This window comes from Nycticebus coucang, chromosome 24, assembly GCF_027406575.1.
Source record: "Nycticebus coucang isolate mNycCou1 chromosome 24, mNycCou1.pri, whole genome shotgun sequence".
NCBI lineage: Eukaryota > Metazoa > Chordata > Mammalia > Primates > Lorisidae > Nycticebus > Nycticebus coucang.
In genome coordinates, this window is record NC_069803.1 from 29,209,090 (window position 1) to 29,338,724 (window position 129,635).

General features: G+C 46.6%; 3 protein-coding genes and 1 pseudogene across 3 annotated transcripts; 3 read left to right on the forward strand and 1 right to left on the reverse strand.

The window, feature by feature from the left end:
- Positions 1–2,057: 2,057 nt before the first annotated feature.
- MTMR9 (myotubularin related protein 9) lies at positions 2,058–33,942 on the forward strand. Its single transcript, XM_053578668.1, has 10 exons — positions 2,058–3,072; positions 8,528–8,636; positions 12,663–12,788; positions 15,578–15,751; positions 17,649–17,866; positions 20,006–20,167; positions 22,853–22,994; positions 24,998–25,218; positions 29,572–29,723; positions 32,884–33,942. The coding sequence occupies exons 1-10, from the start codon at positions 2,891–2,893 to the stop codon at positions 33,045–33,047; spliced, it is 1,650 nt and encodes a 549-aa protein (XP_053434643.1). The 5' UTR covers positions 2,058–2,890; the 3' UTR covers positions 33,048–33,942.
- Positions 25,265–25,359, forward strand: LOC128576610 (uncharacterized; annotated as a pseudogene).
- Positions 33,943–46,071: 12,129 nt separating the features above from the next.
- On the forward strand, positions 46,072–61,568 carry LOC128576410 (L-threonine 3-dehydrogenase, mitochondrial). Its single transcript, XM_053578545.1, has 9 exons — positions 46,072–46,128; positions 53,264–53,463; positions 55,664–55,706; positions 56,326–56,396; positions 56,847–56,996; positions 57,100–57,272; positions 58,339–58,429; positions 59,683–59,952; positions 61,063–61,568. Exons 2-9 carry the CDS (start codon positions 53,280–53,282, stop codon positions 61,200–61,202), a joined length of 1,122 nt encoding a protein of 373 aa, XP_053434520.1. The 5' UTR covers positions 46,072–46,128; positions 53,264–53,279; the 3' UTR covers positions 61,203–61,568.
- Positions 61,569–89,921: 28,353 nt separating this feature from the next.
- Positions 89,922–116,366, reverse strand: FAM167A (family with sequence similarity 167 member A). Its single transcript, XM_053578814.1, has 4 exons — positions 115,766–116,366; positions 110,097–110,183; positions 100,286–101,078; positions 89,922–92,864 (listed from the first exon to the last, which is right to left on the reverse strand). The coding sequence occupies exons 3-4, from the start codon at positions 100,673–100,675 to the stop codon at positions 92,601–92,603; spliced, it is 654 nt and encodes a 217-aa protein (XP_053434789.1). The 5' UTR covers positions 100,676–101,078; positions 110,097–110,183; positions 115,766–116,366; the 3' UTR covers positions 89,922–92,600.
- Between the last annotated feature and the right edge of the window lie 13,269 nt (positions 116,367–129,635).

A 129,635-nucleotide genomic window follows, 5' to 3' on the forward strand; every position in this document is an offset into this window, starting at 1 on the left:
TCTGTTTCACACTTCCCTGTAATGGCAATGTTCTAGCTACCCTGTTTCCCCGAAAATAAGACAGCGTCTTATTTTAAGGTGCGCTCCCAAAGATGAGCTAGGTCTTATTTTCAGGGGACGTCTTATCTTTCCTATAAGTAGGTCTTATTTTCGGAGGATGTCTTATTTTCGGGGAAACAGGGTATAATCTCAGGAGGAAACAGCAAATTATCTCAGGATGGCTGTCATGAAACTTGCCAGGGGCTGAAACTTGCCTGACCCTATGGCCAGGTAGTTTAGACAAGAATGTATTTGACTACAGCTTCTCTAAATTATTTTGATAGAACAGAAGCCTATCCCATTACTCGTTGAACTCCACTGCCATCTACTGTTCATATATAAAGTAATATATTCTGCTTCCCCATATTCTATTCTTTACTATTGAATTTTTTGGTTTCCTCAGATCTCAAGGGCTTTCCAGGCTTTGAGCTTCAACTAGAGTAAATGTAATTTTCCCTGTTATAATGAAACTTTATTATAGTTTTGCTTTAGCAATCCAGCATGATATTGACAATTTTCTTTCATGGGCAAAAAAGAATTTATGACTTTGTGGAATAGTAAACATTTTTTACTTAAAACAGTCATGGTTGGCTGAGGAGCCAATGGGGCGAAGCTACCATCTGTGGGATTATGACTGAACGCCTCTAAGTCAGAATCCCGCCCAGGGGGAACGATAGGGCAGCCTCGGTTGGCCTCGGATAGCGGGTCCCCCTTCGTCCTGGGAAACGGGGCGCGGCCGGAAAGGCGGCCGTCATGGCACGTTCGTGGGGAACCTGGTGCTAAACCATTCCTAGACGACCTGCTTCTGGGTCGGGGTTTCGTACGTAGCAGAGCAGCTCCCTCGCTGCGATCTATTGAAAGTCAGCTCTCGACACAAGGGTTTGTAAAAGAAGAAAAAAAAGAAAAAAAAAAACAGTCATGGTATTTTCATAGTTCTCCCCCCTCCCCAAAAACAGAAAGAAAAAAGCAATGGAATTACTGCAGAATTTCTCCCCCATCTGGCAGATATCCCTAAACTGGACATTTTTCTTGGCCACACTGTATTCAGTGTAAACCTTATTCGTCCTTCAAGGTTCCCCCTTCAAAGGATGCTTGACCTGCAAAACTTTCCCTAAGTCTTCACTTTGGAATTAAACTCTCCCTTCCACAATTGGTAATTGTCATATGAACCACACGAGGGAAGAAAAAGATAAAAATTCCAGTTTGAAAAATAGCTTTATCAATCACTTCCCTCATCTCTCCTTCTTTGTTGGTTCCTGTTTTTCTCTTGCAGACAAATAAGCTAGGCTCTCAGCTCTAACAATATTATAGTGTTTTAAGAAGTTTACAAAGGACAAGCACAAAAGCACGGAGAAGGGTTGGGTGATGTGTTGAGGTCCTGCAACTGACTTGGTGACTATTGTGAGATTTTGGCCAACTCACTGTTCTTAAGATACTACTTGTTGAGGATTTCAAAGGTCAATGAAGTAACAGCAGACCAAAGGACGTATTTCCCCTCTATTTCCTATTTTGGAATGAAAAATGTCAGTTTCGGTGAGGGACGTGGGAGAGGAACCAGCAAAGAGTATTATTTCAATAAATTTCCACCATAATTTAGGTGGGTGGAGAGGCTGTGCAGTGGCGACCAATGCACCGTCTTGGACTTCACAGAGTTCAGGCATTATTACAGATTAACTGGGTGTCCTCTGGGAGAGGATTAATCACTTCTTCGTACGAGCCGTGTATCTACATCTACCTAAATCAGGCGTCCTCAAACTTTGTAAACGGGGCCAATTCACTGTCCCTCAGACCGTTGGAGGGCGGGACTATAGTTTAAAAAAAAAAAAACTATGAACAAATTCCTATGCACACTGCACGTATCTTATTTTGAAGTAAAAAACAAAACGGGAACAAATACAATTCACACGGCTTCATGTGGCCCGCGGGCCGCAGTTTGAGGACGCCTGACCTAAATCCTTTTCACAGGTGTTTTTTATGCTTTTCCTCCATGGTTCAAGGTCACAGCTCGTGGCACGGCGCTCTGCAGAGTCCGAGGCTGGGCCCTGGGTCCTCTCTACCACCTGGCGGCTTCGCTGGGCAAACAATCAACAGTTTCCATCCCTTGCTTGCCCTCTCTTCACGGCGAATGCATAAATATCGTCGCAATTTAAGGCGTTGCATGCTCTGAAGAACTCCAGGGGTGGATACCACTCAATGGGAGGGAGGCGAGACTGGGTCCGCCTCTCGTGCCACGTTCCCAGGCCTTTTCTGATGAGGAATATGTGCAGCGGGTGAAGGTGCGGCGAGAGGGTGCAAAAGCTAAGAAAGCGTTTTCCGGTAGGAACTCAAGTCCTCGGTTCTGGTTGTGTGCCCGGAGGCATTTCCAACCGGACCCACACGGAGACGAGCTTCCGGCCCTAACCAGGGCGTCTTCCGCGTTTTGGCTCCGCTGCTTCCGCCCGCGGTTGTTCTAGGTTCCCTGGCGAGCAGCTACTTCCGCCCGCAGTCGCCAGCGGCCCTGGCTCGGAAGCTGGCCCGACAGCGGCCTTTTCCTCCTGCCCTCAGGCCGCCCACGCACGATCGCGTGCGCAGGTGACAGCAGCGTTCTCTGCGGCCGTGGCGTGGGCCTTGGTGACTGGACAGTGCGAGGGCGACTCCGGGCCCGGCCCAGCCCCGGCTCTGGACTTCGCGCGGCGGGCGTCGGGGCAGCAGGCCTGCGTGCGCACCCCGGCCTGGGGCGGGGCTCAGCCTCCCCGCCCGGCCCCGCCCCCGGCCCGCCCGGCGCGGGGTCACTCGGCTCCGCCCTGCGGCCGTGTAACTGCCGCGCACCTCCGGGGCTCGGCCGCCCCCAGGCTCCGGCCTCTGGGGGAACATGGAGTTTGCCGAGCTGATCAAGACCCCGCGGGTGGACAATGCGGTGCTGCACCGGCCTTTCTATCCTGCCGTCGAGGGGACCCTGTGTCTGACCGGCCACCACCTGATCCTGTCCTCCCGGCAGGACAACACGGAGGAGCTATGGCTCCTCCATTCAAACATCGACGCCATTGACAAGCGGTGAGTGTCCATCCCACCGCCTGTGCGGAGGAACCCGGGGGTCCTGCTGTGGGCTCCTGCAAAAACACTTCTAGTGCTTTCCTTGCGTCCGGTCGCCCATCTGGCTTGCAGAGTGAGCTCTCTCTGGCCTAGATTCAGGGTTTGAGTTGTAGAAAGCAGAAAGCCATACATACCAGGGATACCTGATAACTGTTCGTTGTGGTCTGAGTGGTCAGGGTTATCACGGGGTTACCATCCTGATTATCATTTTGGTACTAACACCGTTTGGGTGAATTTTCGACATTTCCTTTGTGTATGGTTACTTTTCACTCATTCATTTTCTCAGATTTACCTGGCATTTACTGGGTGCTGAGCTCTGTAAGGCATGAAGGAGGCGTAGAAGACAGGGACCTTTTAATTTGTTAGGGGTGAAATGAGAAACTATACACAATCTCCACAGTTCCCGGGAAGGGGCATGGTGTAATGGAAAGAGCACAAGTGAAATGCTCACATTGGAGTTTGTTCCTTTTAAGATATACAGTAGAACCACCTCCCTACACTGACCATCTCCTTAAAGTTGACCTAATTTTTATAGACTGGACATGCACCAGTGTAATACATGCACCACGTATTCAGTGTAAGTTCCTCATGTTGACCACCTCCATATGTTGACCAGTTTGTTACAGTCCCTTGGGTGGTCAACTTACAGAGGTTCTTTCTATTGTATTTCCTTATCCTGTTGATGTCTGTAGAAGCTGGAGCGACCACCATCTTTCTCATTGCTGATATTGGTAAATTGTGGCTTCTTCCTTTCTTCCTCATCAGCCTGGCTAGATTTTTTTTTTTTTGCAGTTTTTGGCCAGGGTTAGGTTTGAACCCACCACCTCTGGCATATGGGGCCAGCGTCTGACTACTTTGAGCCACAGGTGCTGCCCTAGATTTTTTTTTTGAGACAAGAGTCTCACTATGTTGATTTCAGTAGCGTGCTGTGGCATCACAGCTCACAGCAACCTCAAACTCTTGGGCTTAAGCGATTCTCTTGCCTCAGCCTCCCAAATAGCTGGGACTACAGGCGCCTGCCACAATCCCCCCCCCCCCACACACACACACTATTTTTTTTTGTTGTTGTTGTTCATTGTTCAGACCCGGGCCAGGACCGCCAGCCCCTGGGTATGTGGCTGGCGCCCTAGCTGCTGAGCCCTAGCTGCTGAGCTATAGGCACCTGAGCCTTTTTTTTTCTTTTTCTTTTTTGAGACAGTCTCACTCAGTCGCCCTGCGGTTGAGTGCCATGGCATTATAGCTTACACTAAGCAGTGGTTCTCAAACTTCCTAATGCTGCAACCCCTTAATACAGTTCCTCATATTATGGTGACCCCCAACCATAAAATTATTTTCATTGCTACTTCATAACTGTAATTTTGCTACTGTTATGAATCGTAATGTAAATATCTGATATGCAGGATGTATTTAGGTGACCCCTGTGAAAGGGTCGTTCAAGTCCCAAAGGGGTCGCGATCCACAGGTTGAGAACCGCTGACTTAAATTCCTGGGCTCAAGTGATCCTTTCACGTCAGTCTCCCAAGAAGCTGGGACTACAGGTGCCCGCCACAATGCCCAGCTAGTTTCTTTAGAGATGGAGTCTTGTTCTTGCTCAGATTGATCTCAAACTCCTGGGTTCAAACAGTCTGCCTGCCTCAGCATCCCAGAGTGAGCCGCCACGCTCAACCGGTTTATCACTTTTTTTTTTTGCAGTTTTTGACCGGGGTGGATTTGAACCCGCCACCTGTGGCATATGGGGCCAGCGCCCTACTCCTTTGAGCCACAGGTGCCACCCCCGGTTTATCACTTTTATTGACCTTTTTTCTCTACTGTTTTCTGTTTCAATTATTTTTACTCTGATCTTTATTATTTCATTTCTTCTGCTTTGTGTTTAGCTTGTTCTTTTACTAGTAAAGTGGAATCTGAGGTTAGCATAGGTTTTCTGAACTATGAATTTTGCCCTACATTCTGCTTTAATAGCATTCCACATTTTGTATTTTTGTTTTCATTCAGTTCATAATACCTTCTAATTTCCCTCTTGATTTCTTCTTTGACCCATACGTTATTTATGTTTTTTGGTTTCTGAATGTTTGGGTATTTTCCAGAAATTTCAGTGTTATTGATAGCTGATTTAATTTTATTGTGGTCAGATCATTTACTTGGTATGACTTGAATCCTTTTATTGGTTTAGACTTATTTTACAACCCCAAACATGGTCTATCTTGATTCCATGTGCCCTTAAAAAGAATGTGTACTCTACTATTGGATGGAATGTTCTATGAATACAAATTGGGTCAAATTGGTTGCTAGTGTTGTTCAGTCTTCAGAATCTTCTGATCTTGTTCTGCCTGTTATTGAGGTGAAGAGTCTTGAAACCTCTGACTGTAATTGTGGAATGAATCCTTTTTAGTTTTATCAGGTTTGGTTTACGCATTTTGAAGTAGTATTAGTAAGTGCACATACAATTAGGATTCTAATGTCTTCTTGATGAATTATGGCATTATGAAAAGACTTTATGCTTGGTAATATTACTACTTTGATAGTAATATAGCTGGCACTGACTGGTGTTAGTGTTATATATATTTTTCACTGTTTTATGTTTAACCTGTTTGTTTCTTTATATTAAAAGGATATAGTCGGGTCATTTTCATTTGACCATCTCTCCCTTTAATAGCGGTGCTTAATCCAATAATATTTAATATAATTATTGATATGGTTAGGTTCAAGCCTGTCACTTTGTTTTATGTCTTCATACTGTATGTTTTGTTTGTTCAATTTGATCTTTCTCGTCTTTTTCCTCTTTTGGTTTCTTTTGTATTGAATTGTTTTAAATGAGTCATTTTATTGGCTTATTAGCTGTAACTTTTTGGTGTTTTATTTTTGTGATTGCCTTATGGTTTATTGTATAATTTTAACTTACGCAGTCTGTCTCCAAGTGATCTTATACCATCATGTGTGTACACAGACACATTATATATAATGTATATATCATAATATATACATTGTAAAGTTGTGATTAATGCCATATGTTATTAAACGTTATTAAACTTTATACTACGTGTAGTACAGGAACCTTACAATAAATAATAAACTTTCATTATTTAAGTATGTAGTTAACATTTCTGTGCTCTTCATTTCTTTTTGTAATTTGGTATTTTCATCTGGTGTCATTTTCTTTCTTTGTTTTTTGAAATGGAGTCACACTCAATTGCCCTGGGTAGAGTACTGTGGTGTCCTAGCTCACAGCAACCTCAAACTCCTGGGCTAAGGTGATCCTCTTACTTCAACCTCTGGAGTAGCTGGGACTACAGGCCCTGGCCACAACACCCAGCTAATTTTTTCTATTTTTAGTAGAGACAGGGGTCTCGCCTTGCTCAGGCTGGTCGCTAACTCCTGAGCTCAGGTGATCTACCCACCTTGACCTCCCGGAGTGCTAGGATTTATAAGCATGAGCTCCCAACACCTTTTCTTTAACATTTGTTGTAGTGCAGATTTGCGGGTGTTGGATTTTTTAAATTTTGTATGTCTTATTTCATCTTTATTTTTGAAAGATAATTTTTGTTTAGTATAAAATTGTGTTGAAAGTATTCTTTTTTTTTTATTTTTATTTTTTGTAGAGACAGAGTCTCACTGTACCACACTCGGGTAGAGTGCCGTGGCCTCACACGGCTCACAGCAACCTCTAACTCTTGGGCTTATGCGATTCTCTTGCCTCAGCCTCCCGAGCAGCTGGGACTACAGGCGCCCGCCACAACGCCCGGCTATTTTTTTGTTGCAGTTTGGCCGGGGCTGGGTTTGAACCCACCACCCTCGGCTTATGGGGCTGGCGCCCTACTCACTGAGCCACAGGCGCCGCCGAAAGTGTTCTTGTAAACGTTCAGTAGTTTAAAGATGTTGGTCTTATTTCTTCTCACTTATGTTGTTTACCAGAAGAAATCTGTTGCTAGCCTTATTTTTGTTCCTCTGTCTGTAACTAGTCTTTTTTTCCCCTTCTGGATTTTTTAAAGATTTTCTCTTTATCACCAGTTTTGAGTAGTTTGATTTTGATATGTGTTGTTGCAGTTTGATTTCTTTTGCTTGGATCTGTTGAGCTTTTTGGTTTTTCAGGTGGGAAGGTAAATCATCTTACCATCTACGCTGAAAGTTGAAGTGCTAAGAGTACAATTTTTGAACATCTGTTTTAATGAAAGGCATTTCATTGTATTGATCAGTTGTGCATGTCTCGTGGAATCTTTTTGTGTGTGTGTATGGTTTTGGCCGGGGCTGGGCTTGAACCCGCCACCTCTGGCATATGGGGCCGGCGCCCTACTCCTTTGAGCCACAGGCGCTGCCCTGGAATCTTTTTAAATAGGATTTGACCAGTGTTAATATATGCCTGTCAAAATTAACATGGTAGTGAATGTGAGACATGAGAGTGCTTACAATTAAGGTGGTACATGGAGAGAGTAGATGTAGGAAGTGGGTAAAATGTAAATAAAATTATCAGCTTTTGATCAATCTAAGAATTCCTAGTTTAGGGACTATTCGTGGGAAAGCATTGAGGCAATCAGTGACAAGGCAAAACAAAAAAAAAGCAGAGCTATCAGCAAGTATAAACAGAACAAAACAATGAGAACTATTCCAACTAAGGTAAAATTGACGTTAAATTTGTATGAAACTTACTGATAGAAAATGATATGACATTTACTCTAGTAGAGATACTACAAGTTCATAATTTTTAAATATTGAAAAAGATGTTTTAGGCTGGGTGTGGTGGCTCATGCCTGTAATAATCCTAGCACTTGGGGAGCCTGAGGTGGGTGGATTGCCTGAGCTTGCAGGTTAGAGACCAGCCTGAGCAAAAGCGAGACCTCATCTCTAAAAATAGCTGGGTGTTGTGGCAGGCACCTGTAGTCCCAGGTACTTGGGAGGCTGACACAAGGATCGCTTGAGCCCAAGAATTTGAGGTTGCTATGATCTATGATGCCACAGCACTCTACCGGGGGTGAAACTCTGTCTCAAAAAAAGTGAAACTCTGTCTCAAAAAAAAAAAAAGGAAAAGGTATTTTAAATGGACTGCTGCAAGATTTTGGAAATAAGTGAAATCTCTGAAATAAACTATTTTCCAGTGTTTTAGAAATCTGTCTCTACAAACACCGAACACATTAATTGTAGGTCTTTTTTCTATTCTTTGAAGTAAGGCCCCAAATCAAATAATCTCCATTAAAAGATTTAGTCGAATGTGCATTACTGTATGTATCTGAAAAATTTTAAAAATACCTATGTTGTAAGTTACAGCTCACATTTTAATGATGCAGACTGTTCTCCTCCGTGAGTAGGCTAATTAGGGAGAAGCTGAACACAGACGGTGATTATAACTATATTCTGTTTTCAAAGATAATCATGTATTTGAAGTTAGGAATATGTGTTTCTAAGCATGATTTGTAATTTCTTACAGATTTGTGGGATCACTGGGTACCATCATCATAAAATGTAAAGATTTTCGAATTATACAGTTGGATATTCCTGGAATGGAGGAATGTTTGAATATAGCCAGTTCCATTGAGGTGAGTATTTTGGAGGCGGAATCTGATTGATTATATCATGACTCAATACAGCTCTTATGTTTTCTCAATAGATATTTGGTCACGTTCTCAGACTCAGATCCTGCAGCCTGGTAGGAAAAGCCCCCTGATTCACTGTTACTATGAGTGCATGTTGTTGACTTACAGCAGCATTTACTGTTACTCTTTTTATATAAGTAACGCTGTTGCATGAATTTCTTAGAATTCCATGGAATTATGGTCTAATGTGGTCTAATGGAATTTCCATGAGTTCATATTGATCAAATAATTAGGATTTAGTAAAGAAGTTCTTGTGGAGAAATTTTAAACTTTTGCTTGATATTTCATAGTCACTATACAAGTCTTGATATTTTCTCTGTGAATATGCATGTGAATTTGTGAACTCATTTTTCTGTTTAGTGGGTTTGCCCCAGTAAAATCCTGTGTGGAATTTTAAACCCATAAAACAGAGTTAGAATTGGTTTTGGTTGAGTTATGATGGGCAGGTAATGATTAGGGAGAAGCCTTTGTTAATTTGACCTTCCCACCTGCCCTCTGAGGGCTTCCTCGGAGATGCTGAAAACCTCTAGTGAGAGTCAGTTGAGTCCAGTGTTTACTTTTCTGCCAGATTAGCAGCTAGAATTGGAATTGTGTTTCTTGAATATACTAGTATATCTTTTTAAGGAATGAAATCTTAGAAGTCTGAGTAGAAATATTAATAACATATTACAATGTGATTATTGGATCTCCCTGTAACAGCACACTTTGCTTCTTGATTTTACTGCTTGGTCCCTTACGAGCATTGGTAAGGTACTTGACCTCTCTGACCATTAGTTTCTTTTCATAAAATGAGTATAACTTAAATTTTAGGGCTATCATAAGAATTATATTAGTTCTTAGAATATAGAATCCTTAGAATACTATGTGGCAAATAGCAGCTACCATTGGAGGGCCTCTGTCATTTATTTAGTATACTTGCGTGTTGGAACTTTTTTTTTAATTGGTGTTGAAAAAAATATGTAACATAAAATTTATAATCCATGGCTGGTTTGGATGATAAATTTAGCACTTTGGTAGGCTGAGGCTGGAGGATGGCTTGAGGCCAGAAATTCAAGGCTTCAGTGAGCTATGATTGTACCACTGCACTCCAGCCTGCGTGACAGAGGGAGACACTGTCTCAAAAAAAAATAAATAAATAAAAACTTTAGGCTCTAACCATTTCTAAGTATATGGCTTAGTAGTGTATAATAATTATATTCACTTTGTTGTGCGGTAGATCTCTGGGACTTTTTCATTTTGGAAAACTGAATCTATATCCACTAACCAACAACTCCCCATTTCCATCTCCCTGCTCCGTGATAAGCCCCATTCTGCTCTCCGTGTCTGTCTCTGAATCGACCACTTTAGATCTTACAGAAGTGGAACAGTATTTGGCTTTTTGTGACTGGCTTTTTTCACTTGGCATAATATCTCCACGGTTCATCTGTGTTGTAAATGGTAAAAGAATTTCCTTCCTTTTTAAGGCTGAATCATATTCTATTGTAAGTGTAGATATGGTGAGACTTTTAAGTTATTTCTTTTGTAAAGCAATTATCACCAATGGCTGTAGTCCTTTGCTTGATTTTAGTAAATGTGAATTTCCATATATCAATTTGCTTAAGACAGGAAATGTTTGCTTTATGTTTACACAAACAATATTGACCATTGATCGGGTTAAAAATACTAGATAATTTTACTTGAATAATGTAAAATTTAAATTGAAGAACTTGGGGTGGTGCCTGTGGCTCAAGGAGTAGGGTGTCGGCCCCATATACCGGAGGTGACGGGTTCAAACCCGGCCCCAGCTAAAAACTGCAAAAAAAAAGAATAAATTGAAGAACTTGAACTGTTTTCTTCCCATTGATTCTAACCACTTTGGTATACACTTAAATTTTAAATTGCCTTCTTTTAGATCACTGTCATCAAATTATGTCAGTTAACCTTATGTTGACAGTATTTTCTACAGATACATTGCTTTTTTTCTGTCCAATTAATCTGGGCTTTGGGTCCAAAAAATGTTCCTGGCTTAGCCATTTAAAGGGAACAAAAAGCCTTAAACATCTGTAACTAGGATTTTGTTTGCTATTTAAACAGGAATAGAGAAATAGAGGAACAGCTGTTGCGGAACTGAGTGGATGGCATGTAACATGTTCCTTTTTGCTAAAATTTTACTTCAGGAAATGAGAAGATGACCTATTTGTCTTACCCATTTGTTAGCTGGCTGTAAGACATGATGTTCGGTTTCTAAGTTGAACTCATGTCCCAGTATTTGGGCAGAGGCTTCTGTCCCACTTGAGTTGAGAATGTGCTTTTTTTGTTTTTGTCTTCCAGTTATGAGGGTGGATTTTCACTGACTAGTCGGCATTGTTCTTATCTCTTTGTGACCAGAAATCTGTAAGGTGGTTGGCTGATTAGAGATGTTGCCTGCAGTGAAGCAAAGTCGTGAAGAGGCAAAAAAGCATGTTCCCTTGCTGATTCCCTCCCTCGGCTTTAATCAGCTGTTTAAGCAGTGCTGTAGATGTGTGTGTGAACATATAGCTCTTTAGAGACTGACTCACATGGAAGTGCTTAGCACTGCAAAGAAACCAGGAATTATGAGCTGTCCTCCTCATCTGACCTCAGCAGATGAGTGGTGTACGGACTGACTTTCCAGCGTGGTGAACACGTGTGTGAACATGTGAATTTGGCTTCTGGCGCTTTTCTAGCACAGTCCCCTTACCTCCTACCATAGCACAGATGAGTTGTTCATTGGGCTTTTGTTCGTTTGGGGGTTTTCTGTTTTGTTTTGTTTTGTTTTTTTGTAGAGACAAGGTCTCATTTTGCTTCTCTGAAATTCCTGGACTCAAACAGTCCTCCTGCCTCAGACTTCCAAAGTGCTAGGGTTATAGGCAAGAGCTACCGTGCCCAGGTGAACCATGCCCAGCCTGAACTGTTTTTTGTAATCAGGAATTTGCATACCCAAATATATTCTTTGTGTGTGTGTGTGTGTGTGTGTGTGAGACAGCCTTGTTTTTTTGAGACAACATTAGCTTACAGCAACCTCAAACTCTTGGGACAGGTGATCCTCTTGCCTCAGCTTCCTGAGTAGCTGGGACTATACGCACCTGCCACAATGCCAGGCTAATTTTTTTTTTCCTATTTTTTTAGTAGAGATGGGGTCTTGCTCTTGCTGGTCTTGAACTCCTGAGCTCAAGCAGTCTGCTCACCTTGGCCACCCAGAGTGCTGGGATTATAGGCCTGAACCACTGTGCCCAGCCTCAAATGTATTCTGCCGCACTCACAGAATCCCATTGGAAGAGTAATTGGCAGGCACTTGGTTTTCCAAATTGTAGCAAGAAGTCTGAGGAAGCTTTTTTTCTGTGTAACTGCCTTTTGGAATTGTAATGTTTTCAGTTCTCTCAGCATTAATGCATTTAAAGGAAAATACCTATCTCTAGTGATATAAAATATAATTGCACGTCCAAATACGAGTTACTCACTGCCTGTCAGAGTGGTTGCTGACTTGCATTTGAAATAGTGGTGGTGCTGACAGATGGCAGCAGCTCTGATCTAAGTCAGACATCCATATCTGGCTTCTGTTTGGTGTGACAGGCAGCCAAAGATGATGATACAGAAGTGGAGAAAAATTTATATGTACATAGAAGTGGATAATGGATTATACAGTCATGTTCTTAAAGTTTTCTGTTTTGAGTTGGTGGGGAGAAGGCTTCATGACTTACAGACTGAAAGAAAAATAACTGGATGGAGACATGTTCATTAAACTGCTGCACTGCTTGTCTGTTACTGAATAAATCCCGGGCCTGATCCTTCTGTGACCTACTGTCCCTGTGGTAACTTCATTCTGAGAACATGTTCAGTTGTTAGAGAAATGTGTTGGGTACCCATCATTACACAGGCCATATTTGCTTAATAACCAATTTGTTAGTTAGAACGTGTTTCAAATTGTGGTGTGTTCCTTTTTCCTTTCTTTCTTCCCTTTCTGCCCCCTAGGCATTGTCTACGCTGGACTCCATCACTCTGATGTACCCTTTCTTTTATCGGCCCATGTTTGAAGTGATAGAAGACGGCTGGCACTCGTTCCTTCCTGAGCAAGAGTTTGAGCTCTATTCCGGAGCTGTGAGTTAACTTTTGAGAACTATGAATAATGAAAAGTAACTTACCACTTTATTTTATTTGTGAATATGATCACTTCTGTTGAAGAGTTAAAAGGTGAAGTTAACTTATCGATGCTTAAAAGAAGTATATTACATTCATATGTTGCTTAATGACAAGGCTTCATTCTGAGAAATGCGTCATTTCTCTTAAAATATGGTATCCATAACATTTAATGTAACTTGGAACTGTTGCTAATGGCTTAAGGTAGCCTAAAGTTGCATTAGCTGTTTTGAGAATAAAGTTACTAATGAAGTAAACTAAAATTCCTACATCTTTTTACATTAAGAGATCCCACCTGTGTTTTTATTATTTTACTTTTACTTATATTCAAAACTTTTTTTCTGCTAGATATTCTCTTTGGGGGATAAGTTAATTATTTAAGTAATTTGTGTAATTGAAGTTTTATTTTCCTGCAAATTTTATAATCTACACATTTAATAAAAACCTCTGTAATGATCTGGGATATTCTAATTGCTAGAATTTTGAAATTTAAGATGAGCAAAACATGGTCTCTTCTAGTTCTTCCAAGTCTAATTATACATCAAGCACATAAAATAAGAGCTAATAAAAGTATCCACAGGCATGGGGAAAATGGCATTATTAGATTTGTGTTATAGAAAGCCAATTCTGGGCTGGGTGCGGTGGCTCAGGCCTGTAATCCCAGCACTCCGGGAGGCCAAGGTGCATGGATCACCTGAGCTTAGGAGTTTGAGACCAGCCTGAGCAAGAGTGAGACCCTGTCTCTTAAAAAAAAAAAATAGCCAGGTGTTGTGGTGGGCACCTGTAGTCCCAGCTACTTGAGGGGCTGAAGCGGGAGAATCGCTTGAGCCCAAGACTTTGAGGTTGCTGTGAGCTACCGTGATGCCATAACACTGTATTGAGGGTGACAAAGTGAGACACTGTGTCAAAAAAATAAAAATAAAGAAACAAAAAAGGAATTGGTGATCTTCCCCCTGGATGTGAGAGGTAAATAGTGGATGGTGTCTAGGCCGATACCACTGAGACAGAAAAGCTGGGAAAGGAAACATACGTGTCAGGGAAGGAGCTGAATCATTTTGGAGATGGTAAGTTCAGAGGGCCTGCATGGTGCATGTTCAGTATCCCCACGACGCAGGTTAGAGCTTGTTTGAGAGATCGGTGTCAAAAATGAAAAATGTAAGTGACCTGTGCATTGTGGAAACCACGGGAGAGGCTTTGATTGCCTCAAGCAGTCTTGTTGAGAGGCTAGCTTAGCAGTCTCTTAGATGATTTCTGTCCGTCTGTGCTACCAGGGACACGTGCACGTATGTATGTGTGTATAAATACACACACCTCCCTGACAAATGGATCCTTTCATTATTATGAAATGACCTTTATTTCATAGTATTCTGGATCTTGAAATCTTCTTTTTTAATTTGGAATTAATACTGCTATTTCTGCCTTTTTACACTTACTGCATGTATAACTTTTTTTTTTTTAGAGACAGATTCTCAGTTTGTTGCCCTTAGTACAGTGCTGTGGCGTCACAGCTCACGGCAGCCTCCAGCTCTTGGGCTTAGGCGATTCTCTTGCCTCAGCCTCCCAAGTAGCTGGGACTACAGGCGCCCGCCACAACGCCTAGCTATTTTTGTTGTTGCAGTTTGGCCAGGGCCGGGTTCAAACTCGCCATTCTCAGTGTATGGGGCTGGCACCCATGTATAACTTTTTCTATCCATTTATTTTCAACCTACCTATGTCTTTACCACGTCTTGTACACAGCATATATTTGGGCCTTACTTTTTTTTTCTTTAATTGATTCTGACAATCTGTGCAAGATACAGAATTCAGAGTTGGCAGGTTTTATGTCTTTCAACACTTTAAAAACTTTGTGTGCTGGTCTCCATCATGTCCACCTACTGAATAGTAAAGCAAAGAGAACAGCACAAAATTAACCAGAGAGAAAAGACTAATTATCTAGATTTTTTTAGATTAGAAGAGAAAAAAATTTGATAAACATCTTGGATTTAGAGGGAATTTACTTAATCTGATAAAGTGTAGCTACCAAAACTAAAAACGTACAAAAATTAAATCTTTATCCTTCTCTTTAAGTCTGTGGTTCTCAACCTTCCTAATGCTGCAATTTATTTTCATTGTTAAAAAGGGGTCGCGACCCACAGGTTGAGAACTGCTGCTTTAAGTTAAAGAATGAGGCGAAGGTGCCTACCTCATTACTCCTAATCAGCTCCCCAAGACAGGAAGGGAAAGTACAAGGCAGAAGGGTTGAAGTAAAAGAAGCAGAGTTGCTATTCTTTGTTGATTATATGCTTGTTTGCACAGGAAAATGAAAGAATCTTGAGATTATAAGTATGTTTCTATGTCAGATAATTTTGATAGAGTTATATAGCTGTAATTAAAATGCAACAAAAATTATAAAGTTTCTGGAAATATATCTAAGGAGAGATATCTAAGACTTACTGAAAGCCTTACAAAACTTTATGGGAAAAATTAAAGCTTAATCAATGGACAGACACTATGCTTATGGGCAGGAAGATGGAATATTATAAAGATGTGATTCATCCTCTCTGAACTGATCTATAAAGTCAATACAGTTTTATTAATAAATCCTCAGTTTTTGTGTAACCTGATAAAAGTTACACGAAAGATTAAAGGACCAACAGCAGCCAGTGAAAGCTGATCTCTAAGGTCTCTTTTAGTTGTTTAGATTATTTTGAGACATTGAGCTTCTTGCTTAGCATTGAAGTATTTTGTGTTTTTCATTTTGTGTTTTTCAGACCAGTGAATGGAGGCTAAGCTATGTCAATAAGGAATTTGCTATCTGTCCCTCATACCCTCCAATTGTCATAGTGCCCAAATCCATTGATGATGAAGCTCTCCGGAAGGTAGCTACATTTCGACACGGAGGGCGCTTCCCAGTACTAAGCTATTACCATAAAAAAAATGGAATGGTGAGTGCACAGTTCTACTACTTGGTCTTAGAAAGGTTCCCCCTGTCTGTGTCTGTCCACTGAAGTGCTTGGTCAGGTCTCTCCCACTAGGACTGACCAGGACTTGCCACCTGTAACTTTCAGAGACTCAGGAGTATGGGGTCTTCTGTGTTGAGGATACGACTGAATCGTTCCCACGATCCTGCTTGTCCTCAGAAAGCCCCGCTAGAAAATGAAGCTAATGTTTATTTAATGATAAGAGCAATGTTTTTTTTTGTTTGTTTGTTTTGTTTTTTTTTTTGCAGTTTTTGGCTGGGGCTGGGTTTGAACCCGCCACCTCCAGTAAATGGGGCCAGTGCCCTATTCCTTTGAGCCACAGGCACTGCCCAGAGCAATGTTCTTAAGATAGAAAAAGGAGAAATTTCTCTGCCCAGAATAATGTATGATGTGAATTGAGCAGACATTTTTATTTTCAAAGGGAGAAGAGTGACAAATGTCATTTAGTCACAACTTTAGTAATCACAGGAATCGGGACTGAATAGGCAAGGGTTCACTGGGAATTTGTCTCCTAAATATTTTCTAAATCTCTTTCTCCCCTCTCATTTTCTTTCAGCAATAAACTCTGCTTCTCATTTTGAAATACAGTAATAAATTAGTGGATGAGTTATAGCTGTCTTCCATTTTCCTTTTTCTCCCCAGTAATATGTCAAAAAATGGATATTTAGGATAAAAAGATGCTTAAAAATTTAGTTTTGGCATTAGGCTTGCTTCGTAGAATTGCTCGTCAGAAGGATTTATTATAAAGCATTTTAACAATTGATACTAAATGTTGTGTGTCCATTTGAATGGGAAGTGCTTTCTGAAAGGTAACCATTGTCATCCTTTGGGTAACCTTTCTTAAGGTCATATTAAAGGTCAAGGTGATTAAGATAACAGTATATACTGGTGGTCTCTTAAATTACTCTAAATCATTTACCAGGAAAGAGATTAGTAAAGTAGACGATTTTTTTTTTGTTTGTTTGTTTTAGAGACAGAGTCTCACTTTGTCGCCCTCGGTAGAGTGCCTTGGTGTCACAGTTCACAACAACCTCCAGCTCTTGGGCTTAGGTGATTCTCTTGCCTCAGCCTCCCGAGTAGCTGGGACTACAGGCGCCCGCCGCAACGCCTAGCTATGTTTTGTAGTTTGGCCAGGGCTGGGTTTGAACCCGCCACGCTAGGTATATGGAGCTGGTACCCTACTCACCGAACCATAGGCACTGCCCGATAATGATTTTTCTTTTTTTTTTTTAAGTTTCTAAAGCAAACTTTTCAAAATACATAGCTGATCGGGTAGTCTTTGGAGACAAGTGGTTAATGCTGCAAAGGATGGCAGAGACCACTGGAGAATAAATAATGATCAAGCAGCTTTTGAAGTATTGAAAATGATTCCCCAAGCACAAAGAATAGCCATGACCTTTTAAATTTTGCCATTGGTGCCTTTCCTCTTTAGAATGCTTGTGAAGATCTGTTAACCCGATGTATACGTAGTTGAAGTCCAGGTTTATTGGTTCAGAGGCCATTATCATTATTATTATTATCATCATCATCATCATCATCTTCATTACAGGGCCTGGTCTGCCAGGTACTTGATTCCCAGACTAAAGGAATTGTAGTATTTGATCTTAAAGAAGTGATATAATTTATTGTGGGGAAGTATTTTGAGGTAGTAGGTGGAAAAAATGTGTAAAAATGCAAGATTTATCTGTTTTTAGTTATTAACTATTGTCAATACATGCAGATATTTTCTTGTTTTCAGGTCAGATCCATCTCCAGAGTGCCCCACAGTTGTTTCTGAAATACTCTTAATCTTGCTGACTTCTTTCTGTTTTCAGAAACTTTAAAAGCAACTGTAATTGATGCAGCCGTATTGTGCTTTTAGGTAATTATGCGAAGTGGTCAGCCACTCACTGGCACAAATGGCAGGAGGTGCAAGGAAGATGAGAAGCTCATCAATGCCACCCTCAGGGCCGGAAAGCGCGGCTATGTCATCGACACCCGCCCTCTAAATGTGGCTCAGCAAGCCAGGGCCAAAGGAGGTGGCTTTGAACAAGAAGCTCATTATCCCCAGTGGAGGCGAATTCATAAGTCAATTGAGAGGTAAGCGATCCCAGGGGTAGAAAGGAGTCTTATTTGAAGTTATTAAAATGGGTAAGCTCTTAGCTGTCCAAAATCACAGGTACTCAAATGAACCTGTACGTTAATCTAGGGTCAGTTATTGGCTGGACATCTTAATGTGTTTTGGGTTTTTGGGGGCGGCGGGGGTCAGCTTTACTAAGGTTTAATTGACAGATAAAAATTATACAGGGTAGACATAAAGTTTGTGTGAAATTTAAAATAGTTTACAAGGCGAGCGAGGTGGTTCACACCTGTAATCCTAGCACTCTGGGAGGCCAAGGCAGGTGGATCACCTGAGCTCAGGACTTCGAGACCAGCCTAAACAAGAGCAGACCCCATCTCTAAAAAAATAGCTGAGCATTGTGATGCTCACTTGTAGTCCCAGCTACTTGGGAGGCTGAGGCAAAAGAATCGCTTCAGCCTAAGAGTTTGAGGTTGCTGTGAGCTATGAGGTCACAGCACTCTACCAAGGGTGACAAAGTGAGACTCTGTATGGAAAAAAATAAATAAATAAATTAGTTTAACATAGTGAATTGCACGTGAACTTTGTGTCTACCCTGTATAGATTTATGGTATACAATGTGTTGTTTTCATATACGTGTACATTGTGAAGTGTTTCACTCAAGCTAATTAACATATTTCACCATACATACTTTTTTTGGTGGCGAACATTTAAGATCTATGCCCCTAGCAATTTTTGAGTATACAGTATGTTGTTACTAACTATAGTTACCATCTTGTATAATAGATCTCCAAAACTTATTCCTTCTGTTTTCTGTAAGTGGGAGATGTTTGAGTGCTTCTGGTTGAGCAGGAGGGAGCTGGAGCTAAAAAACAGTGGGATCCAGGCTGGTCTGGGGTATCACTGATGCCTGGCGTCCAGTGTCAGGTCTGGGGTATCACTGATGCCAGGCGTCCAGTGGTAGGTCAGGGTGTCACTAATGCCAGGCGTCCAGTGGTAGGTCAGGGGTGTCACTGATGCCAGGCGTCCAGTGTCGGGTCAGGGGTGTCACTGATGCCAGGCGTCCAGTGTCGGGTCAGGGGTGTCACTGATGCCAGGCGTCCAGTGGTAGGTCAGGGGTGTCACTGATGCCAGGCGTCCAGTGTCAGGTCAGGGGTGTCACTGACGCCCGGCGTCCAGTGTCAGGTCAGGGGTGTCACTGACGCCCGGCGTCCAGTGTCAGGTCAGGGGTGTCACTGACGCCAGGCGTCCAGTGGTAGGTCAGGGGTGTCACTGATGCCAGGCGTCCAGTGGTAGGTCAGGGGTGTCACTGATGCCAGGCGTCCAGTGTCGGGTCAGGGGTGTCACTGATGCCAGGCGTCCAGTGTCGGGTCAGGGGTGTCACTGATGCCAGGCGTCCAGTGCCCGGGTCAGGGGTGTCACTGGTGCCAGGTGTCCAGTGCCGGGTCAGGGGTGTCACTGGTGCCAGGCGTCCAGTGTTGGGTCGGGGTGTCACTGGTGCCAGGCGTCCAGTGTTAGGTCAGTGGGAATAAGATTACAGAGGTAGGCCGAGCATGGTGGCTCCTGCCTATGATCCCAGCACTCGAGGAGGGCTGGGGGGGGGGTGCATTACCTGAGCTCAGGAGTTTGAGTCCAGCCTGAGCAAGATTGAGACCCTGTCTCTACTAAAAATAGAAAAGCTAACTGGGCACTATGCCAGGCGCCTGTAGTTCCAGCTGCTCGGAAGGCTAAGGCAAGAGGATTGCTTGAGCTCAAGAGTTTGAGGTTGCTGTGACCTACGATGACACTATGGCACTCTACCCAGGCAACAAAGTGAGACTGTCTCAACAGCAACAATAAAAGGATTGCAGACGTAATCTGTTGCAAAATGATTACATCCCCTAGTCAGATAATCCAGTTACATGAATGCGTTTTAATCTTTTCAGATGAGGAGCAGGTTACCAGCATAGGCATTTCAAGCGTCTTTATAACAGTGTTTAAATATTAGTTTTTCAAACCTTAACCTCAAGTTCCTATACAGTATGGTAAGTATTTTTATAGTATTTCGAACTACTTTTGCTCTTGGATATATTGGAAGCTGAGTTTTTGGTTTGGTTTCTTCCTTTATCGTTCTGCATCCTGTTTTCCTTTTTAATTTTTTATTTTCTTATGTTTAAAAGATATCATATTCTTCAGGAGAGCTTAATCAAACTCGTGGAAGCTTGTAACGAGCAAACACATAACATGGACCGATGGCTCAGTAAATTGGAGGCCTCTAACTGGCTGACTCACATCAAAGAGATCCTGACAGCTGCCTGTCTCGCAGCTCAGTGTATTGACAGGTAAAGTGCATTTCCGTGTTCCCGAGTGGACACGTGCTGAGGACTAGACTTTGTTCTTATCCAGACACACGTGTATAGATTGTTAAAGTTTGTGGCTATTTCATACTCCATGGTCACATCATTTGTTAAATGTAAGATTGTCAGCACTGTCACTGATGAGGTATGAACCCCGAGTCATGTATTTAATAAATAATTAATGTTTATTAAATTAATGTGAACCATGGACCTATACATGTCTTCTAGGACACAATTTTTTAAAATACTAAAACACTTATTTTTTTCTATAAAATGCTTAAATTATTAATTTACCAATTTTCTTAAACTGTAAAAAAGAATGAAAGGAAGTTTTTAAAATTTCTTCTTAGAGGACCAAACTTCCCTCCTTACTTTTGAAATAGCAATTGAAAGGAAACATGTAATTTTGTTACACAGCAAAATGACCTTGATAATCTGTCAGATATTACAAAGTCCTTGTGCCACTGTATATGGATCTCGAGTCGAGAAAACCTTATGGTAGTGATGTGAATGCTAAGAAGTGATTTTAGTTCATTCACTCAGTTAAAGATTGCTACTCCTTGAGACTTGAGGCAGAAGACTTGAAAAGGGGCAGAAGGATTGGTATAAATTGTTGCAGAAGCTTAAAGTCCCTTTTCAAAGCGGGGATTTCTTTTTTTTTTTTTTTATTAAATCATAGCTGTGTACATCATTCACTAGATTCACAGACTGTTTACCAAGTTTCACATATACCCTTGTAAGATGCACCGCTGGTGTAATCCCACCAATCCCCTTCCCTCTACCCACCTCCCCCCTCCCTCCCCTCCCTCTCCCCCTTCCCCCTATTCTTAGGTTGTAACTGGGTTATAGCTTTCATGTGAAAACCCTAAATTAGTTTCATAGTAGGGCTGAGTACATTGGGTACTTTTTCTTCCATTCCTGAGATACTTTACTAAGAAGAATATGTTCCAGCTCCATCCATGTAAACATGTTAGAGGTAAAGTTTCCATCTTCCTTTAAGGCTGCATAATATTCCATGGTGTACATATACCACAATTTATTAATCCATTTGTGGATCGATGGGCACTTGGGCTTCTTCCATGACTTAGCAATTATGAATTGGGCTTTTAAAGCGGGGATTTCTACTGAAACAATGGGTAGGTGTAAGGATTGTCAGCACATAGTTGGATGGCACTTATCTTTGAGACCTTGTTTTGTTGGTGCTTCCTAATTAGGAAAATACACATGCATATGTAATTTTTTATGGTTAGAGAGAATTGATAATAGAATGAGTTGCTAAGATCATGTGGTAAGTTAGTAGGGATGGAACCAAGAACAGGTTAAGTTCCTTTGAGTCAGGATTGCCAGGCTATCACTACTTTTTGTTTTAGGCATTAGGTGAAACTCATTTAGCCAATAAAATATGAAATTAAAGACCAAGGTTCTGTGGCAGGGAAACCATCATTGAGGATTTTGTTTCTTCTTAACCTAAGTTTACCAGATTTCTCCTTACAAATTATAAGTACAGGCACTTTTGTTTTCTTATGAAACATGTTATAATAAACATTTGTCACAGATAGTCTGACTTTTCATCAGCATTAATAAGATGATGCAGATCAAGGCAACCCTAGGTACAGAACAGGTTTGTTTTTTGAGACAGAGTCTTTCTCTGCTGCCCAGGCTAGAATTCCGTGGCATCAGCCTGGCTTACAGCAACCTCAAACTCCCAGGCTTAAGTGATCCTCCTGTCTCAGCCTTCTGAGTAGAGGGGACTATAGGCTTATGCCACCACGCCTGGATAATTTTAAAAATTTTGATCTTCCCAGGCTGCTCTTGAACTCCTGTGCTCAAGCAGTCTTTCCACTTTGGCCTCCCAAAGTGCTAGGGTTACAGGTGTAAGCCACACTGCCCAGCCTTTTTGGACAGTTGTATATTTTTGTTTTTTCCTGTTTTTATCTTCTCAAAATGTCATTCAGGCCTTATTTGTCATATCTATCACAGTTTATGAAGGTGTTTTTATAGTTAGCTGATAATGGAAAGGAAGAATCAAGGTGAGAAAAATAAAGTGTACGTTAATAGATTTGATGAGAAATGGCTTTAATCCACTATTAAAGCAGGAAAGGTAAGTGCCTGCCGTGATAAGAACTACTTTTAGGGCTGCACCTGTAGCTCAGTGGGTAGGGCGCTGGCCACATACACTGAGGCTAGTAGGTTTGAACCCAGCCCAGACCAGCTGGAGCAACAATGACAATTGCAACCAAAAAATAGCCGGGCGTTGTAGCGGGCACCTGTAGTCCCAGCTATTTGGGAGGCTGAGGCAAGAGAATCACATAAGCCCAAGAGATGGAGGTTGCTGTGAGCTGTGACGCCACAACACTGCAGAGGGCGACACCTTGAGACTCCATCTAAAAAACAAAAAAAAAAAACAAACTACTTTTAGATTTTGTAAAGGGAGTGAAAATTTAGCTAAAAATTTCTGTGAAATTTGTTAAACTTAAAGAGATTCTTACCATGTGAAATTTGAGATTCAACTGTAGTCTTATTTTTTTCCCAAAAAAAGATAAACTAAACTCTACTGGTCAGAGCAGGTTATATAAAACTGAAATATTGTACTCAATAAATGTTTATTATTAACAGACTCCATTGACCATGTTGGGAGTATCCCATTTGTGCTCTGGATTTTCCTATCAGGGAAGGCGCCTCAATATTGATTCACGGGACAGAAGGAATTGATTCCACACTTCAGGTGACCTCCTTGGCCCAGATCATCTTGGAACCAAGAAGCAGGACCATCCGTGGTTTTGAGGCCCTTATGGAGAGGGAGTGGCTGCAGGTGCGAGAAGCCGTTTGGTGCTGTGAGCCTGATTTGTGGTGGCAGACATAATAGATAAAATGTTGAATTTATATTTAAATTATATATTTGAATATGTATTTGAATTTAAATTAAAAATTTTAAAACTAATGATTTTTTCTTATTAGTGCAGATCTCATTTGTCTTTTGATCTCTTTTTTTTTTTTTTTTTTTTTTTTTTGATGGAGACAAAAATCTCACTCTTGCCAAGGGTAGAGTGCACTAGTGTCAGCCTGGCTCACAGTGACCTCAAGTTCCTGAGCTCAAGCCATCCTCCTGCTCAGCCTCCCAAGTAGCTGGGACTACAGGCGCCTGCCACAACACCCGGCTAATATTCCTATTTTTAGTAGAGGCAAAGTCTCATTCTTGCTCAGGCTGATCATGAACTCCTCCAGCCTTGACCTATCGGAGTGCTAGGATTACACCATACCTGGCTGATTGGTTAAAATTTTTAATTTGTGTATTTAATTTTCTATAGGGCAATTAATCTATCTTTCCCTTGTTTCTGGATCTCCCTTTGCCTGTATTGCTCGCTTAACACCACGTTCACTTAACAGATCCTTGTTAGCTGTACTGTGTGACATGTAGGGGGAAAAATAAAGAATATAAAACATAAAGAATGTAAAACATTGTATCTCCCCAAGCTTGGTCTTGGTCTTGACACAAAGACCATCAGCAGTGGGGCGAAGGCTGTGAAAGCAGTGACATTTAGCTGGATCTTAAAGAATGAGAAGCATCTCAGCTGGTTAGGGAGGGGGCGGATGAGCAGGAAGAGCAGCGGGCAGGATGCTCAGGACCTGCCTTCGGCACACAGTAAACAAACAGTGGAATGGACTCATTTATGTGTTGCCATTTGAAGTGGCATCAAAATCCCATTAACTGCTGTAATGTTTTCGTGACATTATCTTTGTCAGATAAGATAGTGTAACAACCCAAAGAGAGGCAGGTCTGTGAAAAATACCCAGTGGAGTGTGGTTTCTGGTGAGGTCAGTGTTTGGGTTTTGGGCAGGGAGGCCAAGCAATTCTTAAATTTAGTTTGGTCAGTAGATGGCAAACTCTTCCAGTATTTTTGGGAAAAGAGTGTAATTAAAATATAAAATATAAAATAATTTGTAAAGCTGTCTTCAAGACGATACCTTTTTCCAAATGTAATTAAAGATTTAATATCAGAGCCGACCTTATGGTTTGTCTGTCAAACTCCCATATTTGCCTCATTTAGTGGTGAGGGTTATGCAGCTTGTAAAACATTCGACAATATTTTAGATAGAAGACAATGGTTGTCCTTTGTTTTGTAACTGAGAGCTATGTTCTTTGACTTTACTTCAAATTTTACAGACCCAGAAAGGTTTACTTCCTAAGTTCATTATTACTTAAGTTCACTATTCTTCCATTTGATATCCCAAAGACAATTGCATTTCCTATGATCATGAGCTTTATCTGCACAGCCTTGTTAAGGATTTAAAACTTGCACTTAGGTGTTTATTTTAAACTAAGAAATTATTAATTCAGTGGTTCTCAACCTTCCTAATGCCACGGCCCTTTAATACAGTTCGCAACCCATAGGTTGAGTACCGTTGCATTATATGTGATGTTCCATTTAATAACAACTTTATTGCCAGGCACAGTGGCTCACGCCTATAATCCTAGTACTCTGGGAGGGCCAGGCAAGTGGCTTGCTTGAGCTCAGGAGTTCGAGACCAGCCTGAGCCAGAGCGAGACCATGTCTCTTAAAAAACTAGCCAGGCATTGTGGCAGGTATCTATAGTCCCAGCTACTTGGAAGGCTGAGGCAAGAGGATCACTTGAGTGGGATTGCTGTGAGCTACGATGCCACAGGACTGTACTGAGGGTGACAGAGTAAAACTCTGTCTCAAAAAAAAAACAAAACAAACAATGTCATTGTATTTGTGTGAAATAGCGTTCATGGAACGCGCTATCATGCGGTCTCACTAGGGTCTGACTACCACGTTTCCATCTTTTCCTTAGGCTGGGCACCCATTCCAGCAGCGCTGCGCACAGTCAGCCTACTGTACTAGTAAGCAGAAGTGGGAGGCACCCGTGTTTCTTCTCTTCTTGGACTGTGTATGGCAGATACTGCGTCAGTTCCCCTGTTCTTTTGAGTTTAATGAGCGTTTCCTCATCATGCTCTTTGAGCACGCGTATGCCTCCCAGTTTGGAACATTTCTGGGCAACAATGAAAGTGAAAGGTGAGTCCACTGTTCACCTAGTTTCTTTGGTCACTAAGATTTGAGGATCCTTTAGTAGTTCATAGCATGACAGTTGGGCTCACGTGTGAGATGACCCTCCCACTGACCTTGTTAAGATTCGAGCCTGGATCCTGTCTGATGTGAAACGAGAGACCAGGATTTGGTCCTATATTAATGTGTTATTTGTAAGAATGGACAGGATATAGTTAAGTATAAACTAAATTACATGTAGTATGTACTTATATTCTGAGCCAGTTACATATTAGGTAAGATCGTGTCCGAGAGTTGGTTCTGTTTAAAATTAGTCCACACACAAATTAACTGTGTATAACTGTGTTGCATAACTGGGGCAACCATTTTAAGTGTTAATTCTTTACATACATGGTGTTTTACATGTGGAAGAGCCTTTATAATTCAGCTGTACACTCCTCTAATTTTATAGATTAAGAAATATGCGGGGTGGCGCCTGTGGCTCAGTCGGTAAGGCGCCGGCCCCATATACTGAGGGTGGTGGGTTCAAACCCGACCCCGGCTGAACTGCAACCAAAAAAAAATAGCTGGGCGTTGTGGTGGGCACCTGTAGTCCCAGCTACTCGGGAGGCTGAGGCAAGGGAATCGCTTAAGCCCAGGAGTTGGAGGTTGCTGTGAGCTGTGATGCCACGGCACTCTACCGAGGGCCATAAAGTGAGACCCTGTCTCTCCAAAAAAAAAAAAAAAAGAAATATGGTGGGGGGGGGGGAAGAGGGGGCAGAGGGGATTGTTGTGCTCTCATCCAGTGGGCACCATGTCAGGGTATATGGCACACCTGGGTGAGGGATGCAACTACAACGGGGACCTTACCTAACAAATGCAAACATCGTAATCTAATTGTTTATACCCTCACATTAATCGGAAATAAAATAATAGCATTAAAGAAATATTCAGAGAAGTTAAATGACCTGTTCCAGGACACATAACCAGTTGGTCACCAAAAGTACGGCCTAGACTGCCCATTTTTAAAGCATTGTTCCTTTATTCTTCAAAGATATTTTTAATATCTGATTTGAAGTTTTTGTCTAGTGAGTCCAATATGTTGGCTCTGCACGCTAGGCGCAGTTTCTTTCTTTGTTTGTTTTTTTGTGTGTGTGTGTGGTTTTTGGCCGTGGCTGGGTTTGAACCTGCCACCTCCGGCATATGGGACCAGCGCCCTACCCCTTTGAGCCACAGGCGCTGCCCAAGGCACAGTTTCTTTTGACTGTCTTCTGTTCCCCCATGTATAGACCATGCTTTCTTGATTCTTTTTGTCTTGCAATTTTTTTTTTTTTTTTTAATTTTTTTGTAGAGACAGAGTCTCACTGTACCGCCCTGGAGTAGAGTGCCGTGGGGTCACACGGCTCACAGCAACCTCTAAGTCTTGGGCTTACGCGATTCTCTTGCCTCAGCTTCCTGAGCAGCTGGGACTACAGGCGCCCGCCACAACGCCCGGCTATTTTTTTGTTGCAGTTTGGCCGGGGCTGGGTTTGAACCCGCCACCCTCGGTATATGGGGCCGGCGCGCTACTCACTGAGCCACAGGCGCCGCCCGTGTCTTGCAATTTTTTTAACTGACGCTTCAGTAATCCAGTGTGGCATATCTGGAAATTAGACTCCCCTACCCTCTGAGCATTGGTGTTTACTGCTGTATTTTTGTTGTGTTTTTTGCTGTTTAGTGACTTTCTTGGACTGATTTTGAAGAATCTGTATTCTGATAATGAAAGTCTGAAGTCTGGTTGTATAGCTAGCTAAGTGGTCAGCTGACAGATTTCTTTAAATGTCTCAAACCAGTAAGTCTTCTGTCCTCCCCTTTGCTGAGGGGCTGTGTGTGTGCTGGGATGCGATGTCAACACGCAGGTAGTCACCACTCTGCGTTAGCTTTCACTGCCTGATTGTGTAAGGCTTGGGGCTCAGCCACAGCTGAGAGAGTGGGGCTGCTTCGAGAGTTTCCTGGATACGTGTGCATCCTTTTAGGTCCCCAGGAACATGTCAGAGCTTTTCAAAGTTCCCTATGGACATCTTCCCAGATCTTTCTTTTACTTTTGCCAGGCTCTTGTTTGCTCAGACTGGTACCGCATCCTTACGCAGCTTTGATGTGAAACTATTTCTGCTCATTTTTTTTTAACATGCTGGGAAACAGGGCTTTTCCCTCAGAGCAAACTGAGTCGGGTGAAATGACGATTACACTTCGTCAAAGAAAGCTCTGCTAGTGAGCTACCAGACGCACCAAATAGTGACAGTGTGCTAGGGATGGTGCTTTCTGAGAAGCATCAAACCTGCTCTGTCTCCAGTGGCTGTAGACTGTGGTGCGTCATGTCACCAGCCTCCTCTCTATTCTCTCCAGTGTACTCTAGTGGAAAAGTTCAAGACTTGAAATTAGATTTGTGCTTGAATCTCATGATGCCACTTACTCTGTCTTCCCTGAATCTGTTGTTGCTGATGTTAAAGGCAAAAATTAACATCTGCCCTACTGGGTTGTAGTGTGGATCACATAGCTCAACATGTGAAAACTCCTGTCGCTTCATAGGCGTTTAAACACATTCATTCCTTTATCCAGTCCTGTTGATCTGCTATAGTCAACCCAGCCTCCAGCCTAGAAAACACCACCAGTGGCATTTGACACAGACCCATAAAAGTACTCTGGCTGGCACACTGATTCCCCTGAAGGCAGCAGCCAGTGAGGGAGCACTTCACGCTCTGTGGAGCTGATGCAAGGAAAGGTTTTACACCAAAAAGGATTTTATGGTCAGATAGACTTTTTCAAATGCCGAACAAAACTAAGTTCTGTACGTGAAAGAGGCCTTGCTGTATTTTTTCTTTGGTTGGTTCGTTTTCAGGAAATCAAAAGTTTTGTCCAGGGTGGGGCCTGTAGCTCAGTGAGTAGGGCACTGGCCCCATATACCGAGGGTGGCGGGTTCAAACCTAGCCCCAGCCGAACTGCAACAAAAAAATAGCTGGGCGTTGTGACAGGCGCCTGTAGTCCCAGGTGCTCAGGAGGCTGAGGCAGGAGAATCGTGGAAGTCCAAGAGCTGGAGGTTGCTGTGAGTCCTGTGATATCATGGCACTCTACCGAGGGCGGTAAAGTGACTCTGCCTCTACAAAAAAAAAAGGTTTTGTCCAAATAATCATCACAAAGGCAGTTCTTGGGAGAGACACTTCAATGTGTTAGGACTCTAATATACTATCTCACCAGTTCCTAAAGCATGGTCTACTTAGCACTGGGGGAGGGGGATTGGTTATTTCCATAGTCAAGGAAATTTCAGGAATGTGGTATAATATAGTGCCCTCTTAGAGAGTCTCACCCTTCTAAAAAGCAGGATATTTAATTCAGCATTTAAGAGAAATGTCTGACTGTGAGTTTCTTTTTTTGCTATTATACTTGTTAATATCAATCAGAACTATCTTTCAATCTTAGAGTGTTACAGAGCTTTAGCGCTGTTGTGAACACTGTTAATGGTATGTGGATGTAGATTAAATATGTATGTCAAGATCTGTAGTTATTTTTAATCTTTCACAATCTGCCTACATTTTATGTACATGTAATTTATTTTACCTAAAAGTTAATATTCTAAAAAACAATTAAGTTTTGTTCGACATTTTCTCAAACTCTATTTTTTTTTTGCAGTTTTTGGCCAGGGCTGGGCTTGAACCCGCCACCTTTGGCATATGGGGCTGGCGCCCTACTCTGTTGAGCCACAGGCACCGCCCTCAAACTCTTATTATTTATTTTTTTTTTTTGCAGTTTTTTGGTCTGGGCTGGGTTTGAACCTGCCATCTCTGGCATATGGGGCTGGCGCCTTACTCCTATTTTTAACATATATAACTTTCGTCTTTATATTCTAGGCATCTCAGTAATAGCAGAAACATTAGAAAGCTTTTTATACTTGGCTATTTTAAATTAAAATACAATTCCATATCCAACAAAGGACTTTTGTATAAAGTAACATTCTCTGGTGTCAAACCTAAATCAGAGAATGTTACTGTACAGGAGGATCCCTTGGGTCTAGGTCTTTGAGACCAGCCTGAGCAACATAGTGAGACCTTGTTTCTACATAAAATAGAAAAAAATTGGCTGGTGTGGTGGTGCACACATGTAGTCCCAGCTACTCAGGAGGCTGCGGCAAGAGGATCACTTGAGCCCAGGAGTTTGAGGTTGCTGTGAGCTATGAAGCCACAGCACTCTACTGAGGGCAACAAAATAAGACTGTCTCAAAAAAAAAAAAAAAAAAATTAGGTTCTGTTATCATATTGTCCTATTAAAAGGATCACTTTAAGAAAAAAAAGGATTATTAATATTTGCTATAAATTAATTGCTTTAATGGCCATTTTCTTTCTTGATTAGATGTAAGTTGAAGCTACAGCAAAAAACCATGTCTCTCTGGTCCTGGGTCAATCGGCCTAGTGAACTAAGTAAGTTCACCAATCCTCTCTTTGAAGCCAACAACCTTGTCATCTGGCCTTCAGTTGCTCCTCAGAGTCTTCAGCTGTGGGAAGGTAACCACAAATCCTTTTTAAACTCTCTGGGGGTCAGTGGCTGCCTACGAGTACGTGCTGCTGTTGATACTTGAAGATGGTGAGCTGGACATGACCCTGAGACCATGGTCATTGCCATCTCTCTCTAGTATCAGTTACAGTTATCTGGTCACACTTACTTGTTTCAGTCCCCATTTGAGAAACAGTGATTCTTCAATACACACTGCTGTTGATGTTGGTTGTTTTTCCTAGGTAACAATACATTGCTCTTTGCATACCTACTTTTGGTAGGTAGTTGGGGCATGACTAAATCGTAAGCTCCTCCCAGAGAATTTCCACCTGTGTCCTTTGTTGGGGAAAGGTTCCTGTGTTAAATGCTCGTCCTTCTGGTAAGATTCTATAAATGGACACAAACACCAGCAGTGCAGTAATGCAGATTCTTCATTGTTCATATGGAACAGTAATCCATACTTAATTTAATTTTCAAACCTGTTTATTCTGAAGTGGGTTTTTTACATATACTAATTTTTTAGACCACAGAAGCTTATCCCCTTAAGTAGCAAAGCTTGTTTTAAAAAGACAAAATCTATCTAAAACTTTTTCATTAAACAAAGACTCTAAAATACCATTTAATTTCTCTTTAGTTGTTTTGAAGCCATTCAGCCCGTATTTTTTCATGTTGTATTAAAGAGCATAAAACACCTACATGCGAGTGATAGCTGTGTGGTGAATTAAGCTGAATTACCGTGAATGTCAGTTGTTATACCGTGTTCTAATATGTCGTGCCCTCAAGGGCAGTTCATGTGCAGAGTCTTAGATCACGTTGCTTTCTTAGTCTGAGAGTGAGTCAGTGCCTGTCTCCTCTCTGGAGGTCAGCTGTCACATCTTGTCCCTTTTGGCATATCTATCATTGGCTGTTCCCCTCCATTTCATATTGTACTTCTGAGGTTACAGCCATACGTCTTGTTTTAGACTTCTGGGACAATTTACCTAAAAGCCCTTGTCACATTTAATCAGTGAAATGAGAGACCAGCTGTTTGAGAGAAAAGCCAAATTTGGAATCGGATCTCCTGAGGATGATTTAATTCTCCAAACCTCATCGTGAATTTAGGGATTAAGTGATAAGAGGAAACCCCTTGGTTTCCTTTTGGCACCTGTGGGTCAGTGAGTAGGACGCCAGCCCCATATACCGAGGGTGGTGGGTTCGAACCTGGCCCCAGCCTAGCGGGTGCCTGTAGTCCCAGCTACTTGGGAGGCTAAGGCAAGAGAATCACCTAAGCCCAAGAGCTGAAGGTTGCTGTGAGCTGTGACGCCACAGTACTCTACCAAGGGCAACAAAGTGAGACTCTGTCTCTTAAAAAAAAAGAAAAAAAGAGGAAACCTTTGTTGTTTCTGTGGATGAGCTCCCATGACTCCAGAGTGTCAGTGTGTTTAGAGCAGTGGTTCTCAACCTGTGGGTCCCAACCCCTTTGGAGGGTTGAACAACTCTTGCACAGGGGTCACCTAAATACATCCTGCATATCAGATATGTACATTACGATTCATAACAGTAGCAAAATCACAGTTATGAAGTAGCAACGAAAATAATCTTATGGTTGGAGGTCATCACAACATGAAGGAACTGTATTAAAGGGTCGCAGCATTAGGAGAGTTGAGAACCACTGGTTTAGGCCTCTGCAGCTTCGAGCTGGGAGAAATTCTATGCATATTAAGTAAAATCCTGGCTTGTTATATGCATTGAATGAGACTATTCTGTGGCCTTAAGATCCGTGCTGTTCACATTTACATCGTAGATAACCATTAATGCTAAGTAAATAATAATGGGCTCATATAATATTACAGAAAAGTCAACACAGGTCCATCGTCTTTAAGACGGGGTTCTAGGCGGGCGCGGTGGCTCACGCCTGTAATCCCAGCACTCTGGGAGGCTGAGGCGGGTAGATTGCCTGAGCTCACAGGTTCAAGACCAGCCTGAGCCAGAGTGAGACCCATATCTAAAAATAGCTGGCATTGTGGTGGGTGCCTGTTGTCCCAGCTACTTGGGAGACTGAGGCGAAGAATCACTTCAGCCGAGAGATTCAGGTTGCTGTGGGCTGTGACATCACGGCACTTTATTTAGGGCAACAAAGTGAGACTTTGTCTTAAAAAAAAAAAAAAAGACATGGTTCTCTTTTCTTTTTCTTTTTTTGTTTTGTTTTGAGACAGAGTCTTAAGCTGTTGCCCCGGGTAGAGTGCTGTGGTGACATAGCTCACAGCAGCCTCCAATTCAGGCTCAAGTGATCCTCTTGCCTCAGTTTTTCTAATTTTAGTAGAGACAGAGGTTCACTTTTGCTCAGGCTGGTCTCAAACTCCTGAACTCAAGCAATCCACCCGCCTGGGCCTCCCAGAGTGCTAGGATTACAGGTGTGAGCCACCACGCCCCGCCTCTCCATTCTCTTTCTGATAGAGAGTAGCATTTGGACACATAGAAGGGCTCATTAGGACCCATGACAGTTTATAGAAAGTGTAATGGACCATAATGTCTTTGTGAACTTGCCAGCTACTGACATGCGGCAGCCTAGAAAGTTTTGGCATGATAGAGTTAACATCAATCTTTGTAGAGGAGAAAAATACCTCCTTTTAGTCCATAATAAAAGGATAATTATCTGGGGAAAGAAGCAGTTGCCTGCAGAATAAACTTTTTAAGTAACGAGAGAGACAAGAGCACACCCAACTGCATGTGTGAAGTTTAGGCTTATAAATAATTTATGTGATTCTGCTTCTACTGTAACTGTCGCTTTTCTAGTAAAGGTGGTTTCACACATGTAGGAGATCTCTTACAGGCCTAAGTAAAAGTCTATAATTATAAAAACTTGTGACTTAATATTGCTAAAGTGGAAAGTTTATGGCATTGGCAGATTAACAGCTGGTTTTCCTGAATATATCACGGAATGGTATTTTTATCTATTTGATAATTTTGTGAAGAATTAATGAACGTATAAGTAGTAACTCTTTGACACTGCATTTATTTGTATTCTTTTTAGTACCTCAAAATTCCTCTGTATTTTAGAGCATCATGAAACAGATGTGAGCAGTGGGTAAAAAAAGGAATGTATGTTACATGAATTATATATTATCCACAAGTACAAAGTTAAGCATTGTATCTTTTTTTCCTTCTGTTTTCCACTCCTGGATTCAATAGGTATTTTCCTACGTTGGAACAGAACCTCGAAATATTTGGATGAAGCATATGAAGAAATGGTTAACATCATTGAGTATAACAAAGAATTACAAGCAAAAGTCAATATCCTCAGGAGGCAGTTGGCAGAACTGGAAACAGAGGATGGGACACAGGAGAGTCCCTGACAGGGATCCCCACACCCTCCCTAAGGACCTTCCTGGACCTATGCCCGCCTCTCTCCCCTGTGCACACTTCAGTTCACTTTTTCACAATAGCCTTGAACTTGAGGCTGCAGGTATGGGTTCCCCTGTGTAATGGGTTTCTCGGTACTGTATGGATAAGACTCATGTTTCACGTGGCCTGTTAGGCCCCTTCGCTTGGAAGCAGGAAGGAGGTGCTAGTCATTTTATTTTATGCGAAATAGATGACCTGTTTAATGCCATTTGTGTTACTCTGCATTTCATCTGAAGCTTTTGTCCACTCTCCAAACAGCGCTGTACACCAGTCAAGGATATAGTTAGTCTCTTTGGGAAATATTTGATAGTTTTTAAAAAAAGATCAGTTTTAAACGCTCTGAGTATAGAAATGTTTTTCAAAATTGAACTGATGGATAAAGCAAGCATTTTGTGTTTGACATACCATTTCCAAGATCTTTGCCACATAAAATAGCCATTCTTTTTAGAATAGTTCTGGACTAGAACACTGAACTCATTGTCATTCTGGTGCATCAGAAAAGGAAAACCTGAATCCTTACTCAAGGTAAATTCTTTCTGTAAGGGCAAGAGGTGTAGACCTTTGATGTTTATAGTAAGAAGAGTTAAATTTATTTTAACAGTAGACACTAACAGTATGTGCAATATAGAATTAGAATAGGAATTTGTTCCTGATAGGGAATTGTTACTGTTGTATTGGTTTTTCATGTTTTGACCATACGTATAAAATGTCTATAAAATGCTGGTTATAAAATAAAAGTTAAACCATCACTTAGAATAGAGTTAATTTGTTATAATTAAGCTACAAATATGGTTTTCTTAAACCAGAGATGCACTGCCCTTGTCTAAAGTTCTTATTGCACTGGTTTATATATACGTGTGTGTGTGTATTTTATTGTGTTTTTTAATTTTTAAGTATTTTAAGAGTTTAATACTAAGGTTAAAGTTTTCATGTTGTCCTGAGCCTTTTGCAGATTTATTTTGGCTCTGCAGATTAGTCAATGTGCATCAGGCAAATATGACTGGCGGGGAGTTTATGAGTACAATGCAGCTCTATGTTTTAAACTTCAGACACAGATTTGAAATATTTCAGTGTTAAAAAATAGTGATAGCTGCATTAATGCTCCACTTGTTTGTTCACGCCTGCAAGTCTAAATGCTTGGGGGTTGGGGTTCAGGCCTTTCCACGTACGTTCTGCTTTGTGGCCCTGCTCATTTATACAAATACCATCAATTCTAGTTTTCCTTTAAAAGGATAGTTGACAAATAATCTTTAAAGCCATTTTCACGCTATCTGTATATGACCATTTCAGTGTAGAACACTCCATACTGAACTCTGCTTTCGAGCTATGTATTGAGCTAACAGTATAGTTTTTAAAAATCAACTAGCAAAATCTATGGCCACATTATGAAGGCTTAGAAAGTAGCAAATTCTTTCTATCTGAAGTTTCCCCAAGCTTCATCTTTTTTCCACTTCCTCAGACTTGTACAAAAGGATGCACAACAAGGCTAGTTCAAACTCTTGGTGAATTTGCCTGCCACCTTCTCTATGCTCAGTTTTATTTTTATTTTCTTAGTTATAAATCTTGGGGCATGAAAGTTGTATGACGAGGAGCATCAGAGGTGTTCCTATGTCTCTGTCCTGGGAAGTGTTAGTTTATAGAGGAGGACACAGCCTGGCTCCCCACCCCCCTCCGGCTCCGCGCCGTCCCGTGGCCGGCCCTGTTCATCCATGCCGCTGGCCTTTGTGTTTTCTCCTATTTTTGTCTCAAGACAACAAGTGAAAATGGAACCTTTTTCTTCTCAATTAACCAACCCATAAAGCAAACTATCCAGAGATTTTTCTTGAGATGTGATCCCTGCTGCTTATGCTGCTCTGCCACGGGGCTGGCGTGAGTGGGAACTTGGACATCGTGTTCCATCGATTCATCTTGTCTTCCTGATGAGCACGTGGCGTTGGAGTCAGAGGACAATAATAGCATGGTCTTTTTCCTTTTTATTTTCAATTTGTTTTTCTGCTCTTACTGAGACAGCAGTCTTCACTGTTTTTGCATTTTAGTATTAATTTACAAGAGGGATTGTCCCAACCTCAGATCTGTTTATAGGTTATAATAATAAACTTTGGTATCAGTAAACTTTCAATGGAGTCATTTAGTAATGGAATATTTGGGTTTTCCCAAAGTCAAGAACTCTGTCAGAGATAGGTGCGTTATCAATGTAATTTGAGGAGGGTTTTTAGTATCACCAGGAAGCTACCCTTCCTTGGATGAGAAAAATTAATGAAATGGATAAATGGATGTACTCATGAGAAGATACTTATTAAACCTTAAATTTGGAGAGTTGCCTTTGATCAAGGTGGCTTTAAAAACTTGGATGAAGGGCGGCGCCTGTGGCTCAGTCAGTAGGACGCCGGCCCCATATACCGAGGGTGGCGGGTTCAAACCCAGCCTCGGCCAAACTGCAACCAAAAAATAGCCGGGCGTTGTGGCGGGCGCCTGTAGTCCCAGCTGCTCGGGAGGCTGAGGCAAGAGAATCGCTTAAGCCCAGGAGTTGGAGGTTGCTGTGAGCTGTGTGAGGCCACGGCACTCTACCGAGGGCCATAAAAAGTGAGACTCTGTCTCTACAAAAAAAAAAAAAAAAACCTGGATGAAGAAAATGAAGGCAGGATTAGTGAGCTGCCCTGTAGGAGCCGATTGTGCTCTAGTGAAACACAATCAGGTTCACAGATATTAGTTATCGCCTCTGATTTATAGTAAAGGCTGGTTTCCTTTGGGGGATGCATTTAGAAGGCCCCACAAAGAATATTTTTAAAATACAAAGGATCACAAGAATCCTCTATCAGCAATACAAGGATCCTTAAATTTTAAAAATCAGAAGAACATAAACAATTGTATAAAAAACCTGAAACTTTTTTGATGGCAAGACTTTTTTCAGAAACTGTTTGGTTAAAACTTTTTATTTTGGTTTTACTGAATGAGAAGCGAGAACAAGCAGAACTAGTAAAATTCACTAGGCTTCAGACAACCTATAAATGTATTTTATTTTTAGGAAAACTTAGCCTGTCAATGTTAAGATTTAGTGATTTTTCAGAAAACTTGGGAAGACAATAATAGACATTCATTTCAAATCCCACATAGGGGATGTTAAAACTTAATTTTGAGGCCTGATTTAGAGGTGGGATCTTAACTGCTTTTGATTTAAAGGATGGAATTTAATGGGATGTTATCTTTGATTCAATCGGTATTTGGTTTATGTTAGATGAAAAAGCAATATCAGGGAAAAGATGTGACCAGTAGTCCAGTCTCTTGAAAAGAAAAAGTACCATTCTGCTGTATTTTGAGAAGTCTGGTCTATGACGTAAGTCTTGTAATTATCTGGTTTCAGGAATAGCTGTTTTAATTGTCAGGCTTAAGCAGGTCATCAGGTCACTTATTATCAGACCCGGAAGTAAAGGTTTTGGTGTTTGCTCACTTCCTAATTTAATGAGTGAAAATGACGTGAGGGTACTATGAGCACTCTTTATTAGACAAAAAAAAAAAAAAGAAATTAGAATAGCTGATCCCCTGTTCTGGAAGCTTTGAAGTTAGCCAGAGGATGAAGCCATCCGTCCATCCGTAAATGGCCTGCAGGTTTATGCTGTGCCTCAGGACCACGCAGGTTTGCGACTTACTGTTCTTTAACACGGACCAGATCTCGCCCTCCACAGCTGGTATCCTGAGTTTTTGCCAGGTAGTATTTTTATGTTTGTCATCATCTTAAAAATCACTAAATGACTGATTTCTCCATTTGTATTTATTCTCAGGTATTATGAAATGCTAAATTTCTTATAGTATCAGTTTCTAATTTTTATTCTCTCAAATAAAACTATTTCTGTTTCCACTTGGTCTTTATAATTCCCTGTCCACAGCATCTTTTTCCTTTCAGCCACAAGAGGCTCTCTAAAATTCCAGGACTGGATTTCACAGCGTCTCCATTTGTTATCTAAATTTCCCTTTTAAGAAACCTGATGTCTATCTTTTGAATTACACTCTGGAATAGCAGTTTGTGTTCAATTTAGGAGAAGATAATGGGGCTTACTGTAAACACTACATTGTCCTGAAAGGAATTCCTGATAGGAGCTCTCTGACTTTGCAAGCCATTTGGTTTCACTGTCTGCAAGTCTAAGGGTTCACTGTACTTGTGATCTGTAATAAAATTGAGTTGTACAACACTGCCTGTATCTGTCTAAGACATTTGCTTCACTTTTAGAATGCTTATATCTTTGGAGAGGTGAATGATTCTACACAGTACACTGTATAAGTCCCAGCGTTTAGGACCCTTATAGATCTGTTACCATCTATACTAAAAACGTACTTGCATAATTTAGTTTATTTAAAAAAAAAGCGTACGTATTTCAGTAGCCAGGTATTTGGATTGTACTCTTGATGTATTTGAATGTGACTCTTGGCTCTAAGTGCACTATTATTCATGTCTTACACAGTAAAATTGCACTGTATGGCAGATGTATCTATAACGTGTGCTTTGCTAAAACCTCAGAATGCTGTAAGGTACAGGTTTCTATATTGTGAACCTGTCTCTCTATATATATGGTCTTAGGGAAAGAAATTTTGTAAATCTGTGTAACATTTTAATATTATTTGTAATGCTTACTAAGTGATAAGTTCACTCATATTCTACAACCAGAATCATTCATCTTAAGTGGGCTTGGTTTACTGAATCAAGAAACAGTTTTATCAAACGTGGTACTGTTACTGGTGTGTAATATCTATGTGTGGTGTTCCCTCTGCCTCAGAGGACTGTTGCACAGATGCTAGTGTAAAATTTCTATAGACAACGGTAATAAAATTTGAATTTGTTCAAGTGCTGATAAATGTGTAGGCTGATTTTAATTTTTTTCAATATTTGTGAAGGTTTTGACAATATTTTAAGTTAAAACTGCTATATATTTTTGACCTTTTATTTTGAAAAAATTGAGATCTACAAAAAGGCTGCAAATAGTACAGTGATCTCCATACACTGCGTGCCAAGATTATGAATCAGTAGCATTTTCCATATCTGCTTTAACACTCCGTGTGGGTTCTGCTACTGTTGTTATTTTGCTGAAACGGTTGTGAGTAAGCTGTAGACATCATGATGCTTCCTTGTAAATACTTCATACATATCTCCTAAGAATTAGTATGTAGTATACTATTCATCTAGTATTTATTAATGTAAGTAAATTAATTAATGAGGGAAAATGAAAGTTTGTCCTTAAGAGTAGAAGGCCAACCATTAAATGTAGAAGAAAGGATGGAATTAAAAAGCCACTCTTTGGGCTGGGTGTGGTGGCTCACCCCTGTAATCCCAGCTCTCTGGGAGGCTGAGGCAGGTGGATTGCTTGAGCAAGAACGAGACCTCATCTCTACTAAAAATAGAAAAGCAAGCCAGTCGTTTTGGCAGGTACCTGTAGTCCCAGCTACTTGGGAGGCTGAGGGAGGAGGATCACTTGAGTCTAAGAGTTTGAGGTTGCTGTGAGCTAGGACACCGCGACACTCTACCCAGGACACAGAGTGAGACTCTGTTTAAAAAGCCACTATTTGGCAAATTATCACAGTAATCATTGTTTTAGGTAATATCAGCAAATGGGAAAACCAGTAGGTTAAAGTTTGTGAGGAGTATCTTTTCATAAAAGACTTACCTAAGTACAAAGGGGAAAATAAAAACTTTATAGTGAAAGAATCTGGCAGATGCCACCTTATCCAAGCAAAAATTAACATCACTAGTAATGATAGATATTAACATCATGTACCTTCTAACGTGATCCACTGAGAACATGGCATCACTTTGGGAGCAAAAATGCACAACCTGAATCTGATTGTGAAGAAGCATCAGACATACCTAAACGTAAGCTATTTTTAAAACAAACTATCATGCTTATAGAAGAAAAGGAAAGACTGAGAAGCTTTTTATAAGTCTGAAATTGTTTCACATTTTCAACAAAAGCCCCAAATGAATAAAAAAACGAGATTAGAGAAAGCTACTGAAGTTACAGTCAAAATATTTCGGCTATAACAATTCTCTCTCCATAAATGAAACATTAAGCCAAAGAAAAGTAACACAAATTTCAAGAGAATACCTTTAAACAAAACTTTCAGATAGGAAGAAAGGATCTCAAATGAGAAATCACAACACTCAGAACAGTAAACCAAAAACCAAAACAGGTATGAAACAAGTTGAATGAACACGAAAGAATTAGAGGGATGAAGGCAAAGTCATCTGGAAAGGAAACTGTCAGGTTTCCAAAGGACAGCAGGTGAAAAACCAAAAGGATGAAAATAATAAAAATGATCAGAGAGAAAATTTTTGGTAATAGAGCACATGAAAAGTAGCAGCAACATATGAACAACCAGAGTCCCAGAAGAATAACAAAATAATAGGACATTTAAACCTACACACCAAGAAAAGTTTCCAGCAATAATGTTTAAAATGGAACTGGATCCACAAAGGTCAACTCTAAGATGTATCCTACTACAATCACTACACATGAAGAGGAAAAAAATGAAGTTTCCACTTCACATGAAGAGGAAAACAATGGCTAGGCAGATGGGCAAAAAGAGCCACTTAAAATGAGTTCTCAACAGCATGCAAAATAAGACAACAGGAACAGCATCTTCAAGAAATAGAAAAAGGATGAGTCAACAATTTTATATTCAGCCAACCTGTACTTTATTTATTTAGGCCACTAAATAAATTTATTTATAAATAAATAAAGGGCCAGTTCGTTGCCCTCAGTAGAGTGGCGTCACAGCTCACAGCAACCTCCAACTCTTGGGCTTAAGCGATTCCCTTGCCTCAGCCTCCCTAGTAGCTGAGACTACAGGTGCCCACCACAAGCCTGGCTATTTTTTGAGACAAGTTCTCACTCTGGCTCAAGCTGGTCTCAAACCCATGACCTCAGGCAATCCACCCACCTTGGCCTCCCAGAGTGCAAGGATTACAGGTGTGAGCCACTGCACCTGGCCCCAGCCAACCTGTACTTTAAAATTTAGAGCTATTGAAAACATTTTTAAATATGCAAGAAGTTGTGTAATGGTGTAGTCAAGTATGCTTCCTGAAAATTGGTGAAAGGTTTCCTCCAATTAAGAGATGACTGGGAAGAAAACAAAAGTAGTCAAATGTATAAAAGGTGTGATAGTGGTTGCCAGGGGCTGTGGGGAGGCAGAAATAGAGAGTTTCTCGATGGGTATAGAGCCAGTGTTGTAAAATAATAGTCCCAGAGACTTCTTCCACAACAATATGAATGTACTTTACACTACTGAACAGTACTCTTGGAGTCAGGGTCTCTGTTGCCTGGGCATGAAGGGCAGTGGCATCATAGCTCACTGCAACCTCAAACTCCTAGACTTAAGTTATCCTCCTGCCTCGGCCTCCTGAGTAGCTGGGGCTATAGGAGTGTCACCATCCACCTTTTCTGTTTCTGGAGAGATGGGGTCTCACTCTAGCTCAGCCTGGTCTTAACCTCCTGACCTCAAGCGATCTTCCCACCTTGGCCTCCCAAAGTGCTGGGATAACATGTGTGAGTCACCATGCCCAGCCCTTGAATTGTACTCTTAAAATGGTTAAGATGATAAATATTATGGTTCGTTTTTTTTTACCACAGTTTAAAATTTTTTTTATATTTTATAAAAAAATTTTTTTTTTAATTATAGGGGCCATGCTAACCTCTGTATCATTCCAATTTTAGCATATGTGCTATTGGGCGGCGCCTGTGGCTCAGTGAGCAGGGTGCCAGCCTCATATACTGAGGGTGGTAGGTTCAAACCCAGCCTGGGCCAAACTGCAACAAAAAAAATAGCGTATGTGCTATTGATTAAGAGCAGATTAAGAGTTTTCCTATAAATATAGGAAAAATGTAAATATTTATTTTTTCCTAGAAAGTTGTGCATCATAGGACACGGGCTAGACAAGTTTTCTTGTAGATGTTGCCAGCACTGCTTTTCGTGCTTCTGCTGGAAGGTGGAAAACGTCCAGGCTCTAGAGTAGGGGTCCTCAAACTATTTAAACAGGGGGCCAGTTCACTGTCCCTCAGACTGTTGGAGGGCCAGACTATAGTTTAAAAAAAAAAAACAAAACTATGAACAAATTCCTATGCACACTGCACATATCTTATTTTGAAGTAAAAAAACAAAACTGGAACAAATACAACCACACCGCCTCGGGTAGCCCGCTGGCCATAGTTTGAGGACCCCTGCGAGTGCCGAGGTCTTGAGCTGGCCTTTCACAAATGGGGGAAAGAGCGGGCACCTCTAGTCTATAGAGCTTTTTCTCGGCACTTCTAGGTGGATGGAAATATATGAGACACATATAATTTAAAAATTTCTGTCAATCACATTTTAAAAAAAGGAAACAGATTAAATAGATTACAATATATTTAAGTCAACTTATTAAGGATATAGTTCCATTTAACATATAATCAATACACAGTTTATTAATGAGATATTCACCTTTTTTTTTTAGGCCAGTCAATGAAGCAGTGGGAGTGGAGAAGGAACAAAGGAATCTATGGCCAGTTGTGGTCTATTAATTGCAAACACTGCTGCATTCGGATGAGCCGAGATACTCACTTATTTAATACCATAGCTTCGAAATCTCATGTTTGGTATAGGTATTTTAATTGACAGCATATTTCACTTTCCACTAGCCACTTTGCAATGATTCAGTAGCCACGGAGGACTAGTGGCTTCTGGATGCGACATTGTAGTTCTAGACCCCGTACTACTGCAAGTAACTGAAAGGTAGGCCTGATGCTTTTTTAAAAAATAATTAAGGACAGAAGTTGAATCTTGGGGATATAATTTACTCACATGTTCTCTGGGCCTTAATTAATTCCATTAGGCCTTCTGGGCCTCAGCCCCCATCCTGGCAATACCTTTAGACTTTATACAGAAATAAGCTTCTCATTTCCTATGTAAAAGCACTGTAGGGTCTTGAAAGCATGGAATTTGCATGTTTTGTTCATTCTTCCTTAATTACACATGCAGGTATCTTTAACCAACAAAAACACAGTCTTTGGGGGTACTTTGTTTAGGAATTATCGTCATAAATGTATTCATAATTCTCTAATTACAAGAGAAATATCTGTTAAGTGATTGAAGTCTGAAATAAATTTTCTACAAATGATTTCTTTTCCTCTCCTTTTCATTTTACTTTTCTAAATTTTATTTGGAATTCCATTACTTCCATTAAATTTTACAAGGATTTGATTCGATATTCAGTTGTTTTTTTTTTTCAATTCATATTTCAACAAATATAATCTCTCTCATTGTGACTTCCTTTTGGAGGTCATTGTTTCTACAATCTCTTGTCTCAAGTGAAATTCTATCTATTTACATTTGTTGGGAAGATATTTAGTCATTTTTATTAAGTGACATATTTTACTGCATGCATTTTTTTTTTTAAAAAAAGACCTTTAAAAGTTAAGATATTTATTTGACTTATAGACAAGGAGAAGAGTTGCTAGAAAGAAAAAAGAGTAAAAAGAGATTGGCTTTAAAAAATGAATTACCAAAAGAGCACAGAGAGTTCCATTTTATACTTCAGCCAGTTTTCCAGAATATTAATATCTTACATAACCATTACAATTAAAACCATATTCCCTACTGGAGATGCGATCTGTAAGGGAGCAACATGGGGCCAGTACTATGCCCCAAACTATATATAAAGTTGCCATGGGTGTCACCAGTTTCCCACTAATGCTCTTTTGTCTGTCCCAGGATCCAGTCTGGAATTCCATATGACACTCAAGTTATTCTTTTTTTGAGACAGAGTCTCATTTTGTTGCCCTTGGTAGAGTGCCCTGGCATACCTCACAGCAACCTCAAATTCTTGGGCTCAAGTGATTCTCTTGCCTCAGCCTCTCAAGTAGCTGGGAGTACAGGCTTGACTATTTTGTTAGAGATGGGGTCTCGCTCTTGCTCAGGCTGGTCTTGAACTTCTGAGCTCAAGCGATCCACTCATCTTGGCCTCCCAGAGTGCTGGAGTACTGGCATGACACCACGCCTGGCCCATCTCTTTCTCCTTAATCTTACTCTTTCTGTGTCTTTCATGACCCTGAGACTCCTGAAGAGTACTGGTTGGTTTATAGAATGGTCCTCCATCTGGGTTGTCTGCTGTTTACTCACAATAAGATTGAGGCCATGCGTTGTTGGGCAGAAAAACACCAAGGTAATATAGGCTCTTCCCAGTGCCTCATCACAGCAGGTCTTATTTCTTTCTTTCTTTTTTTTTTTTTTTTTTTGCAGTTTTGGCTGGGGCTGGGCTTGAACCCACCACCCCTGGTATATGGGGCTGGCGCCCTACTCCTTGAGCCACAGGCACCACCCAGCAGGTCTATATTTCTTACAACCTTGCTCATGTGATTAAGGTAGTGATGCCAGCTGCTTCACTGGGGAAGTCACTATTTTTCCCTTTGTTACTGACAAACATCTATTTAGACAGAGATGTTTTGAGACTACACAAAATGCCCTTCTTTTCCTTTAAGCATTCATCCTCTAAGTTAGCATGTCTGGGGATCTTATCTGCAGCAATGATGATGGTAGTGTTTCAATGGATGATTTTCCATCTCCCTCCTTTTCCATTTATTAATTGGAATTCTTGGGCAAAAATAAAAGAGTTGCTCTTCCCCTGATTTATTTACTGTTCAGTGATTATTTATATCAGTATGGACTAGGGAATGTTTGCATTTATTTATTTTTTATCCTTTGTGATTTTTTTTTTTTTAAGAGGCAGAGTCTCATATTCTGTTGCCCACGCTGGAGTGCTGAGGCGTTAGCCTAGCTCACAGCAATCTCAAACTCCTGGATTCAAGCTATCCTCCTGCTTCACCCCCCAACTAGCTGAGACTACAGGCGCTTGCAGCCATGTCTGGCTTATTGTTTTCTATTTTTAGTGGAGATGGGTCTCACTTTGCTCAGGCTGGTCTCAAACTTCTGAGCTCAAGTGATACTCCAGGCTTGGCTCCCAGAGTGCTAGGATCACAGGCATGAGCCAGCGCTCCTGGCCTGGGTTTGTGGTTTAAGAGACAACCTCAACTCTGAAAATAGGGTGAAATTTGGAGTATTATCATTATCTAAGCTGGGTTACAGAAACCTGTTTTGCTAACCAAAGCCAAGGGATATGAGGAAGACACAGACTGTTGGGAAGGCTGCAGAACCAGTCTGGAAGAGGCAGGAACTTAAGGCGACCCTGAAACCAAGAAGCTCATAGGCAGCTGGGCAGCAGTAGCCTCGGAGGGCCACTGCCTGGCATCCAGATCAAGATTTTAAATCTGGAGATAGCATGTGCTTTTAACTGAGAGAGCCAGAGGACTGATGACATTCCCATCAGATTGTTTCCATGGTTAAGAGAGAAAATAGATGCCAGATACACAAAAAAACACTCACCTTTCAGTCCCTGGGAAATCAGCCTTTCTCTTTGTTCTGTCTTCAAGAGCAAAACTTGACGCCATGGTCTGGGTAACTGTTTCCTTTCCCACAGCGGAGGCAACATCCCTGCTTGCAGCCCCACGCAGAGCAAGCTCAGTGTCGGCTCCCAACCCACCACAAGGTTTCAGCTCCCCCAGCTGTGATGTGGTGCATTAAAAAGCACAGAGCTGGGGGGGCGCTTGTGGCTCAAAGGAGTAGGGCACTGGCCCCATATGCCGGAGGTGGCGGGTTCAAACCCAGCCCCAGCCAACTGCAAAAAAAAAAAAAGATATTCTCAGATAAATAAAAACTATAATTAAAAAAAAAAAAAGCGCAGAGCTGCAGGGACAGGCTCCCGGGTCAGCCTTCTGGTCTGCCCTGTAACCACCTTTCTGGGTGGGGCTTCCCCTCCCACTATGAAGTAGCTACAGTGTCCTTGATAACCAAGATTTCAGAAGCCTCACCCCGTGAGAAGTCTGCTGAACACAGAACTGCAGTCACTTTAGAACGCACAAGTAACGTTCTCCAGACAAGGACACTTGGCTGACCACGTGTCCTGGGAGTCTTTTCGGAAATCTTCTCACACTCAGGTGTGCCTCAGGGATCAAGCCATAAGAGCAAAAGTTGAAGAAATGGGGTCTTACTAGTTTGTAAAACAGAAAATCAGATACAGCTCCTAAAATCATAAATTCTTAATGTTGGAAAAGATCTTAAAGCTACTGTTTCCCAAACCTGAAGTGCCCGCAGATTCCCAGAGCTGGGTAGGCACTTTGTCCGGGAACCACACCTTGAGCGTCCAGCCCGTGTGCCGTGGATCAGTGGTCCCAACCTAGACAGCACTTTGGAAGGGAAGCTTAAAAACAAAAACCACTCGCCCTCCCACCCCCCCCGTTGAGACACTGAGTGTGCTGCGCAGCCTGGGTATGGGTAGGTTCTGATAACTCAGGGCAACTGCGCGCCCAGGAGTCGCGGGCCCACCCCCAGAGATCCTGACTCAGCAGATTCCCAACAGGCTCCCGGTAGCTGAGTGCAGGTCCACGGTCTAGGAAAGCACCTAATTTGGGAAACCAAGATGAAGTGCCTCGCTTAAGGTTTGTCCACACCACATCTCCAGACTCTCGGCAAATCACAACAGCTGTCCCTTCTGTTTCCCGCATTCCTTCCCCTTATCAACTGGGCGGGAGCCTCTAACGCCGGCGGGCGCCTGTTCTCTGCGGCTGCGGAGAGGCCCACCAGGGTCGAGCTCTTGCAGAGCCGCCTCCTCCCCGACCCGGACGCAGGGGCTGGCGCTGCAGCCGCGGAAGGGGATGCACGCGGCTCCCCCGGGGCCCTCGCTGCTCCAGATACCCTCGGGGGTGGGGTCCCCGGGCTCCAGGCCAGCCCAAGGGGCGAGCGCGGCGGAGTGGGGCCCGCGTCCCGAGAAGGGCGGTTTCCTTGGCGACGGCGCCCACCCGCCGCGCCCCGGGCCGCCCCGCCCAGTGCGCTGCACGCTGATTGGTCCGCCGCGGGGCGCGCTGGGGCGCGCGGGCATAAAAGCGCAGAGCTCAGGCGGCTGCAGGTGCAGCTCCAGGTTGGGATACCACGTTGGGGACTTCGCGTGGGTTGCATTGGAAGGTCAGTGCTGGCGGTCACCCGCTGTGTCCCCGCGGCGCCGTCCAGGGTACTGGAACTGCCTCTTGAAGCGGAGTCCCGCGGCCGGCGGGGTCGGTGCGAGCCGTTCGGCGTCGTAGACTCGGCGCTCCCAGACGTGACCTGACGCCGGGCGGTGGGGGGCAGAGTGGGGAGGGCCCGGGCGCAGAAGCGGGTGGCGGACGCGGCTTGGTTCCCTTACACTTTTTGGAAGGGCCCCCCACTCCTGGGAATAGGGCGGGCAGGGCCATTCCTACAAAACCGGTTTGTCCAGTCCTCCGAGAAGCCATCTCTTCTTGCAGGGGTGGGACCCCACATGCTCCACAGGGGCCCGGCTGAGGTTCCCGTGTCCGCTGCTGTCTCCTGGCTGTGCTCCCGGGTGGGCCCCGCGGGCATGTGTGGACCGGAGGAGGGAGACGCCAGCTCTGCAGAGCGTGACCTCCCTCTGAGACTCTCTGCGGCTCACGGCTCACGCCTCAGAGCTTCGGGAGGTTTTCTCGATCCCTTCTGGCCCACGTAAAATCCCAGACTATTCCGGCTCAAAATTTAAAAAAAGAAAAGCTAACGTAGATGACCGCACAGTTGCCAAGCGCTGTTCTTGGATTCACTGCTTTTATTAAATTCTCTCCGCAGCCTCATATAATTGCCCCTTTCCGAGGGTGAGGGAACTTGAGTTTTGGAGAGGTAACATGCCAGGCCGGGCCGGGTGGTGGAAAAAGAGGGTTTCCGCCCCACCCTAGGTAGTCAGTATCTGCCTGAGTTCGGGACAGTCACTTGGTCCTGCAAGATGGGGAAAAAGAGTCAAGCCTTGGGGTTGCTGTGAGGGTTAAATAAGAGGTTAGAAAAGCAGATGTTTCATCAGTGCTCAATAGTTACTAGCTGCCTGAGTTTTCCTTGGGTCGTTACTTAAAGCTGAGACCGCTGCCTTGCAGATGTGTATAAGGACTACCGAGGAGGGAGAACCCTGGGAAAAGGTAAAGGTGGACTTGGCTTCTGGCACAGGTTGGAAGTGGAGAGGGTCGTCACCTGCGCAGTTCACCCGTGTGCCGAGCTGAGAAGCCTGTTCTGGTGGGGCAGGAAGGAAACACTCCTGGAGACCCCCCAGGCTGGAGGGAAGGCCGAGGACAGTGGGTTTGCTGATCTGAGGGGACAGCATTGAGGTATATTGGAGGAGTTTTCCAGTCCCTGGACAGTATATGTATATGCAGGCCATTTTTCGGTGCTGGATACTTAAAAAAAAAATTAGTTCATTTTAAATTACGATTACATATAACATTAGATTTGCCATCGTTAAACATTTTTTCTTTTTAATCTTGTATCATTCAGTTACATTAAGTATAATCACATTGTTGGGCAACACATCTCCAGAGCATTTTAATTTTGCAAAACTGAAACTCTGTAATGTCATTAAACACTAATTTCCCGTCCCCCTACCCAAGGTTGGCAACAAATTACTTTTCAACTTTGTTTCTAGGATTTTTGACATTATATATGTATATATACACACATATATATACATATACACACACACATATTTAGAGGTAGAGTCTCTGTCACCCAGGCTGGAGTGTGGTGGCAAAGTCATAGGTCACTGCAGTCTTAAACTCCTGGACTCCAGCGATCCTTCCATTTCAGCCCCCTGAGTATCTCTCACAAGTCAGAGCCTCCACTCTGGGCTAAGATTTTTACTACACGTGCGTGGAATCGTATGGCATTTGTATTTTGTGGCTGGCTTATTTCACTTAGCATGAGGTCTGGGCGGTTCATCCGTGTTGTGGCAAGTGTATGTGTATAGACCACGTTTTCTTTATCCATTTGTCTGTTGGGGACTGGATACTTTTACTTTCATGCTTAATGTGCTGGAAATACTACTTAATACATCTCCATGACTCAGAATGATTACAGCTGGAAATTTGGGGAGATCTCAGGTCAAGCAATAACACTGAGGAAAACTGATGGTAAAAAACACAGAGAAAAGGCCTATTTTCTTGGCCTGCTGTATTTTATGAGAAATTTTCTTTAATATGCATGAAACAGTTGTCCGTCTTTAGAGCGGTCACAATTAAAGAGTTTTTCTCCACCCTAAGAAAGTAATTTTTTTTTCTGATGACAAGCATTCGATTTATTGTGGAGACAAACCCTTGGTAGTTTCTCCTTACTGTCTGCCTCTTGATGTTGAGTGAGTGCTAACGTGTCAACTTTCAGGGAGAGGGACACATCTTGTCTCCTGGTATCTGAAACCAAACTCATTCAGCTTCTCACTGATGTGCTTCTCCCAGAGGCTCATTCTTTTTGTTTGGGTTTTTTTTTTATTGAGACAGTCTTGAGCTGTCACCCTTGGTAGAGTGCTGTGGCATCACAGTTTACAGCAACCTCAAACTCTTGGGCTTAAGCAATTCTCTTTCCTCAGCCACCCAAGTAGCAGGGACTACAGGCGCCCGCCACAATAGAGGCTCTTCTTGCATTGCAAGTTACAGACCTTAATATTATCCAGGACTCCTTCACAAACTCACCTCTGGCAGCAATCACCAGAGCCAGCCGAGCTCCGTGTCTGTATCTCCGTCACCCCTCACTTCCTGTGATGCTGCTGTCTTAGAGTCCTGCCACTGTTGGTGCAGATAAGTGTCCGTGCCGGGAGATGGGAGAAGTGCTGTAATGACCGCCCTTGAGAGGTTTGGGCTCAGCAAATACATGTGGAGGAGAGTCCATCGATCTGTTCTTTTCCATCTTTCTCAGTTAATGGAGGTGCTTGGAACAGAAAATTTGCAGACTATCATTTCATATTTAGGAAGGAGGGATAAGGGCCAGGCAAGGAGGCTCATGCCTGTAATCCTAGCAGTGGCACCAAACTGGACTAGTGGTCATCGTATTCTTCACTGCCATGTATTTTCAATACAAAAGATAATTACTAGCTTTACTTAAGAATGTCTTTGATAAAAGGTAAAAAATGACTGATTTTATTCATTTTTGCCTTCTGAGTATATCTTTCTCGTATGCTGTGTGGTGAATGGAATTGACCACTGAATGCTACTGCTGCATACCAAGGTGTGAGGTTGTCTTGAGGTGCAGCATCTGTGTGATTGAGTTGTGAGCTGAATTGGCCACTTTTCCTTGTAGAACACCAATGTTGCTTGAATGACTGGCAAACTGTGGTTATTGGATAATTGGCTGATGTATTCTAAAACAATGAATGAAGTGGTCTTGTCATCTCAGGGAAGCAACTAACAGTATTTGTTGCCAACTAGCTTGTATTTACCACTGTGAGCTTCTAATTAGGGATTTTCTGAATAGTAGTGATGTTAACCAATAAGAGTTTTTTTTAATTAGTGTCCTGCCGTCAAGAGGTGTGTCACACACCGTGAACCAATAAGGTTTTTAATATTATACAGTGAAGTTTGTTAACATTTGGAAGACACGCATAACTCACTGAACCTTTGTTTTCTCAAAGACTAATGCGGGGAGTTATAAGATCAGGCAGGAGTTAGAGACCCATTTAAAGCATTAGTAGACCACTGAGTTCAATGTAGCAAGATACAAAAGGTTCATGGATGAGATTTCAGATTCCACATCACAACTAACCTTTAAGAAACTACCATGTGTTAGATTTTAGAGTAGTATCCAAGGTGAACATCCAGGATTGTCTGCAAAAATTAAATATCTTTTCCTCTTACATTACTTTGCTGTGTGTTTGGATTTTATTTTATTTTATTTTTTGGGATTTTATTCATATACTTAAGTCAAAGCAGCAAACGGATTGAGAGCTGAAGCAGATGAGAGAATCCAACTGTTTTCTATTAAGGCAGACATCAAGAACAAAATGTAAAATAATGGCATCCTTCTTACTAAACTTTTTTTTTTTTGCTTTGGAAAATCGTTGTTAACATGTTTATGTGCACATGTTTATTTTTAAATGAATTAACAAAATCATTAAACATTTCTTGGTTTTGATTTCTGACAAACATTCATAGATATGATCCACATAAACAATAGCTCTTTAGAGTCTTAAGACCAATGCATTTGAGGATTGTTATCCTAAGAGTATTAAATTTGCCTTGGCAGGAGTAAGGAGAACAGCTACCTGCTGTGGATGGGTGGAGGTTTTTAAATATTAATACTCCTACATTGTTAGAGTAGTAATAGGGGCGATGGTGCTGGTTGGTGGGTGAGAACTGGGTTTTCTGGGGTGGAGGTTAAATGCAGTAGTAAAGTGCTCAGAACATCATTTTTATCTGTTAGTAGTAGTGGAACAAGAAGAACCAACTCAGTTATGACGTGCTCATATTGTTAAACTAAAACACTGTATAGTCAATGACTTTGGATGACTCCTTCATACTTTCCCCTTGTGGAGAAGGAAAAGACGAATACAATTCCACCTATTTACAATCTTCATGTTTTGTTTTTTTTCCCCCTGACTCTAGTATTTTCAGTTTTGTGGGGTTTTTTTCTTTTTGAGAAGGAGTCTTTGTTGCCCTGGAGTTGAGTGCTGTAGTGCTCACAGCAACCTCAAACTCCTGGGTTCAAGTGATCTTCCTGCCTCAGCCTCCTAAGTAACTGGGACTACAGGCACCTGCCACAACACCTGGCTAGTTCTATTTTTAATAGCGACAGGGCCTCACTTATACTCTGGCTGGTCTTGGACTCCTGAGCTTAAGCAGTCTGCCCACCTCAGCCTCCCAGAGTGCTAGGATTACAGGCACGAGCCACTGCGCCCAGGCAGTATTTTCAATCTGAAAAACCCACCCAAAATAAAACCCTCTTTTGCCATTTATTATTTTGCTTTGCAGAATCAGGGATTGTCTTCGAGTTTCAAATGTTCTGGGGAATCTGGTTGTCTCTTAGCTTCCTCGGTAGCCCTTTGAACTTGCTGAAGTAGTAACTCCAAGATTCAAAGTTCTTACCTGGTGCCAACATGGCTGGGAGATGGTTTTCCTAAAGTGGTCCTCTAAGGGCTGCTTGAGGAAAAGCGTGGGCCTTCCTGTGACTTGGCCCATCCTGGACACCTCCCTACTGACCGAGGCTCTGTACAGTGAAGCCAGAGAAATGCCTGTGACAGGAAGGTTCTCTGCTGGTCACTCATGTAGGACATTGGCCAGGATGGAGGGTGCTTCGCAGATGCTGGGGGCCTGGTGGGCCAAGCTGCTGAGGCCCTACCTGCTTTATATATCTGTATTTGAAGGCAGGATCTCACTGTGCTGCCCAGGCTGGTGTGCAGTAGTATCATCATAACTCACTGCAGCCTCAGCCTCCTTGGTTCACTGTCCTCCTGCCTGAGCCTTTGAGAACTGGGACTACAGGTGCATTCCCACCCCAAACCCCACCTGCCTTATTTGAGTGTGCTAAAGAGCAAACCTTTATGACCCATACCATATGAAAGTATGTTTTCAGAAGACAGTATTTTCCTTTCTTCCCCCTTTGAGTATGGGTATGATTAGAGATTGCAGGAAAACTGTTACTACCTCTGGTGTTTTAACTTACAATTACCGTCTTAAATTGACTCAGGGCACTGAGTTGAGTGCAAGTTGAGATTTTGTTGGAAATGTCCTCAACTGTGGGTTTACTTTTTCTCCCTTTGTGGTTGAAGGGGTGGGACACCAGAGTTGGCACAGAAGGCTTACCTACCCTTTTAGTGAGGAGAGATCTTACAGGCGAGTGAGAGGATGGGGCCCCTGGGTTAGTTGTGTGCAGTGTGTAAAAGGCCTATCTTTAGGCAGGGTGAGAAGTTTGCTGTCAGAACCAGCAAAGCAAGCTGGGCAACTCCAGTTTACTCTGTGACATGCTTGCCGGGGTACTGGGGACAGAATGGGGAAAATGGAATTCTCAAGCCATATGTGATCAAAGCATCTTGACCTTTTGAGGCCAGGACTGATTTCATGGTCAGTCAGTGGTAAAGCTGAGGAAGAGGAGCTAGAAAATTTAGAACCTTGGAAACAATTAGAGAAGGGCTTTTCTAAGTGATCTTCTCTAAGGAGATAGCAGTAAAACAAAAATTATTCACAGCTTACTAAATATTTCTTTTTTTTCTTTTTTGTAGAGACAGAGTTTCACTTTATGGCCCTTGGTAGAGTGCCATGGCCTCACACAGCTCACAGCAACCTCCAACTCCTGGGCTTAGGCGATTCTCCTGCCTCAGCCTCCCGAGCAGCTGGGACTACAGGCATCTGCCACAACGCCCGGCTATTTTTTTGGTTCCAGTTCAGCCGGGGCTGGGTTTGAACCCACCACCCTCGGTATATGGGGCTGGCGCCTTACCAACTAAGCCACAGGCGCCGCCCCAACTTACTAAATATTTCTATGGGCTGTTTTAACCATTGCTTCCCTAGTCTGTTTCTTTCATTCCAAAGCCAGCATCTTGAGTGTTAGCACAAGAATTTTAGGCCACTATGTTATTTCATCTGGCACCTTTTTGTACCATACCCTATGATGGATATGTGGACATCTTGATAACAGTTATAGTCAAAATTTAAAACCTTTGCTAGAGGCTGGGCGCAGTGGCTCACGCCCATAATCTTCTGGGAGGCTGAGGCAGGTGGATTGCCTGAGCTCACGAGTTCAAGACCAGCCTGAGCAAGAGCAAGACCCTGTCTCTAAAAATAGCTGGGCATTGTGGTGGGCGCCTATAGTCCCAGCTATTCCAAAGGCTGAGGCAAGACGATCACTTAAGCCCAAGAGTTTGAGGTTGCTGTGAGTTAGGACGCCAGAGCACTCTACCAAGGGCAACAAAGTGAAACTCTGTCTCAAAAAACAAACAAACAAACAAAAAAACTTTGCTAGAATCCATTAACTTTTTCTGATGTTTATGGCTCTCTCTACAGGAAACCTCTGTTGCATTAGATACCAGTTGATGTCAGCATTGTGTGATGTCAATTTTAAATCTCAGTTCAGCTTTTGTTTGCGTGGACTTCACCTGAGTGACATTTTATCCCTTTATCTCAGGGCCTGGTTTATAGTATGCACTTGACTGGCTTCCTGTCGGCAGACTCAGCAATTCAGTTCCTGAATCCAAAAACATGGCTCTGGATTAGCTGACAATCATTAGTGCTAATTTGAGTTAAAGAGCTTGTTTTGAAGGGCTGGAAGAATAAAAGTTCTCATAGTTAATGCTGTTTCTTTTTTCTTACAGAGTGTTTGAAAAGAAAATGCCAGTTACTAGGATGCTGAGGCAGGTAGTGGGCCCAGAGCTACTGCGCCCAGCTTGTGGCTGTTTGACATCTGTCTTGCCAGTCCGGTTTCTGGGCTCCTCCCCTCAGCAAATTATAGCAGATGCCAACTTCCACTCTGCATCTTCCTCTGAAACAGACCATCCACGAGTCTTAATTACAGGTTGTGGTTTTTTGTTTTTTTTTTTTCACGTTGGTGACTTGATTCTTTCTTTCCGTGCTGTTTTGTGTGACTATCTCTGTTTTTGGAATCTGTAACGTGCTGTCACAGCCTCCCTGTACTGCTTGTCTCCATAGCAGCAGATGGTGCAATTCAAGCAGGTTGACTAGATAGCATTCAGAGTCTGGATTTATTTGCTAAATGTAAGGGATTGCAGATGGAGAGGTATTTCACAATATAATCTTTCTTTTTCTTTTTTTCTTTCTTTCTTTCTTTTTTTGAGACAGAGTCTTACTCTGTTGCCCTGGGTAGAGAGAGTGTCGTGGTGTCATAGCTCACAGCAACCTCAAACTCTTGGACTCAATTGATCCTCCTACCTCAGCCTCCTGAGCAGCTGGGACTACAGGCACCTGCCACAATGCCTGGCTGCTAGCTTTTCTATTTTTTTTTATTTTTTTTTTTTTTATTTTTTGTAGAGACAGAGTCACACTTTATGGCCCTCGGTAGAGTGCCGTGGCCTCACACAGCTCACAGCAACCTCCAACTCCTGGGCTTAAGCGATTCTCTTGCCTCAGCCTCCCGAGTAGCTGGGACTACAGGCGCCCGCCACAACGCCCGGCTATTTTTTGGTTGCAGTTTGGCCGGGGCCGGGTTTGAACCCACCACCCTCGGTATATGGGGCCGGCGCCCTACCGACTGAGCCACAGGCGCCGCCCAGCTTTTCTATTTTTAATAGAGATGGGGTCTAACTCTTGCTCAGAGTATTGAACTCCTGAGCTCAGGCAATTCACCTGCTTTGGCCTCCCAAAGTGCTAGGATTATAGGCATGAGCCACCACACCCAGCCATAATATAAAATTTTTAGAGGAGCTAATTTTATTGATCAGACACTCCCTTTTCCACTGTTTACTTTTTCTAGAATATCGCAAATCCAAAATCCTTATTTGATCATCTTGCCAGTGCTCGATTTCCCTGCCATAATCTTTTTCTGTTGTCTGAAAGGGCACCAGGACCAAAAGATTGAGTCTGGAGTCAGACACCCCTTTTCTTGACCAAATCCCTCAACCTAAACTCAGTGTCATCCACCCCAAACAGTTGTTGCACATTTGAGTATGTAAATGGAGAAGGCAAGTTAGCATCTGCTTGAGCTCGTTGTTGCCATTGAGCTTATCATTGCTCCCTGATGCTCCTTACCTTGAATATACCTAGCATCTGACTGTTCCTTCCGCACTTGGCTCTTTACTTCCAGCCAGCCCAAGCCCACCTCTGATTTGATTGACGTGTTTTCTTTCTCCTCCTTGCCAGGTTTTCTTCTATTGGCTTGACATCATTCTCTTTCTCCCTTTCCTCAGTTTATATGTGTATGTGCAGGAAATCTCACTTGTATGTCTTCCTGTCTCGTGAGTTTGCCCTAAGTGAAATTCACTGTTGTCTTCTCTAGATGTGTTCCTAGCCAGTGTTCCCATTTCTATCAGTGGCATATTTAAGCTTGATAGAAACCACCACGACTGGTTGATTATTTTTTGTGGAGATGGGGTCTCATGATGTTGCCCAATCTGGTCTGGAACTCCTTGTCTCAAGCAGCCCTTCTGCCTCAGCCTCCCAAAGTGCTGGGGTTACAGGTGTGAGCCCCCACACCTGGACATTTTTAACTCTTAGTGGCTCCTTGCTGATTCATTTGCCCCTTGTTCAAATGACTTCTGGTTTTCTCCCTTATTGCCTGTTCACATCTCAGTCCATTTCTAATGCAGGATAGGACTCTGGATAATCTCACCAGAGGTTGATAATTGGTTTTGAATGTTACTGCACCTATAGCAGACAAGCTTCAGAGCCCATCAAAGTAAGAAAGGCTGGGAGTAAATTCTTATCCTAGGAAGTTCCAGGCCAGTTCCAGTCCTGTGTTTGACTATTGTGTGATTTTTCTTTCCTCTCTTCTAAGCTGCTCCACGCTGGAGGATTTTGTCTCTGAAACCAATATTGCCTGCATTGATCTCCTTCCTACCCAGAGGGGGGGAGATCATGTTCTGAGTGCTGTGCCATTCTACTTTTCATTCTGAGAAGAGTGGAAGTAAGCAGCAATTAGTTCAACCTGGGGCTTTATCTAATTAGCTAAGATTGAAGAATAGTCTTACTAAGTTAGTACATTTGGGGAATAATTGGACTGGTTAGATTTGCATTACAGTTTCCCTTTTTTCTTCCTCCAGGAGGTCTTGGCCAGTTAGGAGTGGGGCTTGCTAACCTTTTGAGGTAAGAGCCCTAAAAACTTGAAATTCAAAACCCGAGTTCTTAAGTATGTGGTGCTCATCTTTGCCATTTAGCCATCTTTTCTCTCTCTTCATGCCTTACCATTTTAGATATCACACCTAAATGAATATTTAAAATGCATTTCATTTTGCCTCTTAGTATGGCAGACATGTCGCAAGCCCTTGACTCATTCCAGACCCGTCCTTTACTCTCTTTCCTAACTTAGGCAAAATGAGACACATAACTCTGAGTGAAGCCCTTGGGTGCTAGCTGTGTGTGGGCAGCGGGAACAATGCGGGATTTGGAGAGAGTGAGAGAGAAGAAGAAGAAGAGGGAAGAGAAGAATAGGGGGAGGTAAAAACGGCTGGGTACCAGGAAGAAATTGGTGATAGACATAGGACCGGCAATGGGGTGAGAATAGAAATGAGTGACAAAGGCCTGGGCAGGGGGAAAGGCCTGAGCGTGAGAAGGGCAGGAACTGAAGTGTGTGTATCCAGGAGGAAGAGGAAGGAAGGATTTGGAGGCTGATGGGAACTTGCAGTTCCTAAGTTAAAATCATTTTCCTAGGCCCCTTTATATCCTAGATATTGCCAACTTCTGTGTATTGGTATTTTCCCTCTAGGAAACGATTTGGGAAGGACAATGTGATTTTGTCCGACATAAGGAAGCCTCCCAATCATGTCTTCCATAGCGGTAAGAGACCCGTAGGCCTTCCTTTTGTTTCTGTCTTTAATTTTCAAAGTGCAGTTACACAGGTGGCTCGTGGAATCAGTGCATGCAACAGGTTGTACCAGGTTCATGAATAAAAGCAGTTGCGGCACAAATATGCCACTTACAAATATTTATGTGTTTATCTAGATATATATATATACACACACATACACACATACATACATATATACATACATACACACATAAAGCCCTTAGTGCCTGGCATGTGCAAGTTCCATAGAAGCACTAGATGGTGTTGCCTAGGAGGTGGGCTTGTTTTTCTTCCATAAGAAAAATGCTTCCTAATGCCTGACTGGTTTAGATCCCCGTTTGCTACAAAGGAAACTGACAAGTTGTGGAAAAGAGAGGAAACGTCCATTTAGTTCTTCAAACCCCAAACACTTCTGTGGTTTCACTTTGTGCTCTCTGTAGGCCCATTTATTTATTCTGATATCTTGGATTACAAGAGTCTTCGGGAGATTGTGGTGAACAACCGCATCACCTGGCTGTTTCATTATAGTGCTTTGCTCAGTGCGGTTGGAGAAGCAAACGTGTCCCTGGCGAGAGCTGTGAATATAACTGGTAAGCATCTGGCCCTAGCCCAGTGTGATCTGTTTGCCAGTTTTCCCAGTCTTTGGCAAGAAGAGATTTTTTTCCAGATCATGACACCGTCCATTCATTTCAGGATTGCATAATATTCTGGATGTTGCAGCAGAGCACAGTGTGCGGCTGTTCGTGCCCAGTACGATTGGGGCTTTTGGACCTACCTCTCCCCGGAATCCGACCCCTGATCTCTGCATTCAGAGACCCAGGACCATCTATGGGGTGTCCAAGGTCCATGCGGAGCTCATGGGAGAAGTAAGCATCAGCTGGTGGGATTGCCGAGTGTGCCCTGGGCAAAGTGATGGGGTGTTTTCTTCTCCATTTTTTGGCCTCAGACTGATTGGAGGTATTTCCCGTCTCCCCCAGTCCTGGACCCCAGAGTTGCTCACTGAGCTCACTGTGTTTGCCAAGTGGCAGGTATTGTCTGTAGCTTATAAAGAGCTGCTGAGCCACACGGTAACACTGGACACTGCCGAGGGCCGTGCGTAGCTCCCTTGTTGGGTTTGCTGGTGTCTTGTTTGTGCCTCACCATCCTCTCATATATATATAGTCGTCAGTGTGACTATAAACATTTTTACTGTGGAAAACTTCGAATGTTTTCTTTGTCTTTATAACTGCAGTGAGATTTGGTTGCTGTCTAATGTTTCAGCTGCTGTGCCACAATCATTGCTGTCTCATTTTCCATCCTCTCCTCTCCTCAAAGGCAGCAGGAATGTGCTCGTGGGCAACTGTTGAGGAGAGTGAACGGCAGCTTCTTTCCAGAGACAGCTCGGAAATCCCTGCCGTAGGGTGGTTTCATATTTACAATGTTGATGTATCTTTGAAGATAAAAACTTGAGCTGTTTATTAAAGATAAATGAGGCCAGGTGTGGTGGCTCAGGCCTGTAATCCTAATGCTTTGGGAGGCTGAGGCAGGATGATCCCTTGAGGTCAGGAGTCTGGAGTATAAGACTAGCCTGAGCAACACAGCGGGAGGGAGGCCCCTTCCCTGCAAAAAAAAAAAAAAAAAAAAAAAAATTGGTGCTATGGTAGGTTCCTATAGTCTCAGCTGCTCAGGAGGCAGAGGAGCCCTGAAGCCCAAGAATTCGAGGTTGCTGTGAGCTATGATGACGCCACTGCACTCTAGCCCAGGCAACAGAGCAAGACCCTGTCTCAAAAAAAAAAAAAAAAAAGTTTGTACCTCTTGGAAATTCTTAAGTCTTGATTTCCTTTAGGAATATTTTAATATAATTGCATGGAATGATATTTCAGGAAAAGGCTTTCTTTTATAGACTTTGATTTAAAAGATTCTTTTTTGAAGTAAGTTTTCTCTTTTTCATAGTATTATCATTATCGGTATGGGTTAGATTTCCGATGCCTGAGATACCCTGGAATCATTTCAGCTGACTCCCAACCGGGAGGAGGAACAACTGGTAAGTGTTTTCTAGTTCTTTTTATCCCTTGTGTGTAAAATAGGCTTTCTTATTGCTAGGAGGAGTTGTCTTCATGGTGAACGAATCTGCTGTTTTTAGTTGTGTGCTGTCCAGAGATTACGATAGATACTTGACAGAAGCAGAAGGATTTTAAAGGAGGCATTCGTTCTGATTACTTTTAAAAAACGTCTGCTCTTTGGTGCCTTTCCAAGTATGGTGTGGGGATCCGGGGCATCCTTGACACTTTTCAAGAGCTGCAGGGGCTGAAAACTTTTTTCTTAGCAGTAGCAGGCCAGGTGAAGTGGCTCACACCTGTAATCCCAGCACTTTGGACCGCTGAGGTGGGAGGATTGTTTGAGCTCAGGAATTAAAGACCAGGCTGGGTAACATAGTGAGACCCCATTGCTTCCAAAAATCAAAAAATTAGCCAGGATGGTGACATGCACCTGTCTCAGCTACTCAGGAGGCTGAGGTTGGAGGATCACTTGAGCCCAGGAGTTCCAGGCTGCAATGAGCTATGATTACACCAGTGCACTCTAGCCTAGGTGACAGAGGGAGTCCCTATCGCAAAAAACAATTACATGTCACGTCACTGGCCTTTTTCACTGGCCTGCACAAGCACACCACGGAGTTCTGCAGAGGCTATGTGGTGTGATAGCAACACAGACAAGAGACTTACAAAAGGTGAAACAGGCCTGCCTTCTCAGTGACTTTATTTGGAAAATATATTCATTTTCATATAAAATACCATTACATATTAGTATATAATAGGTTTATTGTATTTTTTTTTTTAATTTGAGACAGTCTCACTCTGTTCCCTGGGCTAGAGTGCAGTGGTGTTATCATACTGGAACCTCAAACTCCTGGGCTCAGGCATCCTCCTGTCACAGCCTCCCAAGTAGTTGGAACGACGGTGCTCACGACACCCAGCTCATGTTTTGCAGAGATGGGGTGGGGTCTTGCTCGGTTGCTCACGTTGATCTCCTGGCTTCAACTGATCTTTCTAGGATGAGAGATGAAAGTCACTGCATCTGGCCTATTGTCATTTAAAAATGTAGTAATATTTAAAAAAATTCTCCATTCGCACTAATACAATGGGTATTGATATAACCCACATTAATCAGCTCTCTTTGGGAGTCATCAAATTTTTAAGAATCTAAAGAGGTTCTGAGACTAAACTATTTAAGAACTGCTGCCTTGAGCTCGATTATGGTTTTGTCGTAAGGAAGCACACAGGCAGAGTTGTCTTTCAGACTACGCAGTCCAGATCTTCCATGATGCGGCAAAGCATGGCAAATTCAAGTGCAACCTGGACTCCAGCACAAGGCTCCCAATGATGTACATTGACGACTGCCTCCGGGCCACCCTGGAGGTCATGGAGGCCCCGGCCAAGTCTCTGTCCAGGAGGACCTACAACATCAGTGCCATGAGCTTCACCCCTCAGGAGCTGGCCCTGGAGCTTCTCAAGCACATCCCGGAATTCCAGATCACATACAATGTGGATGCTGTTCGCCAGGCCATAGGTTGGTACATCATAGCAGGCTGTGTCTGAAAGCCAAAATTAAGCTTTGGCCTTCACTGAGTCCCTGGAGGACATGAACCTCAGAAGACAAAGCACAGCAGAGCTCCTTCTTGAGGTCCAGACACTCCTGGAGAAGGAGCCGCAGATGATTTGATTTTTGGAAATGATATCTAAAGTGGGTGAAAGGGTTCTATTCCAAATAAACAGCTTGTCAGCCCCTCACCATTTTTATAGTTGAAACACAGAGTAAGGAAAAATGGAAGCAATTGAGGTATGAAAACAGCTGTGGGTTTTTAAGTATTGTAACTTTGCCAGTTCGTGGCTGGGAGCACGTTTTTGGGTGTAAGATCTCTACTTTACAAAGTTGCCTGAGACTTTAATAACGTGTGCAAATTTGGCTGGGACCAAATTTTTGACACATCACCTCAAACACAAACTCACACCTGTAATCCTAGCACTCTGGGAGGCCGAGTTGGGTGGGATTGCCTGAGCTCAGGAGTTCGAGACCAGCCTGAGAAAGAGTGAGACCCTGTCTCTACTAAAAATAGAAAAAAACTAGCCAAGTGTTGTGGCGGATACCACCAGCTACTCAAGAGGCTGAGGCAAGAGGATCACTTGTGCCCATGAGTTTGACATTGCTATGAACTGTGATGCCACGGCATCCTACCCAAGGCCACACAGTGAGACTCTGTCTCGAAAAAAAAAAAAGTGTAGAAATTCACAGTGTCTTACAGACGCGTAGCACAGTCTTTTAACCTGGAAGGTGACTGTGTATAGTAGCTCCACCCGCTGCTGCACTCAGGGTATTTCCTTTTTTGTACCTTTTATGATAGACTTTTATATAAGATGCTCTAGAGTCTAGAGCAGTGGTTCTCAACCTTCCTAATGCCCTTTAGTACAGTTCCTCATGTTGTGGTGACCCCCAACCATAAAATTATTTTCGTTGCTACTTCATAACTGTAATTTTGCTACTGTTATGAATTGTAATGTAAATACCTGATATGCAGGATGTATTTTCATTGGTTGTGACCCACAGGTTGAGAACCGCTGTTGTAGACTGTCCTACAAATCTAGAACCTGAATAACCTGAGCCACTCTCATCTTCTCCTAGCGGATGGTTGGCCGATGAACTTGGATGACAGCAACGCTCGAAAGGACTGGGGATGGAAACACGATTTTGACCTCCCAGAGTTGGTGACCACAATGTTGAACTTCTATGGCTCCAACACCAGAGTGGCCCGGGCCAACTGAAGGATGTGAGGGAGAAGTTCTTGTACCCTGGACCGCTGTTGAGGACTGTCACCCCTGAGGATAGAGACCCCAAGGAGCCTTCGTTATTTGGAGTTGACTAATTGGGCCAAATTTTGGCAGCTCCTGTTGAACTTCCCTGCCAGGTGGTGGATGGAGTTACTTTTAAGCATCTTCAAAATGTTTATAGGTTTGGTGGGAGGACTTCTCAGTCTTTGCTGTTTGCCTAAATTTGTCTGAACACATATTCCACAGTGTGAAGATTAAATCATACTTAGTTTCCATGTCCTTAATTAGGATGAAGTGACCATTTCTAGGAAGGTGGACGTATGTAACATTTGTACTTAATTAAATTCAATTTAAATATCACTCCTAATACTCCATTACTCTCTGACTAGAGACCAAAGATTACATTTTAAAGTCTTTTAAAGATACACTCTTAATCCAAAAGTGTTCTTTACTCTCTCTTCTGAACATAAAAGATGTTGGATGTATTAATCCCATGTTCTTCATGTTTGAGAGATTTTTGATGTTTCTACCAAAATTATCACTTCTATTTTTCTGTAAGAAGATGCACCTGTAGGAAATTAAGACTATTAAAGATATGTAACTACCGCTGGGTAGTCTATCTCTTACTATCTCCTGTTAGTGAGCTACATGGTCCTCACCAGGAGTGTAAGTCCCTGAGCTTGTCCAAGTCTGAAGGTCTCTGGGCTCCGCCCCTGCAGGTGGCTCCATAGCCAGGTGCCTCTGATTATGAGAATGCAGCTATAGCCGCTAATTTAGACCAGTTCAGAGCAACTGTTTTCTACAGAGTACTTTCTAGTTAGTCTTTTTTATACATTTCCAGATTGAGCCTTCAGAAGAGCTGCCCCAAACCTGCTGATGGAGTCCCTGTATAGAAAAATCACTGCCTCAGGATGTGCTCCACATGAAATCACTAGAAAGTAAAACTTCCACAGATTAATCGATTATAGGCATTTATATGACATGCTTAATGACAATAAAATGTCATGCATTTGGAATTTTCTCTTTAATTTTAGTATATGTAGGGGGTAAAAGTACAGTTTTATTACATGGGTGTATCGTACAGTGATGAGGTCAGGGCCTCTAGTGAACTCATCATCTATACATTGTACTCAGTAGGTAATTTTTTACCCTTCACCACCCATCCTCCCACCTTTGACATCTCCAGTGTCTGTTATTTCTCTTGACCATGTGTTATAGCTTAACTCCCACTTATAAGCGAATTTGATTTTCCATTCCTGGATTTCTTCACGTAGGGTAATGGCCTCTAGTTTCTGTAAAAGACATTATTTTATTCTGTTTTACGGTTGAGTGGTACTCCATGGTCTGTATGTATTCACATACATTTTCTCTCTTTTCTAAAGATAGGGTTTCACTCTTTCACCCTGGCTAGAGTGCAGTGGCATCACCCTGGCTCACTGCAACCTCAGTCTGCTGGGCTCAAGTCATCCTCCTGCCCCAGCCTCCCAAGTAGCTAGGACTACAAGTGGTGTGCACCACCAAACCTGGCTAATTTTGTTTTTTGTAGAAACAGTGTCTTGATATGTTGCCCGTGCTGGTCTTGAGCTCCAGGCCTCAAGTGATCCTTCTGCCTTGGCCTTCCAGAATGCAGGGATGATAGGTGTGAGCCACTACTCTCAGCCCATATTTTGTTAATACACTTACCAGTTAATATACTTACCATTTAGGTTGATTCTATATCTCTGCTCTTGTGAATTGTGCTGTGATAAACATGAGTGTAGATATCTTTTTGATGGCTTCTTTTCCTTTCGGTGGATGTCCAGCTGTGGGATTGCTAGATTGAATAGTAGATCTACTTTTAGTTGAGAAATCTCTATCCTGTCTCCCATAGAGATTATACTAATTCACATTACCACTAGCAGCTTATAAGCATCCCTTTTTCACCACATTCACACCAACATCTTTTTTCTTAAACCTTTTAATAATGGCCGTTCTCACTAGGGTAAGATGGTGTCTTACACTTGGAATTTTGAACTGTTAGGTCATAGTGTGAATTTTTTTGAAGATATAACATAGATATAATTTTTTTTGGATTTAATATCTATTTGCCTTTTAACTGGAGAACTTGTGGATAATTATTTAATAGTTACCATAGGATACGGTTTTCGCCTAATTAGTACAGCTGAGCTTACCTTTGTAGATTTTACATTTTAAAACCAAACAGCTTGTAATTCATTTTTGAGCAGCTTTATGAGATACAGTTCACATGCCATAAAAGTCACTAATTTCAAGTTTAATTCAGTGGTTTTCAATACATTACGTTGTGTAGACATCACTACAACCTAATTTTATGCCATTTTCAACACTCCACAAAGAAACTACACATATAAACCCTCCGGGCTGTAGGAAGCCACTAATCTTTCTATCTCTGGATTTGTCTCTTCTGTACGTTTCACATAAGTGGAACGTGGCCTTTTGTTCATGGCTGCTTTCACGACGCACACTATTTTCAAGGTTCATCCGTGTTTTAGTAGCTTTCTACTTCGCTTTTTATTACTATCCCATGATCAGGGTATGTTACGTTTCATTCATCCATTGAGGGGCATTCAAGTGGTTTGAAACTTCTGGCTGTTACGAATAATGATGCTATGAACGTTTGTGTGGAGTTGAGTTTTAAAGCTACTTTAATTTTTACTGTTTATTGTTTGAAAAATAATTCTTGGGTGCTTTATTCTCAGTTATTTTAAAGGAGTAAATTCCTTCTTCCACAAGAAGGGAAGCAGCAGCTGATTTCAGTGTCCCTGTGTCTTGTAGAGCCTGGTCTCCCAGGCTGTGTATACCGTGCCAACGCTTAGAGTTGCCACCTGCGCAACAAAAGTGGTGAGATACATTCCTGACCTCAAAGATACTAAAATTTGGAAGAAAATAGAAGTTCTAGGAGAGAGGGTGAGATATGGTTGCACTGGCCCCCACTGGAGTCCAAGAGCAGCCTCCAGGGTTGAAGAGACCCAGAGGTGACGACTGCGGGGCGCACACCTGCCTTTCACCTGGCTGGGTGGGTTAACAGATGAGAGTGAGCGCTAAAGGAGACCCTAAAGTTGGTAGCAAAATGCCAGGCGTATGAACCAGATGGAAGGAAGCAGAAACCTGGCATGAGATCCCAGGAGGGAGCTGGGGGGAAGAGCAGAATGTTCAATGCTAGATTAAGTCCTGATAGGTAGGTCCTAATGAGATTCATCTTTTCTGTAATATGTTAGGTAACACTTTAATTTCCAATGGATGAAGCTTCGGCCTTTGAAGGGCCGTCATGGGGGCTGGGTATGGCCCCTCCGTGGCTGGGTGGGTGGATGGGGTAGGGCTGCCCTCTGTCTCCATTAGACCAACATCTTCAAGAGTTACAAAAGGCAGAAAGAAATTCCTGCCTCTCCAGCCCCAGAGGAATGATTTGCTCATGAAGCAGTGACCATCCACCAAGACTTCTGAATCTGAGATTATCAAGATGAAACCAAAATTCTTCAAAAATAAAAACACATACCGCACAGTACTTTTTGAATATTACCTGTGAAGCAGGCAGGTTGAAGTCCCATTTTAGGGCTCTGTCTTTCAGACATTCTGAAATAGGATAGGGTGAAAAACCTGTCTTTTTTTTTTTTTTTTTTTTTTTTTTAAGTACTCATTTGGTAAAATTCAAGCAGCATGAGTGGTAAGTGCCGTGAGAAGCGTGTCCATCACGTGCCCTCTCCAGAGGGGACAATGACGGCTGGCACATTTGCATTTTCAACCATCTGTGTGCCTCCATGTATATATGTGTATTTCTCTTATTTTACAAAGCACAGATGTTCTGTACCATTTAACAACCTAGGAGACCTTTTAATATCAGTCCATTTAGATCTGCCTCATCTATTTTAAAAGCTGTATAACTTCATTGCTTGGATGTACAAAAACATTTCACTGATTCCCTAATTATAGACATTGAGACTCTTTCCACTCTTTACTGTTATGAACAAGGCTGCAAAGAACATCATTACAAATGTAGTAAACTTTTCTTGGCCGAAACGGGAAGGTCTTTAAGGGGCAATACCTGCTTTTTTTTCTACCATAATGAAACTATTGAATGTACATAATTTCTAGGTAGTTACTGCCCCTAAAACCTGCCCATGGCATTTGTCTTATTCCTGGCCCCCTAAGTTAGGTCTTTGGTGAATCATGACCCAAAGAACCCACAAGTAGATCAGTAACTTTACGGATCCCAAACACACAAAGCATTCTTGCCATTCTCTCTTTAATTACAATTGCGTCTTTGCACCCAGGCCTACCAGGCACCCTGGAATCCCGCACTTCTTGCAAATATAAAGTGTGAAAATGTGATTTTGGAGGGAGCTTTGAATGGTGGGAAAATCTTTGCACTTGGAAGAGAAATTAATTCTGGCTGTTGTGTCTTGCCCCAAATTGTGTAATCTTAGCAAAGTCACTTCTAGTCTTCAGTCTTTATTTCCTCATCTGCAGAAGGCAGTGTGAATCCAGCTTTGCAATATTGCTTCCTCTCTAGTCCCAGAAACTGGCTTTAACCAGGGAATTTGAAGTGTACCCATACTTAATTTTTTGCAATTAAAAAACAACATAGGATACATTTGAAAAAATATCTGTGGATATGGCAATTATGAAACATAATAGCAAAACAAACAGCCATGGACCCACAACTGTGCTTAGGAATTGGCCATTCCCACCGCCACCTGCTCTCCTTGGCCCCTTTTTCTCTTGTAGAGTTTTGCTAATTAGGGATGGACAGGGCAGCGTTTCCTTCAATGCACTGGTGGGACATTAAGGCTCTAAAGGAAGGTGATTCAATATTTCCATTTCCCTTTTCCCTTTGAATAAGTTATTATCAAATGCCTTAATTTTAAAGTTGCTTTCCTTAAAATTATTCAGCACATCAAAATTAAAGCAAAATTATTTGGTTGTCTAGCTGAGAAACTTATGGCTGAAATACATCCTATCGGAACAGTTAGAAAGTCCCTAGTTTCAGGCGGTACCCGTGGCTCCAGTGAGCAGGGCGCTGGCCCCATATACCAAGGGTGGCGGGTTCAAACCCAGCCCCGGCCAAACTGCAACCAAAAAATAGCCGGGCGTTGTGGCGGGTGCCTGTAGTCCCAGCTACTCGGGAGGCTGAGGCAGGAGAATCGCTTAAGCCCAGGAGTTGGAGGTTGCTGTGAGCTGTGTGAGGCCACAGAACTCTACCGAGGGCCATAAAGTGAGACTCTGTCTCTACAAAAAAAAAGAAAGTCCCTAGTTTCTTTACTGTCATATAGTTATTTTGGAGGGAAAAGCCCAACACGTTTGCTAAATATCTGCCATCTGCTTTGGAACTAATTTTGCAATGTTTACTGAATTCTGGAAATACTGCTGTGCTGACATAGTTATTCAGTCTTGAAACAGATGGGAGTCTATTTGAGGGGGACCAGTGAACAATTTTTAAGAATCTGTTTTAATAAAAGATTCAAAAACTATCCCTATTAATACTGAATTTTGGTCATGTGACAGTTTATAGGATTGTGTGGCAACTGTTTCCCACACTTCTGTTCAGTAAAGACAATTTGTAATTCTCTAGAAAGACCCTTTTGTACTAATAAACAAGGTTTTATTTTATGTTTTAATACAGATGCTCCTTGACTTAAGAGAGGGTCACCTGCTGATAAACCCTTTGGAAGTAAAAAATAATGTAAGTAAAAAATGTGTTGAATACATAGTCGCAGCTCTGTAAGTTGACCACCCACAAGACTAACAAACTGCTCAACATACAGAGGTGGTCAGCATAAGGAACTTGGTCTGCTATATTGGTGCATACCTGTGGTACCTGTCCAGTCTATCAAAATCAGGTCAACTTGAGGTGGTCAGTGTTGGGGGGTGGTCAGCTGTGAAGGTTTTAATGCAGGGGTCCTCAAACTGCGGCCTGCGGGCCACATGCAGCGGTGTGATTGTATTTGTTCCCGTTTTATTTTTTTACTTCAAAATAAGATATATGCAGTGTGCATAGGAATTTGTTCATAGTTGTTTTTTTTTTTTAAACTAAAGTCCAGCCCTCCAACGGTCTGAGGGACAGTGAATTGGTCCCCTGTTTAAAAAGTTTGAGGACGCCTGTTTTAATGTATATGCCTAACCCACTGAACAGCATAGCTTAGCCTCACCTGCCTTAAGTGTGCTTATAGCACTTAACATTACTCTACAGTTGGAAACAATTATCTAACACAAAGCATGTTTTATAAGACACTGCTGAGTATCTCATAGAATTTTTTGAATACTGTAGTGAAAGAGAAAAATGGAATCACTGCATGGATACTTGAAGTACAGTTTCCACTGAATGCCTATCTCTACTGCAATGTCATAAAGTTAAAAAGCATAAGTCAAACTTAAAAGTCAGGGACCAATTGACTTTAGTAAATGACTTTTCACAACAAATATCAAGGAACTCAGATGACTACATAATTTAAAAAACATCACTTATACTCTCTTATCCCTAATAGTACATTTTAAAACACTGGTTCTATTTTTCTCCTTTTTACTTAAAAGATGCATGCATATTTCAAATCTTATTTTCCTTTCTTCATTTCATGCACCTGTGTGCCAGATGGTGCTGTTGACCCTAATGAAAATAAACACACATGTAATTTTACTAGATCCCAATATTCTTAAACAACTATTGTTAAAGTATAGCATCATCTGGGGCATGCGTCTGTGTTACAGATCAATACCTTTTTTTTTTTTTTTTTTGCAGTTTTTGGCCAGGGCTGGGTTCAAACCCACCACCTCCTGCATATGAGGCCAGCACCCTACTCCTTTGAGCTATAGGTGCCTCCCCAGATCAATACCTTTTTAAGGCTGTGTGAATGTGAATCTGTGTAACCACTACATAGGATCAAGATAGAGAGATAGAGACCATGTCAGCTCCCAGAACTCTACCAGTCCTGCCCCCAAAGGTAATAATTTTCCTTACTTTTATCATTATAAGTAAGTTTTGTTGTTTGGAAAATACTGTACACACAAGTAGAATCAGAGTCCTTTTTTTGGTATATGGCTTCTTTTGCTCAACATTATATTTGTGAGATCTAGTCATGTGGTTGCGTGTAGCCAAAATTTGCCCATTTTTTCCTGCTGTATAGTATTGCAGAGTATGACAAAACCAACATTTTAGAAAATCCCGTTTTAATTCTGATGGACATTTGGGTTGTTTCCGGTTGGGACTGTTATGAATGGGGGTGCTGTGGGCTGCCTTTCACATGTGCACAACCCAGCACTTGCACTCCCGGCCCCTCATCCTGGAGAAATGAAAATTTACGTCTCCATAGGAACCTGTATACGAATGTTTGCAGTGCTTTTATTTGTAGTAACCCCGAAGTAGAAACAGTCCAGATGTCCTTCAGTGCAAGAAGGGTTGATCACACTGTGGCGTATCCATACCATGGACTACTGCTCAGGAATAACGAGGAACAGGTCATCAAAACAGCCACATGCCCGTATCTCCAGACAGGCGTGCCGAGGGGAAGAAGCCAGTCCCCCAGATCACATGCTGTAGATTGCATTTAGATAATTATATAATGTGTTTGAAATGACAGCATCGTAGAAATGGAGAACAGATCAGTGGTTGCCAAAGGTTAGGGAAAGGGGATGGAGTGGAAGGGAAGGCATTTGGCCGTGAAACTGCTCCGAACATGCTCGTTACTGAACTAGACCTGTCATGTGAAAGTTACGCAGAATCGTATTCATTTTAAAGGTTGGTTGTGACACAGGGATGGACGGGATGGTGCTGGTGCTGCCCCTGCACAGTCAGGGCCCGGGACACGGTTGATACACGTAGCGTGAGTCCATTCCAAGTCTGGCTTGATGGGCTGGCGGCCCGGCCTCGCCTGGGATGCTGAGAACTAAGAGTTGCATTTTACTTTTGCCTTTCATGGAACCTGTTACAGCTGGCATGAAAAGATACACTCAGAGCCCAGGAGGGCCGGCCCTGCGCTGGCCAGATGCGGCAGAGACTGAACGTATTTCTTCTGGCCCAGCTGACCTCAGCGACAGGTTGTGGTCCCTCATCCGTCCAGCCATCTGCTCGATGGAAACAGGTCGATCTGGTTACTAGCTCACCATGGGCTTCTGTCCTTGGCACTACACTGACACTCTATCCAGCTCCTCTGCCTGGGGACAGCTGACTTGCACTTAACTCTGCAGGAATCAAGGTATCAGGGTTGCTCCAGGAAGCTGGAAAAACCTGCTCCCGCATCAGCAAGAGCCTGAACCGTAGATTCCAGGAGGGATCAGATGGCCTAATGCCCACGTGTCCATTTAGGGTGTCTGGGCTGGGGCTGGGGAGGAGGGGCAGGTAATGAAGGGCTGGGCAGGGGAGGGAGCCCTGAGCATCCAGGTGGAGTTTGGTAGGTCTGGTCCTCGAGTCTGGGACTTGTGCAACGGGCGGGCAGGGCAGGGCAGGGCAGGGCAGAGGGCTTCAGGCAACAGCCTTATAGCTGCTAAGGAGGGTGGAGCAGCAGAGGAATTCCTCCTTGCCAGCAACACGCTCGGAGAGGAAAGAGCAAAATGAGAGGCACGGAGTGGGGTTTAGTGGCTTTGTTGAGATCAGAACCAGGAGGCCCAAGGGATGGTTATGGATGATTTGGGAGCCTCAGGAGGATGTGGGAAGGAATCTCAGGAGGGCTTACAGGAAGGAAGTAGCCATGGGGGTCTGGGGGTCTTCGTGCCAAACAACCTTCCAGCATCCCAGCCTTTCTCTGCAGACAAATTTCCCTGGTGGCCTGAGCTCTAGAGGCAGTCTGGGCCTGGTGGGGGTAGGAGTGGTGGAGGACTATTTACCCCCTTCTGGACTCAGGAAATACATCCCATGATGCCCAGAGTCCTGGGGGCTTTTGCATAAACCAAGTGAATGAGTGATGTGGCCTTGGCCTTCAGGAACTTGTCATGGAAGATGACAGATCAACAGAGCTTGGCGGTGTCCCAGAAGGGGGTCTCCCACCCCATGTCTAGCCCTGTAGGCCAGACCGGGTACATATGGGGATGTGAGCCCCCATCTGCCATCTTCAGAACCTCCTGAAAGCCTTGATACTTAGGTTTATGAGGTTCCAAAAGTCGTCCATCTGGCCAGCACCTGTCCCCGAGATTATAGGTGTTCAATGAGTCCATGTTGGATTGAATCACATAGGAACAAGAAGGGCTGTTCTTTGAAGGATGGAGGGCAGCCTTCAAGCAAAGGGATTAGGGCTCTTCTTTACCACCCTTGACATTATAGCCAAGAGAACTCTACAGCCTGAAGATTGGATTCCAGCCTCAGCCCCAACACACCCAACCTAAGTGACAGAGCAAGTCACTCCACCCTACTGGGGCCCTAGTCATCTGCGAACTGTGTCCCTGCTGTCACAGCTGGCACTGAACAGGTTCCAGTTGAATAGAACAGTAGTGTTACAGGAAAGTTAAGTAGCGTGGTGTGATGGTTATAAGACATGTGTCCAAAGTCCATGGAAATCTGCCAACTCAGTAAGGTTTGGTCATCAGAAATCAGGTTGACACAAGTGATCCCAGGTTACATAAAAGCTCTTCCAATGAGCTGAGTTATGCACCCTGGAGGGTGACAGTTCTGACTTCACTGAACCACCTGGACGGGTCTTGCCGGCTCAGTAATGACTACACCTCCTTTCTCTCTCTCTTCAGTTCCTTTGAGGATGATGCAAATCTGAGTCCTCTGAAGTCCACACAGCAACCCACAGTACAGTTTTCTGGGGAAATATTTAGATACAGAACAAATTCACAGAAGAAAAACACACTGTCGGGGCGGTGCTTGTGGCTCAGTGAGTAGGGTACTGGCCCCACATACTGGAGGTGGCGGGTTCAAACTCGGCCCTGGCCAAACTGCAACAAAAAATAGCCAGGCATTATGGTGGGCAGCTGTGGTCCCAGCTACTCAGAAGGGTGAAGAGAATCACCTAAGCCCAGGAGTTGGAGGTTGCTGTGAGCTGTGACGCCAAAAATAATAAATAAATAAAATAAAAATAAATAAAAACACATTGTCCAGGACCTCAGAAATGCGAAGTTCACAGCAAAAACAGAGCTGTCTGGATTTGTACATTGGGGTGACCATTTATCCATGCCCTGGAAACTCCTTTTTGTCTCCCAAGTTGGAGATTCCTCACCACAACAGGGTACAAAACTCATTTTAGCTACTTTCTTGGTGCGTGGCTATATTGGTTACCTGTCACTGTATAACAAACTCAATGGCTGGAAACAAGACATGGTAACCATCCAGTAGTTTCTGTGGGTATCAGGAGTCCAGGTGCAGCCCAGCTGGGTCCCCTGCTTAGGGTCTTACAGGCTGCAATTGAGATATCACCCAGGACTGGTTCTCACCTGAAAGCTCAGCTAGACCAGACCCTGCCAGGTTGCTGGCAGAATTCATTGTCTTTTAGAGTTATAACTAAAGGCCCCGATGTCTTTTGGCTGTTGGTGGAAGTTGTCCTCAGCTCTTGGAAGCCACGCTCAGTTCTTAGAGGCTTCTGGAGGTTTCTCCCACATGGGTTTTCTCCACATGGCTACTTATTTCATCAAACCAGCAAGGAGAGTGAGGCTGCCAGTAAGGGGGACCCTTACATACCATAACCTAATCAAGGAGGTGACATTCCATCACCCTCACCAGGCCAGGTCCCACCTGCACGCAAGGGAAGAGACTCCCCAAACAGTGGACACCAGTGAGCAAAGGTCACGGGCCCCTTAGCATGTGTCCCCCATAGCAGCCAAGTTTGTCCAGCAAGTTGTGCAGCACCCTGAAGGCCACACACAGAGTTGGTCATGATTTTTTAAATTATTTACTAAAACCAGAAGAGAAGAAGGGGTAGGGAGATACTTCCATGATACTCCCAAAGCCTTTTGTGCATGAGTGTCTTGGTCCTCGGCTGGAATCTTCCCTGGCCAGGTGATCAGGCCAGGAGCAGGCTCGGCTGAGACCTGACTCTTCTGTTTCGGGATCTGGTGTCCCTCCTCCATTCCACCAGCCCTCTCTGAGAGATGGTGGTCCCATCTTTCCTTCTCTCTTACTCCTTCTTATCTTCTGAAACTCGGACTCCCGGCTGCACACTAGATGCAAAGTTTGTCAGGGAAGAAGGTGCTGGCTTTTATCAGACTCTCAAAGGGTCCGTCTATCCCAAAAGTCAAAGAACTCAGGCATTGGGAATCTCTACACATGGAAGAAGAGGCAGGCAGCCTCGTGTGGCCTTTGGTGTGATCTGCTGCCTTGCTCCTGCCCAGGATAACAGGCCTGAGAGCCGGGAGTCTGCCATGGCTCCAGCTGTGCTCCTGCCAGAGGAAAGCGAGGCAGGCCGTGCACCTGTGCTGGCCTAACTCCCGGGCTCCACTTATCTTATCAGCCACGCTGCCCTATCTTGAGGCTCAGACCTTGTGAGCTGATAGCATCCTACCCTCATGCCAGAGCCAACATACCACGTGCCCGTGAAGCTGGCAGACCCTCCTGGGAAGGGGGTGGAAGGTCATGCTACCGCTGAGGCGGGCAGGTCGGGCCCTCATCTGGACAGGCCCCTTTATTTTTTTCTCCTTATCTTCTCTCCTCCCAAGGATCTACGTGGTTATTTGGGGCATTGGCCCAAGGGCAGAATCTGTCTCCCGCCTCGGGCTCCTTGGGATCTGTTGTCAAGATGCACAACTTCAAATCTTGGCCCCACAGATATCGCGCTCTCTCTCAGGGAATCCCTGTAGGGCATCTGATCTCCTAGAACCACAGATATGAAAGGGCTGCGGGGCCAGCAGCAGGCACCCGGGATTGGCAAACACCCCTGAGCTGCGACTGAGTGGGCTGAGCTGGTGGAGAAGAAATGGTCACCAGCTGGACATTTGTAGGAATTGTGTGTGGTGTTACTGCCACAGAGACCTCCAGCTCTGTGCTAGCAGAGCTTGCAGGGAACTGTCACAAGGCAGAGAGCTGCATCTGGGGGTGGCCCAGAAGGTAAGCCGCAGGGCAAGGAGCGGCGAGGTGCACTCTGAGAAGCCCATCATGTCGGATGGCAAAAGCGCACCCACGCAACTCAGAGACCTGAGCAGGGCCTGGCTCCTCATTCTTTGTGAGATGCGTTTCCACAAAGGGAGACAGGGAGGCCGCGCTGGCTGAATACCCAGGTTGGGGCGCGTGGCACCTGTTCGGACTGGCCTAGGGCAGGTGTGATGAATGTGACTCAGCTCCCTGGGTCGGATCCCAACAGGAAGGCCCCCACCTCTGGTCAGAGACAACCCAAACCCCACCAGGCCTGCAAATCTGCTTGTGAGCAGCACAGAGGAGCTGAGACAGGGGTTGCCTGGGACCTGGCGGCAGAAACCCTGCCCATCGCTGTCTTGCCGATGGCCTTTTGGGGCAGGTTGTACCATGCGGAGAACATACTCCTGGGCCCATGTCAGGGAACAGGGGAGGGGACAGTGTGATGAACGATTCACACACACACACAGAGATGGAGACTGATGTCACCACCCCCTGCCAGAGGCCACCACTGTGGAGGGCAGCAACACAGGCAGGGCACCCTCTCAGAGACATGGGGAGACTTGTGCTCTGAAGACCCAGCTTAGCCTTCAGCCCCACCTCCAGGTCACCTTAAATCCCCCATGTCACTGAGCTCCCCTCAGTGACGTGTGCCTATTCATAGTCTCCCCAGGCTATTCTCATGGTTTCTACGGATGCCTCTGTCCTTGTGGCAAGGACACCAGACATCAGTAGAATGTGCTGGAAATGACTGTCTTGGAGGGAGGGCTACGAGTCTGCATCCAGGGTTTCCCAGCTGGGGCGCAGTGAACAGTGCCTGTGAGCAGCGGGCGGAGGCCCTTGGCCCTGGGGACCGCGGGGGACTCGCAGGTGCAGTAGCCTTTGTGCTCCAGTGTGTAGCTAATGAAGTGTCATATGCCCGTGTGCCACACGGTGAGAGGGGAAGGGCAGCCACTGACAGGCTGAGCCAGCTGTGACACTGCCACACCCCAAAAGGAGCTTGAAAGAAGCTTCCTACACCCTCCAACAAATCCTTAGAAGAAATGATAGTTGGAGAAGGCCTGGGACTGACAAAACTGTGCCTGGTCTGTTCCTCAGGCCCTGAAGGAGGGAATTTACATTAAAAAAAGAAAAGAAACGGGTGGCGCCTGTGGCTCAAAGCAGTAGGGCGCTGGCCCCATATGCTGGAGGTGGCGGGTTCAAACCCAGCCCTGGCCAAAACGGCAAAATAAATAAATAAATGAATGAATAAAAATAAATAAAAGGACACGGAAAAACCGTCACAAAGAGCTGCCAATACTTGTCCTCAGAGGGAGGTACAGGCTGATGAAGGACAGTTGTTCCTCATGAAACCTGAGGTCTGACGGAGGCAGAAGGGCCCTGGCTGCTCCCAGGAGGGAACCTTCTGGAACAGACTCAGCCCTGCCTCCCAGGGGCACAGTGTGTCTGGAGCCGGTGCATCTGGGAGGCTGCGGAGCTGAGAGGACTGAGCTGAGTCACTCTCTGCCGTCCTTGTTACCACCTCACTTCTCCAGTGATATTTCTGGGGTCTCAACAGACTGGGCAGAGGGTGGAGCTGTGTGCCTGATGCTGGCAGAATAGAGGCAGGTGAGGGGTCTGCGGTGTCTGCAGCGGATGGCGGGGCAGGGCCATCTGTTTCCTGGCTGGGACACATTTATGCACACTCTGTCCCCTCTCCTGCCTTGCTGCTCAAAGCAAAGCCCACCAAGGGGCAGCACCTGCACGGGCATCACAGCGCCCTCACTCGGGGCTGGCTAGGAGCACAGACTCTCAGACCCGCCCCGGCCTGCCAGATCAGGGTTAACAAGGTCCCTAGAGATTTGCGTGTGCAGGAACATCTGAGAAATGCTGCTCTGCCCCATATGCCATTAGCAACATGTGGGACAATTGTGGCCCAGGAGCCACCCAGCCCTGGTGACTGCATCACTCCCACCCACGTGACCCACTGCAAGTTTCTCAGCTTCTCTGAGCCTCAGTTCCTCACCTGCTAAATGAGGACAATCACAGCACTCCCCTCCTTAGGACAGGGGCAGGATTACCTAGGCCCCAGGATGGGGAGTGCCTGGCACATAGAAGGTGCTGGTAGGCGAGATTCTCTCTCTGAAGCTTCCTTCCCAGCAGGTTCTCTGGGGTGGGGCTGAGGATGGTAAGTGTGGTGCAAGGCCAGGTGACACTGCTTTATCATTTGCAGTGCCTGACACCAGAATTGTATTCAGAGCACCCTGGTGCTCTGGGCTGAGACTGGCTGGGGTTGGAAGGTTAAACTCTCCACAGTGGGAAATGGAGGGTGGGGAGCAAGGGTGTACCCCAGAACTGTGGGGAGAGTGGATCTGAGGCTGGGAGCCAGTGACGGTTCCCAGGCAAGGCTCAGCCACGATGGCCACGGCTGCTCATAGAAAGGAAAGTGAGCAGGCTCGGCGCCTGTGGCTCAAGAGGCTAAGGCACCAGCCACATACACCTGAGCTGGCAGGTTCGAATCCAGCCCAGGCTCGCCAAACAACAATGATGGCTGCAACCAAAAAATAGCCGGGCGTTGTGGCAGGCGTCTGTAGTCCCAGCTACTTGGGAGGCAGAGGCAGGAGAATCACTTGAGCCCAGGAGTTGGAGGTTGCTGTGAGCTATGATGTCACAGCACTCTACCGAGGGCAACAGCTTGAAGCTCTGTCTCAAAAAAAAGAAAGAAAGAAAAGTGAGCAAAAGGGGATCAGCCACCGTAGGAGCTTGGTGGGAAAGGACATACTGAGATATGGAAAGAGCAGAAGGGGGTGGCTAACCACCTCACTCTTTCTTCTACAGGTTTGCTTTGAGTTCTTTTTTGGAAACTAGAAAATACACCATGCATGTACAAAGTGCTTAAGACAAAGTACAGTTTAAGGAATCATTGTAAAGCAAAGTTCTGTGTAGTCACCGATTAACTCAAGATATAGGATGTCACCGCAGGCAGAGGTGTCTCTGCCGCACCTGTCCACTCACAGGGATGGCACCTGGATAGCATTTACTTTAAGCTTTATGCCTATCCTGTGAGGCTGGTATTCCTGTTTTACATCCAAGGACCCTGAGAAGCAGGCAGATAAACTAGCTCCTGTACGGTGGGCACTGAAGAGCCAGCTCCCTGAACAGACTCAGAGGCTGCGAAACTTCAGAGCAGGGAATATGAAAGGGGAGACACAGAGCTATAGCTCTGGGGGGGAGAGGAAGCACACCCCCAGCTGTCCCTCCCCACCTGTCCCTGACAGTGCCAGGCGTGGTCAGCGGTTCAGTGGAGGTTGGGCAAGGGCACCCTTGACTCTTCCCATTAGACAAAGAAGAGCTTGGGAGACGGGCCAGTGTTGAGTCACCCACTGGAAGAATGTCTCCCAGACGATGGGGGACCCTGAGGAAGGAGGAACTATCCTGTGGCCCTCTGATCCCCTGCTCTTGAGGGAAAATGCTCTATGGGGTGGCCTGAGGGCTCTTGCCAGGTCCAAGTGAGATAAGACAGAAAAAAAAAAACACTGGTCAATGCCAGGCCAAGGTAAACCCAGCCAGAGGAGTTATCATTTCAAGGGGCTCACGTGGCCATTATGCAAACCTTGAAATGGCCATTTCTACTTTTCTATAAGCCGCTGGGAATTTCTGAGACCTGTTTACAGAGAAGTAGAACTTCTAATAAAGGACATTGTGACAGATGTCACACTCACCCTTGCCCTCCAACTGTCCAATTCCCACACCTCCCTGGGAAAACTATTTCTTATGTATCTTTACGGAGTTTAAAAAATAGATATCTGAGAAAATAAAATACTAAATTTGTACTTTCTCTCCCCCAAGAAGTCCCACGGTCCAGAAACTGGTTTGGTGGATGGTTTCATAAGCTACTGAACTAGTCTCTCAGTCCCAAGAACAGGTCCGTCCTGTTTCGGAATTAACAGTTGTTTCATAGGTGGGTTTCCATCAAATGTAGGCCTCTGATATCTTATTAAATCAGGCATTTAATAAGAAAATTTCCTTGGAAACAAATGAAAAACGAAGGTTAATCATTACGATAAAGTATAAACTCAGTTGGTGAGTTCCAAAAGCAGCCAGTTGAGAAGAATTCTAGTTCGGAGGCTCAAAGCCTCTTCTGTTGGAGGGGGCAGGCAGTGGCACCTTCACGGGTTTTCCTGGCTTGCCGTTTGCACTGTGTGTCCCAGTGCACCTTAAGAGCAGTCCCCCCAGCAAAAGCCACGAAGGAGGACAACGCATTTGCTGTCGTGGTTTTCCTGATGGCTCTGTCCAATCACCCATTCAGGCCCAGGGCAGTTTTAATTTCAGTGATTCCAATCCATAAAGGTGGGAGAAAAATTGGAAATAGTAGTTTAGAGAGTTGTGGCCAAATGTTGGAAGAAAAGAGAAGAAATCAGGATCCAGTCCGGATTGTAGGTAAATAAAAACCTGCAATCCAGTGAGGATTAATCCATTAATAGTGGAATCTATGAATGAGTTCCTCTGCTTGTTTTTCTGAAACGTAATTTTTCTCTCTCTATTGCTCATCCCCTGTTGAGCATGTCTTTTTTTCGGAGGGTGTTCTTTAATACACAAAAGTTTTAACTTTTTATTTATTTATTTTTTATTATTAAATCATAGCTGTGTACATTAATGCAATCATGGAGCACCATACAGTGGTTTTACATACCATTTGACACATTTTCATCATACTGGTTAACATAGCCTTTCTGGCATTTTCTTAGTTACTGTGTTAAGACATTTATATTCTACATTTACTAAGTTTCACATGTACCCTTGTAAGATGCACCATAGGTGTGGTCTCAAAAGTTTTAAATTTTGATGAAGTCTAATCTATCTACTTTTCTTTTGTTGTCGTGCTTTTGGCATCCTATCTAAGAAATTGTCAAATCCAATATCACAAACTATAAAAAAGTAAAAATTAATTTTAAAAATCCAAGTGAATGTCTTTATACTAGAATTGTTCATAAATAGAAACCCAAGTTAATGAATTCTCAAAATCTCACCAGTGAGGACTGACCTGCCTGTGTACAACTCTCCTCATTCACCCCTACTGATCCGGCCTTATCAAATCCTGTCTTTAGTTAAAATTTTGATATTGTTTATTATGGAGTTTTGTGAGCATTCATTTTGATTTTTTAAATATTGCATTAATATGGTCATGTTGATTACTGAGTTTTGTGATGCCCTCTAAGATGTGCCTAGGGCTGGGGAGTGCCTCCCTGGGCTTACCTTATGCCAACCCTGCTGCAAAGATGAGGGCTCGGCCAGGGATCTCTAGGTCAATGCCGTTGTCTTCACCACACTGAGCCAGGTCTCTTTTAACACTGGGAAGGCCAGGCTGGAAACTCACTTTTGTGCCTGACGCGGTGGCTCATGCCTGTAATCCTAGCACTCTGGGAGGCTGAGGCAGGTTTGCCTGAGCTCAGGAGTTTGAGATCAGCCTGAGCAAAAGCGAGACCCTGTCTCTATCAAAAATAGAAAAACTAGCCAGGGATCATGGCAAGTGCCTATGTATTACCAGCTATTCGGAAGTCTAAGGCAAGGGGATCACTTGAGCCCAAGCGTTTGAGGTTGCTAATGAGTTATGATGATGCCATGGCCCTCTACCCAGGGCAACAGAATGAGACACTGTTGGAAAAAAGAAGAAAAGAAAAACAAGAAACTCTCTTGTGCAAAGAGGCTGTTTGCTCTGTTGGTGGTTCTCACCCACTGATGGCTCTTGGTGGAGCTGGTGGGAGTTAGGGGTGGGAGGCCTGGTTTCTTCGGACTTCAGATTTCCATGGTGTAAATGCTCCCTTTATGGCTGACCTCAGACCACAGACAAGATGCTGAAAGCAGAGTGGGATCAATATGGACCATCCCAACCCCCCAGGTGTGTATGAACAGGTGGAAAGGGCACAGCTGAGGGGCCAGCAGTGCAGGCCGCAGAAGTCACCCTCCATCTGGAGAATGTCCACTTCTAGCTGGGCTCCCTCATGACTGTGCACCAGTGCTGCCCTTCTTCAAGGATTTAAAGAGTCACGATTGTGAACACTACTTGAAGTAGATAAGACTCTTTACCAGTGGTTCTCAACCTTCCTAATGCCACGACCCTTTAATACAGTTGCTGTGGGTTGCAACCCACAGGTTGGGAACCACTGCTTTAAACTATTCTGAGACTACTCATCCTCCCACATTTGTTGAGGGAGGTAGTGAGCTCGGATTTCAGGGAGGAAACAGCAATCTGATTGTGGAGTCAGGGTATAGGAAAACAGGACCAGCTGCTCAAAGGGGACAGAGACAAACTTAAAAGTGTAGATAGGTAGAGAGAGAGAAGAGAGAAGTAGGTAGATGGATGCCTGAACCCTACTTTCCATCAGGAATGGGGGACCCTGGCCCAGGTAAATGGATAAAGTTCCCCAGGTGGTTCTAATATACAGCTAGAATTTTCAGGCTCCGACCTGGATGGTTGGTCAGAAATAGTCTAATGTGGAAGGCGCCCATAGCTCAGTGGGTAGGGCACCGGCCACATACACCTTGCAGGGCTGGTGGATTCGAACCCAGCCCGGGCCAGCTAAGCAACAATGATGACTGCAACAAAAAAAATAGCTGGGCGTTGTGGTGGGCACATGTAGACCCAGCTACTTGGGAGGCTGAGCTGTGATGCCACGGCACTCTACCAAGGGTGGCATAGTGAGACTCTGTCTCAAAAAAAAAAAAATTCTGATGTTATGGGTTACAGGTTACAGTACAATTTAGAGCCTTAACATGTTTTCACATAACAACTTAAAGTTTGGTAACAAATTTCAAATTGGAATTTGGACTGTTCCAGAAAAGGACAATCATACAATGCAAATTCTGAGGTTAGAGAGGTTGGTTGGATGATTTTGTCTTGAGAACCAGCACAAAGAAGGAGAAATAATCTGAGTGGGAACGATGGGAAAATGAGAGAAAAGAGACACAAAGACATAAAACACACAAGCAGGACGGGACAACGAGCTGATGGCTGTGGCCAGCACTCAACTGCGGAAACAGCTTTATTTCTATAGTATCTTAACAAGGTTGATAAACGATGTAAATCTTAGCACGTGGGGTGACAATCAATCTTAAAGATGAAAAACTGTGTGCTTGCCGATAATAGGAAAAGTATGCGTGGGCTACGTGACTTCTGGCAGGTGAAAAGTATTTTGTTTCAAGGAGGAGAAGTGGTTGGGGGTCACTTCCTGAGTGCCTCCCAGGCTGTGGGGGCCCTGCCACCTCACAACCCACTCCCCACAATTTTGGTTGTCTATTTTTTTGTTCCAATCCTTTATTCAGGTTTTGAAAAAAGTTACTCATATAAGTTGCATTACTTCTTGAATCTGAGTTACTATTAAGCTTAAAAAAAAAAAACGCCACATTTTCCTTTTCCTTTCTTTTTTTATTTTTTGAGACAGGTCCTTGCTCTATTGCCTGGGCTAGAGTGCATCATCATAGCTCACTGCAACCTCAAACTTCTGGACTCAAGTGATTCTCTTGCCTCAGACCTCTTACGAGGCTGAGACTACAGATGCCCACCAGCACACCTACTAATTTTTCTGGGTTTTGTAGACATGGGGGGGAGGGGTTCTCACTCTTGCTTAGGCTAGTCTTGAACTTGCTGGCCTCAAGTGATCTTCCTACCTCAGTCTCCCAAAGTACTAGGATTACAAGTGTGAGTCATGGTGTCCAGGTAAGAAACTTTTTAAAAAGCATTTTATGTCAAAGGAATACAGATTCTGAACGGAATCTATCACCCAGACTTGCTTGCTGGAGTGACGTACATTTGGCTATGTGGCCAGGAATAATTACTGTGTAGAAATACTGGTTGTTTGCAAAGAAAGCAACTATTTGGAGACAGGAGAAAATCAGAGAGACATCTTTAAAGAAGGAAGCAAGACCATAAAAACAAGATGAACTGAGGGCGGCGCCTGTGGCTCAAAGGGGTAGGGCACTGGCCCCATATGCTGTAGGTGGCGGGTTCAAACCCAGCCTTGGCCAAAAACTGCAAAAAAAAAAAAAAACCAAGATGAACTGAGACACATCCAATTGGGGAAATTTGCTATAAGGGAATTTATATGAGAAGGAACAGATACCTTTTGTGAATGTAATCTTTTTATTTCTTCATGGCAAGAAAGACAGCGGCAGAAGCTCGTAGCAGGAAGACTAAGAGGCAAACTTAGACAGTTGTCCGTCTCGAAGAAAAAGCCAGGCTTGTCACTTCAGGCTGATAAAACCCAAACCAGAGCTCTGAAAGTGAGTGAAGCCAAGAGGTGGAAGTCCAAAGAAGTCTGGGGGTTTTGACCTGTGGCAACAAGTGACAGAAGGCTGGGAGGGGTTCCTGCTTTTCAGCTGACATAGGGAAAGGGCTTACATTAATTAGGGACTATAGCTTTTCAACTAGAAAGAAAAAACCCCAATAAGCAATAGATTAAAACATTTAGCCAGGCATGGCTCCATGACCCTGCAGTCTCAGCTACTCAGGAGAGAAGCAGAGAATCACCTGAGTTGGAGGCTGCAGTGAGCTTTGATTTTGCCACCGCACTCCAGCCTGGGTGACAGAGTAAGACTCTGTCTCTAACGTAAAGAAAATAAAACGATTGCACTATTTTTCCAGCTAATAATGGCCATTTTATTTTCTTTACAAAAGATTGGGTTTCTGAGCAGAGAAAAGATGTGAGGTGCAGTCTGGATGTCATGAATGACACCAAAGTGGCCCATATATGTTCAGTTTCTAGTCATTGCGCTTTACAGAGTTGGCATGATGCTCAGCAGAGACTAGATATTAAAAAGCATGTGTACTTTTTACAGAGCACTACAACTAGATATTTCAGGTGGTGGAAAACAGCATCTGGATTTTGAATTCCCGCCAACATGGCAAGTGATAACCATGGAAAATGCGAAGAAAACAAGTGACCTTGCCAAGGGGTTTGATGAAAAGCACAGAGAAGATTCCTATGTGTCCAGCAGAGGGTGGTGCAGGCTTTCCTTGGCTCGGCGGGTCTGACCGATCCTAAAAGTCTATAAAAGCCACTGGTTTGTGCTGCAGGAGGAAGCCAGAGCGCTTTTCTTTTCTTCTTTTTTTCAGACCTTTTCTGTTGAGGTTCTGGCATGGAAATCACAGGGACGCAAGTGCTGCAGGAAGAGCCGAATGACAAGAGTCAGGAGACCCCCCCCGACCAGTCCCAGCTCTGCCCTCGCCAGCTGGTGACTTCAGCTGGTCACGCCAGCACTGGAACTCGCTTCTCTGCAACAGAGCAAACCACACCTGGCCGCTCAAGCCCTCTGGCCCTGCAGCATGTATGGCCACGAGCGATGTATCCGACTCTCTAGCTCCGAGGTGAGGTGAGGGGGTGGGGTGGGGGGGTCAGTCTCTTAATATTTTATGGGACCAGTATGAACGAAAAGAAAAAATATTTTCATAAGATGTAATTCTGAGCCCCAGAACGTCGTGGCAAGCCTGTCGGTCTCTGCTCCCTTATCCACTGAGTGTCACAACCCCTGTGAGGGCTCCAAGTCCTGCAGTCTGGGGTCATATGCCCTATTCTGGGCATGAGGAGGCGTCCTGCTGGTTAGAAATGCCTTGGAGATGCTTCCGAGGCTTGGACTCTGGGAAGGAGCGAGCGCACTGTCTTCCAGAAGGCTTCTTGGCCCCAGTGCCAGCTAGCCCCCACCTGTGGCGTCTTGGCCAGCAGGCCTGGCTGGGCAGCCCCCAGAACAGTCCTTATTTGCCTTTCTTCTGGTTCAGTGAAGAGCTTCACTTAGCAGTGTGTCAGGGAGACCAGCTGTCCCGTCTGCTAGAAAGAGACACAGCTGGAGTCTTTTAGGCAGAAACTTCACTTGTTTGAAAGAAATCAAGTTCTGCCTCCCAGGATGCCCTGCAACTTGTTCATGATGGTTCGTTGTCTTTCCTGAGAGAGGGAGAGAGAAGAGGGTAGAGGGAGTTCAGGACGTGGCCCTGCCATCCCTTTATCTCCTACAGAAGTGGGCAGTGTCCTCAGGATGAACTGAGAAAGGCTGGGCAGAAGGGGCAGAGGGGCCTGAAGCTCCCGCCTTGCTGAAGCAGGGTGTGGCTCACAGGGTCGCTCTGGGATGGCCAGTAGATCTGGCTGGCTTGGGGGTCTCCTGCTAGACTGCTGAGTCTTAGATCTGTTCCTGTTTCCCAGCCTCAAACTCAGAAGCTGTGATTTCTGGGCCCTGTTCTTACAAGTGACCAGAACATTCTAATAAGGAGGGAACAGGGTAGGAAGGGAGGCTATGGCGAGGCCTCAGATTTGGTGCAGACTCCCTCATTTAAATAAGATCCTCTTTTTGCTTTTTTCCTCTTTTTCTCATGCCTTTTCTCCTTGAACTCCTGCCCCTTTCTCCGTTTCCCCCTCCAGGTGCTTCCTTGTGGGCCTGCGCAGGGCAGCAAAGCCGGGGTGCCTGGGCAGGAACACTGTGCTTTATACCAAGGCGAGGTGGCGGCAGCCTCCCTCTGTGGCCACACGGGGACATGGCCCTCTGGCTCTGGTCTTCCCTGACCGGGCCCAGAGCAAAATCCTGCGCAGTATCCCAGCAGACAAAGGCTGGCTTTATCCTTGTTTGATTTTCCTCCATCTGTAAAATGGTCTGTACACCCCCAAATTTACCCATTATGCACCAGTACAGTGCGCACATTCAAGGCACATTAAACGTGGAAGAAGAGAGGTTAAAGTGGTGATAGAAGTGGTCATCTTCTCACACCACCAGGTGTCTGAGTCTGCTGGCCCAGGTGGCCTCTGCTCTACTCTGGGTGGAAAGAGGACGAACGGCCACTGAGATCTCACGGCGGGTGTTCCACCTGCTCTGCTTGTGGACAAATGGTGAGCTTGTGTCTCCCCTTCCTTGGGGGTCAGGTTTGGCCATGTGATTGGTTCTGGCCAAGGAAATGTGAGCAGAGTGACTTGAGTCACTTCCACACGGGTGCTTTAAAGGTTGGGGGGTGGGGAGGGGAGGGGAAGAAGAGAGGGCAGAGGGAAGGCGGTGCATTCACGTGCTCTGGCTGCTGTGACAAAATGCCAGACTGTGTGGCTTAAGCAATAAACACGTGCTCCTCACAGTTGTGGCGGCAGCGTGGGCTGCTCCCGAGGCCTCCCCCCTTGGCGTGTAGACGCTGTCTTCTCCCTATGTCCTCACACAGTCGTCCACATTGTGTCTGTGTCCAAATCTCGTCCCCAATGAGGACGCCAATCAGATTAGATTAGGGACCACCCATATGACTTCATTATTTCTGAGTTTTCTCTTTAAAGATTTCATCTCCAAATACAGTCCCATTCTGAGATACTGGGGGTGAGGGCTTCAGCATATGAACAGGGCAGGGGGCGGGGTGGAGAAAAATCATCCCCTACCAGTAAGTGAAGCCATTTTCCCCAGTGGTGGCAGCAGGCAGAGGTGGGGACAGAGGACCTCCTGAAAATCATTCACTTGGGTATCACAGTGATCCTGAAAAGGCTGCCGCTGAGCTTTCTGCCTCCTTGGACCAGGGCAGGGTGAGCTCTGGGAATAACCTTTTCTAGGGGCCACTTCCCTGCTGCTCCCCACCTTCCTAGTGGTCCTGAAGCCCCTGGGTCCCGAAGTCAGGGTCTTCCCTTCCTGGAAGACTGAGATGGCTCTATTTTCCCAGCTGGTGCAGACAGGACAGTGTGGAGTGGCATTGTCCCCACCCAGCCCCGTGCACCTCCCTGAGTGGTGAGGCCCTGAGCCCAGCGCACAGGTGAGCAGCCTGAGCTCCTTCCTTGAGGGCTTGGGCTGGGCCCACCTGGGCAGGGAGTCTCCTGGAGGGGACCAGGAGTCTGGGTTCCTCAGATTTCCCATGGGCCCCTGGCTGTTCTCTGGGAAACAGCCCTTCCTGAGTCCTTCCGGGAGAGCTCCTGGGGGGAGGGGGTTCTCCCTGCTGAACAAGCTGTTTAGCAAAGCTGCTGTGACATTATCAGGTCCTCTCCTCCCTGCAGGTGGAAATGTTCACACCAGCCCCCTGCTCGCAGTGAGGGTGGGCGAGCGCTTTCCAGAGCCCCTGAACACGTCCATGCTCCTTTCTTCTCCGTTTTTAATTGACACATCCTAACTATACACATTGATGGGTACACAGCAATGTCTTGATACATTCAGTGCATAACAATCAAATCAGGGCGATTAGCGTATCCACCACCTCAAGTGTTTATCTGCAAAGAAATGTTCAAACGCTTTTGAGGTTTCTCCTCCTGAATCAATTTCCTTTGGAGACTGCCCAACTGTCTGCATGGCTGTTTGCTTTGAGCCTGTGAACAGGGTATTTAAAAATAGCCCATCTGCAACCTCTATCTGCCCAGTCCTCCCACCAGACATGGCCTCATTACCACCCCAGTCCTGTCGGTGAGGCCAGCTCTGGCCATTCTCACTTTCTGCCTCCATGTCCCCAGCTCTTTGGGCCATAGACTTTGGGAGAAGGAGCCCTGCTATTGCAGAGAAGCCAGAGGGGGTGTGCACAGATGGGGCAAAACCCCATTTCCAATAGAAGACAGAGGAGGTCTTCGGGAGGCCAAGGAAACCAGTTTTAACTGTGTCACTAGCCTGCCAGGCACACACTTAGCCAGGGCATCTGGGAGCTACCGCCCCAGTGGCTGGGTCTCGAAGCAAAGAAGCTGTGTGGCATCGGAAATGTCACGCCACTCTCCCATGCTCTGTCACTAGCTGCCCAGCCTCGATTTCTCCAGGACTCTCCCAGATTGCACGGACCTCTGGCGCCCACCTTCCTGGAGTTCTGTCACCCCTCCTCCCCACACACCTCTTGTCCCTCTTTCCTCCTGACTCAGCTTGGATTCCCTAGCCCGACAGGACGCCTTGACAGACCCCTCCTTCACCGTTCCCATCCCTCCAGTGTGGCAAGTCCTCTCCCACTTCTGCCCAGGCAATGTGTGTACTGGAAGATCTGAATCCTGCCAGGGGAGAAAAGAACACTCTACGGTGCTCACTGGACTCATGTCACGTCTGTGACCGCACATCTCAAGCAGCAGCCAGGACCTCTGGACGGTCTGACAACCCTTACCTAATAAACCAACTTGCCCATTGTCAGATTATTTTTTTCAAACCCCCGCCCCCTGCCTATTCACTGTCCTGCTGTAACAGAAGCAGTCCCATGGGGGTCCCTCCTCTGCACTGCCCATGAAGTGTGACATGCTGGCATCCCTTCAGCCATCCCCCTGCCTGCCTCTTGCCACAAGGAAGAAGTGTCCTTGCTCCTCCCAGAGCTGCCTTCGCCTCCCCTGCTGCACAGCCAAAGCTCTGCTCTTCTATCTGCAACCACCAGTGTCTCCCGTTCTGCAGGAACATCTCTGATGTCAATAGCTTTTTCCTACATTGTCACAAGAACACCCCAAATCATTCCCTTGAAGTTAATGTCCTCATCCGTGGGGAATGGGCTGTGAGGTGACAGGGCCCTCACAGCTTGGGAAATGCTCAGGGAGCGACCCCCCAAGCACGTCTCCTCCTTTAACAACATTCTTTTCACCTGCCAGAAGTCACATGGCCCCTACATACTTTCCTTATTATAGGCAAGCACACAGCTTTCCCTCCTTAACGTTAATCCTTACCCCAGGTGTTAAGAGTTACCTGGTGAAAGATACTTTATAAATAAAGCTGCTCCCCCAGTCCGTGGCCGGCCGGCTGGCTGCAGATGGACCTCCTCACCCCTCCTATCTGTCCTCTGTGGGTTCTGTGTCCTTTGCGTCCCTGTTCTTCCTTTCCCACCGTTTCCACTCGGGTTATTTCTCCTTCCTTGCGCTGGGTGGTGAGATTGGTCCAGCTCCCCTTGCTCTGTTCCCTTATGGCAAAATGACCCCATCAGGGGGTGGTCCCTACTCTGCTCCTACTTCTTCACACCCATCTCCTCCTCAACCCTGTCCTTACCACTGTGCTGGGGTGGCCATCACCACCGTCGCCCGAGGGCTCCGTCCCTTTCTCGCTGCTGTCCCGGCAGCATTCGCCGTACATGATGGTATCCTTGACACGCTTTCTTTTTGAGGCCTCGCAGACGCCCCATTCACCTGGTTTTCCTCTCACCACTAGCTGTCCCTTCTAAGTATCCTCTGACTGCACCTCTTTCTCTGAGAGCTTTATTATTGTTTTAAATTAATTTTTAAAATATTTCTGTAGAGACAAGGTCTCCTTAGGTTGTGCAGGCTGGTATTGAACTCCTGGTTTCAAGTGATCCTCCTGCCTCAGCCTCCCAAAGCACGGGGCTCACAGGTGGGAAGCCACTGTGTTCAGCCTTCTGTGAGATCTTTAAATGTTGGCGTATCCTGACCGCAAGTTTCTACTTCCTCGTGAAATCTGCACAACCCAGCACATAGAGGCAGAGGGCTGGAAGGGGGGGAACGGGGAGGTGTTGGCCAAAGGATTCAATGTTTTAGCCAGACAAGAGGAATAAATGAATGTTTGAGGTGGGGGGCTGTTAGTTTGACCCAGTCATTCAGCATTGCATACATATGTCACAGCATGGCTGTGTGCCCCACAAGCACGCATAATTATAATGTCAATGTCCAGGAACAGTAAACACAGGACTGACTGGATGATGGGTCCCAAGGTCGCCGCATTTCACCCTCTTCTCTCCTGGTACCCACACTTCCTTCCTAGATGAGTTTATCCAGCTTTAGTGCTTTTAATATTATCCAAATATACAAGTCCAGACTCCCAAATCCATGCCTCCCACGTGACCTGTCCTCTGCACTCCAGGCCCTGTGTCTGGCTTGTTCCCCACTTGGGTTATATTGACATTTAATTATAACATGAATCAGAACCACTGCTGCCACCCACCACACCCACCCGTTCCTGGAAAAGGACATGGCCTCTTAATCCTACTGCTGGCCAGATCCTCAGTCCCTGTGCTTCCTTCACAGGGCAAGTCCGAAGCTCTGCCCACACATCTCTGCCAGTACATTCCCTGGCGAGCCACCCATCAGACGAGTCCTCACCCTGGGTGGCTGCTCCAGCCGGCTCACTCACACCCACTGTCGGCTCCCCCTCAATTGCTTTCCAGGTCCCACTTTTTTTTTTTTTCCAAGACAGAGTGCTGAGGCATGATTGCTCATAGCAATCTCAAACTTCTGGGTTCAAGTGACCCTCTTGCCTCAGCCTGAGTAGCTGGGACTATAGGTATGTGCCCATCACAATGTCCAGCTGGTTCTATTTTTTTTTTTTTTAGAGATGGGTCTCACTTTGCTCAGGCTGCTCGCGAGCTCCTGAGCTCAGGTGATCCATCTACCTCGACCTCCCAGAGTGTCACGGATCTTGCTGAAATTTAAATCAGACCATGTGTCATTTGAAATTCTCAGAAAACTTCCTGTGGAACCCCACTAAAACCCCAGCTCCTTCTGTGACCCCCGCAGTGACAAGAGCTGGCCTGGCTGTCTCCATTAGCCTCCCTGGCCTTCCCCCTGCTCACTATGTCTGGGTGCTCATTTTTTTTCCCTCTTGAATACTTTCTCCTCACCTTTGATTGACTGCAGCTGCAACAGCACCTTCTCTGTCTGGGAAGCCTTGGCCGCCTGGTAAGAAAAGCCCCCTCTCGGGCGGCACCTGTGGCTCAAAGGAGGAGGCCGCAGGCCCCATATGCTGGAGGTGGCAGGTTCAAACCCAGCCCTGGCCAAAAACTGCAAAAAAAAGGAAAGGAAGTAAAAAGAAAAAGAAAAGCCCCCTCCGAGCACTACACTGTGTTCTCAGCGGCCTTGTGCTTAGTGGATTTGTGTGGAGGTCACGGGAGTTTCCCTCCCAGGCTGAAAGAATGTATGTGTGGTCCAGCCTGCAAGGGCAGGGACCTGTCCTCTAAGCCACACACCCAGGGGGACGGTGGGTTTCTGAGCACCCACCCTGCCCCTCCCCTCACACCCACACTCCCCGCAGCCCTGTGAGAAGAGATCTCAGTCGGCTCCTCACAGTGTGGGAAGGGAATGTAATCTCAAGGGCCGGCTGGAGAGCTGCCATTACTGTGAGGTTGCCCTTTCCACAGAACAGCTCAGTAACACCTGCCTGGACCCTCTGACACCCTTTTCTGGGAGCACAGAGACAGCACTGAGGATTTGAAAGAACGTCTTCCACATCTTCCCTAGCCGGCTTTGTCTTTCAAAGGTTCCTCAAAGTGTCTTTGGACTATCTGTCCCCTAGGGCGTTAAGAACAGATTTCCAGGCCCCACCTGGGGCTGGGACCTGGTACTTGTCCCAGGAGGGTGCCTCTGGGACACAGCTGGTCCTCAGGCATGCTCCACTCCGAGCTTTAAGAATTGCCTTAAGTGGTTGGAAAATTCTATGGCACAGAGTTCTCCCCAGAGCATGACAACATTATCTCCTTCAGAAAAGGCTACTTGCTGAAGGAGAGAAGTTTACTTTGGTGTCAATCATGAGTGAGGGCTCCTGTTAACTCTGCATTTTGAGCTCCCCTAGCCCACGCTGTGGGGCTCCTGGTGCTGACAACCACCCTGCAGCCTTTCCCAGGGGAAGGCACAAGAAAGGAGGAAAAGTGATTTGGGTCACTCTTTTCCTTCTTCCCATGCCTGTATCTGGTTGCAAAAATTATCCATCCGTCCGTCCGTCCATCCATCCATCTCTCCATCCACCCCTCAACCATCCTTTCTTCCAATTAAGTGCTTGGCCCTGTGTGTGCTACAACAAAGACAAGATAAAGGGAAATAAATTTCTCTTGTTTGCATGGATATCTTCTTTTAAAGTATTTTTATTTCACTTTTTTCTAACAGCAATATAGAAACAAATAATCATAAAAAATAAAAGTATAAACTGTTGATTATGTAATAGCACTTGGTCTTGCTACAGGGGGTGGGTCTCGGGCTCAGCCGGGCCAGGTCACACCTGCCCAGGCCCTGTAGGCCTCTGTGATGGCTGCGGAGCCCATGAAGGCATGAGGCGGGCCCACTCGAGACAGCGGCAGTGGGGGACTTCGTGTTTTACAGCCGGGAAGCTTGGGGACGGCAGAGAGATGGATGAACAATGGGTAGGAATGGAAACAGGGTCATGTACACGTGGTGGTGGAGGCTGGGCCAACCCACACAGAGCAGCGACTTCACAAAGCTGAATCAGTGTGGTCAGTGGTGTTTACTGTGGAAGGTCAGGGAGCTGACGGACACCAGCCACTGGACACAGCTGCCTTCCCCCCCTGCTTCCCAGCTTCTCTTCTCTGATCACCTCCTTCTCTTTCTCCTCCTCATCCCCTAATCACATTCTCTTGGGGTGAACTGAGCAAAATAGCCGAGTACACAGAACCTATCCCAAAACGTGTCTTATCTTAGTTTCCTCTTCAAGAGCAAAGCAAGCAAGCTAGGGTGGCTTACCTGAGCTGATAAATCGCTCAGTTGCGTCCAATTCAATTAGATGGACCACAGTCAACAAAACCTTCCAGCTTTAAATACAGTTGTTTCTGTTACTATACTGACTGATTTCTAAAAAGACAAAACACCTCAGATTGGCATTTTTTCAGAATATGGGATGGGCACACCTGCATGGGTTCAAGGGCGTATTCTGCCGATGTGAACAGGTAGGTATGTGTAACCCAAGATCTCAGGGGCGCGTTGGGAAGAGGCCAGCAGGAAAGGGGCATCTTTTCCGGCCTTGACAGCGCATGTGTATAGCTCTGGGCCTCAGTACACAGAATAGGGTGGATGGACGATCTGGGCTACATTATTCTGCCTTCTCTGAAGGAAGCATAAACACTCAGGCTCTTTGAAATTACAAGGAGACTGTCTATGGGGACCATGAGTTGCTATCTTCCCACTCTTAACACACTAAGGAGAAGCAATCCCTCCTCTGTGTAGCTCACAGTGTGCCTGGACATGCACTCGGGAAGGGGACAGACCAGCCAGACAGCATGCTCACACCATGGGACCCTGTGGGCCCATGGACCAGGTGCCCCAAATATTCTGAATTGAAAGAGGTTGGGAGGTTTGGTGGTTGCAAATAAGGTGAAGTGTGGAGGGGTTGGCAGTGTGTGGGGTTTGGCAAAGCATCAGGACCACCTTTGGAGCTCAATTCACTGACACATGACCCGTCTAGGCCTCACTGACAATGGTTTCACACATCAATATCCACACCACTAAACATCTTTGCAGCCCAGAGGAGTCACCCTCCTTCCTCAGGTTTCCTAACACTCCTTTACTAACAAGAAGGCCCAGCTAGAGGATATCAAAGGTGAAAAGAACTTCTGGGCAGAGGACTCCAGCAGGCTGCGGGGGAACCACCATTGAGTGTCATCCAGACGAACTCCCTGACCTTACACCTGACAGGAGGAAACTCTTAGCATCAAACTCGACACTCTGCATCTGGCCTACCCAGCTGGCTTCCCCCTTTGGACAAAAACCAAACATTTATTGACAAGTTAGCAACATGTTAGTAACAGTCTTATTCAACTAAAACTAGTTGTTTCGGTCAGGCACAGGGTCTCAGAGGAGACTCAGCACAGGCTTCTGGGCTCCCTGGATTGTCTTTCTGGAGAGAGCAACATGGTGACGTAGCTGACACCATCAGAACCCGCCAGGAGGCCGGTGCTGCACCCTCTCCAGGAGGACTCAGTCATGGGAAACCCGCCCAGGCCCTGCCTGGTTCAGTCACCAGTGGTCTCCTAGAAAGGACCCCTGGGGATGTGGAGAGACAGCAAAGGGCCCTTTGCAGGGTGTGACTGGTGCACATGTCGGGGGAGGCGATGGAGGCACCTGTGCTCCCCCCACCCAGGCTACGCTAGGGTGCACCTGTTACATACCCCAGTGCATGCTGGAGGTGATGCACATGGCTGCATGGTGCCAGGGTGGAAGGCCGATGGCAGCTTAAGCCGTGGGCTCTCCAGGCACCACTTGCTGGCTATGGAGCCTGTGTCCCCAAATGCCACTTTGTTATTCATTTAGATTTTATTTTCCTGGTGGACTCCTAGCAAGGCTGCTGAGTCCCCTACTCAGGGTGAACTTGAGCCTATGCTTAGAGGACAGCAGCAGCATGGGAGAGAGGCACGTCTGACGTGTCCAGTCTCCCCAGGGCCCTTGGAGAGGAGCCTTCTGCAAGAATGACAGCTTTGGGAGCCCCCCTTTGGGAATCCCAGTTCACAGCACCAGTGCTTCCAGGAAACAGGAATGTGGGCCACTGAGGGATAGGTCGCTCTTGGACAAGCTTCTCTTTATCATCCTCTGGCAGTGGCCCTTTTGCAGAACTCTTTGGGCAGGAAACAGGAGCCAGCCTGGGAGGCACTGGGGCCACAACTGGGCCCCCCAGGGGAACACTATTCCAGAGGAGCTGCCTCCCCCCAGCCGCCCGTGCAGGAAGCCTTGCCTCTGGAAGACCCTCCGGGGTACCTTGGCCCAGGCTTCCTCCCAGCCCGGCCCTCCCAGGGCTTCTCAGCAGAGAGAGAACCTCCGGGAGTTGATGTTCATCTTGGTGACACCAATGAGCTTGAGAGGCGCGGAGAGGCTGAAGGAGGCAGCCAGTGGCGAGTCGCAGAAGAGGTCGGCCAGCTCGTCCCGCTCCTCCAGCCCGTAGGTGGCGTCGTTGAGCATCCTCCTGTGCAGGCGGCACGTGTGCTCGATCTTCAGCTTGTTGATGTCACCACGCAGGCGCATGAGCTGTCGGGCCAGCTGCTGGTCCTGCAGCCGCATCTCCATCTGGAAGGCAGGGGAGGGGGCGTGAGCACGCAGACAGACCGCTGGGCAGGAGTCCTAACCAACGGCCTGGGGTGCCAATGGATCTGTCTGGAAATGCTAGCCCTTTGCCAGCTCGGGGAGGTAGAAAGACAGAGACAGGGAGGCAACAAATGAAGATGTGCTTGTGGAACAGCACTCCGCGTGGCCTCGCCACCAGGCCTGATCCTTCCGAAAGCGGTGCACAGTGGTCCTGCCTTGAATACAACTTCAGTTTCTGCTCATTGTTTAGAGAGACATTCAGACGGAGAGTAGAGAAGCACGGATAACAGCACAGTGCCGGAGTGTGGCTGCCTCCAGGGTAGGAGGGACTGTCTGGGGAAGGAACTCGAGGGTCCCATGGCCATGGCAGCTATGATAGGTATGCATCCCACCCAGGAGCGGCATGCTGTTGTGTTGCCCTTGAAACATCCAGAATGCCCGTGATATTTCTTAGTCATCTTTCAAAGGAGCCAAACATAAAATAGATTAATATAGATTAGATGGTTTTTTTTTTTGAGACACAGTCTTACTTTGTTGCCCTCAGTAGAGTGCTGTGGCATCACAGCTCACAGCAACCTCCAGCTCTTGGGCTTAGGCGATTCTCTTGCCTCGACCTCCCAAGTAGCTGGGACTACAGGTGTCTACCACAACACCCAGCTATTTTTTTTTTGTTGTTGCAGTTTGGCCGGGACGGGTTGGAACCTGCCACCCGCCGTATATGGGCCTGGCGCCCTCCTCACTGAGCCACAGGTGCCGCCCAGATTAGATGTTTAACTATGAATTATGGTTCTAAGTTCTCTGGGTCTCCTAACAAAGGATAGTAAACTGTTACCACAACCTCTGAAGTGACATTACTACCATCCCCTGTGGCCGACAGCTGAGGACGCAGAGGTACAGCTGAGTAAGTAACGGGCCCAGCTCACACCACTGCTGGCCGAGCTGGGGTGAGGAACCCAGACCCCAAACACCTGACCACAGAGCTCTTCTCCCTCTCAAAGAAGACCTGGGGCCAGGCTAGAGAGCTGGCTGCATGCTCAGTGACCCCCTAGAACAGCGGTTCTCAACCTGTGGGTCGCGACCCACAGGAACTGTATTAAAGGGTTGCAGCATTAGGAAGGTTGAGAACCAGTGTTCTAGAAGATTCCTAATGCGTTCAGTGCCTTGGTGTTTCCTGCTGAGGAAAGACATGATAGACGTGGAGGATTTTGCTGTGCACTTTTGCTTGTGGAACCTTCCCTTCTTTTAGTCTGGGGCAACAAGAGCAGTGACAGTGGCAATTCTGAAAGCACATTTGGGGCAGAGATTTCCTAAGGCATCTTTAAAGCTGGCCTGAGAAGAACACCAGTGCACAGGGGCCAGCTAATTACCAGAGCATGGTCATTAGCACAGATCTGGGCACCCAGACAGAACCCCGAGGGGCAAGGGCATTTTGTCTAACACCCTAGCCCAGGGCTCTTATCTGTCCTATCCTCGCCTGACAGGTACAGGTAGTCTCTGGTATTGAAAAGAGACTGGGCATAGGTTCAGGCCATTTTCTTAGCTATATGGGAAGGTTCAGAATAGGAGGCTCAGGAAGCAGCTAGGGGGCTGTCAGCATGCTATGGCCCGGCCCGTGAGGGAGGAAGGCTGATATGACACGAGCTTAGGGGATGGGGTCGTGCAGGAATAGGCCCCCACCACCTGCCGTTTCTACAGACCAGTTCCCACTTGTGCTTCCAAAGAGAGGCGAAGTAAATCTATTTTCTGTTTCACCCTTCAGGCCCCCTGCGGGCCTTTTTTCTCTCCAAAGTCATCCCATATTCCATGACCCAGGCACGTGTGTTCTTGGGAAGAACAGGGGCTTTGGGCTTCCTGTGCTAGGGGCCAATGGCATTGAGTGTAAACCAGACTCACTTCAGGGCTCTGAGATCCAGCAGGTCTGAGTTTGAATTCCCGCTCTGCTGGTTGATGTCTTGGGCAAGTTTCTCTTCTCCTCTCTTCTCTCCTTCCTTTCTCTCTCTCTCTCTCTTTTTTTTTGAGATAGAGTCTCACTCTGTCACCCTGCGTAGAGTACTGTGGTGTCACAGCTTCCAGTAATCTCAAACTCCTGGGCTTGAGCAATCCTTCTGCTACAGCCTCCTGAGTAGCAGGGTTTACATGTACCCACCTTGGGCAAGTTTCTTAACCTCAGTTTTCTCATATGCAAAATGGGGCTAGCAATCGTGCCCACCTGTAGAGTTCACTATGGATATTAAATGGTGTGATGTGTATAAATGCATGTGACGCAGGTCCCCACCATTCCAGGAGCCCGCAAAGCATTCAGGGCCCGAAAGCTGCTCGTCCTCCCAGTTCTCCCTTTACGACACCCTTCCAGGAAGGGATTTCTTATCCCCATCTTCCGAGAACAAAACTGAGGAAGATTAGTCAATTGGTTTCCCTAAAGTCACACAGTTAGGATGTAGAAGAACTTTGACAAATTTCATGCTTTTTTCCATTGCACTCGTGACCAATTAATGAGCCAGTCACATTAGGGTCACCCCCAGAACCGTCCAGATTTATGGGATCTGAATTCCAAAGAAGACTCATGGGGAGCAGTTGCTGCCTTGGCCATTCTCATATCCAGCAGGTACTTCCAGAGACTGAAGTCCTGATTTATACCTAATTCTAGGAGACTCGATGCCTTTTTTACCTGTAGACTACAAGGTGAAGAATATGTAGCAATTACACTGGCAAGACAGAGTGGAGCCTGGCACTCCTCTTTCTTTGGTCTTTTATGTTTGTAATCCTTTTTTCTCTTGATTATACATAACATATTCCTATGTTAGAACTTTTGAAAACTGCAGAAAAGTCAAAAGTATAACGTTATCACCCAGAAATAAAGATAACGATCACGGAAGTTTGGTGTATTTCCTTTGATGGTACCTTTGTTTATAAATTCTGTTATAACCCCTAAGAGGCCAGTATCTCTCCCAGGTGAATAGGAATCTTCTTGGAGAAGGCTGCTGGTGCCAATAGGCTGACGCCCCAAGCTATGCTCAGACGACTTGGCCTTGGGCAAACACAAGCCTGGACTAGAACCTGCAACCCAGCCAGCACTCGCTGAGTGGCTCCATCTAGCAAGTCCTTACCCTCATCACCAAACTGTTGGGCTGCCACTACTGAAAGGTTACTGTGAAGCACGGCTGGCAACTTTCTGTGTCTTAAGCATCATGTCTGAACTCAACAGGGTTTAAGCACAGGCTTTTTGATAGCCTATGGCCCTGTTGACAGGTACACATGATGTGTCTAGAACAAAGGAAGGAGATCTGATCTAGAGCTAAGTGATGTGGGTCCTATTTAGCCAGATCCTTGCTCAGGATCTTGAGCAAATCATTTAACCTATCACCGAGGCCTATAATCTTTCCAAGCCTCACTCATCTGTAAAATGGGAATAGAAAATACTTCCAAGCCTTTTCACAGGATACTGTATGTGAAGGGCTTTTGGGAACTGTACGATGCTACCTAGATGGGAGACATTAATGTGGCTGTATCCTTGCATTTCTCGCCTCTGTCCCTATCGGAAGAAGCTTGCTGCCATTTGCCATTCCGTCAACATGGATAACACTGGCTGCAGGGGGCTGTGCCTGGACACACCGGAGTCATGTCCTTGCCAAGCAGGCAGTGCGGGCAGGAGAGGGTTAACTGGGAGAGGACTCCAGGCTTGGAGAGGAGGCCACAGTGGGACAGCTGAGTCCTGTTCTACAGGCCTCCTGCTCAGCAAACTCTAAATTATTAAAACTTGTCAGGTTTCTTCCCCTTTTTCTAACAACCATAAACACCTTCTTGGGGCCTCTGTATGCTGGGATCAAACACCTGCCTGGAACTAAAGAAAAAATTGTCTGTCAACACCTGGGAGTCTCAGCACAAAGACAGCCCATCGGGAAGCCAGAATGTTTTGTTTTCAGACCTGTAACTGCACAGACCAAGAGGAAGACTTTACTGTCCCTTTTCAGGCTGTGACAGAAGTGAGAACACAGAAAGGCTGGCCCCTTGCCTTAGTGCTGAGTCCCAGGCCCGAGCCCAGGTGGGGGCTGGCTGAGTGACCCCCTGACTTGACTGAAGCCCAGGAAGAGGCCTTTGTAAAATGTTCTGAATTCCTCACTCAGCTGGAGAGAAGAGAATCCTGCAGCTCCGGGGTAGACGCCCTTCTTTTTTTTTTGCAGTTTTTGGCTGGGGCTGGGTTTGAACCTGCCACCTCCAGCTCATGGCTTCTCACACCTTCCTGAAGCATTGTCCCCATTTCCCCCAGGCCACCTACTGAGGCCTCCTGGAAGGTAGAAAGCTGGAGGCAGTGTCTTCCTGGCAACCTGAGCAGCCTGGAACCAGCAGAGTTGCACAACCACCTCTTCACCCAGCTCTGAGTTGTGTCCAGGGAGCAGCAAGATTGGATCTCAGCCTAGAATGGTCAGGTGGCCCGAAGCCACCTAGTATAGAGGCCAGCAGCCCTGCCTGACACAGCCCGATGATGACACATTCTCTAAATCCACTTGTGATCTAAGGTCAGGCCTCCTCTTAGCTGGAGGAGTCACCCGAACAGGCTTTGAGGATCACTTTCCTTGTATCCCCAAGGCATTAGCTGAAGGGAATCCAGCTTGCAGGTCCCCAGGGTCATCAGGAGTGGTTGTCTTTTCCTTGAAGCTGGGAGGGAGAGCTGACCTCCGAGGGAGCTGTTAGGATCCTTCCTTGCCTTAGAAATCAGTCAAGATCAGGTAGTCGTTCCCACTGCCAGTGTCTTGGCTGGTTTTGCCCAGGGCAGGGCAGCCAGAGGTGCTTCCAGACCCAGCACTGCCTCTGAGAAGGGGTTGACATCCACCTCCCTGGTTGTGCCAACAGCTCCCGGGAGCACTGCTAGATGGTCAAAAGCCTGCCATCCCCTGAGGTCAAAACTCCCACTAAGTTGGGTATTCAGCTTCTTGTAGGGAAAACACACACACAACTGACCCAATTACAGATTTCCGGTGTTTTCTTGGCCACATAAGAAAAGACAACATTTGCATTTCAGCCTAACATATCAACTGTGGAGGCCCGACCAGGTGCACCGAAAACTTGACTGCAGGCTTACAACATAGGAAACCACTTTCATTTTGTTAAAAAGTAATAATTTTTTAAAGGTGCCTTCAGTGAGCTAACAGATGCCGGATGGATTAGGAATGGCATTAAGTTTCATGCTTTGACTGAGACTTAAAAACACGAGAATGCGTTCGTTGTCCAAATGCTGAACTGTCAGTTTTCAATCCAATCAAAGGGTCTGCAAGTTGCCTTTGTTACTGTCTAGTCCCTGCACCATGCAGGACCACGTGTGCAGTCTGCCCGCCCACTAGTCTGTGTTGGGCTGTGCTGGGCCTCCGAGATGCAACCTTCTGAACAACGATGTGGTCCTTGGGCCACTCAGTTTGGGATGCTGTGAAGATAGCTTCTTGCAGCCGAATCCGTCCTGACAGTGAATACCTGCTGCTGCCTCTGGAGCAGGCTCTACACGTCATCCACGGCTGCCCCTTCGCTCCTTACCTTCCTCCCTCTGGCCAGCACACTCTGGCCGGGGCACCTCTCCTAGTGGTCTGATAAGAAATGTGAGCACAACCCCAGATCCCAGGCAGGGGTTTCCAGCCCAGGCTGCACACTGGAATAGATGTGAGGTTTAGGATGCCTAGTGTCACCCTCAGACATTTATTTGCTCCATCTAGGGTATGGCCAAGGCTTTGGGGGCATGACAAGCTCCCCAAGTTGTTTTAATACACAGCTGGGGGCGGGGGACACTGTCTGTAAAGGATGACCAGGACAAGCGCTAGGGGACTCCCTGCTGATTAACAGAGGAGGGTTCTTTCCCTCATCCCCACTGCAAAGGGGGCTAGGAGGGTGCTAACTTATTGGAAAATAGAAGCCTCTGCTCCCAGAAGCAATGGAATCTCAAATGAACCCGAAAGCAATTGGCATCCTTGATTAAAGGGAATGTTTTTTATTCCTCCTTATGAAAACAAACCAAAGCAGCTTAGCCTTGGGAATTCAGAGAGCAGCTGCACCTCTTTTCTACCCGGCCCCAAGCACCCATTGGTGACTGAGCACCCCAGAGGTGCAGCACAAGCCCACAGGTACCCGGTCTTCTCTGAGAGCCCCGGATACACATGTGCCAGGTACCATCCCAGACAGAGCAGCATGGCAAGCTTGAGGAAGTGTTCTCAACATCGAGGATTAAAGCCAGAAAGGGTGTCCAATTAGTCAGAGATCTAAGTCCCCGAGCCCCTGTGAGGATTTGTTTTTCAGGATTCTGACTTGACAAACAGAGGAGGCCTCTGTCTCACCTGCTGGCCCAGGAGTGATGCTGGCTCACCTGTGGCTGGGGTGGCCTGGCTCTGCAGGTGTCACCTGGGCCTCAGGTGATGGGTAGGGCGGGGGTTGAGAGCTGGGGTTGACCCCTAAGGCTTTGTGCCTGACTCTCCCGAGAAGCCACCATGCCAGTGTCAGACACAAGGGGCAGAAGGGACCAGGCCCTCAGCTCTGTGCCCTCGCCTGCTTTCTCAGGCTGAGTCACCCCACATGGGGAGAGGTGGCCCTGATGGGAACCTGCTTTGCCCGTGGGCAGAAGAACAGTGGAGCTGCTGTCCTAGCTCAAACACAACATGTGCTTTGCTCACGACTGTTCTGCCTGGAACACTGTCCCAGCCCTGGCCTCTGGGCAGACTCCTCCTCAGCCACGCAGGGCAGGGCGCGTCTGGCCGTCTCTGGGCAGCTCCTGCACACACAGAGCACCTTCCACACTGGGCCCCGGCTACGCACCATGGTGTCCTGTATAGCCCTGCCCTGGGCCAGCGCCAACACACTGGGCACTCACTGGCAGGCAACTGGGGCCATGGCAGGGTGGGAAGTCACTCCAGGAGTTGCCCTAGAACAGGGGTCCTCAAACATGTGGTGGTGTGATCGTATTTGTTCCAGTTTTGTTTTTTTACTTCAAAGTAAGATATGTGCAGTGTGCATAGGAATTTTTTCATTGTTTTTTTTTTTAAACTACAGTCCGGCCCTCCAACGGTCTGAGGGACAGTGAACTGGCCCCCTGTTTAAAAGTTTGAGGACCTCTGCCTAGAAAGTCAGGGGCGCGGGGAGTGGTGTCAGGGAAGGGCAGGAACACCAGGTTCCCCTGCACAGAATGTCTTCCCCCATTAGTACCTGCGATTAGGGACGATGGACATGTGGGTTCCCTGCAACTACAGAGAAATGAGGCGTGCCCTCCATCCCACAGGAGATCACAGGTGTGCACCTCGGGGAGGCTAGAAACAGTGGCCACATGGTGGGAGAGACACGGAGGGAAAGGCACGGAGACAGAGAGACAGACACAGACAGAGAGATCGACATCCTTTCCTTCCTGGGGACCCTCAGGGGCAGCCACTCACCAGTTCCTTCCTGAGCCAAGCTAGAGCCTCGTCGATGCTCTGGAAGCCATCCAGCTTGCCCAGGGCGAGGGCCCCAGCACCGGGGCTGCTGATCCCGGCAGGTGGGGGATGCTGCCCGGGTTCTCTCGGGGGAAGCAGGGGCTCCTCCCCACCACGCTGCCCTGGCTCCAAGCTCCCCTCCTGCTCCTCAGCAGCAGCCGGCCTCGGGAAGGGCCACGTCTGCCCCTCCAGCCTGGCCTGCCATTCCAGGTAGGAGGGTCTGCGCGTCTCCAGGCGCAGTTTCTCAGTGAGGGCCTTCAGGCTCCGCAGGTGGTCGTCAGGAGGACCAACCACTGCTGCTGGCCCCTCTTCGCTGCCCACCTCTTCTACCTGGATCTGCGGCACAGACATTCTAAAGTTGGCCCGGGCAGCCCGACACAGGAGGGATTAGGGAGCAGTGTGGCAGGCTCGGTGGGTGGTGAGGGCGGGTCCTGCTCTGGAAGGGCCTCATCCAGGTGGGGCCGCGGCTCCCAGGGGCATCACTGGGATGGGAGCTGCTCTTGGAGGCTGGATGGCACGGAGCCGAGAGGGACAGAACAGTGAGTAGCAGAGAACCCCTCCTGGGGCGGCTGCTCCAGGGTTCAGGTCTGTGGCTGGCCCCAGGATCCTGTGGGTGACGTGCTTCACAGAGGCAGGCGGAGGCAGGCGGCAGCAGGAAGCTGGGCACGGCCCGTGCCAGGAAGATCTATCAGTCCAGGAGGCGTGAGCAGACCACAGCTCCTGCCTCTCTGGGGAGGGCAGGTGGCATGATGCCCTATGGGAAGGACGAGAACCACGTTAGTCCCGATCCCTCCTCAGCCACGGGGAAGCTGGCGTGTCTACTGCACAGGAGGGGAAATTGAGGCTCATGGAGACCCCAGAACAAGGCATCTGATTGCTACTCCAGGACTAGAAGTGAGGTGATGTTTGACACCTTAATTCAGGGCAGAGCAGTTCACGATCAACTGAAAAATGGTGGAGTGCTTTCCCAGGCATAAAAAGTTCTCCATCATCTAATTTAAAGCCCACAGCACATCTACAGGGGTTTGTTCTTATTCCAGTTTACACCTGAGAACCCAAGTCCCCAAGACTCACTGAGATCTCACAGCCAGTAGCTCAGGGACAAGCCCAGGTCACGTGGATGTGAGGGCACAGGTCTTATGGCTGTGCATCAACTGCCCAAGGGTCCTGGCGCTGATCAGCAGACTCAGGTGTGTCTGTTCCTTCCAGGAACCACTACACCCCTCCCGCCCCACCACACAGCCCTGCCCTCGGCCTGGCTCTTCCAGGCCAGCCTTAGCCCATACTCCCAGCCTCTTTCTCCAAGAACACCACCTTCCCTCTCCCCTTCAAAGGAGGAAGCAAATAAGCCTACAGCTGTTGCCAGGAAGCTGATGGTTAAACCGAAGAGGTTTGTGACTCACGGTTCTAGAAGGAGGTTCTCACGTTGACCTCAAGTGCCTGTGCAGTAGTGCCTCCTTGGCATGGACCATAGTTACATGATCTGATTTGGTCTCCCCATTTCCAGTGGGAGGCATAAGCCCAGGGTCTCACCCCACAGTGTTAAAACACGAGGAGAGAAGTGACTCCGAGCCTCCCGCCTATGCGTCCTGCATCCCCAGGGATCAGGCAGGTGGAGTCAAGAAAATTAGGGGACATTGATCTGGACTAAGGAGAGAGGCCCTTGGCTTTTATGGTGAATTCTGAGAATCTGTGCTGGGGGAGTGTAGCTATCAAGGCAATGGACTGATTTGGAATGATGGAAGTCCAAGATAAAGTTTAAATGAAAATAGTGAGATGCTCGCAAGCCTGGAGAGTGTGTCCCCCTGGTGTAAAAGAAGAAGGGAAAGGAAGAGAGATTTTTATCAATTTATATATACACCTTAAAATATCCCTGCCCCCTGGAAGAAAGGAAGGAAGGAAGGGAGGGAGGGAGGGAGGGAGAGACACTGAAGAAATACCCCTGTGAGGGTAAGGTAAGGTAAGGTAAGGTAAAGAAAGAAACTGATAGTTGTGATTGCTTGTCTGGGGTGATGGGAAGGGAAAGAATTAAAATGGGGTGGGTGGCAGAAGCCAAATGGCGGGCTGGGCCACCCAGAGAGGTTGTAGGACTCCGGCAGACCATTCTGTTTCAGCCTGCAGTGGACAGGATGCCTCGCTCCTCGCTGCCTGCCCCTGCCTCAGGTCCTCCATCCCATCTCATAGCAGGGAATCCCCATCCCCTGCTTCACGAACATGTGCCACTCTCTGGGGAGTCTGACTCAACTGCGCTGGGATAAGTCAGACAGCAGTGGATTTTTTGGCTCCGCAGGTGGTCTGAGTGTGTGGCCATCGTGAAGAACACCTGTCTCCAGACTTGGAATCAGCTCGGATCCTACCAGGCTTGTTAAGCTTCAGTTTCTTCATCTGTAAAAGGGGGCTGACAATACTGACCCCCCAGGCTCTTGCGGATTGACAGAACTAAAGCTTGCGCACACCCTCTGAAGACTTGGTGTGCTCTGCGAATTTGGGGGCGTCTTTCTGTGCAGTTTCATAGTCAGAATCTCTGCAATGTAAAGACTTCATAGCTGCTTTGTGGGGCCCCTCCCAGGTGCCAGATAGCTTTGCTGAGGTGCCAGATTTGTCCTCAGTGTGCCCGGGGTGGCTGTACCCATGGGGCTTCCTTCCCAAAGACAGGGAGTACTGATCATACCCAGAGAAGCTTTTTGAAGAGGACACAACCACAGACAGACCTACAGGCAGTGTCCTCCCTCCCTGAGTTCTGTGAGCAGATAAGACAGACCGGGAGGATGAAGGTGGTACCGCCTGTCCTCCTGCCAGCAAACTCCCCCTGCAGAGGACTGGACAGCCACCTGGAAGCTCAGGGGCTCCTCTTGTGGTGGGAAACCGTGACAAGTCTGTAACTTTATGTGGCCACTGCAGGTAAGGGGAACTTACTTTAGCTGGTATTTTCTACCAGGGGTCCTCAAACTGTGGCCCACAGGCCACATGCAGCAGTGTGATTGTATTTGTTCCCATTTTGTTTTTTTACTTCAAAATAAGATATCTGCAGTGTGCATAGGAATTTGTTCATAGTTTTTTTTTTTAAACTATAGTCCGGCCCTCCAACGGTCTGAGGGACAGTGAACTGACCCCCTGTTTAAAAAGTTTGAGGACCCCTATATCTAAACCAATTCAGAGAAGGCCGATGAAGACCCCATCAGGACTACTGAGGCGTTAACAGGAGCACCAGTGAGCTGTGAGCTGGGGGATAATGAGCTCTGCTCTGCTGGGCCTCGTATGTGAAAACACTGAGTGCGAATTGGCTTACGTGAGCCTTGTGGCCCCAGAGGCAGGTGGGATCGCCCCAGTTCACAAAGGGGGAATTGAGCCCCGTCTCTGGCCATCTGACTCTGGGTGGGCCTCTTCCTATTCCAGAGTGTGTGGGCTGCCGTAGGGTAGCTGTCAGCTCTGACATTGGGCACGGGGCTTCCCGACCACTCCCTGCCTCTGGTTCCCTTCTGAGAAGTGGGAGCAACCAGGCCTGGCCTCATAATCTTTAGGACTCAGTGCAAAGTGCACTTGCGGGGCTCCTCATTTTTAAAGTCCTAAGGGTTTCAAGACTGCAACAGCAGAGCAATAATCTGTGCCACTGTCTGGGTCCAGCACCCATGAAGCCAGCTGTAGGGACAATAATAACGACCACGTAGGTCAGTGAGAGGATGAAATAAGGTCCCAGATATAGAGCTCTTAGCACAGGGCCGGGTATACAGTGAGGCTTAGACACTGTCTCACTTTTTAAAACATTATTGTTACGATGGCTCAACCTAGCAGGACCACATCACAGACTCATCACACAGACCCCTGGGCAGTCATCCTGTCAGTCCCTGACCTGCCAGGTGGCCCGAGTCAATCTCTACCCCTCACATCCTGCCCCGGAAGCCAACTGACACGGAACCTCCAAATGTTCAGGTCTCAAAATTGCCTGCAGACTCTCACCTAACAGGCACCGTGGAAGGGTATACAGCAGCTCCCCTACACGAAGGGCTCAACTATGACGTGAACTTTACCTAACAAATGCAAACAATGTGACCAAATCGTTTGTGCCCTCATATTAATCTGAAATAAATTTTAAAAAATTGCATGAAGAGCCCATCCTGCCGCGGATGGGAGAGGACAGCCCCCCTTATTCAGGCCTGTTCTGTGTCCTGCTGTCCCCCATCCCGCTCATCCCTTGCTCACCTGGAGACACAGGTGTAACAGTGTGGTCTCTCCGCGGATGCCAGGGCCAGGGCCAATGCCTGGTTTCTGGTCCAAGCACTGCTCCTGACAAGCCAAGGACCAGGGCTCAGTCCTGTCCTCCTGGCCTCAGTCTCCTAATCTGTCTAATCTGTGCGATAGCTAGGGACATACTGGAACCTTGTGTGTGAGAGTTCTCTGCAAACTGTGAGACTCTGTGCTCATCTGCAGACGGCTACCATCCTCGAGGTGTGTGAGTGTGTGTTTATGTGAGGCAGAGAGGCCTCAGGTAGGGATTCACCACTCTGGAATGTGTGGTCACGAGTAGCTGTCAGGGACTGAGCCCGGCCTGCCACCTGCCCCCCTGTCCAGCACACCCGATGATGTGGATTTGCACAGGCAGGATCTGTCCTCTTGGTCATCAGTGTCCCAGGGGGTGTGTGAAGACACACACTTCTTCTTCCCTGGTGTCTGAAGAAGCCCAGAGGGTTTCTTCCTTCCTCTCCAGCTGGAATGTCACCATGTAAGCCCAAGGATGTGATAGGAGGAATGTCTGCCATTCAGCGTGCACTCAGGCACTGCCAGGGCACAGATGCCAGTGCTGGGAGCTTCCCGGGCTGTAAGAGCAGCAGAGCCTCCCTCCCGCTGAACAAAGCAGGTGCTCCTGCACCCTGCCAAGCAGGCTTTCTCTGCCTCTAAGCCAGGTCCTTCCCAGGGCCGAGGAGCTGCCAGACCTGGGACCTGAGGCATCCTGAAAAACAAGATCAGACCCTATAATCCCACCAGCCCAGGCGTGCCCCACTAGTAGCAGGGAAGATAAGCCTGGCGGTGGGGGTGGGGGTGCAGCAGCGATGTACCAGCACTGGGGACCCACACTGCACTCAGGGACTACTGTCCAGACATGCTCCTGCCCCTTTGGAAGAGGCTCTGCCAACCATGAGCTAATTCCTCCGGCTGCTGGAGGAACCAGGTGGGTGCAGCTGGGTCCTTCAGCCAACACCTCCTCTTACTATGACCTCATCTGCTTGCCTGGAAAACTGTCAAACCCACTTCCTCCATGGGACCCTGGAGCAGGGAGGATGCAAGGAGCTGCTGACCAGTCCCTCCCTCTGCCCCCCGCCCGCCTCCTCCACAGGCTGGTGCCTGCCCCTTCAGGCTGTGCTCTCCACTAGCACCGCTCCACTTCCTCTTCATAGTAAACAATCTCTCTAGACCCCACCCAACACCTCTGTCCCACAGAACACCAGCCTCTCATATCCCCGTGACTTTGCACAAGCTGTTCCTTCAGCCTGAAAAATCCTTCCCTCCTTCCTATGCCTCAGTTCTCAGGAATTTTCTCCTTGGGGAAATTTTCCTTGATTCGCCCATGCTGGGTTGTATGGGTTGTATGTGCCCCTGGGTTGTATGTGCCCAGGACACAGTGAGAGCACATCAGAGAGGCAATAATGTCATCCCAATAGTAGTTGAGGCTTGCAGGGCACCGTGACGGTGCCAACCAAAAACCTTTGCATGTTTTAACACATTTAATTCTCATAACACCCTGTGAATTAAGCATTATCACCGTCCCCATTTAACAGATGAAGAGACTGGGGCACAGACAGGCTGGGTAGCTTGCTTAGCCTTCTGGGCCTGATACTGTCTTGGTTGCCCCAAGCTCTGCTGCTGGAGCCAGGGTGGGTCTGGTTGGGGGCAGAGGCCCACACACACGTGCAAAGGGATCCGCTTCCTCTACCGAGTGCACTGCATGTATTGCCAAATCTAAAACCCCAAGAGAGAGCCACTGTTTCACTCGGAGAACAGAGCAGGACCCTGCTCCATGACAGGAGAGAGCGGAGGGCCTCCCACCCAGGCCATGTTCACCTGGGCCTTGGCTCCTGGGCTGAAAGGTGCTGGTACTGTAGTGAGGATGCCGAGGGTGAGGGCAGGGCTCAGCAGGCTGTGGTAGGCTTTACACACGGGAAACGACATGGGGAGGCACGGGCCCAGCTCACGCCGCATCCTTTCCTTTTGTCCCTAAAGAGGAGCATCCCAGGTTGGGGAGAGAGTGATCACTAGGTCTGGGACTGGGTCCACAGTTGGCCTGGAACCCGCAGGCTTTTCCATCTCGGTTTAATAATGAGCCCAATGCTCAACTTGCACAGAGCATAAGCAGGGCTCAGGCTGACCTCTGGCCAGGCTGACCTTAAATGAGCTGGCAGCCAGAGGATGGGGACACAGCCCTGCACTCCACAGAGCTGCTGACAGGAGCCAGAGCGGTCTGGATCCGCCTCCTCCGGGGTTGCCATGGTGACTAGAGCAGGAGGGACCCTGCTGGTCTGGTCTGGCAGACCATCATTCCCTTTCCAGCCTCATCTGCATTCCTGGCCATGGTCAGAGCTGGTGCTGGAGCCCCTCACATGGAGGGTGACATCCTGCAGAGACTGGCCCCTGGCTCTGATTCTGTGTGTGTAGGGGATGAATTGTGCTGGAACATGTGAGTGTGGGGGGGGTGGCTGCCTTGCTGGGGGTGTATGTGTGTGTATTTGTATGTGTGTGTGAATGTGGAAGGCACTGCCTTGCTGGGGGTGTGCTCTGGGTGTGGGTGGGGTTGATGGTGGTGTCAGGATCAGGAAGGACAGTGCCCCTGGGGTCTTCCTAGAGTGCACTGTGGTCTTGCTACAGGGAAGCCGCCCACGGGGCATGTGCTGCCCACCCACGCCAGGTCTGGCTCTCCCACTCCCTGAAGCCACCCATTTGCTGTCCCAGCGTCATATGCCTGCCGCTTCCCTTCCATGTCTGCTCAAACGTCACCCTTTGCAGATCCCAACTCTGGTCACCTGAAGAGGTCAGCACCCATCTCCCCAGTTCTTCCTGGGGTTCATCCCTCATTCTGAGATGTTCTCTCATTACTGTGTACCCCTCTCTCAAGAATGCAAACCTGGGGAGGGCAGGAGCTCCCTCCTGGTCACACTCAGAGCAGTGCTAGGCACACAGTAGGTGCTCAGTGAACTCGCTGAGTAGGGCAGTGAGTGAGTGAGCAGAGGAATAAAGAGGCTGGAGCCTCGTTCAAACAGCACCTCATTCTGGCCCGCCCTCCTGCAGCTGGCCGTCACCAGTTAGTTACTTCCTGCCTTGCTTTAAGGTGTCACTGTCGCTTGCCTCCTCCCTGAAGCCCTCCAGGACCTCCCCCCCTTCCAGATAATTCTTTCTCTGAATTCTCCTGGCACCTGACACTGGCCTGCATGACCTTAAACTGTGGGAGTGTCCTGTCTGTCTGATGTGGCATCCAGGTTCCCCAGCAGCAGGATGCTACTGCAGTTTTTGTGCTTTTGTGTTCTGAGCACAGGGCCCTGCCGACAGCAGTGCTGTGAGATCAGCAAACAAAGTCTGGCTGGTGTAGTTTGTGCCTCCAGATTTCTCCCCAGGAGGACACCTCCTGCAGGTTTGTGGGTAAGTCTTCCGAAGTCAGAATTTTTCTAGTGGCTGAGTCATTTTTCCTGATTGTGGGGGTGGGGTGGTTTGGAAAGCTGGTCTCAACCCCTTTCCTGATCGTGTTATGTTTGAACAGGACTCAGCTGGAGCCTCCTTCAAACAGCACCTCATTCTGCAGCCTCGTGTGCCCCTGGAATGTTGCTGCTAGCTTCCTCCCTGAACACCTCTGTCTGGGCACTTTTCTGTACCCCCCTTAGGTAGTAGCTGGAAGGCTTTGCTGAGTCACGTTTCCCATGTACTTGCCGGGTGGACAGACAGATCTCTGTCCAGCATCCCTTCTGTGAGCGCCACTCTGCATTATCCCAGGTGGCTCTGAAGAGACTAAGCCATAACACCCATCCCAGGATGCTCCCAAGACCGGGAGGAGATGTCCTCACTCTCACAATAGCGACCGGCCCAGTGGACAAGCATGTGGCTGGGAAGGGCCAATCAGAATACTTTCATGGGATCTGAATGTAGGTGCCTGGGGAAATAGGTAGTATTTTCAGTGGGGATAGCTTGGCTGGCAGGGGGGAACATATGCCTGGGGGTTCCAGAGAAAGCCCCCTGGCATAAAAAGTAACAAGCCCAGGGGAAGGAGAACTAAGGGAAGAAAAGTGTGTCCCCCGGCCGCCCACAATCCCCCTCACATCCTTTGAGCCCTCAGGCCCCACAGTGTCTAAAGACTTAACCTTCCCAACGACAGGCACCAGTTGATTCTCCCCTCTGTTGGGCTACTTTCAGTTGGGCTTTTGTCTCTTGCCATCAAAAGAGGCCTGAGGGCGGCGCCTGTGGCTCAAAGGGGTAGGGCACCGGCCCCCTATGCCAGAGGTGGTGGGTTCAAACCCAGCCCTGGCCAGAAACTGCAAAAAATACAAGAGGCCTGAGCAGCATGCCCACGCTGGGCGGCGAGAGGCAGGTGGGCAGGCCCCGTCCTTCTTCAGCTCTCCTTGCTCCAGGATGCTTGCTTGGTGTAACCAGTGCAACCTGAACGCACACTTTCTGGATAAATACAAGAACTATATGAATGACCAATTTTCTTTCTATCATGGGTTTCTCTATGTCCATTTATAAATGGATACACAAAAATTCTTAGAAGCAAGAGGAAGGGGAAAGAGACCCCTTGCCCAGCATGCCAGGCCCTGGGCTCATCCACGGGGTCTGGTTTAACCCTTGAAATGACCCTGGGACATAACCAGTATTATCTAGTATCTAGTATCATCTCTACTCCTCCACTCCTGGAGGCTGAAGAGCACAGCAGAGCAGCAAAGGAACCACCACTTTAGTCTTCCTGACTCCATTTCTGTGACCATCTCCCCCAGATTTTTTTCCTAAAAATATGTAGAAAAGTAATAGGAGCTTTATATCATTTCGGTATTTTAAAGCCTACTGGTCTTAGAAACCTCAGGAGCAAATAGTAATGTTTAAATGTTTCTTGTATTTCTGCACAACTGCCCTGGGCAGGTGAGGAGGATGAGACTCCAGCCACTTGGCTGAAGCACCCTCCATGCTGGTGCTGTGTGCAAGGCTGCAGCGGCAGCAGAGGGCCTCACTCCTGGGCTGGGGTCCCCCTCCATGGCCAGGGCTGGGCAGCAAGGAGGCCTGAGCCTGAGCTCTGTCATTAATAACTGTGCTACCTTGGACAAGTCTTGCAACTTCTTGGAACCTCATTTTATTTGCCCGTTTCCTTTTGGGGTTTGGAGGGGTGGCTCCTAGGCTGAGGGACAGCTGCTATGCCAGACTCTGAGGCCACCAGTGTGGGGGGGTGAGTATGGTGTAAGGCCAGGACAGGACTTTAGGAAGGGTCAGAGGACCTTGGTGGGTGCCTCCCCCTGGGGCCACTGCTGCTGGGAGATGGGAATGAGAGAACCATGTTGGACAGATCCAGCCTCGGCAGTAGAAAAGAGTTCCTGCCCTGGGAGTCGGTGCCAGGGCCCTGTCTGACCCCAACCAACTGTGGCAAGTTGCTCGCCCTCTGAGAGCTCCTGCTTTCCTCTGTGCACGTGTGTTTGGGGGCAATGGCCTCTGCACCTCCATCCTGCTGTGTGCAGAGTCTGAGACCACAGCAGTCACCCCAAGTCAGGGAGCCACGCCTAGAGGACAGGGAGCAGAAGAGCCCACTTACCCACAGGCTCTTGGGGACCATCTTCCCAGGGAAGCTCAGTGTGCGGTGGCTGGACCTCAGCTCAGAATCAAAGCTTCCATTCCACACCTGGAATAACAAGAACAATTAGAAATATGTTACAATCCCTCTGCGACTTAACACATGCTCTTCCCCACACACTTCAGCCTGGGCTAGGGAGACCTTCCTAGGAGATAAACCACAGAGAAACTGCAAACCGGAGAAGTCGTAGACTTGCACAGGGGCCCACAGCTCCATGAGTGGGGCTGGCAGGCTGGGTTTGGACCCAGGTCCTCTGATTCTGAGTCCAGCCTTGCTCCATTGCCTAGAAAACAGGGAAACCTTGCTTCGTCTCGCTGGGCTGTTACGAGGAAAGATGCTATAAAAGCACTTGCTAAGACCTTTGCAGATACAAAGTGCTAGGTCCATGCTGCATAACTGAGCAGCACTGGCTGCACATAACTGGCTACACCCCCCTCTCCTGTAAGAAGGCCTGGAGTGGGAAAACCTTTCCTTTAATTTGCCCAATGAAAGAAGTTGTCGAGAGAACAGCCAGGGAAGAGCTGTGCTTCCCTGTTGGCTGGGGAGAAGCCCTGGCTCTGGGTGACACAGCTCTAATTTATGGCCTCTCTGCGAGGAGAGAAAGCTCAACCACTGAGGGAGGAGGGTACAGGGATACCCAGTGTCACCAGCTTGTCCCTTCCATGTCTGCAAGGCCCTGGGAAAGTGCTACTCCAGCAGACAGGGAGAAAGGTGCCTGAGAATCTTGGAGTCCGCCTGTGGGGGAGGTGGGGAGGGAGGAATAAGCCGTGGGAAACTCAGAGAAGGAAGCGGTTAGCACTTGACAAAGCAGGGATGCAGGACCTGGCCAAGGCAGCCTGTCGCCGCCCCAGCCAACTGCCACATGTCACCACAAGACTTTCCTGGCCAAAGGCCATAGTGGCAGCAGGAATTAAGGGGCAGAAGGCAGACAAGAATGGGCTTTAAAGCAATTTGCAGAGATGAAAGCAGAACACAGAGTTGACAGGTGTCCTGGGCTTGTGAACAGAACGCGCTTCCCAGTTGACTGACACTCAGGTGCCACCCCACCGCTAAGGACACCACAGTGACTCCTGACCAACTGGCATTGGCCTCAGCTCCAAACAAGGCCAATTTAGGACTGCTCAGATCCACAGGATAACTGGCTGCAACTTCAAAGCAGAATCAACAGACTCCGGCTGACGCGGGAGTGCCCTGACGACTTGCTCTCTGTTCTGCTCTGCGCTGTGAGTTCCAAAGCCCAGAGGTCTCACGTGCACTTTCTAAGATGATGCGAAAGATCCTTAGAGTCTTCTGTCATTTGGGCAGGGCCCAAACTAAGCACACGGTGGGATCCCAATGTGGCCTCAACCTGGCTAGGAACACTCAGAGCGCCCCACAACCACCTGTAGGAGCAGCCTGTGTGGGCACCGGAGGTTGGAGGGCGCATCTGGCCTGGGTGCCCACAGGCAGGAGAGAAAATGGGATGTGAGACTCTGCCCCCAGCTCTGTTAGTTGGAGCTGGGTGTGGCTGGGCTGCTGAAGCCAGAGTTCATGCCGCACAGAGAGAAGAAAGCAGAGAGGCAGCAGGTTAGGGACAGGCAGAGCTGGGTATCAGAGGACTTGGATTGACAGCCAGCCAGGCACTTATGAGTTTTATGACTTTGATCACTCAATTTAACCCCTATAGGCCTCAGGTTCTCTCCCTTTGAAATGAGACCATAATGGAATCTGCCCCACCATCTGGGAAGGATCAAATGAGATAAAGTGCTTGTGAATTCTTATTTAGATCTCTAACAGGACTGCTACCTCCTGCCCTTGACAGGGGTTGGCTGGCACTCTCCTTGGCCCATCAAGTGGGAAATGGCTCCTAAAGTTAGCTGAAGTGAATGGGATGGTGCCTCACTCTCAACTCAGGATGCTGCTGTGCAAAGGCATTTACCCATCAGCAACCTGCCCAGATCCCATGCTCCTTGGGGGCCAGGCCATCATGTTAGGCTTCCGTGTGGGATGGGAATGAATGATCCCCAAATTCTTCACAGAGGTAGTGAGGCATTCTGTGAGGTGTTATTAGGCTACATCCTGGTACATTCAGATTTGGACTCCTCTTCCCACCCCAATCCTGGCCACAGCCTCACTGCAGAAAGTCCCCACTCTAGTGGCTGGGGCCAGAGTCCCTCCTGCAGGGAGTGCCTCCAGCTGGTACTAGGTATTTGATAGTTAGCAAAGTAAATGTTAGAAATGTATTCTCACTGGTGAAGACGGAGGCATTTAAGATATGCAGGTTGGCCAAACAAATTCAGAGACTCTTGACTCTAGAAAGAGCAGGTGCAGGCATCTGTTGAGACGGCCAGGGAGATGTGGTCAGGGCATCAGAAAGACAGACTGCTGGGGCCTCCTGAGCTCATGGGACAGTCCGTGTGGACTCTGTGCTGTGTTGGTCTGCAGACAAGTATTTGTTCAACATGTCTACTTGTGTGGCAGAATTTGGCCTGAGGCCTGCTTCCAAGCAAACCTGATAATGAGGCTTGTCTTCAACTTCCTCCATTTCTCAGTAGCTGCTATCAAACACATAAACAAAACAGCCAGGACATAGCCACACCTGAGGTCCTGCCTGCATGACCCAAGGGCTCAGTCAGTTCAAGACTATTATGAGATCTCTCGGGGCAGCACCTGTACATGGTCACAGGACTTGGGAGCTAGTGCCACTATCAACTTGATGGTAACTAGGGGGTGGCAGGACCCTAAGTAAAGGACCCTCATCCAGAACCTTCCTAGGTAGTCATCTGACCTTCCAGTTGCTGCCGGCTGGCACTCAGGGGCTCTGCTGGCTCCCTGGAATGAGGAAATGCCGCCCAGCCTGCAGCAAGTGCTGGAACTGTAGCCACCATACAGGTCACCGCCTGGGCCCATTACACACTCGTCCTTTGACCTGGAAAATGAGCTCTGGCCTGGGCCTGCCCTGCTAGGTCCCAAGGGAGAAGCCCCGTGAGGAAGCCCTTGGGGATCTGTTGCCAGCTCCCACATCTGGATCAGAATACCCTGAAAGGAGTGTCCAGCCACACGGGAGAAATCCCCCTGTAGAAATGGGTGTCTACTCAGTCTACTCCCCTAGGGGAGAAGCTGACCAGGTTCCCTGATGGTCTCTGCAAAGACAGCTGGGAAGGAGGGCTGTGCTGAACAGTGTCCTGGGGGCTCTCTCTCATTGGTGGGGTCTTTGAAGTGCAGAGGCACAGCCCCACCCCGTGGAGATGCCAGAGCCACATGGCAGGGGCCTGGAGGGAAGAGGAGCCTGATGCCCCCGTGATGGGCCATGTCACTCTCTTCTCTCAGGAAGGCCTGATGGAGGTAGGAGAAGAGGGGCTGGGGTGGGCCGTGGGTGCCCCTAATATCTCCACTCACTCATCTTTGCTCCCATTCCAGCCCGGAAAGAAGTGGTGGGCTCAGGGTACAGAAGAGCAGGCCTGAAATGAATGGGGCAATTCCCAGATGACTGCCGAGCCGGCAGGGCTCACCCATCACCTGTTCCCACCTGGTCCCATCCTTCCTGCTGTCCTCACCCCTTGGAAGTCTACTCCAAGATGTGCCTTTCTCTCTTTCCTCCTCACCCCCATGCAGATCTCAGGGTGCACTTGCAGAGCTGGTGGCTTGTGAGGGCTCCCCACCCCGGGGCCCCAAGGGGCAAACTTTTCAAATGATCGTTCAGCTTTTGCCTTTGCAAGCAGCTCACCATCCTCAGGATAGCACTGCACCCAGGGGACTACAAGAATTCCAGATGCCCCTGTAGGGTCTAGGAGGTTTTCTGCTATTGAGGTTCACCTGGAGAACACAGCCAGCTCAGGAGCAGGAGCTGGAGGGCGCGCCCCAGGACCCCAAAGGGCAGTTTCCCCCTCACTGACCTACGGCTGTTGTGCATCTCTCTAGGCCAACAGTGAGGTGGGGTCTGAATTTATTTCCCAGCCAGAGTCCTTCCTGGAGGGAGGCCAAGCTGGTAGATGTGAAGGTGGGGCTGGAAATTTGGTAGAAATCCATGCATGTATGTACTTGGGAAGACCAAAAGAATAGGAAAAAGTGCACAAGAAGCCGGGGGTCTTTGGGTAGGCAAGAAGGAGACCAGGGTGTAGGGAAGACCCCTTTTTTGCTTCACTTGAGAAGGATGGAGGCTGGTTGGGCTCGATGGCAGAGCCTGTCAGGCTCTTGATACAAGAAGTGGCCTCCCGACTCCTTGGGGTCCCTTGAAATGGGAGGGTACTTCTCAGGTCATGGGATAATCTCCCCAATCATGTCATCTGGGTGTGGCTGGTTTCTTTCCGTCTCCAGGTCTTAGTCACCCTGGACTTCCTAAAGCAGTCTCCTTTTGAGAACACTAAGGGCTCCGGAGTCTTAGGAGTCCGGCATGAGAGGCTGAGTCTCTGCTCTTTCATCAGCCAATGTGAGCTGCACCAAGTTGCTTAACTTCTTGGAGTCCCGTTGGCAAGACAGGGATAATAACATCCCTTTAGTGAGGATGAAGTGACCCAAGGATGGATGGGGTAAAGACTCTAAGAAAGAAGAGCTGTCGCCTTCACCTGCTCTAAGCACAGTGCCAGGCTGTTTTCTCCAGTGCCTCAAAAACATGCTGCAGAAGTTTCCCTATGGCGGAGGTGGTGGGGCTACTGGGTGCCTGGGCCACCTCTGATTTCCCAGGACTTGGCCCAGCACTCTCCACTCTCCCTCCTGTGCACAGCAATGGACAGGACCTTCTCTGGGGCATCCCTGAGAACTTGCACTTTGGGAGTAGCCCAATGGCCAAGGACCTGGTCTCATCTGCTGCGATTCCCCAGGAATGACAGGGAGTTTGTGGAAACTTGGTTTGGGAGAACCTGCTTGTGGGTGCAAAGTAGTGGCTGTAGTGGACCTAGGACCAATCCACCTTCCAGATCTTCTGGTGGTGGTGGTGGTGGTGGGGGTATATACCAGAGAGCTGTCTCCAAGTACCCTTGGGAATAAAAACCAGACACAGGTAATGAGGGGTTTTCAAAAATGCAACACATCCAGTCTCACCTGGTTACAGAACACACTTGCTTCCCCATGTTTTCTGGTGACCCCTTAACCTGGTGACCCAGGGTGCTCAGCTTCATGGCTGACCTGCCCACCCCCAAGGCCCTCTGGCAGTGCAGCTCCCACCCATCATGCTGGTTTCAGACCTCAGAGCACCCTGGGGCCTCAGTGACCCCAGTCTCTCCTGAGTTAGGAATTGCATCCTCGGGTACAGAAACTTCCATCTCACTGAGCCTGAAGTAGACAGAGGAAACAGGGTGGGCCTGGAGGTCACCAGCTATCTGGGAGAAGAACTGGAGAGATCTGAGGGGGCCCCTCCCTAGACCCCAAATATCCACCCAGAATCTCAGCTCTGGAAGCAGGGCCCAGCAGGCAGAGGGGTGGGGTCCAGCAGCGGCTGTCCCGCACCTCCCGAGAGTCGGGAGCCCCCCAGAGCTCCGCGGGGCGGCGGGAGGTGTCACCACCAAGGTTCCTGGGGGGCCGGCTGTCCCCCTCCCCCCACTGCCTGCCCTGGGCACCTGCGACTCCGGAGCCCCCTGCCCAGCCAGTGCCTCCTGCCACCGCCGCCTGTCCCCAGCCCCGGGGACAGTCCCCAGCCTCCGGCGAGCACCCACCTGGGGGCGCCCGGAGCCGCCTTCCGGGGTGTCGCCGAGGTCCCCCGCCTCCTCCGGCGCCGGCTCCCGCCGCCCAGCTCCGGCCGGGCCTCCGCGGCTCTGCGGGCTGCCGCCTCTCTCCTCTCGTGCTCCTGGGAATTCTCCGCACTATTCTTTTTTAAAGGGACTTTTTTTTTTTTCTTTTGCGTTGCGTCAGGGCGGTTGCCAGGCGACGGCAGAGCTCTCCGGCCGAGCCTTTCAGGGGCGCTCCCGGCCTCCGCCCCCCACCGGCCCGGGTCCGAGCGCGCCCGGGTCCTAGAGCCCGTCACGTTCGCGCGCCGGCCCGGGCAGACCCGGGCGTCCAGCTGGGCGGTAAACTCGAGGGCGAGGCAGCTTCCCCTCCAGCTCGGCGACGCGGCTGTGGCCAGGCCGGGGTCAGCAGCCTGCCTGCGGGTGGTGAGGGACAGGGGGTGGGAAGGAGCCCCACGCCCAGAGCCCGCACCCGTCCTCGGCGGCCAGACGTCCCCAGGCCCGCGGCTACCAGTGTCCAGAGCGTCCGACGCGAGCGGCCTCCTTGCCACGGTTCAGTGGGCACGTGGTGGCGTCTCGAGATGACGGATGGAGAAACTGAGGCTCAGGGAGGCTAAGCGACAACCAGCCGAGGAGTCGGCCGCAGTGTGTGGCTCCCTTCAACCGCGGGGTGCTCCGTCTGTGCTTCGGAGCCCAGAGCTCTGGGCACCCCGGGCATGTGCGGGACAGCAGCCAGGACGCCCCGTCCAGGCAGGTATGTCCAGACACCACTGCTGGCCTCTTTCTGGGACCTCAGCTGTTTGAGGCTGTTTCTGGAAGTTGCCTCATCCCTTCCATCCCCAGACCTCACCAAGCACCTTTCCTAAATGCCTGGGGTCCGGGGTCTTTCCAGGTGATCCACCCTGCCGTCCTCACAACACTGGGGCGCAGGGCAGGCGTGTCTCCATGGACGGAAGTTGGTATGGGGCCTTAGCACCTGCGGACGCCAGAGACCCCGTGTGCTGCCCCCTGGTGCAGGTGCGGCTCTCTGCGACTCCGCAGGGCCCCTGCCGGATGGCTGTCACCTCCCCCAAAAGGTCCTCTAAGGAGGCATTCTGCCAGGGCAGGGAAGCTCGCTGAGAGTTAATGATTCAAAGCTAGCAGGTGTTTAACAGAAGGGTTACAGCTTTGACTGAGGCCTCATGGTTCTGGCTCCTAAAACTTTCCCCACTTCTTCCAACTCTTCCCAATTCCTGCCACTGCCCTGCCCGAGCAATCATCAGCCTCATCACTGGCCTCCCTGCACTGACTCTCTGTAGTCTGCAAGCCAGTTATTCTTCCACAACCAGGACAAACTCTTTAAAATGGGAACCCAATTCTGGCATCTCCTGCTTCAAAAGCCTTCAAAGCTCCTAGTCGTCTAAAGAAGGCTGCATGGCCCGGTTGGCCTCTGCCTGCCTCTGGGGCCTTGCCTTGAGCTGAGTCTACTGGGGGTGGAGGCGAGGCACCACACAAGTCCCTCTGCACACCTGCCCCTCTTACGTGGCTGCCTGTGGCACTAATCCCACTTACCATCCTTTCCTGGACCAGTTGTAATTCTTTGTGAAGTTATTTGTTTAGTATCTGTCATCCTGCAATGTGGGAGGCTCTGGGAGGGCAGACAGGAGACTTGACCCAGACTTAGGAACACTGGCCATCCCTGCCCACAATGCCAGTGCTGAACCCTGGGCTTTGCTGCACTGCTGGCTGGTGTATCACTGGCCCTCGCACATGGTGAGTGCTCCACTGTCTTTCTGGACATTCTCTGTCCCACTTCCCCCTCCTAGCTGCCATTGGGCATGTGGCTCCTACTACTAGAGCAATGTTTTTCAACTTTTTTTTTAATCTCACACTGAACCTGCACTTGAACCTGCAGTTAAAACTTCCTCAGCACACTTAAGTTATGTTGGTTAAAAAAAGAAAGTTTAAAAAAAAGAGTATGCTTACTGTGCAGCACACCTAAGGTCCTCCACGGCACATGGTTAAAAATTATTGCTCTAGAGTACAGATGCTTTCTGGGGCAGTCGTCACATGGAGTATCCCTCTCTGTGCTGAAGTCAGGGTGTGACAGATGCTGGCTGAACCCAGGTGAGAGGCAGGAGAGGGTGTTGGCTGGAAGAGGTGGTGGAGGTGTGGCTACTGAGGGCCCTAAGTCTGGAAGGGCACTGCAGGGTTAACCCCGGCAAGGCGAGGGGCCAGTGAAGAGATGGCTTTTCTGTTACTGGTGGCTCGAGGCTATAAGGCCAGCCAAATGTCTGTCCCAAGTAATGGTGACCATGACAGCCAGCAACCAGGAATCAGGCAGACCCTGGGTCATGTCTCGGCTCTTCTGGTGATTAGCAAGTGGCTTTGAGCAGTCACTTACGTTTTCTGAGCAGTGGATACTTCACTGATAAAATGGAAATAATTTTTTTTTTTTTTGAGACAGAGTCTCACTATGTCATCCTCAGATAGAGTGCTGTGGCATCACAGCTCACAGCAAACTCAAACTCTTGGGCTTAAGCGATTCTCTTGCCTCAGCCTTCCAAATAGCTGGGACTACAGGCACCTGCCATAATACCCAGCTATTTTTTTGTTGTGGCTGTTTAGCTGGCTGGGGCCAGGTTTGAACCCTCTATTCTTGGTGTATGTGGCTGGTGCCATAACCTCTGTGCTATGGGCGCCTAGCCAAAATGGAAATAATTTTAATAGTGCTCTCTTGATGCATGGCAAGAAGGCCTGTGAGAACTGTTTGAGAGACCTGCTCTGGGCTGAGGCACTGGCAAGGTGGCCGGGGAGCTGGGAGCCATGCCCTCCTTCTCCTCTGCAACCTAATATCAAGACCCAGGAATTTTCCTTCACAAATGGACCACGTTTGGGCCTGTGTGGCCTCTTTCTCGGTCTGCGGGGTTTAGGCAAAGGCTAGACTTTCAGGCTGGACCGTCTTCCTGCTTGAGTTCAAGAGCCTTGGGCTGGGTAAAGAGAGGGAAGGTCCAGAGGGCTGAGGCTTCATTCCTCCTTGCCCCTCTGTGTTCCAGGAGTTCAAGGTTGCCCAATCGAAGCCTGGCCTCTGAGGTTGTTATAAGGTATATTTGTCATTCAGGAGGAAAGAGCAAACCTTATTTCACAGTTTATTGTCTTGATTTATAACTTTCAAATATTTAGACATATGGCGTGTGGGCCTCCTGTGAGGAGGGCTGATGACAGGGCTGGTGGGTTTGTTTAAGGAGCAAGTGGCGGAGCACACTGCACACAAACACCAGCCGCTGCCATGCATGCCTCCTCCTGGCATCTCGGGGTTTGCAGAGTTTGCTTTGTAATCTGGTGAGTGCTTGTAAGACCCTCTTCTCTAAGATGTCTCAGGAAGTTATTTCCCGCATCAGCCTGTCCTTGGTGACAGAGGGAAAGAAGCCTCCCTGGGCATGCACAGCATTTGAAGGAAACCAGAAACGTCACCACTAACCATGTCAGTGGGACAACCCTGATGGGCAGGGGAGAGCCTTCCAGATATTATTCTAAGCATCATCTTACCCAATGAGCCCAGCTCCTTTGAACACTGGAAAGAGCCTTGAATAGGAACCAGAAGATCCAGATTCTAGTCCTGGCTCTGTTACTAATTCGATCTTGGTCAAATCACTTTCCTTCCCTCTAGAGCAGTGGTTCTCAACTTTCCGAATGCCGTGATGTATTTTCATTGTTACAAAGGGGTCGCGACCCACAGGTTGAGAACCGCTGCAGTGGAGCAAATGGTTCAAGCTTGGGCTTCCTCTCACCCCTGATTCTGTGACGCTCTGCACCTGCCCAGTAGGATCTATCATGGGAGGCAGTGGCAGGAGGCAGGACCAGGCACTGCAGAGCAGGAGGGTCTGGGCCATCAAGGTCAGGGCAAGAAAGAGAGAAGTAGACTGGCTTTGAGGCTGGGATGAGAGCTAGAGGGGCATTGCTGGGGAGCAGGGCAGCACCCCCTCTTGTAAGTGAGCCCCAGGGTATGCTAGCCCTAGACTGGCTGGCAGGATTAGGACATCTAAGGCCTGTGATAGAACCCTGCCCCTCTGGAAGCCAGGATGGATGTGCCAGAGGCTTCTCCAATAGGACAGCCCTCTCTGTGTCCAGCCAACACCAGTGCCGCTGCGGACAGGGCTGAATGAGCTCATTTCACTCCACCAGCCAAGCCCCAATGATATCTAAAGCCACAGGTGGGTGTCACGGGGGAAAATGGGTGCACGCAAAAATCAAACTTGATCATTCTGTTTAGAAAACCCAGACATCAGCACAGGCTTTAGACAAGACCAGGTATAAAAGCGAACAGATACTTGTCATTCATCCCCCCAGAGGGGATTCTGGAAAAAAACAGCAAGGCAGCTCAACTCCTTTTCAGGAATTCTATTCCAAGAAGAAGCTGAGGATGAAGGCTACCTTCTACTTAACTACTCGCCTAAAATCTGCACGAACCTACTGGCCTCACAGATGTCAAAGCAAACTGCCCCCACCTTTCTTGCCCCACCCTGACCAGGAGGTGGGGACAAAGTATACTGTAGCTCACGTGGCTGTTCCAGGCCCAGCTCTGCCTCTTGCTGTCAGGCTTCTTTGGGCAAATCCCTTAGCTTTTTGAGCCTTGGTTTTCTCATCTACATATCTGGGTCCCAATAGCTACCATTAAGAGTTGTTGTGAGGATTAGAATGAATGCCTGGCACAATGCTTGGCAAAGATGAGGTGCATAACAAACACACGGTGTTTCTTATCACATCTATGTGGAGAATCAACTGGTTCCTCGACTGGGAACCACCTGAACAGGGGTGTGCCTTTTGCTCATTTCAGTTTAACGCACAGCATGAGCAAATATTAAACAATCAAACTGGCAGAGTTCCCAAATATCTTAGCTGCCTTGTTTGTCTTCTCCAAGCATGAGGGAGCCCTGTTTGGAATCTGACACCAGCAAAACAGGATAGAGCACGGAGCAGACCAACACCCCACCAAGTCCAGCCACAGTGTGTGCACAGGCTTAAGGGAAACTCTCTGGAGGGGAGGGCAGCAAACCCCTCGATCTGGCCAACTGCTGTTCTGAGGTTCACATCTTAGGACCAGGACTTTGTTTTCTGTCCACAAGGAGCACTGGAGGCAGAAATGGAGAGGAAAATAAACACAGGCACACAGAGATGGGCTGATTTACTGCCCTGGAAGATGGAAACAGGTGCAGAGGATAGGATCCCGGACACGCAGACTTCACTTCTGTTTGGACCACTGATGAATCGCTTCCCGTTAATGTTCATGGTCTGATGAAAAGGTTTAACACGGACAATCAGCCCTCCTTGGAAATGGTTGGGATGATGGTTTGGAGAAGGAGGAGGAAGAAAAAGAAGAACAAAAACAACATAACAATGACAATAACGATGATGACTCCATAGGTGGGTAGGGGGGGAAAGCAAAATGCTCAGAGTGGGAGGCATTCTTCCCGGTAACCAGGTGTGCTGGTGGCAGGAGCCTGGGTGAGTCAACAGGATACTGTCAGAATGAACAAATGAACAGGACTCTTCTTTGCCTCCTACATAAAGGCCTTGGCCAAGCTTCTGCAGGAAGGACCAGGTCAGCCTGGGGCGGCATACCTGCATCTCAACTTCTCCCTGTTCTCCAGCCTGGCCTCAGTTTCCCAAGCTGGTTCCCTCCATGGGCATCTCATATTCTTGGTGTTGAAGGAGATGGATTGTCTTTTTCCAACAGGAAAAAACTGTCTGTCAACAGTTGGAAGAGCACAGCTGCTTGGAGAGCGGGTCTGCATCAAACCCTCCCAGCCCCACCTCGTCCCCATGTGGCCCTCTAACCCTGAAGTCCAGCAGCGCAAACAACACAGATTTATAGGGTCTTAGAGCCGAAAAGAAATCAGATGAAGCCAAAAAGAAATCAGAGATCAAGATTAAAATATAGTTGAGACCTAAATATTTGAACATACTTCTGTGAACCGCCTCCAGAAGACTTCTTGGCATTGGAAGAGCCATCACATTTTCAAAACTACTCACAAAGATACCCACACAAGTATATCTAGGAGCAAGTGTGTGACGTGACTCAGTAAATCTGGTTAGACGTCCTTTTTTCAGGTCCTAGAATACCTAGATTTCTCTTTTCTTTCCCTAAGAGTATTGACCATTCCCCTGTCCCCTACCTATGTCCTCCCCAGTGTTTCCCTGTAGCCCAGGTGAGCCGCTGCCCCAGCTCCCCCCCTGTGGTCACTGACCTCTTGTCCATCTGCCCTCCCAGTAGATTTCAAGTTCTTGGAGGTGGTTTCTTACTCATTTCCACTCCTAAAAATGCTCCTGGTCCAGCACAGGGCCCAAACGTGGTGAGTTACCTAGTCAATGATGCCTCTCTAAGTGAACAAATACATTGTTATAGACCTTTCTGCTTAGTTTCCTCTGTTAAAGAAGGACTGGGAGGAAGACCAGCTAAGCTGGGGCACCGGGGATGTCCTAGATAGGCATTTGGTGAGGAGGTGGGCCCTTCATCCTCTCCGCCCCTGGGAACAAGGCAGGCACAGAGGAAGGAACAGCCCAAGAGAGCTGTGTGTGTGCTCCATGGGGCACCCTCAGTTCACGTGGATGTGGTTTAGCCACCTCTGCACCTACCTATGGGAGGACAACAGTGGGTCTCCCTCTTTACAGTGGGCCTGTGTGGTCTTTCCTCTTTCCTAAGGCGCTAAACAGGGGTGGTAGATGATCCCCCCCACCTTTTTTTTTTTTGCAGTTTTTGGCCAGGGTTGGGTTCGAACCCGCCACCTCTGGCATACGGGGCCAGTGCCCTACTCCTTTGAGCCATAGGCACCTCCCCAATCTTTTTATTCAGGAAATCTACAAGGTGCAAACTTTGACACGTCCTTTCTGCAGAGGCCAGAGAAAGGTCCCTTCACCAGGTGTGTTCCCAGCTCTCAGGACAAGCTGGGTGTGGATGTCACCATTCCCCCTCCCTCAGCCTGCTGCTCCCCACACAGGGCAAGGGATGCCTGGAGGTTGGGACAGTTGGGAAAATAGCACGACTTGCCCCCTCTCTCCCAAGGCCCGGGCAGCTGAGGCTTTTGCACTGGGTTTTAGACATGTGTGCAAGCCACCGGGCGGACACAGGAAGGAAAAACAGGGGCCTAGTGCATTCCCTGGCCTTGAGATCATTCCTGAGGTGGTTGGCACCCTTGTCTGAGTGAGGGAGGGAGAATTTAGGCGCCCTCTGGCTCAGAGGACCTGTGTAGAGCTGAAATGCTCTCATGTGCCTTGTTTGGGGGCCAGAGTTTGGGGGACCAGAGAAGGAGAAAGGTCAGAGCCCATGAGAAAGAGATGAGGACAGTGGGAAGGGAGGGCTCTGGGAGGGCAAGGCAGGGATCACCCACTCCAGGGAGGCCCACGAGGAGGGAAATTGAGGCCCAGAGGCCAAGGCAGCCTGGATCTGTGAGGTCTAAAAGGCCTGCTCTCCGCAGCCTAACTTGCCTGTTTGCTCACCTCAGAGCTGGTCCCCAAGACAGCCAAGGGACAAAAGGGGGCTCCTTGAGGGAGCTGAGGGGGGCCTCATAGCCTCCCAACCAGAGAGGTGCAAGTGGCTGGAGGGTTGTGCCTGAGGGGAGTAGGATCCTGCCTTGGTCTCAGATTCCACTGCTGTTCTGGGTGAGGCCAGGACACTCCTGGCCACCCGGGCCTGCAAGCTCATCATCCACTGACGCGGCCGTGACTCACTTGGGTGGCCCCGTGGAGGGTCTCTGGAGGGTGTGGAGTTTCTGAGCTGTAGTTGTTGCTGACCTCTTGTTAATTTCTGAGAAAGTCTGGTTTGTGGCAGCTCAGCCCTCAGGGTTTGAAGTTCCCAGAGCATCTGCTCTCAGCTCAAACTAGTCATTAGTGGGATTGTGGAATGAAAGGCTGGGAAGTGTTTGCTAAAAAGCCAAGTGTGGGAAAGAAAAGAGAACTGATCTGCAGGCCAGGAGACCTGGGATCGAGTCTGGCGTTGCCTCTCACTGGCTCGTGGGCTTGGGCAAATCTCTTTCCCTTACTTGACCCCATAAAACAGAGAGGATAAGACCCTCAGATGAGGATCCCTTCTGTCACTCAGTCACGACTGAGCACCATCAATGACTGAACTGTTCAAGGTTGCTGGGGACACAGTGGCAGAGCAGAACAGCAGGGCCTCTTCTTGTGGCGCTTACCTGTATGCAATGAGCAAAGGCAGACCATGACAAATAACGCCGGTGGGCAAGGTACATTTGATACTGATAAACACCAACAAGAGTCACCTCTGTTCCAGCCTCACCAAAGAATAAACCTGCAGCCTCTGCTGTTTAGAAAGGACAAATGTCAAGGCATACTGAGCAGGACAGGGAAAGGGGGGTGGGGAGAAGACCTGCAAACTGTCACTCCTATTTTAAGCATACCTTTACCCTCACTTCCAATTCCTGAAACTTCTGAAGATTCTGTAATGAATACAATCTTCTGTTCCATTTCTTGATAACTAAAGACATAGCAAACCATCTTCAGTTTCATTGATTTCTGCTCTGTACTTATCATGGGCTTCCTTCTACTGACCTTGGATTTGATTTGTTTTTTCTTCATTGATTTATAGATAGTCCTCCTGTTATTGACTATTACAATATTAATATTTAAATCTATAAATTTCCCTCTAAGTATTACTTTAGCTGCTACCATGGTATTTTATGTGCTGAATTTTCATGTTGATTAAGGTCAAAATATTTCCTAATTTTTCACTTAATTTCTTTTCCATCTGTGGTTATTTAGAAGTGTGCTGTTTAATTTTCATGCATTTGGAAATTTGCCAAATTTATTTCTGTTATTGAATCCTAACACAATTCCACTGTGGTTGGAGAATATACTTTGTATACATTTATTTTTTTTATAGTCATTCATGGTGATCTTTTATGTAGGCTTTTTTTTTTTTTTTTTTTTTGAGACAGAGTCTTATTTTGTCGCCCTTCATAGGGTGCTCTGACATCGTAGCTCACAGCAACCTCCAGCTCTTGGGCTCAAGCAATTCTCTTGCCTCAGTCTCCCAAGTAGCTGGAACTACAGGCGCCCGCCACAACACTCAACTATTTTTGAGATGAGGTCTCACTCTGACTCAGGCTGGTTGGGAACCAGTGAGCTCAGGCAATCCACCCACCTCGGCCTCCCAAGTGCTGGGATTACAGACGCTCGCCACCGCGCCCGGCCTATGTAGGCTTCTTCTTTTTTTTTTTGTTGTTGTTGTTGTTGCAGTTTGGCCGGGGCTGAGTTTGAACCCGCCACCCTCGGCATATGGGGCTGGTACCCTACTCACTGAGCCACAGGCGCCGCCCCCTATGTAGGCTTCTTGATCACAATGAGCATTCTGATGTTGAGCGTACTGCTTGCTTATATATGCAAGTTAAGTCAAGTTGGTTGATAGCATTTTTCAGCTCTTTTTTATCCTTACAGATTTTCCTTCCACTCATTTCTCATTTATTAAGAGTACCAAAATGTTCAACTATAATTGGTATGTTATGCATTTCACCTTTTATTTCTGTCAGTTTTTACTTTATATGTTTCAGGGTTTTTAAAAGAGGTTCATATACGCAATTGTTATGTCTCTGGTTTTACTTACTCTTTTGTTTTTATGAAGTCACCCTATTTTTTTCCAGTAACATTTCTTTTCTTAAATTCTATTTTGCCTGGTATTAATTTAGTAATTTAGTATTGTTTGCATGGTGTGTTTTTTTCTACCCTATTACTCTTAATCTATTTGTGTCTTTGAATTTAAAGTTTATTTATTGCAGCCAGCATGCTTTTTTCAGTTGAACAATTTTGTTCATTGGCGTGCTTAATCTTTTTATATTTGATGCAGTTTTTTTTTTTTTTTAATTTTTTTATTAAATCATAACTGTATACAATGATATGATTATGGGGCATCGTACACTTACTTCATAAACCATTTGACACATTTTTATCACAGTGGTTAATGCAGTTTTGATATGTTTGATTTAGATCTACCAATTTGCTATATTGCCTACTTGTTGTTTCCTTTTTTTTTTTTTGTTCCTCTGTTTTTTTTCATTGACTACTTTTATATTTAAAAATATTTTTGGTGTACCATATAAATTTCTCTGTTTATTTTTTAACTATGTTTCTTTGAATCTTTTTGTTTTGTGGTTGCTTCAGGATTATAATATGCATTTTCAATTTATCACAATCTATTTTAATTTATTTACTTACTTATCTATTTATTTATTGAGTCTTACTTTGTCACCCTCTGTAGAGTGCGATGGCATCACAGCTCACAGCAACCTCAAACTCTTGGGCTCAAGTGATCCTCGTGCCTCAGCCTCCCAAGTAGCTGGGGCTACAGGTGCCCGCCATAATGCCTGGCTATTTTTCAGAGATGGGGTCTCTTGCTCAGGCTAGTCTTGAACTCCTGAGCTCAAGCAATCCACCCACCTCAGCCTCCCAGAGTGCTGGGATTACAAGGGTGAGCCACCGCCCCCAGCCCTATCACACTCTACTTTAAATTAATAGCAGTTTACTTTTGGTGGGAAATGAAACTTTCCACTATTATACTTCTGTTTCTTCCCCCAGGGTATAATTGTCGTCTATATAGTATGAGATGTGTTAGAAACCTACAGTATGGAGTTATAATTTCCTCTTTAAATAATTGTGTGTATTTTTTAAAAGTTAAGAGATGATATATACACATACATTATGTTTTATATTTTTATCATTATAGCGTATATATTTAATTTACCTACAGACTTGCTATCCTGAGTTCTTTCCTTTCTGTGAAATGGATTACCACCTGATATCAAGTTCTTTGAAAGGACTTTATCTTTTAGTTTTTCTTCTTTTTTTTTGTAGAGACAGAGTCTCACTTTATGGCCCTCGGTAGAGTGCCGTGGCCTCACACAGCTCACAGCAACCTCCAACTCCTGGGCTTAAGAGATTCTCTTGCCTCAGCCTCCCAAGCAGCTGGGACTACAGGCGCCCACCACAACGCCTGGCTATTTTTTGGTTGCAGTTTGGCCGGGGCTGGGTTTGAACCCGCCACCCTCGGTATATGGGGCCGGCGCCTTACCGACTGAGCCACAGGCGCCGCCCTCTTTTAGTTTTTCTTGTAGTGTAAGTCCAACAGAATCAAATTCTCTTAGTTGTGATTATCTGGAAAAGTATTTATTTCACTTCCACTTCCGAAGAATAGTTTTACTGGATAATAAATTTGTAAGTGACAGTTTTCTTATTTTTGTTTTTGTTCTTTCAGCACTTTAAATAGGTCATTCCATCATCACCTCCAGACATCATTGCTTCTTTCTCTCTCTTTCTTCCCAGACAAGATGTTGCTCTGGTGTTCAGGCTGGAGTTACAGTGGCAGGCAGGAGTATTGCTCACTGTCGCCTCAAACTCTTGGCTCCTGGGCTGGAGCAATCCTCCTGCCTCAGCCTCATGAGTAGCTGGGACTACAAGTGCCTGTCATCATGCCTGGCTAGTTTTTTCTCAATTTTTTGTAGAGATGGGGTCTTGTTCAGTTATCATTTTTTCTGATGAGAAGTTGATCATCAAACATCTTATTGCTGCCTTGATATGATAGCGCTCTCTCTCTCTGTCACTGCTTGAAGGATTTTATTCTTTTTTTGTCTTTTGGCATTTTGTCCACAATGTCTAGGTGTGGTTTTCTTTATGTTCACCTTATCTTGGGTTTATTCAGTTTCTTGATGCTATAAGCTAATTCACGAACATTGGGGAAGTTTCAACCATTCTTTTTTTCAAATATATTTTTTGTGCTTCTTTCTCTTTTCTCTCCTTGGCCCTCCTATTACAGCTGTGTTTGAAAGCTTTACCGTGTCTGACAGGTGTCTAAGCCTTTGTTCCTTTTTCTTAACTCTTTTTGCTTTCTATTCTTTAGGTTGTATAACTTTTACTGCTCTATCTTCAAATTTATATCTTCGTTGTTCTGCCATCGTAGATCTGCTGTTGAGCCCATCTGGTGAATGTTTATAATTTTTAGCTCTAGCAATATCATTTGACTCTTTTTTATAATTTCCATTTTTCTTTTAAGATTCCCTATTTGTTGGCTCATTGTTAACATAATTTCCTTTACTTCTTTGAACATTTTTCTTTGATTCTTTGAACATAACTCTAACACTGCTTTGAAGAGTTGTCATCATCAATCAACTGTTTTGGTTTTTTCTTTTTGTTGTTGTTTTTTTTTTGTCTAGCTGCACTTTCCTGTCCTTTGCCTGTCTAGTAATTCTTGGCTGAAGATTGGACATTGCAATGATTCTGGATTCTGTTTTACTTTCCTAAAAGTTGGATTTTTAAAAAATAATTTATCAGAACTTTAACTGCAGAGTTAGCCTCCTCCATGGTATACAGGCACTGATACCGCAGTACAGTTTTTATTAGTAGTATTTTACATTGTTTTTTAGTTCTGGCTTTCTAAGGGGGTCCTCTGTTTCTTCACTGTGTAATGATCAGGCAATTATTTGGACAGAAGTTATGTTCAAACACCATGAGCAACTTGCCTCCCACCCTCTGCTGACAGAGCTGTGAGTGGTTGGAGAAACACATTCAGATCTGCAAGTTCCCCAGTCTGGCTTGGCTCTTACTTCCTGCTGCACTCTCTTGGATCTTTCTCACCCTTGTGTATGTTAGTAGTCAGTGAGAGGTGCTGCGGAGTTTATGCCTTAGCTCTTTTATAGTCCTCTTACCTCCAGGATCTCTTTATTACAATTCTGGCTAATCTTCTGTCCACTCTGAGCCAACACTAAAACCTTAAGCCTGGTAAAGATACAACTTTTCACTTCCTGTCTAGAACCGATTCCATGACTCTTAACCCATGTGCGTTTCCATCTCCCCATCCCAGAGCAAATCTGCTACCTCTAGCTGGTCAGATACTGACTTTCACTGACAGCTCTCAAACCAAGTCCACCATTCCCAGTAGTAAACCTTGGGTTTTCTTCACCCATGCTGGGGGTTGGGGGTTTCGAGCAAGGAGACCAAAGGCCTGTGGCCATTCTGGTGCAGGAGCAGTGTTTTGAGATTAAACACTTCTCAGTTTGTTGTCTGCCTTTAGTCATTTTCCAGTGCCCTGAAATGGTTATTTTTCATCATTCTGTCTAGGTTTATCCTTGTCTCCTTCAAAAGGAAATTACCCAACTTTTTACATCACCATTCCTGAGGTTAATCTTGGATTGAATTATTTTAATGTTTCTACCACTTAAATATTCTATTGCCCACGGCTTTTGATTTTAATCAGAGATGTACTGGTTGTGGGAGGCTGACATAGACACAAGGAAGGAGGGCTCTGAAGTTTGCATAAGTTGCCTCAAATGTGCAAAAATAAATGGGGAAACCAATGAGGCTGAACACTGAACTGGGGGGGCGGGGGTCAGAGTTGGTGTCTAGTCTCATTCCAGCCCTGAGACATTCTGTAACAAAAGTTTCTAACAAAAGACATCACTAGCCTCCCCTAACATGTCTTGGACCTTCCCCCCTTCTCCCCTGGGCCCTTCTCCCACCTCCCCCTGTCTTTCTCATGGCCCTGTGACTCTGGGAGGAGGAAAATGGCCGAAATTAACTTTCACTTCTGCCCAGACATCTGGAACCCACACGCTAAGTCACGTCCTTATTCTTTTCTGAGTGGCTGCTAGAATTCACTGTGTGTGTGTGTGATTGATGTTCTTGTTTATATTTTCCAACCTTTGTCTTTTGTGGGGTGGGGGTGGGCAGAAAGATGAAGATTTTTTCCAAACCACACGAAGGCCACCTTCCCTCCCTGCAAATTCTTATGTCCCCTCTTACTCTGACCTGGAAAAGATGAACCAGAGTCAAAGAGAAATGAATTTTCTCCCCGAGAAGTTGGATTTCCTGTTCACCACTA

What these genes read in the sequence shown, in the direction of transcription:
- MTMR9 (XM_053578668.1), top strand. Translation starts at nt 2,891, where the DNA reads ATGGAGTTTGCCGAGCTGATCAAGACCCCGCGGGTGGACAATGCGGTG. An exon ending in ATCGACGCCATTGACAAGCG is followed by an intron (nt 3,073 to 8,527) that starts GTGAGTGTCCAT and finishes AATTTCTTACAG; the next exon opens with ATTTGTGGGATCACTGGGTA. An exon ending in GGCAACAATGAAAGTGAAAG is followed by an intron (nt 25,219 to 29,571) that starts GTGAGTCCACTG and finishes TTTCTTGATTAG; the next exon opens with ATGTAAGTTGAAGCTACAGC.
- LOC128576410 (XM_053578545.1), top strand. Translation starts at nt 53,280, where the DNA reads ATGCCAGTTACTAGGATGCTGAGGCAGGTAGTGGGCCCAGAGCTACTG. An exon ending in TCCACGAGTCTTAATTACAG is followed by an intron (nt 53,464 to 55,663) that starts GTTGTGGTTTTT and finishes TTCTTCCTCCAG; the next exon opens with GAGGTCTTGGCCAGTTAGGA. An exon ending in GGGCTTGCTAACCTTTTGAG is followed by an intron (nt 55,707 to 56,325) that starts GTAAGAGCCCTA and finishes TTTTCCCTCTAG; the next exon opens with GAAACGATTTGGGAAGGACA.
- FAM167A (XM_053578814.1), bottom strand. Translation starts at nt 100,675, where the DNA reads ATGTCTGTGCCGCAGATCCAGGTAGAAGAGGTGGGCAGCGAAGAGGGG. An exon ending in CTTGGCTCAGGAAGGAACTG is followed by an intron (nt 92,865 to 100,285) that starts GTGAGTGGCTGC and finishes CCTGCCTTCCAG; the next exon opens with ATGGAGATGCGGCTGCAGGA.